Below are 144,179 nucleotides of genomic sequence, written 5' to 3'. Positions count from 1 at the left end.
ATCTTCCACGAAGTCTAGCATCCTGAATCTTGTCTAACTGAAAACCACAACACAGTAAGCCTTATATTTGGTTGGTAGTTCTTGGTACTTTCACTCAATGCTCAGTAAATCTTTATTTTGAACCTTATACATAACTAAGCATTTTACAAGAGAGGGTCTCTGCTTAACGGCTAGAGGAAGGAGGGGAAGTAATACAAGTCGCCCTTAGGTGCACACAAATGGGGCGGACGAGAACGTCCCGCGGCTGATTTGGGGTTAAGATCCTGTTTCAGGTGGCTCTAACATCATTACAGTACGTGGAGAGGTTCTAGAGTGACCACGACTTTGTGCAAGTTCATTAGAAACAACAGGGAGGGCATGAGTGTCCTCTTGATGTTCCAGTGGCGTCTCTGTTGGGAGACCCAGCAGTCTGGTGATATCACAAGATAGAAAGAAGGTGGGGTTGCAGCCTGGTTTTTCTCATAGTACCCATGACTTGAGCAAGTCACTGAATTTTTCTGAGGCTGAGTCACTCTTCCTCTCCATAATAGGGGCATGATGCCCACATGACCTGCATTGTGTTGTAGGAATTACATGAGATAATGTCTATGATGTATTTAGCACAGCGCCTGATGTAAGTGTGCATTGAAGTCAGTCTGTACTTAAACATCAATCGTACAATGTTACTATGTTTCTCTAAAGAACTTGTGAAGCTGGGGGAAACTCAGAAATGCTAACCACCAGGAACATCTGTCATTACAGTGAGCATTTACCACCGACTTCATGTATGTGACTTTTTGGGTCCTACAGTTCCTTGTATCCCGCTATGTAGGTTTGTTTACCCCATAGCAACAAAGACAAGACATGTGTAGCAACGTCTGGTGTACATCCAGAGTCCCACAGCAGTGTACACATCCCTTTTCTTGATTTTGATGGATCTTATTCTCCACATAGCTAACAACTGTCTCCTTTGGTTTGCTGTTTCCACTTGTGTCCACAGATGCAGTTTTTGAAAATAGCACAATATACCTCATTTTAAAAATCGTGTCTATGATTACAGCTAATAGAGATGATTTTTTAAAATTTCTCCTTCTACACGTAATAAATATAAAAGGCAGAAGGAATTGTAGTGACTGTTTAAATTATCCACAGCTGCTATGAATGTGTGTGTATGTGTGTTTGTGTATCTTTGAATGTGTGTTTGCTGAGATTAAAAGGGACACTAAGGTAAAGAAAAAAAAAGGAGCAAGAAAGGAGTTTCGTGGCAGCATACACTTCAACAGAGTCTATGTGAGATTGACCGAGATGCTCTTTGGTACCTGTCTAATTAATCAGACGTCCTTCATCGCAGCTCTAGCCCCGGGTTGTCCTGGGATCCAAGGTAGCCCAAAAGCATCATCTTTCATTGAAGGAAGTTCTTGGGAGAAATTCCATTTTGGAGGACACATCCCCACCTTGATATCTGTTCTTCATTCTATACCTTTTCAGTTTAATCAAAACACTTTTCCCTGAACAAAAATGACTATGAAGTTTATTTTCATGTTTAGCAACCATGGGGAATATTAGCTTATGTAGTTCTGATCTAAGACTCAATTCTCCTCTACCTTTTAAACCGACAGAAGCTGGAGAGGGGCACATACTTCTTCAAGGCCTTTGTGACCTCTGCCAGTGGTTACAAAACTTTACTGTGCATTAAGAACCGGTGGTGAACGTTGCTAAGTTTCTAGGTCTGATTTAGCAGAGATGGGGATGTGCGTGCGTTTCTGCTTTTCTAACTAGCTCCCAGACGGTCCTTGGATTACACGTTAAATTACAAGACTCTAAATGAGGAGTTGACCGACTTTTCCTGTGAGAAGAGAGACAGTAAATACGTTTGGCTTTGTTAAAGCGATTCAACTCTGCTGTGGTAGCACAAAGGGAACCACAGATTACACATTAACCAAATGGGTGTGGCTGCATTCCAGTAAAACTTTGGAAGTGAAATTTGAATTTTATGTAATTTTCACATATTAAATAATATTTGGTGGGTATTAAAAGAAAACTTTTTAAAATATGAAAACCACTCTTAGCTTGTGGGCCATGCAGAAACACTTGGCATGTCAGATACGGCCTGTGACCCAAGTTGCTAACCGCTGACCTAGACAGCAGTCTTGCCCTGTAACCAGGACTTGACACGTTGTCTATTACTATGAAATGGGCTTTCTCTCTACCTCCTGGTTTAGGAAGTATCATATTTGTAGGGAAATCTCTGCTCTTCCTGAGAGACAATCATTATATGTACAGCCTTTGACCTGAGTCCGCCACCCTAAATAAAGCTGAATGTGCCTTGTTGCATTTCAGAGGCAGAGTGAGCAGGGGCACCTCTTTACTCGAGGACTTTAGGGTTACTGGGGTTTATTTATTCACTCCAAAATCGGGATCTACTTTGTCATCTATTTTGAGAGATACTAGAGTGTCATATCTTTGCTAAATCACTAGTAATACCTCAGCCTGAAATTATTTGAAATTTCACTAGTTAGGAATCCATCTTGATGATAGGATTTAATCCCACCCACCGCCCCCAATGCCAATGGACTCAGAAAGAATCCACAAAACAAACCTATTTTGGGAAAGTACTTCTCCAACTTTTTCAATGATTTCTCCCTATCAGCACAGAGAAAACGGTGTGTGTGCTCAGGGCTCTGGAATCTAGACTTAGCTGGCCCACAGCAAGTGTGAAATTCCTTTGAAGTCTCCTGTTTTATCTCATAAAATGCATGCACATCTCGCATTTTATTCCATAATATATTGATGTTTATTGTAGTATTAAAAAATGTTTAAAGTTACTTCTCAGCTCACTTTCTTACATTTTTATGCTAAAAATTGAGAGCCCCAGGAAGCTGGCTAATGTTTACTGCATTGATTCACGTATACTAACTGGCATACTTGTGTTTGTACACCAGTTGGAGGAGTTTAAACTTAGCAGGGGGTCCACAGTTCTCCCTGGCAGGGTGCTAGACCCCATGTACCTAACCCTTCCAGCTTCTATCTGGCCCTGGCCCCAACCACCATGTCCTCAGCCATATGATGCAAGGGCACATTTGTCACAAAGTTCATCTAAGGATTTTCTAGTTAATTAGTTGACATTGTGCAGGTTGTCTTGGCATGATTGTCATTTGAACTTTATCTTCTCTGTTCATAGGCTTGGTCTTCAAATCAAATTAGCAACGATTGTCTTTAATATATTTCACAAGCCTATATGTATAATGTATAATGCAATGGATCAGAATGACCTAATTGTGTCAATAACGCTAACCCAGTAACACTCTGTCTCCGTGTTGTCAACTTCTTGTATATTGCGTTTTATTGAGAATATGTGTTCTCATTTGTATGAATTGCTTTTAATTAATTAATGCATTTTATCAAGTAGATATGATTGAAACATCTTATAATGTTTTAATGTTTGTTTATTTTCATCTTCTTCATGGAAACCATCCATTCAAACTATTGGAGTGTTATACATGTGAAAATTAACAGCAAGTCCACCACTATGAACGATGGCCTGATTTTTTTTTTTTTTTTTTGCAGGGGGAGGTAATTAGTTTTATTTAGTCACCTACCTTGCTGCTGTATATTTTTGCCAACATCAGTCTGGTCTCTTTTTAATTTGGAAGCAGCACAACTCCCGGAGTATGCCTCAATTCTATTTATGTGGCAACTTTGAGAAATATATAACCAGTTTCATCAAACCAGCTATAGATCCATGTATACAATTTGCCAAAATCAACTTCTAAAATAGTATTGGTATTATTCCTTTTATTTGCTTTAGACCAGCATTGCTCTTTTAACGTATCACTGATATGCAAATTTTATGTTAATTTCATTCTTGCCTTTAGATCTGATAGAGAGTTTGAATGTTTTATGGCGTGTTTTGTTCTTCAAAACTCCCATCTGTACCTACACAGATTTTTATAACAGGTGAGGCAGTGTCCTCAGAATTAGGCACTGATAGCAAGTAATTTATCACACAGAACCTGATCATCTTGGCCACCGTCCTAATTACAGTCATTTTCCTGACAGTTTATACAGACTTGGAAAAAAAAAAATTCTAATTCCTTTTAATCATGACTGTTTACTTTTGGAAACGCATATAAATACTTGTACTTCATTAGTAGATAGCTCCCATTTCTATTACTCTTTGCTTTTTAGCTTCCCAAGAGTTAAATTGTCCAAGCAATAAGATAATAAAAAATATTATAAAAACTTCTATTATGAGCAATATATATATATACAAATTTAGAGATATACATGCTTAAGAATTATATATTAAATCCTCATTGATGAGATCTAGAATAAACATCATTGCTCATAGTTGATGTAAAACTATGTAATTTACCAATTCTCTTTTCCCTTCCCTCGGGTTAGAGATATAACTTTCAGCAGTTCATCTGACTCTTCCAAGTCCTAGTAACTGGAAGCTATGACAGTCTGCATTTTCCAACCAAACTTCAGAACGAAGTACCAGTGATGTGCTGGAGTCAGCTCACACCAGATCAAAAGAACTAATTGTTAAATGTTTGGGAATTTTGGAAGCTGACTTTCAGGAAATAACTTTGACTATAAATTAAATTATGTTAATTTATAATTACACTGTAATCAAAACAAGGATAATTAATACTCAAAATATATCACTTTCTAGTTATTTTGTTGCACTTTATATTTCCTATGCTGTCTGTCCATTGTACTTATCTGTGGGATATTATACAACAGTGTGCTAGTATCCGTCTCTTCCATCTCTTCCTTCAGAAATGTCATAGTGATAGATTGGAATGAACCATAATGGGAGTTTTTAGACTAAATAAATTGACGAATGCTACAAATCAGGGCTCTCTTTTTTCTCTTTTCTCTTTTTTTTTTTTTTGTTGGAAACCTAGTTGTTAAACATTTACCAGTACATCATTGACCTCTCCCTCACAAAACTGCAAATCTTGAGCTAAGAAGCAACTTCATGATTTAGCTAACAGAATAGATAAATAAAAAGTGCTCAGGTATATACACAGATGAACAGAACTGGTTATCACAGACATACCAACAAGAGAAGAACTGAAAACTACCTGGTAGTGAAAAAGAGGACAAGACTCCCAGACAAGGAGAGGCCAAACATCACTGTATTACAGAATCATGAAGCTACAAAGAGGCTAGGGAACTTCTTGTGCAACATTTCCAGGTAACAGGTGAGAAAGCAGAAGTTTTCCTAATTGCTCAATGATTGAGCCAAACAAAATTCTAGCTTTAAATACTGCCAGTAGTCCTTCTTCTATACTATGTGTTTCATTCATAATATCATGTGTTCACTTTTTTTTCTTTCACCATGTTTGTTTACCTATTTTTTTAAACATAAGTTGATATTAGGATAAATATATAACAAAATATTTATACTTTATCAGTTAATTAACACATGACTATTTCCAAACTCATTTTTATTTATATAGTTCATATACTCTGATTTTTCTCATCTACTTCTGCCCCTAGAAAATTTATCTTTATAAGAAAATAAGAGTCTCGATTTAAATAATAATATATCAATTTATTAAATACCTGTTATGTGTTGAGTGGAACAAGTTGGTGAGTGTAAATCATTACACCTATTTGATAGAGTAAACCAAAGCTTATGGAGTTTAGGTAACTTTCTCCATGTGATGAATTTAGGTGACAGTAGTACTGGGATTTGAAACCAGGGCTGCCTCACCCCAAGGTCTGTTTCTTTTTCCTTCCCTCTCCTCTACTAAGTTACTTTATCTTTTAGACATCTGTCTATAGAAGAAAAAAATAAAAAGGTTTGCCACAGATGTCTAAAATTTCTAGATCATATTTTGCTTTTTGGCATTTTAGTTCACATCCAAGCAAAGTTAAAATCTCAGTCATTTTCAAGGTCACCCATCACTGTAGATGTCTGTCATTGTCACGAACTACGTACGTAACCTTGGAGGGGGTCCACAACCGAATCTTAAAGTTACCTTCCAAAAGATAGATATCGTGGACTGAAGGAAAGGGAACTGGGGACAGGGTGAGACAACACTGAAGGTAATAACATACAGACTCATTAACACTCTAGCAAAATAAGATAAGTATATTGACAGCACAGAAGAAGAGAAAATTCTATTGTACTTTGGTACAACAGGAAAATAAGATACTAGAGGCCATGCAGAAGGGCTGGCAAATTTGAAACAAATTAAAGGCAATAACCTTAAATATAGTGGTAATAGGTCTGCGGGATTCACTACTGTAGGACATGTTTAAATCAAATAACAGTGTCGAACTATAGGGCAGATAATTGAATGACCAATAACCTTGCTGGTGTTTTGGGTTAAGAAGACACACAACATCTCATGGGCCTGATCTGATCAGCCCAAGGACAAGGAGAATTTAATTTTCTCTAGAACCAGATAAAGTATTCATCAGAGTAACTAGAGCTGGCTTTCTCATATTACTAGGACCTGCTTGTGAACTGCATTCCCAGCTCAGGCATTAAACAATAGTTAGCAATGGGCCCCATAGGAAAGTGATGGAATGGTGTCAGTGTGAAAGAGAATTTTAACGTTATTCCTCACTAGTGGGGGTAGGCTGCATCGAACCATTCTCATACGCTCTTCTAGTTAACAAAATTTACTTCATAACTGGATCAAGGGTCAGATTTTAGCTTGTGAACTTAAAAAAGATGACAAATACTAATCGAAATGATTTTGTGTAACAGAAGCTTATAAACATTCAGACTTACATGCATAATGTTTGTTCATCATTATTCTTAATGTATCTTCTGGATCCTTCTATCTTAGCACATAAAGATCCACCGTTTTATAGTCTTCTTGGTATTCATTATGTAAATAAAATGTTCATATTAGGAAAAATGGAGAACTAGGGGGAACTCTTCAGTGGAAATAAATGTTTCACGTACTTTCTTTTTTTGTTGTTTTACCATTGACATAAAACATTATTTCATATACATCCCTGTGCATATGTGCAAGTGTATTTTTATAATAAAGTCCTTTCATTTTTTTCCTGTTTGGTAAAGGCCTTTCTCTTATGATTTGTTAAGTGTTTCTTGAATATTTGGTACATTAGTCCTTGTCTGGCCATTCTAGACATTAATTTTTATCTATGTATCTCCAAGATCTCTAAACGTGATTCTATTCAGTAAGTTAAACCTCCCCATTTACTGAGATAATAAGGAGTTAAATAAACAACATTTGGCTAATTTGAGTCTCTTTCTCTACCTTCTGGTCAAGATGAGATGTAAGGATGCCAGTGCCAAGCACCAGGTACTAGAGGGGTGAAATTATTTACCCTGAGAGAAGTAAATGACTAATGTATGAATTTATTTACTCACCAACAGATTCATTCAACAAACATTTCCAGATTGCTTACTAGGTTTCAGTCTTTTACTACATGTAGGGACAAACTCATTTTTATTTTAGCATATTTAATCTTTTTCTAAGCAGTTCTTAATCACAAAAAACATAACAAAAAAGTATACACATTCAATATTTCTACACTTAATGAATGTTACATCCTAAACGTGTCCATTAGAAATGCATTGAGATGCTAATAATAATTCAAAATATCAGTAGGAACTTACTGTCCCTGGGGGAGACTATCACATATCACATAAAGTCCAGAAGTAGGCAGTGCAGGGCTGGTATGATGCATTTTGAGTTACAGAGTTTCCTTCTGTTGTTTGCAATCCTTATGCATGGCTTATACTTTCAATTCTCTTTACTGTCATAACATGGCTGCTGGCTCTCCAGGGATTGCGTCTGTGTTCCAGATAGCAAGCAAAAGGAAGCAGGTGTAAGGAAAGTATCACCTGCTTTCGAGGAAATCAGCTCCTTTTAAAGAGCTTCCTTTCAGGATGTTCCTGAACATCCCACTTGGTGGTTCCCATTTAAATCTCACTGGATGTGCTAATGAACTTGATTGTAGCAATCTTTTGACAATGTATGCATTTATCAAATTATTACATTGTATACCTTAAAGATATGCAATTGTATTCATGAATTATATCTCAATAAATGTGGGGGGAAAACTCACTGGCTTTTTTTTTAAATTTTTTTTTATTGAGTTATAGTCATTTTACAATGTTGTGTCAAATTTCAGTGTGGAGCACAATTTTTCAGTTATACATGAACGTACATACATTCATTGTCACATTCTCTTTTGCTGTGAGCCACCACAAGATCCTGTGTATATTTCCCTGTGCTACACAGTGCAATCTTGTTTATCTACTCTACATTTTGAAATCCCAGTCCCTTCCCAGCCCCCGTCCCCCTGGCAACCACAAGTTTGTATTCTATGTCTATGAGTCTGTTTCTGTTTTGTATTTATGTTTTTTCTTTTAATTTTTTTTTAGATTCTGCATATGAGCGATCTCTTATGGTATTTTTCTTTCTCTTTCTGGCTTACTTCACTTAGAATGACATTCTCCTGTAACATCCATGTTGCTACAAATGGCGTTATGTTGTCGGTTTTTATGGCTGAATAGTATTCCATTGTATAAATATACCACCTCTTCTTTATCCAGTCATCTGTTGATGGACATTTAGGCTGTTTCTATGTCTTGTCTGTTGTAAATAGTGCTGCTATCACTAGCTTCTTTATTAGCAAGGGAATTTAAGAGAATGGACTGTTAATGTTGATGTTGTGGTTTTACTGTTCTTGTTTTTTATTAACCTGGCACGTACATTCATAGTAAAGAAAAGGAAGATCATTGACATTAAGGAGCACAATCTGCCACACCATAGATTGCTTAATTCTTTTGGAGGCAATCTTCCAGTTTCCATTTTCTTCAAAACATAAGCAAGAGTGAAGAGGTGTACCCTACCCTCAACTTTGATGCCAAGTTGAGTCCACCATGTCGGAAAGAGCTACCACCTGCGAGATTAAGAATGGAGGGAACTCAGCTTGAAGCCAGGGCCTTTAAAGTACCACGTTTTTTCACAGTATTTTCACATGTCACCTCTCATCTCTGTCTTTCTCCGCATTCCTCACACAAAATAAAGACACCGAGTTCAAGCTACTTTTTCCTTCTTTTCTTTTTCTAATAACCACAAAAGTACTCATTGAAATACTTTTCTGCCACCCTTTATTCAGGCTTAAATTTCATTCTTCCTGGTTACTAAAGGCAGGTCAGTCTTTTAAAGCATCATTTTAAGTGTCCTTTTCAAAAAGCTCTCATTAACTTTGTAAGTCTTATTAAAAATGAAATAAAATAAAATAGCCTTACTCTTGCATGTAAGACTTCTGCAATCTAGTCCATCTGGACTTGCCGATATGATCCTTGAAAAGTGTCTAGTTCATCCTTAATCTGTCTGTCCTCACGCAGTGGCCCTTTCCTCTCCTCGTGAAATCCTCCAGAGGCTAGTTCAAGTTTTCCTTGCTGAACATAAGATGGATGATGTCAGGGAGCTTCCATGCCCATGACATCTTGTCCACAGCGGAAGTGAGCCTTTCTGTCCCTAGACACTTGTCTGCAGCACACGTTGACATATTCTGGTTTCCAGCCATCTTTTTCACATTTGCATTCATGTTTGCCTTGTATACAGAGTAGTTATGTCCACTCTCTGAAAAAGCTCTGGACAGCTTTTTGAACACATAGTAGGTTCTCACATCCACTGGTTGAAACTAATTTTTCTTTTTCTCCTCGCTATTTATTTTGTGATCCGAAGTCCCCCTTCTCATTACTCCTGCTTCTCAATTTCTAACCAAAATTGTATCCGGGCCCCAACTCCCAATCTGACGTTCCACAGAGCCAGGAAGCATCTTCCACAGAGGTCAAGGCATTCCACAACCGGCTGACTATTAGCATAAGGCTTGGGATGGAAGTGAATTATCAGCCTCTTTTTAACTGAATGGTTTCCACTGGGCTTTATTTTCTGTTTGCTTGTTAATAGAAATGCCCATAGGCAGTGGCCCCAGATCAAAAGTCTGAGCCTAATAGAATCTACAAGTTCATGTTTAATTTTAAAATCAGACTCCCTTTAGATTCCTAGCATTGCCAAAGTTCATCTGAAAAGCAGAAAATGTCATTTTCCTTCCACCTTCAAAAGCAGCTGAACAAAATTTAAATACATCTGGTTATAACAAACAAGCTAGAAAGTGCACCACAATTGGGACAAGAGCGCACCCAGATCCAGTTTTCATGACGGAGTTCGAAAGCCCTTGAAAAATGGGGCTTGTGGTACAGGGGGCCCTCTTTGGCAAGAAAGACTGAACTAAGAAGGGGTGACATTTTCCCAAAGCAGGTTAGACACCCCAACAGAAACGTAGAAGAAATTGCCCTTAAAGGTTCTCCCAGGCTGCCTGACTCAGTGTGACACCTCTTCTTTGCATGTCAGTTCCCTGCGTGGCAAATCACACCATCCAATTTGTGGGCTGGATTAGATGCCTTTATGAGTGTTAATGCCACAGCTTCTGAAGCTAAGTCAATGTGACAGTAATAATAAGCTGTTGTTTACTTCCTGGTTTGTTTAAAGTTTCCACTCAAAAATGGAAGATGAGACTCTTTGAAGGCTATTTCTTCACTGGCCGTGCCCATCCCTATATCTGCAACTTGGTAACAGCTAATAAGATAGCAGTGATCTATGCCCTTTTTCGGCTCACGTCTCCTGCTGGGGTGGTTTGGATGGCTGTCCCCAGGGCAATGGGATGGATTGAGTGTACCTTCTGGATCTTTCAGAGGATTCATTACTGTTTGATCCTCACTTTAGAGTCACTAGATGGGCTGACACGATGCATAAGGCTTTTCACAGAAAGGATATTCACCTATTTGGTCACAAAAACTTTCTACCGTATCTGTCTTAGTTTGGAAAGCTTGCCCAAAGGTAGGCTGTAAGCTTGAAACTCAACTCATTCAGTATCAAAATTTTTATAAGACGGTGGTTAAGAGATGAATTTTGGAGCCAGTTTGTCTGCGGTAAACCCTGAGCTCCAACTAGCTCCATGACTTTGGACAACTTCACTTAAGGCTTTTTGTCTCTTGGTTTCTTCAACTATAAAATGGGCTTAGAATAAAGCAAGTATCATAGTATTTTCTTTCCCTGTTTCCCAGTAAAAACCTTCTACCCTACTCTCAGATCTTCCAAGAGTCCACATTTGGAATATACGTATCTTGGTGTACAGGTCTCTGGTTGTACTGTTTCTCTTACCAAGAATGTCTGCTTCTTGCCCCCTGTGCGCTCTCAGTTACACATGCTTAAGATTTAGGATCAGACCTGTTAACTGACTTCTTCCCTGGCACCTTCCACTACATCTCAACAGTCCTTTTTTTTTTTTAATTGAAGTATAGTCAGTTTACAATGTTGTGTCAATTTCTGGTGCACAGCAGAATGTTTCAGTTCTGCATATACAAACATATATTTGTTTCCATATTCTTTTTCATTATAGGTTACTATAAGACATTGAATATAATTCCCATGCTATACAGTATAAACTTGTTGTTTATCTATTTTGCATACAGTAGTTAGTATTTGTAAATGTCGAACTCTCAATTTATCTCTTCCTACTCCTTTTCCCCCCTGGTAACCATCAGTTTGTTTTCTGTGTCTGTGAGTCTGTTTCTACTTTGTAAATAAGTTCATTTGCATCTTTTTTTAGATTCCATACATAAGTGATATCATATGATTTTTTTTCTCTTTCTGTCTTACTTCACTTAGAATGACAATCTCCAGGTCCATCCATGTTGCTGTAAATGGCATTATTTCATTCTTTTTTATGGCTTAGTAGTATTCCATTGTATGAATACACCACAACTTCTTTATCCATTGGCAGTCCTTTTTAGAACGTCTCCTTAACCTGTGGTCTCTTTACCTTTCAGTCACATATCATCTATTATGTTCCAGCACTGTGATGAATATTTACTTAATAATGCCCTTACAATAAGTGTGTCTCATTTTTTTTTTTACTTTATTGCATAACTTATCCAGCACATAGTAGGATTAGTCTGAGCTTTATTCCAAATCTGCACAAGGTCGGACCTTGTGAAGTTTCCCTTGGTCATTCAAACATATTCAGGATATATTGTTGCCGCCTGCCACCATGAAGCTTCCGTTTGCCAAAAACATCAGAAACTCTGTGTTTATGTGGTAATAAATATTAGAAATGGTCTGAGGGCAAATGCCTTAGGGATTCCTTACTCAAATTTTGTTCTATCTCCTAGAGAAAGCTAGGATGTCTACTGAGCACTATATTTTGTTGTCCCTTGAGTACTTTGGATTTCCTGTCCTCCTCCCAGCAATTTGATGTTTATAATTGGCAGAACGATTCTCCTGTCTTCATTTCAATGACTAGCTAGAGGCTATGAACCTGATTCAGCCTTACCAGTCTGTTTATGAGACCAATCCATATTTCAGCGCTCTACCTTGTGTTGGTCGGAGTTCCCTTGGGTGAACTTGTGCTGATCCTTTGCTGCATGATGGTCCCATACTTGGAAATGCTGCTCTACCGTGTTCGCTTTGACCGGGCACTTGATCAATATCCATTGACTTCCTACTGAGGATGACTCTTTTGTCCCTATAACTGCCCTGCTTTCCTGAAATTCTCTCACCCATTTGCCTCAGTCCCCTTCATTGTATGGCTATCTCCACACAGCTAAGAGTTTTATCCCTCTCCTATGGCTAACATTATTTAGCATGGCTCCATGAATGTCTTGAACACTCATTATGTCCTCAGTAAAAAAAAAAAAAAATAAAAGCAGCAAATTCTGAGTTGCTGGACATTCTATTAACAGAAACTGTTTATTAAATGGCCCTTTGCACTCCTCCAGAAATTATGTTTAAAGTTCATTAGTAATATTTTGTCATTGAAATAGCAATATATGCATTTGGAATCTGTAAGAGAAGCAATTATTTTCAGAACAATTTTAATTATAGTTGCTCTGTACTAATTCTCAGTGAATTACCATTCCATGTATATATTGTATGATTAACATCTGAATGCTATAGACACTAAAATTCTATACAAACAAACTCTGTTTAAAGCTATGTGATATATATACTTGTAACTTGCTTTGGATGTTTTGAGACTTAAAAAGTCTTTATATTACATTAAAACATGTACTTACAAAATAAGGTAGGTGTAGATCATGATGAGAAAAAATTAAATCATGCAGTTCATTGACATTCTAAGAGATGCCACACTCAAATTTTAATTTACACTATATTTTCTTTTATCTTAAGCCTATATTAACATGTCTTTAATGTTAACACAAAATGTCCAATTCAGGGAGAAAAATCTTATTAAAAAGACCAACAGAAATGGTTAAGTTAATGAATGCTATGATGCACATAGCTTCCTAGTGGATCTACTGGTCTGTTTCAGTGAACCTGGTTCGGTCCTGTACTGATACACTTTACTTTTCAGAGCCCTATCTTTAGTCCTCACATTTCCTCTTCATTCTTTTCATTAATTATCTTCCACTAAGATGGAGACTTAAAATACTAAAGAGAATGAAAAATAAACGGTACAAAGACGTATCCATAACACTTACGTAAAAATAAGAGCTCTGGAGTTTAAGACAACAGTGGTTTCTTATGAACAAAAATGTGAACAACTATAGAAACTTGAGTAACAAAGAGTAACAAGTAAATATAGTTAAAATTGGGGCATGACTTTTGGAATGATAGCAAGGATAAATTTTTTTTTTTTGTTCTGACTACAGAAACAGTTCATTCCTTTTTGAGAATTTAAGTTAGGACAAGGAAGAAAAAGAATGTCTGCATGTATTCAGATCAAGAAACAAAGGGAGATCAAATTTTGGAGTAAAGTTCCCTATTTAAAAGTTCAACTGGCAGTGAGTCATCCTGCACAATCACAATGAGTCTTTGTACTTACCAAGTGGCTTTTCTACAAAGATCTCACAAGGCGAAGAACTGCAAAGAATACCCATTTTCATTTGAGATAGATGACAACTAAATCAGAAGGAAGGGGGCAGAATATAGGCAGGTTTCGAATACTTCATTATTGCCCTCAGTAACTTTTTTTACATTAAAATAATTTGTATGTTATACATTGTTGAATGCAGAGATTTGAAGTGCAAAATTCAATGAGTTTTGAAATATAATCACATCTATATAATCTTGACCCCTGTAAAGACTTGGAAACTTCATTTTTCACCCAAGAAAGCTCTTTTGACTACAAACTTAATCTACAACTCTCTTCTCAAGGGACAACCACTACTCTGATTTTTTGTTTCATCATACATTAGTGTAGTCTGTTCTGCAATTTAACACAAATTAAATCATACAGTATGTACATTTATGTTTCTGGCTTTTTCATTTATCATAATATTGTTAGTAAACTGCTTTTAGGATAGCACTGGGTTAAAAAAATTAAGATAATGCAGAATATTTCCATCTATAACACACTCAGTTTCCTCTGTTATTAACATCTCAAATTATTACGGTGAATTTTTAACAATTAGGGAATGAATATTGATACATTATTATTAAGTAAAGCTAATCTTTTATTCAGATTGCCTGATTTTTACCAAACGTCCCATACAGAACACCACATTCGATTTAGTCATCATGTTTTCTTAGGCTTCTTGATTATGGCAATTCTTCAGCTTTTCTTCTTTTTGATGATCTTGACTTTTTTTTCCTTTTTAATGTAATTTTTGTTTTTACAATTAAAATCATCTCAACAGATGCAGAAAAAGCTTTTGACCTTGAAATTTTTGAAGATTAATAGTAAGATGTTTTGTAGAATGTTCAGTTGGAATTTGTCTGATGTTTTTATCATGATTACATTAGAATTACGTTTTGAGAAGGAAGACCACAGAAGTAAAGTGTCATTTTTGTTATTTCAAGGATATAAGCAATCACTTGACTTGTAATTGTTAACGTTGACTTGATCACCTGTCTCAGGTGATGTATGCTAGGCTTCTCTGCTACATTTACCTTTTTTTTTCCCTTTCAGCATAATAAATCAAGGTTCATCTGTTTTGTTGCGTGTACCAGTAGTCCGATCTTCTGTATTACAGAGCAGTTCATTATATTATTAAACTGTAATTTATTTAGCCATTCTATGGTTAATTAATATTTATATTTTTCCAATTTGGAGATTTTATGAATAAGGCTTCTATGAACATTCTTATATGCATTTTAATATGTTTATGTGTTTTTATTTCTCTTAAATAAATGATTATAAGTGAAAAGTTAGGATCATAGTTTTAATGTATATCTAACTTCATAAGAAATTGCCTGACCAGTTCATAAAATTGTTGAACCATTTTACACTCCCAACAACCATGTATGAAAGTTCCAATTGCCTCCCAAATTCACTAACTCTTCGTATTGTGAGCCATTTTGTTTAGGTATTACCAAGTTTCTTTTAGCATGGATGTGTAGTTTTTATTACGTAAGTTGTACACATATTTTATTTTAAAAGATCTAAATTTCTCAAGTGTTTATAGATTTAAAAATATATATATTTTTGTTTTTGTTGCTAATATCTAGAAATACAATTAATTTTTTCCCCTCTGTTCCTGAAATATTGCTAGATTGGTAGAATCCATATAATTTTTAACCAACATTATAATCCCTATTCAAAAATAGTTTTACTTGGGGGAGGGTATAGCTCAGTGGTACAGCACATGCCTAGCGCACACAAGGTCCTGGGTTCAATCCCCAGTGTCTCCACCAAAATAAATAAATAAACCTTATTACCTCACCTCAAAACAAAGCAAAGCAAAAAACTCAAAAAAATAATTTTACTCTTATTTTCCTGAGTATGACCTCCACTACCATGTCAAATAGAGGTATGAAAGGAACATTTTTGCCTTTTTCTCAATATTAGGGACAACTTACAAAGTTTTTCACCCTTATCTGTAATGTTAGGTATAAGTTATTTGTAAATGCTCTTGATCAGATTGCTGAATCTGCTTCTTCCTAGCTTGTTGAGTATTTTCATAAGAAATATGTGTTAAATTTTGCTAAACACTTTTTCTGTGTACATTGAGGTGATCATACAAATTTACTCATTTATTTTGTTAACAGATTAAATTACATTGGTTGACTTTAAGTCTTAAACTATCTGTGTATTTCTGAGAAATTTCACCTGATCATGAGTTATTCTGTTCATATTTCATTCCATTTTCTAATATTTAAAACATCTGCTTATATGTTATTTTTGTTCTGTATTTTTCTTGTCTGGTTATGGTTTTCAGTGTTGTGCTGGCCTCAAAATAATTTGTATTTTATATATTGTTAAATGCACAGATTTGAAGTGTAAAATTCAATGAGTTTTGAAATATGATCACATCTATATAATCCTGCTTATAAAAATATGCTAAATATATTTTTTAAATATTGAATTGATATATATATATCAGAAACTTTTATGTTGATAAATGCCAATTTTTCTGAAATTAGATTATTATAACATATTATAATATTAACTTTTTAATAATAGAAGGAGATAGAATTTGAAAGTTTTAACACTTTCTTCCCAGTAAAATTTGACAGATCTTTGTTCTTTTAAAGTTTGAAATATGGAATATTTTTTTTTGGTATCATACAAATTTTTTGTTTGTTTTTGGCACTGTATACCAAATACAAATAATGTTTATATAAGGCAGAATTTTATAATTCTGTTTTTATGACAATTAATGGGCTTATTTGCAAACTGATACGATTTAGAAGATGATGTGTTGTCTCAAATAATCTAGTCAATAAATCAAACTTTTATGAAGTCTAATTGCTATTGAGAATCATATAAACATATCACCTATTTCATATTATTGTTATAGTCTATGTTTCTTGTACTTTAAGAAGAATATCTTATTTTGAGTCAAGGACATTTATGCAAGCTATTTTATTTAGGAGATGACCCAGGGAGCAGGAGTGAGGAATCAGAAACTGTTAATTAGAAACAGTAGGAAAATCAATCCAAGTGTGAGCCTTTGAGATGATTACTGTGGCTCACTGGGGATAGAAGCATCCAATAAAACATAGAACATCACCCAAACTTTAGTTCCCTGAAGGATGGGAGGTGGAAGTTTTTCTACACTCACTTGTTGAAGGCTATGAACGACTGGGTTCCCACAGCATAGGGCAAACCTTGAGGCAGAGGGTACCCTTGGGTCTAAACATTTATAGCAGGATGTGAATTTAAGCTGGTACAGCTACAGCTGAAGTCAGAGGGGCAACAGCACGTCTAGTTCTAGGTCAACAAAATCTTGATTCAAAAGCTTAGAGAAAGAAATTAACTGTTAAAAAAAAATAGAAAGACAGATGATTAAGAAACCTGATATTAGATTATTTTAAACTAATAAAGTTAGAATGGTTATTTAAGAACCTGAGATTAGAATAAGAAACAAAACTTTCCTGGCAGAGTACTTGCTCTTAAGAGGGAGAGACTGCATCTCAGGCTATGAGGAAGTTCGCCCTGCACCGGGACTAGCGGAACTTAGCGAATTCAAATTTTGGAAAAGCAACAGGAGTCTTAGGGGATGAGTTGGGAATGGGCCCAGCGTGAAGAGTTTTGTTTGTTTGTTTGTTTGTTTTTAAGACAAACAAAGGGAAACTCTGGAGAATTCAGGTGTAAACCATAAGACTCTGATCATAGGGGTGCTGACATAGCAAAGTGAAAAGGAAATACAGCCAACCTCGAACAAAATGGGGTGAGGAGCCCAGTCAAAATTCCACATATAACTTGCACACAGCCCTCTGTATCCATGGTTCCTCTGAACCCTAGTTCCACATCCGTGGATTCAACCAACCTCGGATCCTGCAGTACAGTAAGTATTACTATTGAAAAGAAAATATGCCTATAATTGGACCTGCGCAGATCAAGGAACAATTGTAGTTTGGAAATGTAATGAAAAGTCATCGGGAGAGGAAAAAAGAGAATGAAAAAAAGGCGAGAACTAAGGTACTCTGTTCCACAGCAAAGCTAAATTGGAGTGCGTTGTTATATGCAACATTACTAACATTTAGGGGTTGTTCCCTAATATGCACTACAGTGTGGTAGACAGATTCAGTCAGTCACCCATGGCACTGATTATGTCATATAAATTTAAGACTTGAGAAAGCATTTAGATACATGATCACATTTTTCATTGTATATTGAATATAGTCAACAATTAACAACTAGGAATCAACAGGACATGCACACACATACATGCTACACACCGCCATGCACATTGTCCTATAGTGCATAAATAGTACATCAATTGTCTTTGGTTGAGAGATCAATGGGCTAAAATACTATAAATTATCTTTGGAACCAGACATTCCCTAAAATATTTTAGAAATAATTTAATTATAAAATTTTCAGAGGTAACGAATACCATTATATTAGGCTATTAAGTAATGTTCAATATTGATGATAAAACATGCAAATAGTTAATAGGTATAATTTAAATTTTTGTGTGTATGACTGGAATTTGTAAATTAAATCTTCCACACTAGAATGGTTCTAATTTCTTTGTTTTCTTCCTTTTTTTTTTAAATGGTTTTAATTTCTTATTAGATCACCACTAAGCATTGACTATATGAATTCGTCCTTTGACTGTGGTTGACTATTTAAAAAATTTTGAGTATAAATTCTACCACTGACACCATAAACGCACATACTTCTTTTCCACATGGTTTGAGTCATAGCCATTTGTCCATACATGTTGTAACTTAATGCATTCTAAATCCATTCTCAGGCAAATATTTAACTAAAAACTTTCATATGATGAAGTATCCCTCTGACTTTAAACATAAGTACAGTCTTAATAGGAGAAAAAATGGTATCTTTGGATAATGATCTGTTCCTTTGTGCTGATTTCCACTGAGTGACAAAATTCATAAAAATGGGCAGGTTTCAATTTAACCCTCATAGAGGGTAAAACCATTATAACATTGCACTACCCTCTGCAGAATGCAAATAAAAGTTGTTTGGGCAGAGTATTCCTTCTTATATTTAATTTGAAAATGAGACTCTCAAGCAAGGATCTAGAATTTCAAACAACAGGACACAGCAAAGGAGGGTGGGGGGAGATGCAAACTGAGGATTCTGTAAAATCAATGAATTTGTGAAGACATCCAGTACCCAGCAAGATTTCTCCCAAAATGAAAATAAACAGCAATAAAAATGCCATAATATGATGAGGTGACAATAATACATGAGAGGTTTTATGAATCATTCAAATGAGATAAAAAAAGAGAGAGAGAGAGAGAAAAGAACAGGAAAAAGGGGAGGAGATTATACTGAAAATGAGTGAGTGTTATTGTTTGATCCCTTATTTTCTCCCTTTTTGTTTTTTTTTAATTTCACTTGATTTGCTAAATGAAAAATGTCTCCAAAACGATGAATTAATTAGAAGAATATGCAACCTTTTTTTTTTTCTTACGAAGAATAAAAAGAGTTTTATCCTCACAAGATCCCATCCAACGTCTTCACTCTGCCCCATCGTGGGTTTTGAAAGTTATTTACGTAATAGCTAACAAAAATGTACTCAGCAAAACACCAGGCTTCCTAAACACAGGAGATAATTATGTTGGAAGAGCGATATTCCATTGTCATCTTCGTTTTCAAGATACATTTATTCTCCCGGTACACAGTGTATAACAACGAAACGCATATTAACATATATTGGGTAAGTGTGTGCCATTTAGAGTGACAAGGTGCAGGGGGCTGGGGCTGATGGGAGTTAAGGTGGAGCTAAAGCCAGGAAAGAAAGATGCACTGCATTCTATTCCTGGCATACCTGTACCACCTGAATGGTATTTTTCATTATCTCCTGCACTGGGAACATTCTATTATTCCACTGGGAAGTCATAGCAGAAGAGATATAATTATCAGCAGAGTAATGGGGATGCTGTTGCTAATGGCCAGCTATTCAAATATCTCAATATAATCGTCCTGCCCAATCTCTCCCCATTGCATACTCTTCTGGAGAAACTCATCATTTTTTCCACTTACTCCAGCGTAATGAATTCATTTTGCGTTTTCTTTGTGAGAAATTAAGAGGAATCACAGTATAATGTGTTGACATTTGAAATTTTGCATGGAAAAGTTTAGGCTGGCAATTTAGTTTAATCGCAAGCTAGCAGGGAGAGGCTGCTGATTAAATTAGTTCCCTGTGTACAGAATGTGTATTTTCTTTGTAAACCTTTTCCTTTGTATCTGAGTTTGGACTTTTCCCCCCTTCTTTGTAAATCCCAGTTTTCTCAAAAGAAAAGATAATGTGTCCCAAATTGAAGCATCATGTTCTTTGAGCTTTTTTTTTTTTTTAAATGACCAAAATTGTTGACATCAAAATGAGCATTGAGTGAGAGGCCCTTGGGAAAAGTGAAAAAAAAAAAAAGAAAAGAAAAGAAATAAGTGAGAAATTGCCCTTAAGAAAAGCCACCAAAGTGTGTTTTCTTTTTCTGTAACACAAAACCATTCATTTTGGCCACTCTTAGGGAAGATTAGATTGAAGCTATTCTGTTTATTTGCTCCAATCAAAATTTGAGCAACCATTTCCATATTTTATGCCTCTTATTTTTCTTTTTAGAGTTTCAACTCATTTTCTTTAATAAGACTTGTAAACTTCTAATAAAACAGCCTTTCCGCTTTCTCTAGGGAATGCCAGACATCTGGGCAGGTGATAACACGAACAAGCTGTAAAAAACACTACTATTGGAATCATTGAATAGGAAGGCCCTTTAGCTGTCCTTTCATCCCATCCGACAAGCTTTGCTACGTTCTTATATTTACAGGGTGGGAGGCAAGTCTAGGTGGGAAACCTGTTTATCAGTTGATGGGGAGCAAGAAGGTGAAACACGGGTGCCTCGTTTTGATGAACTTCTTAACGTGTTTCATAGTCTTGCTTTTATTTGCTTCCTCTAGTGTTTTCGCAACCAAATACTGTGTTAATGTAGTTCCCTAAAATTTTTTGACAAAGATACATTTGGGAAAATATATTCAGAGAGAGTACCCTTTGCTCTAATTTTCTCCGGTCCTTTCTGAACAGCACACAGATGAGCACTGCTGCATCTCTCCCCAGACTCATCAAAGGCGGCAGGGAAGGGGTATAAGGAAAAGATAACGTGAACTCCACTTCAGCAACGGCAAAGGAAAGTCTGCCTTAGAAGCTCACATGCATCCAGAAGGATTTCTCTGGAGTCTGTGGGGTCCAAAGTCCTGCCACACTCTCTGGCTCCACCAACATTCAGTCCATCCCTACTCCTCATCTTCTGAGAGCGACGGGGATCCCTCCACTTCTTCTACCACCGTTGACAGCCAAGGAGATGCCTAGCCATTACAAGCTCTTCTTAAAATTCGTCTAAAATTTTACATACTCTGTTTGCTTGCAGTTCTTTTCCAATATTTTTACATCGATGTCCCATTGAACGCCATTTTCCTTCTTTGCCTCTCACTCTGCACATTATCATTAATAATAAAATCCGTTGCTATTATGTCAACAGTCAAATTGTCCCACTGCCACAATTATTATAACATGGGACTTGTCACTTTGTTTGGAAAAAAATGACCTCTTGGTCTAAAATGTGGAGTTTTCTTTAAGAAAGGTGGTTATATCTTTCATAATGAATGCCTTACATAAACAGATTATTGCCTCACTTTATGTCTGGAGAGCTTCCATAAACTAAAGAGAACTGAAAAGGAAATAAAAGGAAAGAAGTTTATCACAGCTCCCATGGTGTGACAATGAAATTGCTCTGCATGCGTGTTATTAATAACTGATCACGCTGCATCAGGATTTTCAAATTCCAATTAATAACCTATTTTTTCATTACTCACAGAGATGCTAAAGGATTCCGGGGATAGACGAGGGACTACAAAGGTGTATATCTGAGAGCATGCACATCAAAAAAGAAATTCCGGTTTATAGTCTGAAAGGCAGGATGTTATTATAGCAAGAACACTTGATGGAAAGTCAGTAGCCTGAGTCCTCATCTTAAATCTGGTTCTAGTTAACTAGCTACGTGACCTTCAGGCTGTGAGACCCAAGGTCTCCAATTCGCCCATAAAGTGAGAAAGTTAGATTTGATTTTGTGCAATACTGCTTCCAATTTGAAGCAACTCTAATTGCATTATTTGGACTTCAAGTATCTTTCTGAAAAACCAGGCTATTAAGAGACGGTAAACATACATTATTATCCATAATAGTTTCATTTTAAGTGATTCATTTTTAAGTAGTTTCTCATAACAGGTAAAGAGGAGGTAATATAATTATTTAGGAGGAAGTGTAGTGAAAAAATATGGCAAATGTGATCAAGCAATCCATCATTAGAGATTTATTAAATGTCTACTGCCTTAAATAATATGAAAGATTTAAAATATTTTTAAATATTTTAAGAGGTCTCTTTCTTTAGTGGCCTCCCCTTTAGGGGAAGGGTGACGAATAACCCTTTATAAAAATATGGAGCAGTGAAGTGGCAAACACTATAGTCTTTATGAAGATGTACGATAGAATGTCAGCTAATGACATAAATGAAACAGTCTTATGGGAACAACTGAAGTCTGATGAAATATTTAGAAAGATTGGGGGTACTAAAATGAATATAAAATAGGGTATTTCTCAACTCAGGTAGAGAGGAGACACAAGGCACTCTGCAAAACTTCACTGAGAGGTAATGGTCACGTTCTCTACTGCTGTGCTCAGGGACAGCAGACATGTGACGAGCGAGCCAGCCCTGGACACAACTGGAAACCTTGAATGCTTCTGATCTGTTCTGAAAGAATTTCTGACAGTGGATATTAAAATCTCCTAAATTTATAATTCACCAAAGCAGAGGCTCTATCGAGACAACAAACCCAGTAGACTTCCTTTATTAAAAGACCTTACTCTGGGGCTGTTTTTGGCATGACATAGAATGTACTTCCTTTATTTACAGATATGAGTGCCTGACCAGGAAAATTATATAGAAATATAGAACTTGCCAGGTTACAGCTGTACTGTAATAATGTCATTGTGTATTCAATTTTACCAACTTCGTTTTCTTATTATGAAAACATAGGTTGATGTTACTTTAAATATGTGCCGCTGGAAAAAATAAACTTTTCTATGTTATTCTTTAAAAAATTTTTAATAAAAAATGAATAGGTGTGTAAACCATGCTTGGTTTTACAGCAGAAAGCAGAGGGGAGTTTCCAAAGGATTTTCTGTGCCTTTTTAGGATTCTTAGTGAACAATTTACGGCAATTGTCTCAAACATTTTTGCTCATGTACTAAAAGACTTCTGACACAGTATTTACTGTTTCACACATACCTTTAGGTTGACATTAAAAGTTTTTTATCATAAACTTATACTTACAATACAAGGTACAAAAGAGATGCATTAAAATGTTGACATTTAAATACAATATTGCTAAATCATTCTATTAAACGTATCTGATAAAATTGAAATATTATGATTTGAAAGCTGCCATCATGAAAACAGCAGACGATGTGACTTACCTTTGCAATATTAGATTTCTCAGTTCCTTTTTCTCCATGAACTTGTATTTCTATTCTACATTCACTACAGAATTTTATTCTTTAATGTATTTTTGTGCTTGAAAGTATTTTATTGATTATCCTATCATCTTTCTTTGCAACCAAATTATGCATGTAAAATGCAATTTAATATTTTATATCTCTGACTATGAAACTCTAAGTATTAAAAATTCTTCTCAATTGAGTTATTATAATTATCACTAATATACAATTGATCAATATAAGATACATAGATCGCAAATGCTGAGAAATACTATTCAACATAAAATGCAATCATTTATTGAAAATGCATCTCTTAATGACATAGGTGTGTCTGGGTTTTATTTTTTCCCCATGAGCTCATGTATTCATGAATAAATATTACCCATTGCTACCATAGGGCAGTGTTTGTCATCAATTTCCCTTATTATTATCTTTTTTAAAAAGTATGAGTACCATTTGAGCTAATAGGCAATGAAGGGCTTACCTAGAACAATCAGTGTCAAAATAATTGGTACCAATAATAACCATCCTTTTGTTAGAAAAAGTTTAACTTTACTGTTATTTTAAATAAAAGCATCTGCATGTATCTCAGCCTCACGTATCTCACTCTGACTTTTATTGAGATAGATATATTAATGAATGGTAGGTAAATAGATGATAAATTGACAATTAGATGGATATAAAATAAAGTACAAAGTCCTATGAGTTTTTGATCTCAGCGAAATAAGGCACCGCAGCATCTACTTCTCCTTTACCCAAGCTCTCTTAGCTTTGCTCTCGTAGGACCCTCCTTTAGCAGCAAGGTGCTCTTTTACAATAGTTTGGGGTTTGGAAGCATCAAGGTCATCAAATGAAAACTGTCACTCCGTTCCCTATCCCACAACATATCAGAATTGGGAACATCTCAGCTTAAGCCGAAGTACCACCATTTCCATTCCCACACTTTGTCCTTAACAGAAATACGTACAAAACACGGATAACAAGAAAATCTATTCTTTTCCTTTAGGGATAACAGAATTTTGAATGATTTCAAGGTTTTAAATCCTGTGTGATAAGCCATGGAAAGTGTCGTTTTCTTGTAGGGGAACAGCTGGCAAACAGGAGGACGGGCCTTGGGTGCTTTCTTGGGAAGAACCATTTCAAAATGAAGAACACATTTATATAGTTGAGGACATGAAAACATATTTTCTAAAATTATTGACACCCAGTAATCCCTAGGAAACACTTGGTGTATTCCCAGTGTAAAAGTCATTCCAGGTGGAGGGTGGGAAGGGATAGACTGGGATTTCAAAATTGTAAAATAGATAAACAAGATTATACTGTATAGCACAGGGAAATATACACAAGATCTTATGGTAGCTCACAGAGAAAAAAATGTGACAATGAGTGTGCATATGTCCATGTATGACTGAAAAATTGTACTGAACATTGGAATTTGACACAACATTGTAAAATGATTATAAATCAATAAAAAATGTTAAAAAAAAAAAAAAGATCCCACCCCACCCCCAAAGTGGATCCTGCTTCCATGACAATGGCCTTTGTTTCCTCATCTCAGCATGAGCTCACCTCTCCTTACAGATCCCTACAATGTGCCAGGTGTCCTGAATCTACTATAGCATCTAATCCTTCCAATTTATCTACGTCTTTGAATCGGGATTATAATTTAACGTTTACAGCTATGAAAATTTAGGCTCAAGGAGACTAAACTGTTCAAGATTAAAAAGAAAAGCCAAGGGTGGGGTGCAAACAAGTCTGTCTAACCCTAACATTACACACTCCAAGTCCTCTGCCACTTTAAACAATGAAAAGGTTGTAATTTATAATTTTTTGATGAAGCTACATCTCTAACATTTTAAGATCCTAAAATAATCCCCAGTACAAAGCTTTTAGGGACACTGGGATTTTAGTCTGAAAATAAAACCAACCCTTGACTCTATTTGAAAATGTTTCTTTCTGATGCTTTTTACTCAACTTGCTCATCAGATTTTGGGTCACATTAATGTTTTTTACTTTAGGAAATTAAAATAATAATCACAGTGTTCCCAGATTTCTTCCACCTAGCCCTCTCCACTTATGCTGGTCAATAACATTTTTTTTTTCAAGTGGGATTTTAAGATATAGCACCATAGAATTCCCATGGCTGTTCACTTCTTGGAATAATAAAGAATTTGCTGCTGGAAAACCCTCTTAATTGTGTTTGAATGTGTGTGAGTGTAAGTGTGTTGATGAAGTTTGGGAAGTAGGTGGGGAAGAAAACACTTGTTTAATTTTTGCTCTCTCATCTAAAAGTATATGTTTTGCCTTGAGAGATTCTCAGAACATAGCAGTCAGTTCTGCGTTCTGCTCTTCTCAGAAAGAATGACACACTAATTTTCACTTCAAAGCCTGACAGTTTGTAAACTTGTCTGACACCATTCATGTGGGGAGCCATCTTCCAATGTCTTTCAGGGAGAAATTAACACTCAGCTCTGTTTGACTTATGAAAATATACAAAAACAGAAAATAAAGAGAAATAAATATGGAGCTTTAAGTGGTTAAAAGTCAAAATGCTCAGTTCTAGGGTGTTATATGTCTACATTTACAAAAGTAAAAGGATAAAAGGGCCCAATTTGGTGAAAAACAGAAAAATAATAACACAAAGTTCAAAACCTACTTTTTTAGAGAAACACTACCAGCATACAGCTGACACATACAAAATGGAATTGTTTCAAACACACACACACACACTCTCTCTCTCACAGAGTGAGTGGATGCCTACTGTTTTGTTCCAGAATTGAACGCAACCTAAATTTTTAGAGGCTATTTTTAAACAAATTCTATTTAAAGTTTTGGCAGAGTTATAAACTTAATTACTATATGTCATTTTCTAAATATAAACGTAAACACATTTCAAAAGAGGATGAATAAAAATCCAAATCTTGCCATATAAAAACATCTTAGCTGCCGTTTTCTGATATTCTTCAAAATTTCTTCTCCATGCTCTTCTAAATACGCTCCCCAGCTGAAACCAATACTGCCTATTCAGGCCATGCATGAAATTACTTAGGTATTAAATCACACCCATCTCCAAATTATCTTCTTTTCTTTTTTTAATATTCATTCTTTTAAAATCAACTCTTATTTTTTATTGAAGCGTAGCGGTTTCATAACGTTAGTGTCTGGTGTACAGCAAAGTGATTCAGTTATATATATACATATACACACATTCATTTTTTTTTAAAGTTTCTTTTCCATTCCAGCTCATTACAAGAAATTGAATATAGTTCCAAGTGCTCTACACTAGGTCTTTGTTGTTTATGTATTTTATATACAGTAATGTTTAACTTCTTTTCCCCAGTGGACTTCTCTGCATCTTTGAGTCCAAACGGCTCTCTTCCTCATTACTTTGGTCCCTTCTGTGTGTCATGACTTTACACTTGTTTTATATGGAATATATTTTGTAAAACTCAAATGGGTTCCTATGAATCAGACACTAGCAAGAAGTAGCCTAGAGATCTGAGGTAAATTATATGTGTCCTCATTATTTAGACGTTTTGGAGACGAATTTAACTCCACAATTTTCAGACAACAAAGGTGTTCTCCACCCACTGTGTGGCACTGCTTCTTACCAGAGAGGCTTCTCACATTGGTGACTAGGGGGACCATAACATCACAGGATTAGAGATCTGAGTATGTTAATTCTGTTTTCAACTCCATTGCTACATTTGATCCGGGTAAAATTAATTTTGTGAGCCCTCAGATCCTTAGTTAAAAATCAAGCCCAATAATATTTAAGTCCTTTTCCACTTCTTGCTCTTGCTGGCTATATTGCAGCTCGTGGAGGGATCACTGCTTATTCACATTGGCTAAAAGTGAGGCAACATGCACACTGATTTGCAAACAACATGTTATTTACTCGTTGCAACGTTACTTTGGGGAATTACTGATTTCAGAGATGAGGAATCTGATAGTATTCTACTTATCAATGTGGCATTACTCTGAGAAATTAGAACGAGAACTCAAACAAAGGTTTGTCAGACTGGAGTATCCAGAAACTTACTCATAGCTTCCCCCTGCCCTGTTTTAGGAAATGAAAAAGAGTTGGATATCCTGGATGGCCAGTGATAAGAGTAGAAACTGAATGGCACCTCAGTGGTAATTTGTCTCATAACAAGGGTGAAAAGCAGGGGGAAACCAATTTGAGAAATGGGAGTGGGAGCAACTTTAAAGCATGTACACAGTGAAGAAGAAAAGTACAAACCAACATAATTTAGAAATGTTTAATATAAAATCCCACCCTTAACTTTCTGTTTCTTTCCTCTTGTCTTTCCCAATTTGGTGAACCTGTAACAAAGAATGACAATATCCTTCTTTACACATAAGAGTATACGTACATTAGAAATGAGCACATGAGTCTTTGTGATATTCATGGAACCAAGAGTTAACACTGAAATACAGAGACAAGGAAAAGTACAACTAAACAGAAGATTGAACAGGAAGCAAACCTTGGGAATCACATGCTCTAATCTTGCTCAGAAAATGTGAACTTCCTGATCTGCAAGGTTTGATCAGAAAGAGAAAGCTAAAAATAGGAAGTGTGGGTTAAGTGAGTGGGATATATAGCTTTAAAAGAAAAAAGAAAGAAAGAAAGAAAGAAAGAAAGAAAGCAAGCAAGCAAGCAAGCAAGCAAGCAAGCAAGCAAGCTACTTACAGCTTAAAGCTTTAGAAAACTCTCTGCCAGAAGATCTATAAGAATAAATAACATCAAGAGTGGTTTTCCCGTTTTCTTTATTTGGGGGGAATGCAGTGGGGATTGATTTGGAGTGACCTGTGTTTAAAAGCCTTGGCATTCTTGGAAAAGGAACAGATCTATTGCACTATCCTCCTCTGCCTCCTCCTCAAATCACCCAGTCTAAGACAGTGACCACTGCTGCCATGTTATTTTCTATCACGAAACTGTGCCCTTTCTTTTACGGTATTTTGAGCAGATTATTTCATTTTATTTTATTTCCTGTTCATTTTCTGACACCTTCTCTGCACAATATTAGCTCTAATATGGCAAAGACCCTACGTGTCTTGTACATCACTGTCTCCTGGTCCGTGCACAGTCTCTGACATGCCCCATAAATATGAACAGAGTAAACGTGGATGTTTATTTGTTCCCAGGAGCTTATTTCAACAGATAAATTCAAGTTTTATAATCATTGACTACACATATCCTGTATCATCAGATTTTAAAGCATTTCTTGAAGAGTAGGAAACAGGGAGGAGAATAATAAATTGGCCTTTATCATCAGTATATTCAAAGAAGAAGAGAAAATCTGAGCAGAGGGATGAATATATAAGTCTAAGAACACTGTATAATTTTTTCTATTGTGAAAATATCTGTTTTTCAAGAATGGAAACACAAATGCACTATCATTAGTAATTATCATTTAAACCTCAAGGAGACTGTGGGTATCCCATTGTCACCTGTCCATATATCACTAGAAACATCTCATACGATGATTGTCAGTCACTTATTTCTGTCCTCATTCTGGCCCAACCACTAAAAAAAAAAAAAAAAAAAAAAAAAAAAAAAAAAAAACTCAAAGAAACAATGAAAATAGAATGAGAGAATTTTTAATACAAGAATTGAATGCTTGCCATTCAAGTACGCTTTACGGATTCAATTTTGAGAAATGAATAACCCAACTTGAAGGATTTTGCTAGACAAGAGAAAAAGAGGAGGAAAAGTGGGTCTTTGGCGATATATAAAAGCGGTATGTCACAGCTTCAACTCATATCAAAGATGAGAAAGCAATTAATCAGGAGTAAATTATAGAGATAAAATGGATGTGTGCTCAAACTTGTATAAATGTCAGTTTTGCTTGATGGCTCTGCCCATTAAGAAACAGAAATTGGAAATTTGAAATACTGTATTATAAATTCTGTGGAATAGCTCTATTTTATATAAAAATTTCAACCCGCCAGTTTTATTCAGAAGTTGAACTTTTCTGTAGCTAATTTAAAGGAATCACTGATCTCAGTGAATTGCTATAGCCTCAGTACAGCTATTGTTAAAATGAGTAAAATATCTTCAAACTCCTGAACTTGCTGTTTGAGCCTCATTCTAAGGTCTTTTAAAATTGTTCTTTCTTGCCTCCAAGTTGAAAGTTGAATGGAGGTGGGCGGAGAAAGACATGCCAGGGATTAAGATTCTGATTTTGAAAATTCCTTAAAGAATTGTGATTTGGTTCTTCAGAAAAACCAGCACAAATGAGGTAGTTTCTCTAAAATAAAAGTTATATGGCTGTAATTTGCATTCCATTAATCTGGTCTTTTAAAGTTTCCTTTCTCCCCTCTTTCCAAGCTGTCATATCACACTATCATGTTAGAAAAATGTTATTGCTTGCAAAGTATTGAAGAACTTTAGCATCAGAAGGGAAATTGCAGCTGCTGTAGTCTGGCACCTCATTTTCCAAATGTGTATCGGGGAGCCGGAGAGTTAACATGGACGGCAAGGACCTGGCTCACCTAATGGCAGTGCCAGCTCTAACCAGGGATTATATCTGGACGTAATCTCAGAAGCCGTAAAGGAATCATCAGTGGGTCCAGTGGAAAGGACGTTGGACAATAAGGGGGTGCTGGAGCCAACAGAAAGCGTAAGACATATCCGTGAATTGACCAGTGAGCAAACGCATTACATGTGTAAGCAGTTGGGTACTTAACTCAAGCCCTGTGATCACACCGCAGACCACTGTGATATACCATATTGACTCTATTTTAGCTCCTTTGGTACTTATGCTGAGAATCAGTTAGAAGACATTCTGCTCTAAGCTATTGCCAAATTGTTTATTTATATTTCCTTTGTTGTCAACTCAGCTGGGCTCAGTTGAGAAAATATAGATCTATATCTTGGGTTAAAGTGAATAGGCATTTTCTTTTGATTTAGGAATTTACTTTTTTCTAATAAATTTTTTAAAATTATTAAACACTTTGTTATTATTTAAAGATAAATGATAAGTGATCATTGAAATTGAATTAGTTCTAGATGTTACTCAAGAGCAGAATATATTCTTTTTGGGGGAATAATTACGTTTATTTATTTGCTTATTTATTTATTTACTTACTTACTTACATGGAGGTACTGGGGATTGAACCCAGGACCTCGTGCATGCTAAGCACGTGCTCTACCACTGAGCTATACCCTCTCCCATCAGAATATACTCTTTTAAATATTGTTTTTCAAAATATTTCCAAATCTAAAGTGTTTTCCTTTTCTCCTCTAAGACTTCCCTGCCTGTCATTTCTAGCTCTCCATAGTTTGACTCTGAAAAAAACCAATTTTTGTTGCTTCCCATTAACTGATCTCTCCTTCTGTCCTGGTCAATCTCTTTATTACACCACCTCACACAGGTTTATTGTCAAACCTGAGCCAAACTTTGCACCCTTCCGAAAACTTAGAGAATGACCTTGGCTGTCACCTCGACATCTCTTCCTTTAGGAGGTTCACCCCATCACCCATTCCTTGTGATACCTGAGCTGCTCTCTGGGTGACTGTGTCCCCTGCCAGCTTCCCCCAAATGTCTCCCACATCCACTTATACCACAGCGTTTAGTGTTCCTTGTTACTGAATCCAAAGTCATTGTGCTCACCACATGACAGGACAATACATTGGGAGATGAGGTTTTTTTTTTCTTTTAGTAATAAATAATCATCTATATTAAATAGTGCATTTCTCTTCTAAAAGCCAACTTGTTCAATTGTACAATTCATTTCCTCTAAATCTCCACTGGGAAAAATATGATGGAATTGTGTAATTATACTCATAGAAGAATGGAAGGCATTATCTGTGTATGAAAGTCCTCAGAGACCTTTTATAAAATTAAATCCAGGCAGATTAATTAAACAGAATCAAAAGCAACAAATATATATACTTTTTGCCCAATCCAAACTCACTCCACTCTCACAAGTGGCACGATAGGCCAGTGAATTGAGAGACGAGGTGTTGGGGCAAGGAATTACAACTTTATTTGGAAAGCCGGCAGACTGAGAAGATGGAAGACTGATTTCCTGGAGAACCATCTTCCCCAAGTCAGATTTCAGGCTCTTTTTATACTAAAAAGGGGAGGGGAATGTGGTTGGTTGTTACAAACTTATTGGTGTCTGAATCCTTTGTTCTGGCAGCTGTCCAGGTAGGTCAGGTCATGGCGTTCTTGTAAACCTCCAAGTCAAGTGTTATTCTCTCTTCTGCGACTTTTGATCTCTATGTAAATGGAAATCTGTTAAACCCTGAAAGGTCAGAGCCTTGAGAATGGGCCCTCCTGTATATTTCAGGCTCCAGGCAACATTTTTTTTTTTTTTTTTACCAAAGGTGCAGAACCAGCATGACTCAGCACAGGGAACAGCACAGGGTAAGCACTAAAGGAACAGATCTAATATGGGGTCAGATTTGTTCTTCCCTATTACACTGTGGTTGGTTGGTTTGAATCATTCTTGAGGATAGAAACATGACTTCTCCTCCCTGTGTATTTTCCATATTGTCTTGTCTATTTTTAGGTCCTTGGTCAAAGTTCAATATAGAAAAATAATCAATTTTTAAAATAAAAAAAATCTTAGGGCTCCAAGTGATTGCAACCTGAAACACACAATCTCATTCTTTTGACAGCTTGGAAAGCAGTGACGTCCTGATGAGCAGGGTAACTGGCTGAAGCTGACGCTGTTGAGTGCACACCTGGGATTAGAATCCAGTCTCCTGAGTCCTAAGCCAACACTTCTTCCACCATCTACCACCTCACTCACAACACCCAGAGATCATTAAGAACAGAAGAAAGCAATGTGCCTTGAAGAGGTGACGCACATTCTTGTCTGGATGCAAGATACCTGGGTGAGGCATCCAGAATGTCAGCTCTTAGCTCGTTCAAAACAATACCACCTGAAATAAAACAACGGGCGGTGGGGAAAGCTGTCAAGTCCCAATTTGCAGTCTCTAGTAAAGATCACAGCAAAAAATAGACTCCAGCTTCAACTTGTCTTTATTTCAACTCCTCAAGGGCTGGCACTAACTAACTGCTGGAATCCCACACAAGCACGTTGACCAGCTTTGTGCTTCCTTCTCCTCCTGCCTGGTTACCCAATTAGCTCCTTGTTAACCACACACCTGCAGCGTCTTTCCCCTCAGGCTCTGATCCTCTCTGTGTGGCTTTTAACCCCTTCTATCCACAGTGTTTAAAACACTATTATGATGCCCCCACGGATGGCTGACAGAATCATCAGCGCCCCCTTGGTTGCCAAAGTAATTAGCTTACAGGGACATCGCATCTAATATAATTGCAAAATCAGGAATAGATCAAACTCCCCTGCCTGGGAAAGCTGCTGGGGCACTGGGGATGCAAACACTATTCATCCAGGTAATCAGGTAACACAGAGAAGCAGAGAATGTCAGAAGCAAGACGCCCAGAGAGTTCAGTCAAAGGAAAAATAGGAAAAACCATTGATTTTTCCAACCTTTCTGAACCCTACAAAGAAAATCCCCTGGGAAGCCAAAAGGAGGGTGATGAGTCAGGAAAAATAATCATGGTGCCATGCTGAAGACTTTTTCGTGGCTGCTCATGCCTTTGTGAACACCAAAGCATGAAAAGGATGTGTGTGTTCAGGAGGAATGTATGAGATGGTGCACTGAGGAAGTGAAGTGAACCCGGTGGGGGGATGACAGGACTGCCCATCTGTCATCAAACCATGGGTCTGCTCGCGGACAGAACTGACTTAAAAATTGGAAGCTAATTAGTATTTGCCTTCTTTTTTCAGATCTTCCAAAAAATACAATGACACTAGGTAAGTGTCCTACTTTCAGACTTCCACGATCTGAAAATTTTCACCTGCAAGAAGTGTATGGCTTTCCAGTTTCATTATTAAAAAAAAAAATCAAATATTCAAACTATAATAAGCAAAATAGCCAGGTATAAAGAAAAAAAAAATGACAGTCCACTGAAGACCAAGAGACGGTAAGAAAAAAACCTGCTTATTTCAAATGAGAAAAAAACTTGCAAATATAATTTCAGAGTCATGCAGCAATAATAATCAGAGGAAATGGAAAAGAGGTGCTAGAAAACAAATGTAAAGGTCTCAACAGTTTTCCAAAAGGAGGAAAAAGGCAGCTAAAAGTTACAGCTCTAGGACGTGGCATTGTCAACTAGTAAAATTGTCCAATTGATTATTAAACAATTGATTCATCCATATTCAAAATATCAAGAAGAGGAAAGTGGAAAGTTCTCACCAAATTATAACTCATGCTAATCGTTTTTTTTTTTTTCTTTAATCCTGTTGCTAGATTAAAAAACCTAGAAATTCCTATAACAACGTGGCTGGATTTCATCAAAGTTTTTCTCCTGAAATAATTTTTAAGGAGATCGTGGAAAATACGTTGAGCATTTGAATGAAGTCAATGCTAGTTGAACCTTGTTTCTTAAAGGATGAATGTCAATCCAGAGCGAGATCTTAGCGCTGTGTTGCTTCTTTCCAAATATAGGTGTCAAATGCCTGCTGTTAGCTAGGATTTGAGGAAGCAGCGTGAGAAAGATCAAGACTGGCAAAGACAAGCCCTCCCCTGCCTCAATGAAAATTATATAAGTTTGACTTATTTTATTAAAAAAGTGGTTGGAGAAATAGGTTATTATTAAATCCTTAGATCTTACAAAGTTGGATGCATAACTGAATCATCACAGCAGAGACTTAAGGATCAAAAGGTTAGCCTAGAAGGAGGCATCATATCCAAAAGCAAAATAGTTAATAAGGATAAATGTAAATTAGAACATCTATTGGGAGGGAGGGTATAGCTCAGTGGTAGAACACGTGCTTAGCATGCACGAGGTCCTGAGTTCAATCCCCAGTCCCTCCATTAAGATAAATAAATAAATAAATAAATAAATAAATAAATAAATAAATAAATAAATAAATAAATAAACAAACCTAATAACTCTCCTCAAAACAACCAAAACACAAAAAAAAGAATTGCTTTAAAAAAGACTACACTTAAAAAGGAGGAAGGGGGCATAGCTCAGTGATAGAGCACATGCTTAGCATGCACAAGGTCCTGGGTTCAATCCCCAGTCCCTCCATCAAAATAGATAAATAAATAAATAAATAAGAAAATCTATTTAAACCCAAACTTAGGGATGTCTCTTGGGGTCTCGAGTTTCTGGGTGACTCCAAGATTAGAGGAGGCCAGAAGGGGATTTAACTTTCAAAATAGTTAATCAAATCCTAAATTGTATAAATAAAATCCAGCGTCCAAAACACAGGGAAATTAACTGCCCTGGTTAGATCAACTTGGAAGTTTTCAGTTTGTGGGAGGCACCACAGATTCTAAGAAAAATAACAAGTTAGGAATAATTTACACGAGGTAAAGCAAGGCAGTAAAATGTCCGGAAATCCTGCTATGTGAGAACCTGATAATTTGAAACATTTAGGTAAGAAAATTAAAAAAAGAGATACATGTTTACCAAGAGAGTAATGGAATTCCTTAAATAGGTCCTTGGGACAAAAATAGTATTAAGTGATGAAGATTTCAAAGACACAGAGTCAGTGCTGATAAAGAAAAGTATGCATATTTATCCATCATCTAAAGTAAGAAGAGAAGGCTGATGTTTAATGCAGTGGATACTAAAAATCACCGAGCACACTCTAAATGGCAACCTGTCAGGAAGATTTTAGAAATGACTTCCTAATTAGAAAGGATTTTGGCCTAAGAGATGTCTAAGATTCCTTCTAATTTTCTAAATCTAAATCTATGAGACTGTGTAATAGAAATATTTTCCTCTGCACGTTTGGCTTCAGATGAATGTCTCCTCCTGAATTACTGTTCTATAACCACAAGAGGTGAACAGTTATTAAGTGGGAATGGTTTCTCCAATTTCTCTTGCCTTGATCTATGGGTGTTACCATCGTAAGAGTCCAAATCCAATAATAAGTGAACTTAGCATCTCAATCAAGACACATTTTACTCGTCTATTGTACTTCGCTCAAAGAACATATTAACTTATTCCTCCTTATTATGAATCTTGATGCTGCTTTTGTTTCCCTTCTTGTTTTTTTTTTTTTTAAACAATTCAAAACATTTCACTCTAGCCATGTTTTAGATTTCTGGTCAATTAAGTGTGCAATTTATTTTCATCTTTAATTTATGTTATACTCAGGATTATTCCAAATTTGCCATGGTTTATGATATATTAAAGTGGTTCCAGAGATGTCAGGACACTAATTCTCAGGTTTGCTGGGATCCAAATTCCAGACATTCTCTGGAGTGGCTTCTCCAGACTGACTTTCTGTCTCCCGCAACAGGATAGTAGAAGCTGTCTCCGGACTATGTTGGGTGAGAGGGGTCCTTCTAACTTCTCTTAACTCCACCTTTAGAAGTATTTGTTATCTTCAATCCCTGTGTTTTTCCAGACTTGTGACATACACATATGCCTGCTTTTTCTTAAATTATTCCCTCAGCAAAATTACAGGGGAGGGTTTTCCCCTGTTCTACTTAGTCAGTTACCACGGGTCCATCTGTTTCTCATTTTCCAACATTTTGATGACATCATTAGTCTAGAGTCATTTCCTGTCCTGCTCTTCTCATCCTCTTGGATTTATATCTTTATTTTATTGTGATGTGATTTCAGAAGGAAACAGTATGAAGCACTTGATCTGACAAATTAAACTAGAAGTCTCTTTTTTTTTTTTCATTTCAAACACTTCTGAATTTTTGTTGTTGTTGATTTAACCATACATTGCCTCTTATTATTTAAATTTTTTTCATGCTAAAACCAGGGAAATGACAGGCAAATGAATCCAAATTTCAACAGTATATGTCTCTGTTTAGGAGAAGTTATATGTGGTAATAGCTCTTTTTTTTTTTTTGTATTTTGTAATATTTTCTAGATATTACAACTATACTATTTTTATAAGAAAATCTAATTGAAATAACCAAAATAATTTTTACTCCATATTTTCCATTACCATGCATTTTAAAAATAATTTAAAGAAAATAGTTAACCCAACAAAATGAATTGCATTAGTTTTTAAATTTAAAAAATTCTGAGTGTACTTTTGAATTAAAAGTATTAATAAGAGCAGCACTATTTACAATAGCTCAGACATGGAAACAACGTAAATGTCCATTGACAGATGAGTAGATAAAGAAGCTGTGGTATACATATACAATGGAATACTACTCAGCCATAAAAAATAATAAAATAATGCCATTTGCAGCAACATGGATGACCCTGGAGAATGTCATTCTAAGTGAAGTAAACCAGAAAGAGAAATAAAAATACCATATGATATCACTCATATGTGGAATCTAAAAAAAAAAAAAAGGACAAATGAACTTTATATATAAAACAGAAACAGACTCACAGACATAGAAACAAACTTATGGTTACCAAAGGAGAAGAGGGTAGGAAGGGATAAATTTGAAGTTCAAGATATGCATATACTGACTGGTATATATAAAATAGATAATAAGTTTGTACTATATAACATAGGGAACTATATTTAATATCTTGCAGTAGCTTACAGTGAAAAAGAATATGAAATGAATATATGTATATTCACATATGACTGAAGCATTGTGCTGTACACCAGAAATTGATACAACACTGTAAACTGATGCTACTTCAATTTAAAAAAAAGGAAAGAAAAGTATTTTTAAGAATGATTATAAAATAAAATAATGTATTGTGGAGTCAAAGTTTAATGGGACTAAGGTGCTTAAATAATACAAATTAGAGTGACTTAAATTTAGGACCTCAGCATTATGAAGTTCACTATAATTCTTCTAAGGGTTTTTGTTAAAGAGTTCTATAAAATTCAGGACATTGCCTACAAGAGCATGGGTTTGTGAAATTAAGGCCTAATAAGATTGGCTCAAGTGATTTGGACTTTAAACAGTTAACATTCACATTCTAACTTCTGGATTTTGGTGGGAGGTGCTCACAAACCCCTGAGGGAGGAGCTAGCTAGACTCTTTCTTAAATGTTCTCAGATAATCCCTGGATTTGTCCTTGGTGGGGCTGGAGGCTGTGGGATCCCAGGGGAGGATTATTGTTAGCATTGTTATTTAAAAACAGAGTAAACAAATAGCAAGGGATGCACTATAGGAAATACACTGCCTTGAGCTTTGAGATAGGGGGATTCAAATGGGATTTTCAAAATTATAACCCTGGTTTTGCTAACAGAACAGATGTGGATTTAAAAAAAAGTAAGTGGCTGAATGGTGTTCTATAAAGCAGCTCACCCCTTCCACCACACACGTCAACTGTGAGTAGAAGCAACTTAGAGGATCCATTTTTGTGACATTTTGAACAATTTTGCCAGTTTAAGTCTATTTCATTTTATTTCAGTACATCCAGTCCATTCATTCCATTTTATCTCATGACAGGTCACTTAGATTTCCCTGAACCTGTCATGAATCTTTTGGATATACATTTTTAATATTTACTAGTAATACTTAATATATTTAAATTGGTGAAATAAATTTCTGTAACTAAAGCCATCCTTTATGTATGTACAGTTATGTCTTATACAGCCTTAAGATTTTCCTCCTCCAGACTTCCTCAGAGATGAGTGATATTTTATTAAGTAGTTTTTAAAAAGACATTTGTTGATTTTTTTTTTTTTTTGGTGTTGTTTAGAAAACAAATTGATACCTATGGTAAAAAAAGAATTTGGAAAATGCAGCAAAGTACAGTGAAAATAAGCTATGTATAACTTTACTTCTTTCACAAATCCAAAGTTACTGCATTATAATATTGTAATCCTATGGGCGTTTTTTCTCATAAGCAGACAACTTACTATTCCTGTTGCTATATAAATGTGGGCTCACAATCTATGTAATTTTGCATCCTGCTTTTTGAATATATATATGTGTGTATATATATAAATATATATATATATACACACACACACACACATATATATACAAACATTATATATATTTTTAAAGATATATATATATATATATTGCTCTTTTAAAAAAAATGATTCCCATTGTATTGTGAAGGAACATTTTCCTTATCTCATATTTAGACAGCAGTTTTTAATGTAAGCACATAGCTACTTAATATATAGATGATTCTCATTTTATTTTTCTATCTTCTCATTTCTGAGCATTTGAATTGTTTCTGGTTACCACTGTATATGTGTGTGTGTGTGTGTGTGTATGAATATGTATGTGTATGTTGTAAGGAAGAAAATGACAAATTTTCCTCTAACCTTCTAGGTTCCTGGCTGAGAGCCCCTCTGTAATTAAAAAAATAAAAGAGATTAATAGGAGAAAAACAAACAAGTTTAATAACATGTGTGCCTCCTGCATACACAGGAGATATCCAGGAAAAATTGATTAATTCCTTGAAATGGCCCAAGCCACCACCTTAAATATCATACCCAACTGAAAACAAAGAAGGTGTTAGGAGTGAGGGGAATCCAAGTATGGAGGTTAGTAAGCAAAGCACAATAAACAAGGAATTTTTGTTATGTAGATTCACATCTACACCATCTTCATTGATAAGTTCCTAAACGTTTAATTATCCTCATCTTCCTGGTACAAAAAGGAAGATACCTTGACTAGTACAGATCTCCTTTATGAGTATAATTGTCTCTTAAAAAAGGATAAGTTTTTAGAGCTTTTCTTATATCAGATGTTTCTTAAAAACAATCAGCTCAAAAAAATCTTTATGCCAAAGAGGCATATTTTAAAATGGCAAATTCTGCTCCTTTTATATATAAATATACACACACACATTACATATACGAGAGAGAGAAGTGAGACAGACAGAGATAGAAACAGAGATAATCAGAGGGAGATAGAGACCTCAAACAAGATATTGTCAATAAAGATCGACAGAATGAATAAAGGCTATTTATTCAGAGCTTCGTACAGCAAAGGAATCAGCCACCCTCACTGGTGTTTTTGCACAGACTCAGAAGCAGGCAGAGAAGTGGGAAAGCATTAGAATGAAAAAAAAAGAGAGAATTCAGGTATGCTGTGTTTGGAGACTATTGGTGTGAGGAAACTATAAATCAGCTAACTAGAAGAGGGTCATCCTACATGATTGGTTTGGGGTATATATTTGGATTTCTCTACTTGGTCCTAAGTAGGAAGTGGGGAAAACATTTAGGAAAGCTGTCATTTTTAATCATGTCTCACCTAACATTTGGACCAATTGTTACAGAAATTATGCTTGGCTCCTGAGTGGTCACTGGAGATAACAGTCTGACTTCCTACAATTCTAACTAGTGGTGTGCTAACTGGTTGGTAATTGTAGATAAGCAGTTAGACTTCTGGATATGTTGCTGCAGGTTGTGGATCAGAGTTTTATTTTTATATATCATCTTGCCATTGTATGCACATGTGGTTTCTCAATAGACATATTCCTTTAAAATACTTGAAAGACATATGGAAATTTTACATAAATTGATTACATCCTAGATGAGCATAAAGGGTCAGTTATTCCTCATTGATATTATACAAACCTCATCAAGTGATCAAAATGCACTAAATCAGAAATCAACATAAAAATCAGCATAAAAATAGCAAAGAAGAAGAGAAGGAGAGGAAAGAGGAGGAGGAGGTAAGGGAGAAGGAGGAGGAGGTTGCTGGAAAGGAAACGAAAGGAAAGGAGAGAGGAAAGGGAAGGGATGGAAACTCATCTCCACATTAACAACCACAAACACTCTGCACTTTTGGAAAGTAACTAACACTCTTCTAAATAGGACAAAGTAAAAATGGAAATTTCAATTATTTAGACAGAATGGAAGTGCCACATATTAACTCTCATGGAATCCAGATAAAGCAGTACTTGGAGGGAATTTTATGGCCTTTAATACACATACTAAACAAGGCTTCAATGAACATCTCTCAGGGTGATTTTTTTTATTTTCAAATCCATTTGCCCGTTTTTAAATGTACAGATATATTTCAAGAATAATTTTCAAAATATTATAAAGAAGTACTGAATGATGTCTATCCAGATTCCACATTTTTTTAAATGTTGAAATATTTGCTCCATCATGCTCTCTTTGTGTATATACACTTACTTTTGCTACAGCATTTCAGAGAATGTTGCATACATTATGTCATTTAACCCTGAATTCTCCAGAGTACATTTTCGATAAAGAAGGAAATAATTATAGTTCAATTAATAAACCTAGAAGATGTAATATTGATAAAAGAATAATATCTAATCAAGAGCTCCTAGTCAAATTTTATCAATAGTTTCAATAATGTTCTTTATACTAACTCTGTTTCCAGGATCCAATTCAGATTATACAATTTAATTTAGTAACCCTGACAAGGTCACTAGGCCTTTTAATCAGAACTGTTTTTGCATCCCTTTTTTGTCTTTAATGAAATAGTTTGAAAAATACAGTCTATTTAGTTTGTTGCCTGTCCCTTACTTGGGTTTACCCACAATTAGATTCAGGTTGTTCATTTTTGTCAAGAACACAACATAAGTGATGCTGTGTTTTCTCAGTTCGATCCTCCAGAAGGCTGGCTTTTAATGACATCAACTTTGATCACTTGATTAAGGTGTGTCTGCCATGTTTATTTCATTTAAAATTTAGTCTTTTTTCCTGAATAAATGCTTTTGTGAGGAGATACTTTGAGTCTACCTAACTATACTATTCCTCCTCAAATGTGGGCATTTGTTGATAACTCATATCAGAATCATTATGTCTATGATGATCACAAAATAGTGATTTTTCTAAACCCATTGTCCTGTCTGCATTTCTTAGTAAACATTCCACTGCAAAGAAGAGCTTTCCTTTCACTATAATTTTAATTTACTTGTTTACTTATGTGTTCCTTATCAGTATGGAATCGTAGATTTTTACTTACTTGATACAAATTTTCAATAATGCATTTTATGCTTTCTTAGGGAAACCTTCTTTTAAGTACAGATTTGTGCAGTAAGTGCATGAAATTCAGCCAAGCTGCTTTCCCAAAAAGCAAGATTTGGAACTCTTAACACTAGTGTATCAAAATACTTACCTTTCTGTATTGTCAGGTGTTTGAGATTGATCCATGTCATGGATGAAACATGAAAACTGATTGTATTGTAAATTTATTTCATTCTTTTCTTCTTCTGGCTTGCTGGCATCCTTACTGATTTTTTTTTTTTTCAAGGATACACACTTGACATACAATTGTCCTTAAAATATCTTTTCCTGCCAATCATACTTGTGTCACCAATATTTCCAAAAGTCCCCGCAGCTCTGCTTTACCAGCTCAGGAAGTTTCTCTAACCTTCGTCTTGGAAAATTATCAGGAGGACGGCCAGTCTCCAACTCACCTGTCTGAAAGCCAGGCCCCTGGCGTCTTATTTATTGTTTGCAACCTGATGTCTTGTGCAGACAATGCCTCTGTGGGACATCACCTGACTGCTGATTTTTGTTTTACTCCTGCACACTGTGACTCAAATTAGCTTCAACTCTGTGCTCTGTAGCCTGAGGATAAGTCCTGTTTTAAGTCCCTTATTCCCTCCAGGTACAGTAGCCTTGGGTTCTGCTTGTCTTGAAGGGAAATTCTGACAAGTAAAAGACACATTTGGAAAAACATAGATAGTCCAGGCCCTTAGGTCCAGCCAATTCTGTGAGTCCTTCATCCCAATCTGTGGTTCTCAGTGTGTGGCCCTGGGAGCGTTTCAGGTCCTCAACACGATCAAGACTATTTTCATAATAAAACAAACATTTCATGCTTCCCCTTCACTCTCATCCTCTCACGAGGGTATGAATTTTCCAGAGGCTACATGATTTCCAATACTGCAACAAACTGAAGATAAAAAACACATTTGAGAATCCAGCCATCTTCTAGTCAGTCACTAAATTGATCTGCAAAAATGTAGAACAATGATAATCTGCTCACTAAAATTAATTTTATTTTAAAAAATAGCTACTTTGCATTAAACTACACTATTAATGTTAAGATATAATTGATTTTTTACATCTTTATATTTAGATGAATTATTTACTTTTAAAATTTCTAATATGGCAAATAGCTAGAGATAAAACCCACATAAGGTAAATCAGCACTGTCATAATTTTAAAATAAAGAAAACAATTCTGTCACCACCTCTCTACTGAAAAGCCATCCATAACTATGCTGCACATATAAACTCTTAATAATTGTTAAAAATCTACACTGCATGGACTGACCCATGCCCGCATGAGTAGCCTCTGCACATCTCCCTTGCTTTCACTCTGGAAATGTTATTTACACTGGTCTTCTTTCAGATCCTCCAAGGAGTCAATTTCTTTCCAGCCAGAGTGGCTGAGAGATGTTGTTCCCTTTGTCACGAACATGCCCCCTAACGTCTTGCATGGCTGTCTCATCTCACCTCTTTGGGGATACCATTCGTGGATTACTGCTCAACTACTCTTTAACCTGTGAACGAAAAATACTGCAAACTGTATCAGTAAACAAAGAACGCTGAAGCCATCAAGTCATCAGCGGCTGCCACCATCCCCCAGTGAGGACAAGCTTGCAGCCAGACCTCTGCAGCCTCTCACAATGGTGCACCCTGAGGGGACTCAGAATAAGAAAGGACAGGACACTGGCCCTAGATAGCGAGGTGCTTGTCAAAGGAATGAATTCAGTGAACCCAAATATTTGCTTCCTCCCATACATAGAAAAGCATGGAATTCTTTAACTTGAGATGCCTGGTTTTCTTTAGTTAACAAGTCATCTTTTAATATTCCAACTACCTGGTCTGTGTTGTAAAGCTCCTATATGTCCTGGCTCCTCCCCTACCTCTTGGGAGCAGTCCCTCAGAGCCACCTGAGACGCTGTCATCCCGGGTTGGAAGGAGTTCGAGTCCTCAGAAATGTCCACCCGGTAAAACATAACTCTCAACTTTTAGGCTGTGCATCTATTTCAGTCAACAAACCCCTCTCTTATTGTCTTTTTTTTTTTTAATACCTTGTCCATTTCCATACAGATCTTGTTATGCTTGTTAAACAGAAGCATATCAGGGAACAAAACGACTTGAACAGAATGAATTCTTGCATGGCTGATGCTCTCCAAGTGATAGTCAGCTGCTCACTCCTCTCTCTGGTTTCCCATTCTTTTCCCAAACCCTGAGGGACAGAGAGCCCTTTTCTTGTCAGTTTCATGGTAGACTCAAAACTTCCCATTTTAAATAATTTTTCTATGATGTTAGTTATGTTTAATGGGAGAGTTCTAAAGTTTGTGATTAAAGATGCAGAGAAGTCCCGAATTGTTTGTAAGACGGCTGAATCCCACAGGGTCCTTGGAATTGATTAGGATTTCTACAATTCAAAATAATATGGAAATGTCAGAAATGTAGAGCAACTGTCATCTGAATGAGCTACAGATACCCTTAGAAGAAGAACATGTCTATTTTCTACCCTCTTTGGTTTGGACACTCCTCAGTCTTCCACTCAAGAAAGCACATACATCCAGGAACCTCAGTGCTTTCCTACTGTCTGAAGTCATACTGGTCATGGAGAAAAGTGATTTGGCAAACCCATTCCCATTAGAGTAGAGATACTTTTGGTGTTAACTTCTCCTAGGCAAATTCCATTCTAAGAAGCAGACTTGACGAAGACCTAAGGGGTGCATGATTGGTATCATAGCCCATAGGGATAGTGAAGAGAGAGTTAGTGGCAAGGGGCCAGCCTGGTTCTCTTAAATGACATATCCAGACACTTGCTATTTCCTTTGTCTTTTACTTTCTACAACACAAAACTCTAGTCAATGACTACTTGGGGACTGAGCATGATTCACACATCTCTTAATATTTTTGTTCAAATGGCTTTCTCTACTAGGCAGGTCTATGTGGGTAGAATGGTAGTGGGGGTAATTCTAAGCGTTCGAGCCCAGCAGATGTGAGAATGAATCCTACCACACTCCCCTCCTGCTAGTCACACTCTCCCTGATCCCGCTTCCTTATCTGGGAATGGAGACTAATAGGCACTGTTGTGACCATTAGAGATGACAGGAGTACACATAGGAGGCACTTCATAAATTAGCTAGTTTGATAGATACTACAGTTGAACAATAGATAACGCAGTTATATGAATGTGACTGATTGATACATATAAACCTTTATGCACAGCATCTGATTCTGCCTCGGTCAATAAAGTACAAGGTATATTATACATACTATATGTGCCCCCCTTAACTTCCTTTTCTATACTTGTTAATCTAAGCCGTCTACCCAGTTACAACACTGTGCAGTCAGAAGGGACAGTGGCCATAAACAACTGGGGAGTCCATCTTTGTGCCTACTGGGTCCTGGCAGCCCCATACTTACTTAAATTCAGTGTCCATATTAAATAAAACTTCCTCCTTGATGCCATTATTGACACCATCTGTTGTTTATAACATCTCCCTCACTGGGTTCCCATAGCATCTTTTCACATGTCTACTTTATTGTGATAATTGAACACTTTTTAATTAAACTATTTTCCTTATTACAATTTCCATACACCATCCCTCCAGTAGACTGTAATCATTTTGAAAACAGAGAGTATGTCACACTTCTTTCATAACTCATAATATCACGGGAATACCCACATATTAAAGATGTGTCAAAATATTTGTTGAAGTTTATTGAAATGGGTCTGCTAGGGATGGGAACAGCACCGACATCGCTCTCCAATCTAAGAGAGCGCTCTTCTTATTCCCAGCTGTGCTGGCTCTTCACCCAGCCAGTGACGCCCCCATCACCGCAGAGGCGTTTGCCATTGGTTCGGTGATGGCACCACAGCACCAGAATAGGGCTAACATTTTATTCTCATGTTCCATACAAAAGGCTCTCCTATTTCGAAGTGGAATAAGTTTCCCAATGATCGCTTCGGAAGAGGAAAATTTCTAGGAGAAAAATAAAGCTGGGAAGAGTTTGCTTCTGCTCCGGTTGCATTTTTTAATCATCCCTGTTTGTCCCTCCTGTGCGTCCGCCCATTTCTGAAGCCAAGCTCATGCTTGTAACTGCGACGCACCATCATGGCTAAATACAGTATATCATTTCAGCAGGCGCTTCACATTGTGTTATTGCTAATGACGCTTTTTATTTACCAGAACCATAGGCAATATGATATTACTCTCATTCAGTGAGCCCAGCAGGAGACTTTTTAAAAGTGTAATGCATTTGCTCTAATGTCTCTGATCAGGTGGATCCAGCCTGGAAAAACTCCAAGTCAGATAATTACATTTTTGCTACCTATAATTTCTACCACCCCTTTGAGAGCTTGTGGCATTTTTCTCCTTTAATATATGCCACACACACGTGGTGTTTGAGGGACATTCTTTTAGAAAGAAAAGAAAATCGGTGGGTCTTAACCTCCAGGAGGTCAGGGGACACTGACCCACAATGGAGAGATCAGAATGGACACTTCTGAAATTGAAGGCATGGCATTGAAGTCTGTCTTTATTTTTCTTCTTACATCCAAATATCCATGTCCTTTACTTTTTTTTTTAATGACCTATCTTCTAGTATTTTTGGATAAACAGTGTTCTCATACTATTATGATTTTCTTAATAATGAGAGGAAGTGATCTAGTCAAATCACTCTTACTAAAGCCTACATGATATGTTTCATAACTTATCCAGAGAACTATGAACTGTATAAATGATAGCTTCTGGAAGGGACAAGGCTTGACTCGAAGGGACAGATTTTGAAAGACAGAAAATTAGAGCCCTTGTGCTATGAGAAAAGAGATCCTGTCATGTGCTGAGCACGGTACACACATCTAAATTCCCTCTCATGATTGCACACGAGAACACCGCTTTTGAAGTAAAGAGAAACACTAGAAACTACACTTCATTGTCTCCAATAGGTTACATTAGCATACAGGGCTCTTTGCATATAAGGTGTGACAGGGTCAAGAAAGATGTTTCTAATATAAGAGGTCCCAGGGTCAACCATTTTTTAAAGAGTCCAAGCACCTGAAGTCCAGTGATGAAGGAGAATGACTAAGCTAAGGAATAGGCTCTGAGTACAAAAATGTATGCCCTTGAGATCCATAAGGTAAGACTGACTCTCAGCCCAGCCTGGTAGGATAGAAGAGATGCCATGGCAGGGTGTCAATCCTTGTATCATAGTTACATGAAGGGATGACTTTCAAAGGGAAGTTAGATTCCCTTGAGTGGGTGGCGCCCATTTCAACAGTGTGTCACATTTTTTAATGGGTATCCATGAGGTGCTCTGACTCCTTCCATGTGTCTCCCTTTGCCTTGGGGACCTGGATGCTCACAGCATCCCTACACCGCGCATAAGCCCATCCAAACGCCTTGTCAAAGCTCTACCTCAGAGCCACATGTGGTTTACCATCTAGGCAGTTGCTCAGCTGACAATGACAGCTGACATTACTGTCTTGGAGGAGCCCAGCCTGTACTTACGGACATTAATTCCATCTGTAATATTAGAGCTGTCAAAGTCAGCTAATGTAGATTTTATTGTATACATGTTTCCCTTTTCTTTTCCTGATATGCCTTGATGTTGTTCATTCCGTGCAGGCTTATGGAGGCGTTTGTTTATATTGCTTCAATCACCTGTCTTTGTCTTCCTGACGCTACAGACAGCCACGTGCCATATTAATCTGGGAACTGAGGAAGGGCTGAGCAGAGGGATGGGCTTCTCTGATTGCACTGGACTCAGAGCAGAGCCAAGGTGACTCTTAAGGGAATTGGCCACATACCAATCCACATCTGAAGGTGGTGGTGGCAGTGGACAAAATCAGCCCAGCCTCTGAAGGCTGTTCAATTTTTGAACAAGGTGCTAATTTAAATTTTAGAAGTGTTGCGTGTTAGGTGCTGGCAGGACAAACATGGAAAGATTCTAAATGAGCATACACATTTGAGAGTGATATTATTTAAAAGTAGGGGGAAAAGATGATATTAGAGACATTCTTTCTTTTGAGCTCCTTTTAAACGTAATCAGTAGGGCCATGTTTAACATTTGGGCTTATATTCATAATTACAATTCTTGTGATCACCAGGTTTCACAGCCATTGCTCATGAGTTTCCCTGGTCTCCTGTCCCATTTTGGCAGTAAATGTGGCATCTCGTGCTTATAATACAAGTTCGGGTTACTATGACCCTTGAACATCAACAACCCTCAACTTCAGATATTTTTCCAATTGGTTTTAGTACTACAAATAAACAGCCCATTAATGACAGATCTGAGATCTTCACCTTGAAGTGTCTTCCTGTACCATGACTCTCTGACCGTCAAGTGTCCCACCATATTCATTTCTACTTCACAGTTTGATGAAATGCCCATGTCTTTAAGGCATAATTCACCAGGCTCCTCAAATTTGGCCATTGCTTTTTCCTTCAGAAATGTTATCCATACTAATAGAGCTAGTCCTACTAGACTGACCACCACCACGTAATCCTACCACCAGCTACTAGTTCTGCTGGTCTCATACCAGAGCAAGGGCTGACCGATGTTTTCTATAAGACTCCAGATTGTCAGTGCTCCGTGGTCTGCATATGGTCTATTTTGTCTATTCTTTGCCAATTCTTCTTTGTATTTTTTAAATTTGTTTTTACAACCTATTGAAAATATTAAAAAAAAAAGAAACAAATTAAAAAACAAACAGACAAAAAACCCCATAAAACAGCGTGGGTTATTCAAAAAAACCTACTGATTCCTGTGCTAAAGACCAAAGGAACAAACAAGGATGTATTCTTATTCTGTAAAGGGTTCAAGAAAACGGAGGAGAGATGATGAATTATTGCCACAAAAAATTAAGGAGATAAAAGTAGTGATTTTAGAATATGTAATTTTACCAGGAAAATTCTTTGGGGAGTAAATGCAATCACTTTCTAATGTTCCTGTTTTGTGCGACTTTTATCTTCTCCTTCAGGTAGAGTCAATCTATCTCTGGCCTCCTGCAAAGAATTTAAATAGTCCCAAGTATCTGTTATTTTCTTTCAAATCAAGGAGAGTACGTCCGCTGTTCGTCCTTAGGGAATAAACTGTGTTGAGCTGACTTGAACTTGGACTGGACTTCATGAGTAGGCTGAGTTTGAGCAAAGATGTGCACTTACCAAGCCATGTGATGAGATGACCTTTCAAAATGCTTTTCACACCCTTGGTGTTCCCACTCTTCTCAAGTTTCTATTTTCTATCCTGAAGGATTTTGTTTTGCTTCGGCAAATTCATATTTAATGGGTGATATTAACACCATCACCCATGTCACTTGTCACTTGGCTTAGTCATATTGGCAGACAGATTTTTTGGATGAGTCTTTCCAGGAGGAGATACAGTGTAGCAAAGTGAAGGGGAAGAGGGAGGCAGGAATGTCCCAAGAGTGAGAGGGGCAATGACCAACAAGAAATCTCTTACTAAAAGTTTGCTGAGTTGAACTTTCTTCAATAACCACCATTTTTTAGTAATAGGATAATTGGTTACCAAGTATCATAAATTTATGCTGATAACCAGAGAGTGATGTCCAGGAGGGACCATGATATTCAAGGACACTTTTCTGCCTTCACAGCTATTGAAATGGCTGGGACAAAGACGGTCTACCAGCAGTCTACTACCTGGGAAGTCTCTGCTGTCCTCCATAAAATTCAGGAAAAGAGAATTATCTGCTAAGAAAAATTTTTCCTCCTAGTTTATTGAGTAAATGAGCCAGAAAACACACCCACACATACCCAAGCAGAGAGGCAAATTTTCTTGGCTTAATGAAATATCTCCAAACAGAAAAACTATGAATGAATGTTACTAAACCTCAAAGAGCATGGGCATGATGGACTGATGTGGGCTTGTGACTCGGAAGTGATTCTGATTCTTGCAACGTGGGGTAGGTAATTTGAAGAGTTCATTTAAGATTTCTGATACTGTATATTCAGTGTCTCATACAAGAATTTGAGTTATTTGTTATCATTTAAAAAATTCAACTAGTGCTTCAGGCCGTCTTTCAATTTTCTGGAATTATTTTGGTCTTCTCCATGGTATAGATTCAAAGAGATATGTTGTCCAATTGATTAAATTTTATCTGAAAGCTACCCTTGAACCTCATAAATCTCTTCCATCTTAAATTTGTCACCCTGAACACATGAAAAAGGGAAAAGACAACGTACCCCTCTTTGTCCTGCTTTAGTCACTCATTGTCCTTGCATCAAGTCCAAAGATTTATTTTTTTTAATCAGACCTGATCAAACAACCCCTCCAACCAATTAACCTTTCAGGTTGTTTTTCTCTTATTTCTGAAAATTTGTCTTCAGCTGTCTTCTTCCAAGGTGTTCAGAAAGAGCCAGAGATGCAGTGGGATAGTCTAGTGAACAGATGGAAAAGGTGGTAACTTAAATTAGTGGAAATATGAGGAATCCTATATATCCCCCTCCTCTGGCACTATAAACACACACTCTCTCTTTCTCAGACACACACACACACACACACACACATAATACACGTATAGTCTTCCTCGTGGTCATCCACTGAAACTCTAACCAACAGATAGATATGCACGCATTTGGAAAGCTCACATTCCAGGCATTACATCTAATCAGGTGGTTTATACCTAAAAAAATGCCTCACCAAACAGACAAATGCTAAAGGCAGAGTTACTGGAAGAAATTCACATGGAATAGAAAGAGAAATGAGAGTAGGGATGTGGGAATATGACAGTGTTCCTTTTATTGGAACTCCCTGGTTAAATGTATCTTATGACAATATGTTTTAAAATATTAAGCATTTGATTAAAATGACTTCTGGTAGCCATTTATCACAAATGGCATTAAATTTTACATGTTAACATTTTTTTTTAATTAAAGCAAAGCAATGTAAAGGGACCAGAAGCAAACTTTCTGATTTCATAACTATTTTGAGGAAACAGTCCAAAAAGCTTTTTTTTTTTCCCAAAGGCCTAGTAAAATGGCATTTCTCAGAGTGTGTATGACACGAGGTCACTTTGTTCCATAATTTGAAGCTAAGAATTTTAGTTGCTATTGTTGTAGATTTAAATTTTCCTAATTTCCAGGCATGCCAATTTCTGTCTCCATTGACAGTCTCATCACTCTGAGACATTCCAGCTTGATTTCTCTTTGTTTCACGGTCTTATGGTTTTATTGGGAATTCCATTGTAACTGACTGTACTTCAATTAAAAAAAATTATATATATATATATATATATATATATATATGTATATAAAGCTTTAGGGAACATAAGAGTGACAGGAAAACTGGGGAGAGCACTTTTTCCTAACAACAGCAAAAGTCCAAGAAGATGCTCATCAAACAATTGTGAGGCTTAAAAACGTTCAAAAGTCACCGTCTTCGGTGATGTGTGGAATAATTAAATGCAACATCAGCATGACATCCGTGGTAGATAATTTTCAGCCATAAAGTGCCATTGTCTCGCATTAACTGGAGGTTTTTGTCTCCATTTCACCAGACAGAGTACAAAACATTGTGACATGCTTAATATTTCTTCCGCCAAGATGTCCACTCCGATTCCTCACCCTTTACAGAGTTGTTGATTTCATCCTGCATTTAGCTGCCAAAAAAGCGATTGCATGGGCAGCGCCGGTAACAAAGTGAAAATGAATTATGCATCAGAAGAAACTGCATTTGAGTCAAAAAACTTAGACTTCAGCATCTTCAAATTACAATATGATTTAAGAAGGAATACATTTAAGGAGATAGCAATGGACTGAGGTGAAGGGGTCAGCCTTGGCCTGGTTTAATATAATTTAGCTTTCAATTATTTATTTTTTAAAGAGCTACTAAGCACACTGAATCTCTTTAATGGCAATGTCAAAAGTATGGAGACTGGAGAAAAGCCATGAATAATAGTGACAGATTGTTATGCATGGTAATGTTATAAGGCTTCTGCAAACGGAAGCGTTCACCGGAGCAGGGGAAACAGACAAGGCGGCAGCCTGCTTTGAAGGCAGGGACATGGCTGCCTTCCCCGAGCTGTGAGAATGCCCGGACTCCACATCCACTGAGATCCAACGGGCTGTGTCCAAGAGGCCATTAAACCAATCTGTCCAAAGCATCCTGCCCTCCCCTGGTGACAACTGGAACATGTAATTGTTTCTTTAAATTGTCCACCTTTAATTTTATTGACAGTAAAATTGATTCCGTAAAAATATCTTCACGCATTTTGAGCAACCATATGGGTGACTAGAACAGTGAAACGTGCCCTGAGGACATGAGGCAAAAATTTGCCCCTTCTTCAGGAAATCAGTCATCCACTGAACAGATTTGCACCCGTAAGTCCAAGCAGAGAATAAATACGGAAGTGTTGAAGAATCTGGTGTCAATGAAAAGTGTTAATTAGTACAGAGGAGGAAGGAAAAAGATCATGGCAAAGCAGCGAAATCTGAACTAAGATTAGGGATCTCCATGTTTATCCATCAACTTGCCAAGGGTCCTGCTCTGCTCTGTGCACTATTCACGCTTGCACTTTTGCAAAAACGCAATGACTGAGAAGAAACCCTCCCCGTGTGCTGTGACTCTCACCTACAGGACAGTAACTCACTTCTCCCCTGACCGCTTCTTACCTGGGTAAAACAAACATCCGATTCCGTCTGTCAAATGGCCGTTGTGCCACACCTGCAGTCTTCTGGGCACTGGAGGCATTAGACGCTCATTCCCTCCCATCACTGTACCATTTCCTACCCCTCCCCACCGTCTTAGAATAATTTGCCACACCGGCCATGTCTTTCCTGGCTGAGCGCCAGGTGGCAAAGGCAGTGTCATATGGAGGAAAAGAAGACCGAACTGGGAGTCAGGGAAGCAGATTTCTAGTCTTGGCTCCTGCATGTGTATTTAGACAACTTTTGGACTTTGTTTCTTCAGCTTTAAAGTGAGCAGATTGATTAAATCAGAGGTTTGAAAGCATATATAACTATATATGTAAATATATATGTATGTATACACACATATATAGCTTAGCCTTTTAGTAATAAAAAACATTTATTTTTCTATTCAAAGCAGTTGTCTTTCACAGACCCCAGTATTGAGAGACAGAAGCAGAGCCATGTCAGTTATGCGAACAAAAAATACGGCAAACGGTAAACTGTATCAGTAAACAATGCTGAAGCCATCAGGTCATCGGCGGCTGCCTCACCCCCCAGGGAAGACAAGCCCGCAGCCCGGCCTCTGCAGCCACTCACAGCGGTGCACCCTGAGGGGACTCAGAACAAGAAAGGACAGGACACTGGCCCTAGACAGCGAGGTGCTTGCCAAAGGAATGAATTCAATGAGCCTAAATGTTTGCTCCCTCCCATACATAGAAAAGCCTTAAATTCTTACCTTGAGGTGCCTGGTTTTCTTTAGTTAACAAGTAATCTTTTAATGTTCCAACTGCCTGGTCTTTGTTGTGAAGCTCCTATATGTCCTGGCTCCTCCCCTACCTCTTTGGAGCAGCCCCTCAGAGCGATCTGGGTGGCTGTCATCCCGGGCTTGAAGGGGTTCGAGTCCTCAGAGATGTCCGCCAAGTAAAACATAACTCTCAACTTTTAGGCTGTGCGTTTATTTCAGTTGACAGTACTAACATCTGCATTTTTTTTTAATGAAGTGTGGAGAGAAAAAAGCAAAAACTAAGGGGATATTTAAGAACATGATTTCTGAGAACGAGGAAGGTAACTGTTCCCAGTTGAGTATTGAATTGGTTCTAAGAGATGGTTTAACCTGCACCGGCAGGATCATTTAGTTCTACAGAAACTTCACGCAGAAGAATGTCCAGGAAGCAGTTTTTCTGTACCTTCCAGTTCTTCTGGCTGATCTAATCATTAAATTGACACGAGACAGATTAACAGGAGAAAATCAAACAATGTTATGTGCATGGAAACCCCATAGGAATATGAGGCAATCAGACAACTGAGGATCATATGCTGCTCTGAGCCCAGGAAGAGGGGGTTGGAGTGTGGGATTTTGAACAAGAAAAAGACAATTCTCATGGATACGGAAGAATAAATGTTTAGTAAACAAAATGGTGGCCAAGCCAGGTAGAGACAAAGGGACACAGAGAGGAATGTAAACAGGCCTGGCTGGTTGTCCCCAGTAGCTTTCTCTGTTGACATTTCTTCTTGGAATAGGCTGTCTGTCTAAATTCTTCTCAGGCACTTAAGGGAGAGGTAAAAGCTCTTCTTGAGTCTTTCATTTCTTAAAAATCATCAGCCTAGATAATCCTCATGCCAGTGAGACCCATTTTGAGGTGGCAAATCTTCCGCCTTTATAAGAGGATGGAGAAGTGGGTAAAAAGTGTGTGACTTTACCGCTTCCCTGATAGATCTAACAGATTTGTCCCCACTGCCAGGGAGATAGGAAGAAGGCAGGGCACAGCCATTCAAGGAACAATACAGCAATTAACATCAAAATGGTGGAAGATTCAACCCCCAGGAGGCCTTGAGGCTCCGGATGGTGGGAGATTTGACTTCTAGTAAACCTTGAGCTTCATTATACGCCCATTGTAATGTACTAGCATGGTGAATAACATGCCCGCAGGCGCCATGGCAGTCCCAAGGTGAGCCACAACAGGTCAGAGAGTGGGAAACGGCCAACTTCCTGGGAATCCCAGCCCCTTCCCCAGGCTACTTAGACTGGTCCTTCCACTTATCAGCATATGAAGCCACTGGGCCCATAAGAACTGGCAGCACAGTGCCTCGCGGCCACTGCCCTCTCTCTCTCCCGCTTCAGAGATGGCCCACACTCTGTCTATGGTATGTGTACCTACTTTTACTCTAATCTGAGCCCCCAACGCCCACATCTCGTGGCCTTTCTCTTGCCTTTCAATATATCTCTAAATAAATCTACCTTGACTCAACTGCAGCTCGCTCTTGAATTCTTTTCTGTGCGAAGTCAAGGACCCACACTTAGCAGGGCACGTCCCAGGGTCTCCACCGAAGCCTGGGACATGGCCATCCTCACACCCCACATCCGTTTTTCCTTCATCACCAGGGCTAAGTGCCAGGCCACTGAACGTTTTTGTTTCAATTTCATTTTGCACACTTGTGCCCCAAGAAGGCAATGCTTTTAGGATTATTAAGTATAGTCTGTTTTGGGGGAAGATTGCAGGGCATGTGGTGTTGAAACTGAGTCCCCTAAAAAATTGAGTCCTTCTGTCAAGTTTATGATCAGCCTCTCTATCTAAAATATTATTGCCTTTTTTCTCCCTTATCTGATCCCCTTAAGATTGAGGAGTATCAAAGAAAAGGGGAGATGCACAGAGCAGGACCCTTTGGGGCCCTCCTGGGCACAAAAGCCTTTCCATGTCTCCTGTTTCTTGTTTGCAGGATAAAGGTTTCAGACTCCCAGACCTTCTCTGAGTTCCAAAGAGCAGATTCAAACAGTTGCTAATCAGGGAAGTCAGGGAATACAAAGACAGTGGAGGAGCAGTATAGAAATGATAACACGCTATTAAGGCGGGATCCTGGTTCCTGCTCAAAGGATATACATATTGTCTTTCAGTTCTTCTGCAGGGACTAAGGCCAAGGCACTCTGACACTCCGCTTGACAGCAAGATCGCACTGAAGTCGTCCCAAGAATCTGCTTGTTAGGGAGAACGTTGTTGTTTCAGAAAGTCACAATGACTGAAGTTTCTTGATACTGTCATAAAATTCCTGAATGTGACCGCATAAATGAGAAAGGGTGTCATCACATTCCGAACAGGTAGCTTACCTGGAAGCATACATCCGGCCTCTAAATTTGCGACCAAAACATTTGTTTGATTGTATGAGGTTGGCTGCCCTTTTCTTGTGATGATACAAATGAAGGATGTTAGATCACTGAAAAATACTAATGCAATAAACAAGATTATACTGTACAGCACAGGGAAATATATACAAGATCTTGTGGTAGCTCACAGCAAAAAAGAATGTGACAATGATTATATGTATGTTCATGTATGACTGAAAAATTGTGCTCTACACCGGAAACTGACACAACATTGTAAACATTTAATTTGATCAATAAGATCAAATTAAAAAAAAAATAGTGATGCCAATCCAGTAGAATTATTTCAATTACAAATTTAAAAATATATATATGTGCTAAAGAAATCATAGAATTTCCCACAAAGTCAAATGTAATGTTTTCTGTTTAGGAAAATAGGAAGAGAGACTCTAATACAATGTAAAGAAAGGGGACCCTTTTTAAGGTCACAAGAGCATTTGGATAAAACAAGTGGCTCTTCCTTTTTTGAGGGTTTTTGATTGTTTTTGCTGATTCCTTCCTGTCTTACAGAAATTCTCTATAAAGATATTTATCCACATTGTCAGAATCTGCTAGATTTGCATCTCCAGTCCATGCGGAAAATCTCACCTTCAGACTGGGGATGAGTTTTCATTCCCCAATTCCTCATTTTTCATTAACACAAGAAGACTTATTTACGTGTATGGTGCATTTTATATGCAAATCTAGCCAGTCATCAGGAGAGTGGACACTAAAATCATGATGAGTTTTAAAGTCACGGAGGCAGACGACATCCTTGCCAATGTTCTAAAGATTCCAGAGGTGGAGTCAGTCATACTGTTGATCTAGTGGGGTTGGCCATAGGTGCTGAAGCCCTGGAATTCAACCTGGAAATGGATGACCATGAGATGGCAAGATTAGAGAGTTTTGTTCTTTTTGGTCCTTGGGAAATTGATGGGGGTGGAGAGGTGTGACAATTTGCCTTTTCTCTTTTGCTCTATCTTTCTAGGGCTTATTTCATCAGCATATTTTTTAAAAGTGCATCGAATGCAGATGGCTCCTTCCTGCTGAGCTGGTCAAAGTGCTTTACATACATTATCTCTCATTTGTCCTCCGCTAATCCTCAGTGTTTGACAGGTGTCAAAGGAATCAAAGGAATGTCCTTTTTTATTTTTTTTTAATTTGAGGGGGAAATCAGGGCTCCAAAATTGAAAATACAGAAGACTGATTTTCCAAGATGGCAGCCAACTTTGGAATTCCCTTAAAATCCAGGAAAAAGGAAAAAATGCCTTATTTGATTTTTTTACTGCTGTTCACCAGTAGCCTAGTCTTCTTTCCTTTTCTAAACCCAAAAAGTCTACATTTGTCATTTTTCTTGCCTTGAGGTGGACTGTCTTGGTGTTGCCGTAAGATCAGCCCCTGTCCCTGAAGAGCTGCATAATTCAGAGACAAGGTCTTGGAGCTTAGAGAAAAGAGGCAGCTTTATTTCTTTGCTGGGCAAAGCGGACTCACAGCCAGCAGGCTAGTGCCTTCAAAACTGTGAACCCATCTTGGGGTTGGAGCTTAGTGATTCTATAGACAAACATGTTGGAGCATAAAAGGTGGTCTTGATAAACAAGGATCTCTGATAAACCTCCTAAATCTGGATGAGTGTGTCTGGTATCATGGGACCTCCTGGTAGTCTGGAAGGTCATCAGCCCATGACCTGCTTTATCTGGTCAGACTCATCTGGTGCTACGGAGGAACTCTGGGGGACCTGGTCATTCTCCTGAGGTTATTGTCCCATGATTCCTTTCCTGGGGAATGACTCAGACACCAAACATGATTGTAATTATCAGAGTAAGTTCACATCAAAGAGTAATATCAAAAACGTTAGCTTTAACAATGGGCCTGGGGCTGGGCAGCTAGGTTTGCTGATCATTCTGAAAGCAAATAGTAAGCATAAAGCCAAGCATTTGTTAGCATAAGTGCGGCCATTTTATTATTTCTCCTTCATTGGGTTATGAAATGTAAACAGAAGTGATTTCACTCCCTGGCTGAAATGACCCTCCTTGGTTCTCTAATTCCTTCTTCTCCACCAGTGTGTTCTGGAACAGATCTGTCCCTGCCCCGAGAAAACACACACACACACACACACACACACACACACACACACACACACATACACACACACAGATGGGATATCTGTGTGAAAGAAAAAGATAGAGTCATGGAGATTTGAGTGTTCTTTGTTACATCGAGTATAAACTTAGCTTCTTCTCCCTACTACATCTTATTTAGGTAATATTTACACATAATGAAATGATAACACTCTACTACTTAAAATTTCTTTGGAATCGCAGTGTACAAATGGACCAAAAGTACGTTCCCATCAGGCAAGTAAGTTAATTTCTGTAATGTACATTTCCACATATCAATGAAGTAAGCGTATGTTGCTACAGGGCATTATTCCTTTTCTATATTAAAAGCAATAAATTGTACTGATTTTTCTTAATGTAAAATTAAAGCATGCAAATTGAAATAATTATGGAATACAAAAAAGGACAGATAAGAAAATAAAAATAATCTATTTTTCCTCATCCAGAGACAATCAGAGTTATTATTTGGGGCATTTTGTAGAAAAATGAGCACTGATAGTGGCAGTTTTTACACTTCTCTGTCATTCCTGCGATGAAGACTACAAGCTGAAAAGATACAGAAAAAAATGTTGCCCACCTGAATTTGAGCTCTGGCGTGGATACTCACTGGCTGGGAGACTTTGCAAACCCTGTAAACAGCTATTAACTCCCTTGCTTTGTTGACATTTCTATCTCTGTTTCTGTTCCTCTCCATAAGGTTCCAATTTCATAAACTTTGTTTAGGCCTTTATTATTTGGCTCTGAGTCAATTTACTGAAAACAATTAGCTGGAAGTCGATTCACCAAATGATTAATTTCCCAAATGAACATTTCACCAAATTTTTAACAGATTAAAAATCAATCTGTAAGAATTTTGCTTGGAATATTCAATAAATGTAGTCATAAAAGTATACTTTATCATCAGTAAAAAAGATGCTGGCATTTTCTGTTTTTTGGGTTTTTTTTTTTATTCTTTTACATGTGTTAGTTCTCATCGATATCTGCCTAATCTTGGTATTCACTTTTTGCGTTGTCAATCTTTATTTTTTCGCATAAGAATTATTATGACTTTCAAAAAGTCTAACACTTTAAAAAATGTATTTATATGTAACAAAGTTCAAATTTGAGGTTTTACCTTCTGGGGGTATAGTAATTACTTCTGGGAATATTTATTTTCTCTTTTGAGTGATTAAAATCTTTTATGTCAGAGATTTGTGCAAACTATTACCGAGTGAAATAAGTCCAAAAGTCTTGCTAGCATTCACAATTTAGTAACTTCTAATGTGAGATGATTTCTGGTTATTTCTTTCAACTATTTTGAAGTTAATACTAATTAAATTTAACATGTAAATGAGATAAATCTTAAATTAATATAATAAAATTTAGTTAAGTTTTAAGTTTAAGTTTTTATTTACATAATTTAAAATTAATTTTCAAATTCTTTTAAATTTAATGAATTTTTAATTTAACTGTACATGAATATTAGTTTTTTATCTATTTTAATTTAAATATTTAAATGTAACTTAATATTTATTTTAGTCATTAGAAATATAACTTCTAGGCTAATAAGCTAGTTGAAGAATTGAACAATCAAATCTAAAAGTATTTAAACTTTTAAAAATTCAAAAAGCCATTCAAAAGTTCTCAAAACAATGAGAAGTAACTGAGACAATCGAAGTAAAATGCCACAATCTTAACTAAGGAAATATTTTATGTATTATTTCAATGTGAACTGTTAAAAGATAAACTGATAAAATTTTAAGAGTTTGTTTGGGCAAAAATCAATTTGAATCAGGCAGAGCCAAACTGGAAGTGGTTAGGATGACACTGACACGAGCCAGGGAGGGACTTTCATTGAGAAAAGGTGGAAGAAAGGCAAGGACAGTTTTGATTGGCTGCAGCTTAAAGCCAACTTGACTGTGATTGGCCATCCTTAGGGTTTTTATTTTGCATCCTTGTTGCGTTTACAGGCTGAGATTTTGACTTGCTTTGGTAAGCCATCAGGATTTTGAGGCCACACTGGTCTAATGGCCTCTGTGTTTAATTAATTTAACAAAATACTGATCTGTTTTATAATTTTTATTGTGTTCCAGTTTATTTCACTATTTTTGTCAACACTTCCAACTACGTATAGTTAATATTCAGAAAAAGTGGATTTCATTATCATTAATCTAAATTGAAATTCCTATTAAAACTTCTGGAAGCAGCAATTAAAACCATTAGCACATTGTACTTTGGGTTAATGGATTCTTTGCTGAATTGCTTCATTATCTCTTTCCCCAGTTTCCAACACCCTTTAAAACGAAATTTACCACGAAACGACCCACCATCAAACAAAGTGGGAAAGAACAATAGCAACAATGAAAAGAGATTGGGTTGTTTTCAGTTCTTGTCTAATAAAACACAACATGGAGCACCGTGTTTTCACCATCCTGATAATGTACTATTTAACTGCAGAGAACTGCTTCCCCATCTAGAGACTTGCCTCGTGGATGTATTGCTCTCACCTGGTTTAGAAATTTTGCTCATTACGTTTATTTGACAGGTATTTGTTTAAGACCCTTTTGTATCTGGTATAATTCCCAGAGGTTGAAGACATGGGCTCTGTTTACCATGGATTTATGTTCAATTGTGGAGACAAAACAATAAATGAACAAACAAAAATTTTATATATCATGTTTTCTACTTTACCTAAAGCTATTTACAAAGCACTGCAGTTAAATAGTGAAGAAGAGGCAAATATTATTGTCCAACAAGCCCCTCCACCCTCCCATGTTTGTGGACTCCCTTCAGGACAACATCTCCCTCATCACATCAAGGCATCTCCGACATCCTGGTCCTCCAGCTCTACCCTTCCTTGGCATCTTCACGCTGCTTTTTGCCTTTCTCTTCTTTGGGGATGCCTTTCCTGATAGCCTTCTACTCTGAGATTAAATGTCACCATTGCAAAGAGGACTTCCCTAATGACCCTGTCTAAATTAGCCAATACCCTGTTCCAGTTTATTTCTATTATTTCATTATACTCCCTTAATAATACAGTTCATGCTTATCACTACCTATGAATAGCTTGTTTTGCTCCTTTCTTTACTTACATATTGTCCATCCTTCCTTGTTGAAATTTAAGCTCCATCAAGAGAGTGATATTTTCTTATTTTTACCTATTGTTTCCAGAGGCATTAGCCCATGATTGCATTTGGCATTTGTTGGATCATTCATTTATCTATGCATTTATTTATCCATCTATAGATTTATTCATTTATTAAATAAATATTTTCGAGCAATTATTATATGGAACGCTTTTTTTTTTTTTTGGCTTGGGGATAGGAGTAAACACAAAGGCAAGCATATACCCTTATGAATATTGTAGTCCAGAGATGGAGGCAGAAATGAAGCAAACAGACAAGTAAAAGACAGGATGTAAGATGGTGATTAGTGCTACAGAGAAAAATAGGACACAGAAACTAGAAGCTTTCATTTGGAAGGGGGTTATTATGTTATATATGCTAAGAAAGGAAGATGCTATGGAGAATGTAACATTTAAGGAGAAACTTGAAGGAAGCGAAAAAGTATTTACTGCTATTAAAATAAATAGTACATTGGATGTTTTAAACAGAGGGGTGGATCAATCTGACTCCTATTTTAGAAAGAACATTCTGACTCTTGGATTGAATATACCTTGTGGGGAGGCAGGATCTGGTGGAAGCAAGGAGGTCAAAGCAGAAAGTGTAGAGTTGTCTAGGTCATAGGTGTCGTTGGTTTGAACCAGAATGTGAGCGGTATAGGTTAGGAGAGGTGGTCAGATTCGAGATGTATTTTGAAGTTACAGCGTATGGAATTTGCTCAAGGCATAAATGTACAACATGGAAAAAAAAAAGAGAAAGGGGTTAAGATGACACAGATTTTTGGCCTGATCCCTCAGAAGGATGGAATTGCCGGTTTATAGAGATTAAAGTCTATGGGAAAAAAACAGGTTTGGGGGAAAGAAGGATAATTGGGAAATAAGTTTAGGACTTATTAGCCTTAAAATACCTGTAAGACATCCAGGCAGAAACATCAAATAGGCAATTTGGATATAGAAATTTGGAATTCAGAGAACTCACCCATCCATCTTAATAAATATTTACTGATTACCGATGCTACCTCAGAAACTGTGACTCAGACTGTAACTACTAATTTGAAAACTATGTCATTCCTACCTTTTAGGAATTTTCAGTTTAAAGGGGAAAAGGGAAAATTAACACGTATTTCCAATAAGATGGGATAAAAGTTTTCATGGTGCTGCAGGAAGACATAGGAGAGGCATGAAGGGATTTTATTTGGTATTGGGTGAAGAAAAATTTCTTGGGAGAGCTGATTTTTTGGCAGAGTTGAATAATGTTCAAGAGTTAGCTAAGCTGAGTGCGATCTAGAATGTTCCTTGCTGATTTTCAACTACATCTCATATAATTCTATTTCTGGGATTCAGGTAGGTAGTTATCTTTAAATGGGCAGCAAATTTTCAAATCCACCTAAAATAGAATGTGTGTATGTGTGTGTGTGTGTGTTTAAAATTATCTTATCAGTAGTCTTTTATTTTTTCCTTGAGATCAATGTAATTTCTTCTCAAACTGTCTCTTCTAACTCCATGACACTTTCACATAAACTCATTCTAGCATAGTGCATTCCTTTGAAAATAAAGACAACAAAAAGAAAATGGATTTGAATTTAGGAGTTTTGCTTACAAAATAAATTCTTCAAGACAGGAGGCATTACACATCTTATGGAATAACCTGAATAGAATTTATAGAGATTTATTTTTATGCTGCGTTTTGACTTTGTAGTTTTCCTAAATGTATGGTCTTATTACAGTATAGTGAATGAACGCTGGAATGTACCCAGCTTCTCCGATAGGACCTCAATTCTCATTTTCCCAGCTCCCTGCAGCATCCTCTTCTCTGGAAGGTGCCCTATGATGAAGAGAGCCCATCCCCCAAGGATAGCACTCCTCTCCAGGGTCAGCACACATCTAATGATGTTCAGTGTCAGAGCGTAAAGGGCTGTCTTTGCAGCTGGAATCAGGACACCACTGAAGAACCATCTCAGCTCCAGAACTCTCCGTGAGATTGGCTAAGGGCTCTGTTGACATTGCATTAGAGTTTAACTTCTCCTTCAGCCCAGTTCTGCTTCCCTCACTTGATTGAAGATTTTATTACTAAAGGTACTACTTGATAAACCCCTTGTAAGCCAATGTTTGACGCAAGGTCTACTTCCTGGTAACTGTCTGTGTTAGCATCATTTACATCATCTATAGTATAGATTGGTTTAGCAACTAGCAGTTAAACTCCCCAGTTAGAATCAGGAATATCCACTTTGCTCAAAATGCTTTTATAATTTTGGACTAAGTCAATAGAAATATTCTTCATTTCCAAATCGTGTCAACCTCACATATACCCTAAATTGTGAGCGAGTGGACCATGATTAAATTTTAATTCCCAATTCCTCATCACTGGATGAATGAATGGATGAATGTATAATGACTGATGAAAAAGAAAGACCTATAGTGTCCAAGATCTGGAAAAAAAGCATCCAGATCAAAGACTTTGCCAAATCCTCCCATTGTTTTTGAACGTCTCAGCTGTCCTCTGAAATTTTAGAAGTAGATTTGGGTATCCTCTTTAAGGACAACTAGAGAGAATCCAGAATGGGAGAAAAATGGTTTAGATTATGGAAAGCCAAGCAGCCGATCTCACATATATGAAAGATGTAAAGAGGGTGTGGTTTTAGCATTAAGAATGTGAAGTCACACTGGACAGATGAAGATACGAGGAGAGGAAGTTGTAAAGAAGTAGCTTGTGCTCATTAGCAACAGAGCCGACTCACAGTTACAAAAATGTACCCTGTGAGGTCTTGAACTGGAGTAAAGGGACACAAAGCCAGGGATGTTGTATAAGAGATACTTGTACTGTGCTGAGTTGTGAGCAGCTGACTGCCAAGGATTTATCCTGCTCTGGCTTTGCAATACTGTAGACTTGGACAAGAAAGGGTCTCAGTTCGAAGAGCATCTCTAAACAATGTGGTCATCTACAAAAAAAAAAGAGAGATATGTACACCAAATGCATTCATGTGAAATGAATGGAGAGATACATCTGTATACTAGTTTTGATAGCTGTAGATATGGATGTAAATGTTCTGTCTATGAGGAGACAGCGTGATTCACTTATTTTCACTGTTTTAGAGAAATACATTGTATGAAGACAGGACAATGTTATTTATCATTTTCTTTGTAGAAGGACAAAACATTTTTTGTTGTTAGTACACACAGTGCTACTATGTATATATTTGTGCATGTCACCAAGTGCACACATGTAAGCATCTCTCTAAGATTTATGGCTAAGAACGACATGGCTGGGTCTCAAGGTGTGAGGATCATGTCTCTTAACAGAAAATGCCAAATGATTTGCCGAAGTGATTGTGTCTGTATTGACTCCCACCAGTGGGCTGTAAAAATCAGTTGCTCCCAGACAGTATCAACCCTTGCCCGACTTCTACTGATTTTTCTACTAGTGTGTTGGGCATGAAATAATCCTTCACAGAGATTTTACCTTTCACTGTGCCGACTATTGACAAACTGAGGATCTTTTCATAAGATCACGTGACGTCTCTCCTTCTTCTGTGAATGTCAACTAATCGGTCATAGTATGTGTGTGTGTGTGCGTCTCAAGAACCTTTTTCTCTAAATAAACCTCCCCCAAATATTTTTCTCATTAAGCAGTAGTCCTTTATGTATTCGAGATCTAATCTTCATTAGTTTTGTGCATATGAAATATCTTCCTCCAGTCTGTGGTATGTCTTTTTATTTGTTGACTCACCTCCGGAGAAATGGAAAAGTTAATTGTAATATATTCGTCTTGATTGACTCTGTCTTTTATGGGTTGCACTCATTAGGTCTTGTTTAAGAAATTACTCTGTATGCTGAGGTCTTTAAAACGTTATTCTGCATTATTTTGCCATTTTGCCTTTGCTGCTTAGACATTCACATTTAACTTTGTAACCTACCTTGATGGTTCCTGTTAATAGCGTGAGGTCGATATCCACATATGCTCTTTATCGACAAGTGGTCATCCTAGCAAACTTTACTGAAGACATAGCTTTCTCCCCCTATACCTGGCAGTGTCCCTGGTCATTCATCAACTTTCCTGGAGACTTGGGTCTGTTTCTAACTTTGAAGTGTTCTTTTTCTTCATTATTTCACTTCCATTTTCTCCCCTAGATTAATTACTATAACTTCACAATGAATCTTGAGGTTTGGTAATGCTTCAACCATTCTTGATATTTGCAATGTATTTCTTCATCTGGTACTTTCCTTTCTATACACAGTTTAAAATCAACTTCTCACTTTAAGAAAAAAAAAGGCTATCCAAAATTTTTCTAGAATTTTATTGAAGCTAGAGTTTATTTGGGAGAAAGTTACATGTTTTCAAAATTGTATCTTCTTGTCTATAAGCATTGTTTGACTACATTCACTTAAATATTTTCTAATGTCTTTCAATAAAGATCTATACATGTTTCCATAAGAGGCTTGCAAATTCTGTTTGTTTTTTTTTTTTTTTTGATTCAAACTTAAGTATCTTTAATTTTTGGTGATTGTATGTTGTATTATTTTTTTTTCCAACATACTTCTTTACAGAACTGCTATTTATTGCATATACTAGTTTTATAGTATTAACCAATTTGCTAAATTATCTTATTAATATTTTCACAATCAAAAGACCTTAGGAATGGTACTCTGACCATTTAAAAGGAAAGTTTAAAAGCCTATGAGAAGTGGAAGCAAAAAGGAACAAAAAAGCTTGAAGATATGTAAGCGTTCCAGCCAACATCATTCCAGTGATGGAAAAAAATTACAATAAAATCCCCATGAATGGATTTTTACAAATCCAGCTTTTGTGTTTTTCACTGAAATGTGTCTACTGCTAAAAAACTGTGTTCTGCCTTATTCAGATACCAGGTTCTTTTTCTTGCTGAAATGTTGCTTTGGGGTTTATGATAGATAGAAGAGTAAAATCTAACACCTTTCCCCCAAACTCCATCCCTACTTCAAAAGAAACTGCTCTGTTTGATCTTCCTGAAGCTCTTATTGACAGGGCATCAATCATTTTATTTGTATACCACTTTCCACAGCACTACAATTGCTTCACAGAACTTGTACCGTCTCAGTGCCCAACACAGACCGACAAATTATTTGTTCAAAAGGCAAGCTTATCAAGCCTGCACTGCTTCCCTGAATGTGTGCAGAGCTGTATTGGCTGCATGTGAAATGAGGCTAGAATCAGGTGTCCGTGTCATTCAACAGGCAGAGGGGCTGGGGAAGCCTGTGCTGTGGCCTCTTGGAACAGCAGGCTGTGGACTCCTGGGGTCTGAGAGGCCATCTGGACCTGCGGGTAAGAGGACATGGAGCTTCTCCCGTGGCCTTTCATAAGGAACTCACTACCATGAGGTGCAAATCTTCTTTGGGTTGAAAATGATCGTGAAGAATCACCCATTCTAAGAGCTGCACTTGGTAACCAAGTCCCAGAGTTTAGGTGATTTTAAGTAAAACCAGATGGTTATGTCATTTCTTTATTAGCAGAAATTATACTTATGCTATTTAATTTTATTTATTTATTTATTTATTTATTTATTTATTTATTTATTTATTTATCTATCTATCTATCTATCTATCTATCTATCTATCTATCTATCTATCTATCTATTTATTTATTTTTTCCCTAACCCTTTCTTCAACATGGCTCTTCTACTTCGGTCGGGTTTATCTTTTCACTTTCTCTGCAGACATTTCATCTTCTTTTCTCATCTGCCCTCCGCATGGGACCATTTTCCTCCCCAATCATTACTAACACGCTGTCCTTGTCTTTCCAGTAATCAGATTACACTGGCATGATTTCTCTCTCTAATCTGAATTGTCCAGACTAAGTTTATGTTCCTGTAAAAATGTTTCTTTAATATGTGCATATCTGTATTGATGTCATAATAAACATGTATATGAGTCTCAGTGCTGGGCTGGAGCAACGCGATCGCGTGTGAATTTCTATTTGCGTTCTAGAGGCCAGCTGTGTAATCACAGTGCAACACGTAGGGTACCACACACACACATACCAGTAAATACTAAGTTACTCTATACAAAATGATTATATCATTGTTTAAATGCTGCTTCAAAAAATGTCCTTGTTTCTTTTGCTTATGTTGTTCCTATTAAAATGTTAAATACTTGAGCAGAGGGTGTATATCTTTGTTCTGTAATCTCCTCGATACATAATAAAGAAATAAATGTATATATATGTATACATATGTCAGAATATATAATAACTTTTGAGTGACTGAAACAACTGACAATTATGATAATTTTACTTTGTAAGCACCAAACAGTGCAGTGTAGCAACATAAAGTTTGTATATACTTGCATATAACATATGTGATGTGTACACATTATAGTTATTTGGCAAAATTTAACAAATACCTATAGGCATATAGAGATTGACACATACAATCTACACCACTATTTTATAATAATCAAGAAATTAGGAGCTTACACTATAAAACATTATGTGTGTATATATGTTATATATGGATTTTGTCTCAGAATAATATAAAGCTAATTCCAAGATTAAGAATTTATCTCAATTTTTTAAGAAAAAAATTTATAATTTATAGTTGATTTCAGTGGATGCATTCTTTAGGAAAAGAAAAAAATCCAATGGTTTTCGCTAAAGAAACATGTTATGGCCTGGAAAAAAAATATATTTATAGTATCTAACTTCTGCAAGTATTTCCCTCTCAACAAATTCTTCTATTAGCACGTACATTTATAGTCATAAAACAACCTTTAAGCCACATTTTACTAAGCCCTAAAGCAGATGAGAATCAAATGCAGATGTGGAATGGGAGCCTGACAGATGCTGAAAAACCCTGTCAATATCCTAAAGGAATCCACTCCCTATCAGAGAGAAACTTAATTTCTACTATAAAGAATTTGATTATGTATTGTTATACAAAATGTGATTAATGTTTTGCGGTGATTAATCAACTGCAAAATATATAATTATGCCATCTGTATTTTTCCAGCTTCTTGTCACTTACAAATTCTGCAGGGGAGTTGGGAGGTGCGGTGCCGAAAACTTGTGGCATTTGGAGAGCTTTAAAACCATGGGAGACGCATCTGGGGAACAGAGCAACTTACAGGCCTGGTGCTTATTCTAATGGATAAAAGAATAAGATTATAAACAAAGAGAACCCCAAAGCCCACTGGCTCTCCGCAGAACAGAAGACTCTGATAAGAGAGGCCACAGCCTCCCAGATACAGAGAGAATTAGCTCCCTGAGTCAAATTGCCATTCACTTTTCATTCCAGGAACAGGTTACAAACTTCACCTTACATAGTGGAAGCAATGGCCTTACCTCAGTGCCAGGCAAGGATATGTCATTTATTTCAGTGCATTAGTAAAGTAAATGTTTTTGGATCTCCATTCTACCAAAATCCAAGATGTGACTATGGTTGAGGTTTATGCCGCAACCCACATTCACGTCTTCCTAAAAACTGAAACTGTTAGAGTTGTATTTACACATGTGTCCCAGTTGGGAAAAGTTTCAATATAATTGAGAGTTACTTATTTAGATGAATTCTGCAGAAGACCTAGGGTTTTAATATATTTTTTGACCTAGATAATGCTAGATAATATGTTTCATTTATTTTGTTTTTCATTGTACTATTGCTTTGGGGGGAGGAGTATTATGTAGAAACAACTTAAAATGAGTTCTGCTTCAAATCCCCAATAGTTTCATAGTAAGAATAGCGTCTACTTGTGTGCTGAAGATAATACACAGAGATGAGCTAATTTTATTAAAGCATGCCTCCTTAATTTTGGCTAGACATCAGAATCACATGGAATTTTTCTTCTTGACACAAATTTTGGGCCACAACTGCAGAAATTAATTGTTCTGGGGTGAAGTCCATACATTGGTGTTTTTAGAAGCTTCCAGATAATTTTCCTGTAGTGTCTTCCAGAAAGAATATCCAATAAGCCATTAGCTCTTTAAGTGTGGTCCTCAGACCATCAGCCCAGCATCACCTGAAAACTGGTTAAAAATGGAAACTATCCGGTTCCACTACCGATCTGCTGGGTCTGAAATTCCAGCATGAGGTCCAGTGGACTATAACGCAGTAAGCCCTACAGATGTCTTGGATATACACTGATTTTTCCCCAAACTTTAACCTGCTTTGGAATTAGAATTTCTGATACAGTAGGTTTGGGGTGAGGCTTATGAATTTGTATTTCTAACAAGTAGCAACACTGGTTGGAACACTGCACTTTGGACACTGCAGGGTTAAAGTGTTGCAACAAATGAAAACTGAAACTGGCATGGCAATATATTTATAGATGTTTTAAATATGTGATGTGTTACCTTTCTCAATCTGAGAATTACCCCTTTGTCAAAGATAGTCTTTGTAAAGCCTTTCGTTTCAAATCCCACCAGGTGATACTTCACAGTCTTTGTCCAGATTCTAGAACAAAAGCCAAGTATCCGCAGGGGTTCATCGGTCTTGTTTATTACCCAGTGCAGGTTTAGTGACGTTTAGCCTGCAATAAATATTTATGGAATGAAGGAGAAAATGAGAGGATGTTTTGATTGGGCTCACCAGTAAATTCAGTCGAAGCGAGAGATTTGACTCACTCTTTTCAGTAGCTGTTTCACTTAATTGACAGGCTGTTTTGAAATAATATTGACTCGATGTATTTTTGCTTAAAAGATCGAGTCTGTCTAGTTTGGCAATTGACAACGAGCATAAATCTATTGACTAGATTTTGTTGGTTCTGAACCAGTCACCATGAAGCTGAGCAGACATTAGCCGATGTCTCCACGACAGCTATTTTCTGTTCATATGGTCCTAATATCTGTAAACGTTTAATCCTTTCAGTCGTATAATTATGAATCTGCCATCAGCAACTTGCAGAATGGAGTAGTTCACTGACGAAAGAGAAGCCGTCACTGTCCCTGTTCCTTTATACTCATGTTCTGATAATTATAACAATGTATGTGGAAATATAAAATAAAATTTATGCCCGTCTAACTGGGATTGGGGGATTGTTCCAATTTTTAAAACTATGGGTATGATATACCTATGTGTTTGCAGAGAATGAGAAGTAATAATTATTTCTGGCACACAGTTTGTAGAAAAATAATTTTCTTTTTTTTTTTCTCCTGTGAGAGGAGGGGAGGAACAAAATAATTTATGGAATTAAAGGTTCAAAAGAAAAGAAGGGGAGCTATTGTGTGTGAAAGGTCAATTGAATACAATCTCAAAACCAATCCTCTCACTTCATGGGGCTCCTCGTACCCTTATATTGCTTTTAGGGGATCTGGATGAAAGCTCAACTGATCTGTTTCAGGAAACTGAGAGCAAGGGGTTGACAGTTCAATACGTCATCTCCACCTGTGTATAAAATAGAAGGCATTTAACATATACTATGAAAATCTCAAAAGATGTCAGGTTCTGTCAATGTTAGCCTATTTCACTGAGATCTCAAAGAGACTTTAGATTTATCAATTTTGTGAGAGATGTTTGATCTGGGGCCCATTCTCAAGTCACCAGTTGTTTATCAAAAGTCAACAAGAAGCAATATTGCTAAAGCTTTATCACTCATCAGGATGACTTGGGGGAAAAGAAAAAAAAAGGATATTTATTTGGAATTTGAGGATGTCTCCAAGAAGAAAATAGACAGATGTGTTTAGAAGAATGAGAAAAGAATCAGGAAAATACAGTCATTGTTTTGTAAAAGCGTTACGTGATGTATCATCTGTAAAAATACTACATCATTTTGTTGTATAGCTGAAACTAATATAATATTGTAAATCAACTACAATTTAAAAAGATAACTAGAATTCAGTGATCTAGGGAAAATACTTAAAGATGAGAAAAATGATAAAATAGAACCACCCCAACACAACTTAAATGCATAATCATTTATTTCAATGACTTTAAAGTAATATCATAAAATGTATGATATTCATGTATGTGTGGTAAATAAATTTATAGGAAACATGGGTTTTAATTCAGAGCAGAGGCATATTATTATTTTTCATACTTAATAATTTCTGGAGGTCTGTTAGATCACTTTATTTTGGGAACAGCATCATCCTTAAAACATTGAAGGAACAAAGGAAGTGATACCATGTAATTCTGTCTCAGAGTCTAGAGCAGAAGAGAATGTTGTGCTAATTTCATCATCCACGTGGGCAAGTGTTCATTGCCCTTGGTGAACGGAGTCCTAGTTCAGATGGACATTATGGTTAAACACATACATTTCTGTTTTCCAAGAGCTGGCTGTTTCAAAGCCCCACCTGACAATGGAAAATTGAAGGAGGCTGAAATTCTAGGTAAATGTTCCTGTTTCTTTGCATTTTGTAAATAGTTCTCGTCTCCCTCAGCCATGCTCTCTTCGTTATAAATTTTAATATCATTGCAAAAAGAAATTCAACTCCAGGAAAATCAAAGTGCATTCATTTTCACTTGATGGCTAAATATTGAAAGAAATATTATTTCCATGTGATCTAATCATTACAAGCTGCTTTTAAAAATACCCACTAATGCTTTGTTATAGAATTTCAACTTCCTAAAGATACCATAGCAGGGTAACCAATTAAAGGAGACCATTAGGAAAATATATTGCAATGAAGTTTACATTCAGCAGACAGAGCTTGTTGGTAGATAAGTGGAATCTTTTAAATGTGGGCTATTTATTTATTTTTACATTTTATCGTGTTGATTATCACAGCAAGAGGCATTCTTTTAGATTAAAAACATTGTGAAACGTTAAATTTAAAAAATGAAAAAGCCAATATGCACAATTAAACAATTATCACTTTCGACCTAGACTCACAAATGAAAATAAATAGGTGAGACAAGAGCACATAAACACGTAGGGGGTCTTGGTTATACTCACTGCCTCCATGACAGCTCCATTAACTTGAAACTTTGGGTTGTTATTAAGAAATTACAGTCTTGCCTCGGGAAGGAAGTAGAGTGATGCTTGTCCATAAGCCTGAGATATATCTTCTTCATCATAAGGACAGGCACTCTCCCTTCAAAGGTGGAGAAGATATACATTTTCTCATGTGGCATTTAACAAACACACAATCAACTTCCTTTCTCCAAAAATGTGTTTTCAAATTCAGAGTGTTGTTAAGTTTGCAACTTGAGGCAAAAGCCCAGGCTTCAAATATATAGCAGTGACAGAGAAGACATAAAAGAGTAAACAACAGAAGTGGCAACAACAAAAAAGAAAACACTTTATGGAGACTGAAAAACCCAGTTATGTGGACCAAACGTGGAACAGATGCAGAGAACAGTGAGCCAGCTACAAGGTCAGGCTTCCTGGTCTCTGAAACTGTGCACAGACAACGGTGATGAGATGGGGTAACGGACCATCCGTGGGAAGCCAGCCAGGGGACAGCAGTCAGAACAGTCTAGTCGGAAATGGGCTTGAAAAGGCAGAAACTGAAGACTCTAAGGGAGCGCGAGGATAAGGTCAAAGCTAAACGATCAGAAAATGCCACAAACTACAGTTGGCTGGATGGTGGGAAGCGTAAAATCCCCAACAACTGACCCAGAAAGAGATTCGAACCATTTCTATAAGGACTGAGGTCCAGTGAGGAGGAGGAGCAAGGTCAAAGTCATGGAACAAAGACAGGTAAGAAAAGGAAGATGGAGTGAGAAGAGGAGAAAGGAAGAACACATGCACACACACAAGACTTCCCACTCAAAAATTAGCATTTCCTCCAAAATTGCAAAGCAAATGAAAAATCAAAGCTATATTGATATAAATTCCCATGAGAACTAATTTATTCCAGATAATGATAATTTTGTGTAAAAGTCTTGGAAAACATTAAATATACTCAAGTACAATACAGTAAAATTAAACCTCCCTACAACAAAGGCAAAATAAGCAAAGTTAAAAGACAACAAATGGCACAAAAATATGTAGAATGCATCTAAGTGACAAATGCTATTCTTTGGTACGTATTAAGAATTGAACAAATCAGTCAGAAAAGATAAACAACTCAAAGGCTAGGAATACAATACATAAAAGAGGACAAAAATGTTCATTAAAGACATGAAAAAAAGGTTCAACCTAAATATTGTCAGGAAAATAAAAAATAAAATAAAATACCGCACCTGCATCTAATTAGCGAAAGATACATAAAATTGGTAGGTAATATTACCTGCCAATACATATACTTAAAAAAACACAGTAATATGTCATATCATATTGTATCATCATATCATAGTGTTATAATATGTATCATAATTTAAATCTAAAAGGAAGAGTCAAAGAAAGTAATTTATAATGTGATTATATAGTTTCATAGATAAATGCTTGGGGATAACAGCATTTTAGGCACCTGCATCCATATCACTGTGAAAAGGGCAGAAAGGGGTTTAGATAAATCCCGCTATATTCAGTAAAGAAGTTAATGACTATGGGCATTGCTGTCATGAGTGATATGACTTTTTTAAAGTAGTAACCAGTTTTTGTACATGTCTGTACCCACAAAACATGGGTAGCCCCCTATAGTTAACCCAGTGGTCCTAGTCATTGAAAATTCGGCATAGGTTAAATCTATGCAAACTGTTCTTTGGATTCTTGTGGAAGTTAATGTATGTCATATAGCAGTGATAATTACACCCAAGTTTAGATTGTTTTGTTTTATGTCTCTCCATGAACGTTCAGTTATATTTTCACAAGTTGTTTGAGGAGCAAAACGACTCATCTCCTGGGGACTGCCACACGCAAAGGCTAGTCATCTCACGTGCTGACCCCCGCCCGCTTAGCAGCAGCCCTCAACAAAATCATCTTGGTGACCCAGAACATCCCCACAAGTTTCCCGTGCCTCTCAGAATGCAGCGAGGGGGCAACTCTGAGTGCACTGATTGTGATGTAAATTGGTGCAATTCACAGGGCGGGTAGTTAATCTATAATAAACGTAAAGTTTTCATTCTCTAAGATCAAGCAATTCCACTCACAAGCATACACTCCAGAGAAATCCCAGCTCATGACACGGGAGAGAACGTATGTGAGTGATTATTGCAGCACAGAGAAAAATTGAGATCACCTAAATGTCTATAAACAGAAGAAGGGATAAATAAATGGTGACATATTTGTTCAATTAAATATTCTCTCTCTGTTTCTCTCTCTCTATGTATAGATATATACACACATACATATATATGTAAATGATAGAGCTACATACATGAATTGATGAATTTCAGAAACAGTATAGAGGGAAAGTTGTAGAAGGCACTGCACAGTATGATGTCAATTACATACATCTAAAAACACGAAACCAACACTTCACATTGTTAAATGCGCATACATATGTAGTAAACATATGACAACTCACACCTGCGTTTAGACAGGTTTTTTTCCTCCAGAAAAAGAGAAAGAGGAAATTGTAATGCTACTTTCCTGAACATAAGGTTTAAAGTGGATATTTTTAAATATTTATCTCATTAACCTGATATCTATCAGTTTTTCTATTATTCTCTATAATTATGTACAGTTTTTTTTCCTACAATAACCATATTCTTTTAATTAAACCACCAGTATATCTTTCAAGGCACAGGGCTTCATTGGTAACAGAAGAGAAAAGTTTATTTTTTTTCATGGCTTTTATCCTATATTTTACATATTTCCCTAGGTCTCATTTGATAGCCTCAATTCTTTCCTGTATTATATGAAATCCACACTATTTGACAGGGTAAAACAATGCTTCATTTATCTTTTTTTTTTAGCTTCTAGCATAATTTCTACCCTGTATATCATGTATGAGAAATAAATAGCTGGAAAGATGGGGTAGATTATGAATAAAAATAAACACATGGAATGTGTATTATAGATGAAATAACTTTGCCCTGTCCTGGGATTTTATTTCAGAAAATGTTTGTCCTGGAAAAAAAAATTTATGCTAAAATAGATGTGTTTTCTATAATCTCTCAAACCTTAGAAAGCAAAAATTATTTCCTGGGCTGTTTCTAAGTACTGCAGACGTTCTGTAATATACATTAAAGGACAGAGAACCTACTTACTTTTTTTTCTTTTCTTTAATCACAAAGATTTACCTGAAGAAATCATAAAAAAGGGTAGAGTTTAAAGCTATGCCACAGCTGTTGAAAAATTTTATTTAGTTTTTGAACTTTGCACAACGGCAGATTAGCAGAAGCCTCACCATAACAGCACGAAAGCCAGGAGGCAGTGACCTTTCAAACACAAACCACTGTGTGAAGTGGGGGAACTGGAGGAAAAGATGGAATATGAGAGTGACTCAGCTTCACAGTGATGAAGAAAGATAAGGATCTGTTCATGCTATCTGACTTCTGACTGTGGATTGGTTAAATGCATCTCAATTTAAATCATAATTTGTATTGTATTTATTTTCTTTTCACAAATGCTGAAGATAGCAACAGCCTAGATATTTAGTTCTAAGGGGACGTACCTAAGAACTAAAATGAAATTCTGCAACTCAGAATATGCCAGCATCTTTACAACATTCTTGCAGAAGAACACCAAAAGCATTCCCACTGTTGCCTAGGCAGACTATTTATTAAAAGTATTCAATAGTTTGTTGAATAAATAGGTTAATTGGATTTGTCACAGTAGGGCATCTTGGTTCATTTAGTCTGAGACTTGGTGCCCATCAAGAGCATCAGATGTTGCTTTAGAGTTGCAGGTGTATCTATCAGAGTGACAATTCAGAGATGAGCTTTATCTACAAAAAAAATCTGTTTCTAGTATAAGGCCATTGTGCATTGTCCTCATTGATTTATCTAAAATTTCATTAAGGTATTTTCACATGGACCCTGTTCCGGTGTGCAAAAATACCTCTTTATTAACCCAGAATTTACTACTTCAAAAATGTTAGAGAAGGAGTCTCTGGGTGGAGGGGTCCAGGAGACCATCATTTGTATTTTCTTCCCGCCCCCTAGGGCAGTTTTAAACTTCAAGCCCTGTTCCTAATTTTTAAGTCTTCAATCACTAATTCATTCATTTGGTTAATCAGTCAGTCAACAAATGCTTATTAAGAACCATGGTGTTCCATATATCATAATAGAGACTAAAGTAGTGACAAAAACAAAAGCTGCTGCCCTCCTGAGGATATTCTGAATGGGAGACAGATAATAAACTGAAGGAAAACAAGGTCGATCTATCCATTTATCCATCTATCGATCAATCAATCTATCTATCCATCCATCAATCCATCCACCTAATTAAGCTGGACCATGGGAAGTGCTAAGGGGAAACAAAAGTAGGGGTGCGATATACTGTCTCTTTCTTTGACTATCATCTCAACCATCCTCTTAGTCCTATTCACGGTGACTTTCTTGAGTTACCAAAACCAGCATGGCAAGGATGCGTTCTGGTTTCCTACGAGGGACAGTCACTCTTGGAATTCAGTTTCCTGTCTTTCCCTTTGAAGTTTAGTATTTTTTTAGCCATCCACCTCTCCCCACTCCCACAATTTTATAGCACAAGTTCTCCTTGAAGTTTGCATGGTTTGAAATGTTCCTGACCTCTTCAAATTGTGTATACTAATGTCAACGTCTCCATCCAAAAAGGCAACTAAGCCTTCCTTAACGAAAGCTGGGGTATCTGAATTCCACTTGTATGAAATATTTATTGCTACATTCCACTCAGACTAAATAAACTGTTTCAAAAGAAGACAAAAAATAAGAATTGTATCCATTTATTACTAGCACACTCTACAGCTAGAATTGTAAAAGATGCTACTTGGCGATGGTGCAAATAATTGCTAATTTATATGGAGCTGTTTTTCAGTGAGCACAAACGTACCCTGAATATCCCCTTTTGTTATGGAATCTTTTCTGAGGTACTAGACAAGCTTTCAAATTTGCTCTACCCTGAACAAACAAAGGACATTCAAAACCTAAGTCTGCACTCCTGCCTTTATAGTATTATTTGTAAGACTTACAATTTTATTCAATTAATCATACACGCACTGGTGAACGCCCTGGGTTTCTATTCTGTTCCTTTTGTACATTGTTTCAAACTGTTATAATTACTCCATCTGTGAAATATCTTCTATCTCATACTATTAGCTTTTTTTCACTTCTTCAATTGTCACTTTTCAATTGCTTTTCTAACTACATTAACTTTATATTCATATCCGCATAAAATCCCTGTGGTGAGTTCCCCAAGCACCCTGTTTATTTATTTTTTAATTTACCTTGTTGGATTATAATTGATATAAAATATAATAAGTTTAATTGTACCGTTCAATGGATTTTACCCTTATAATCACCACCACATTTAAGGGAGGAAATATTTGCATCACCCAAAAGGTTCTCTAATGCCCCTTCCCAGCCGATCACCATCCACCTCTAGTCCCCAGCAATCACTGCTCTGTTTTCTGTCACTACAGGTTACACTTGTCTTGTCTAGAGTCCCACATAAATGGAATGATACAGCAAGTGCTCATTTGAGTCTGGGTTCCTTGACATGTTTTTAGATTAATCATGTACTCATCTACCAGTAGTTCGTGTCTTTTTATTTGAGTGGCATCTCATTGCACAGTATGCCCCAATTTGTTTGTTCATTCATCCACTGGTGGCTATTATTAGGGTTGTTTTCAATTTGGAGCAATTAGGAATGAAGCTTCTTTAAATAACCATATGCAGATCTTTGTGTGGACATATTTCCATTTCTCTTCCACTTAACAGTGTAATTGCTCTATTTCGTGGAATTGTGAGTTTCACGTTTTAAGCAACTGTAAAACTCTTTTCCAAATTGGTCGAACCATTTTAAATTTTCATCAGCAGCTTGTGAGAGGTTTAGTTGCTCCACATCTTCACTAACATCTTATGTTATTTTTGTGTGTGTGTGTGTGTTTGTTTTAATTTTAGCCATTCCACTAAGTGTGTAGGAATAACTCTCTGTGGATTTTATTTACATTTCCTTCAAGGTTGTTGGGTTTCTTTTCATGTGCTTTTGGCATTCGTGTATTTTTATTTCTGATGTATCTGTTCAACTCTTTACCTCATTCAAAAAATTGGATTTGGGTCATTGTTATGAAATTACAGAAAACATTTTAATACAGTTTCTGGAAATTAGTTCTTTGTCAGATGTATATTTTGCACATATCTTCTTCCACTCTGTGGTTTACCATTTCATTTTCATAATAGTGTCTTTCAAAAAGCAGTTTTCAATTTTAATAAAGGTCAATTTATCATGTTTTTTATGATTAGTTCTATAAGACATATTTGCTTTCCACCAGAATATAAAATTTTTCTTCTTTTTTTAAAATAAAATCTTCATAATATTAATTTTTACATTTAGATCTAGGATCTATTTTGAGTTAACTTTAATTTATGCTGGGAGGTAAAGTTTGAGGTTCCTTAATTTTCATGTGTATATCCAGATATCCCTGTGTATTTGTTGTAAAGATGCTTTTCCATATTGAATTACCTCGCCACCTTTATTGAAAATCAACTGACCGTATATTTATGGTCCTAGATTCATACATACATGGTAAATTGATCTCAGAACTCTGTACATTGTACAGATACATGTACATAGTCTTACTTTAATAATACAAATCTTATTTGCTTTTCCTTTATAGTAAGTCTTCAAACAAGTCAAAAACCCCATCGTTGTCTTTTCAATTTAACTTTGACTACTCTAGACCATTTTTATTTCTGTATAAATTTCAAAATCAGCTTATCAATTTTAAAGAAAACCCTCTGGGTTTTATTAGGGAGCACTTTGAATCTATGAATGACTTTCAGAAAAAATGTTTAAAGATGCCCAGTAATCCATGAAAATGGTATGTCTTTCCATCTACGTATGTCTTTGATTTTCTCAGTGCTTTGTAATTATCAGTGTACACGTTTTGCAAATATTTTATTAAATGCATCCTTAAGTATTTATTTTAGTAATTTAAGTTTCAATAATTCATTGATATTGATATGCAATTGATTTCTGTATACTGGGCTTATATCCTGAGACTGCGCAAAACTCCCTCTGCTATAATAGAGATGATCTCTAAACAAACTAGAACAATTTGGGGCTGACTTTGTCTTCCTTTTCTTAAGGATCACAGCCTTGCCCTTGCCCATTGTCCAAGGTGTGAAAACACTTATTTTTTATATATGTCATCCAGTTTCCTGGTTGTTGGAGTGGGGAGATAATTCCAGACTCTGCTCTTCCTTTGTGGCATAAATCAAAGTCCACAGTGATCTCTGATTATTTTCTTTTAATTGTTAGTATTAAATGTATATAATGTAATTCAAGTGGATTTTATTCCTTAAAATGTTAAGCTTTTAAATCAAGGGCAAGAGATCATTTTTTTCAAGCATTCTTCTATATTTTTCAGCAGAATTTTAAAATGTGCTTCATATTTTTACACTTTGTATTTTTAATTTGATATTCATAACTTACTTTACTATGTCATTAATTATTTAGATGGCAGATGTTAATGTTTTAATAGTCTTTATTTTCTCTTCTTTTAAAGTTTATACTTCTTAACATTGATGTTAGCACTCAGGAGTGAATATGTTATCAGGATCTATTTTGCTTTAGTTTTATTTTTAAGAAGGAGTAGTTCCTTTTTTCCTTCCTCTTTCCTTTACTCCTTCTTCTCTATTTAAACAATTTTAAAAATTTACATAGCAATAGTTTTTTTTTTTTTGATTTCATATCTTCTTTGATTAATTTTGGTCATTTATATTTTATTACAAAAGTCATCCATTTTCACTGTAGATTTTAACATTTTGTATTGAATTTATTAAAATAGTCTCCATATTGAATATATATTTTTCTTATGTATATGTTGTTATTTCCCTACTAGTATATCTGATAGTCTGTATTTACTTTTCCCCCTTTTTTCTTAATTAAATCATCCAGTTTCAGATTTTTATGATTTTTTAAATAACTTTAAAATTTCTTTACTATTAATAGATTTATCATCTCTATTACATGAATTTGTATACTTTGATTATTTAATTTCTTCTTTCCTTTTGTTTATTTTTAAAATTATCTTTCCTATCTTTCTGAATTCATAGCATAATCAATCTGGTTTTTTTTTAATTATTTTAGTTATAAAGTAATTGAAGTTTATTTTCCTCTGAGAAAAGATTTAACAGTCTCTGATTATATCCAATCTTCAGTACCAATCTTTCCTGGCTACAAGTAGTTTATTCCCCCACCACCAATAATTTCAGGATGTATGCTGATCAAAAAGCTCACATCACTTCTGAAAAAAAATCACAGCCACGAAGCAGTTTGCATTGAAATGTGATACGCGCTGGATTTGAATTCAGTTTGTGTGAATTGTTTCTCAAATTGGATGAGGTGATGGAGACAGTAGAGAGGATGCATAGAACTCACCATCTCCAGTGCTTTTATAAGCTGAAAATGAAATGAGTGAAACTAGTTTAATTCCTCATATCCAATAAATGCAAAGTGAGCAAGCTGAGAGAAGTTGCGGATGGCTTGATAGTCTAACCTTTAGAACTCAACATCAGGTTTCGTTTTGTTTTGTTTTTTCCAATTGATGTTTTTATTGCCTGTCTTGGAGATTTATGGCCCAGTGTTACTCCTCATAGTCTTACGTTGAGGAATGCTTCGGGAATGATCCATCTATTCCCCCGAACCATGAATAGTTAGCATATTTTAACTTGAACGATGAAACAATAAAAATTGTAACACTTTGAAAACCAGTGCAGAAATAATGGCAGAATAATGTATATTTCAGAAAGAGGAAAAATGGCTTGGGGTAAGGAAACAGAATTCGAGAGGTCTAAAGAGAATTGCCTACGAAAGCAAGAAAACAACAACCACAAAAAAGAAAGAAAGAAAGAAAACAGAAACGTTGCCACCATTCACATAAAGCAACAACCAAAATACGGAATCATGTCTACCTGCCTTTTAACTCTCCTGGTGATAATTAACAACTAATAAGTGTCTCCACAACAGCATTCTTTTTTATCCCCTGACCAGCAAGTATCTCCGTTCCCAAAGATACAGGTCTAATTCGTTCTCCCTGGCAAGACAGCTCACGGGGAAAAAAGTACACCTCAGTCTCTCCTTTTCAATTACATCTACCTACTCCCAACAGGCTTCACCCAAACAAGTCCAAGGGTTCTAAACAAGATGTTTTCCTTCTGAACAAGTCCAAGTTGGCTCAGCCTCCCTGCAGTGCATTTCCAACATGATTCAATACAATTCTGGAATAAAATCAAATGATCTTTGTCTCCCTTTTCTCACCGACTGTAAGGAAATTTCTCATCTCACAAAGCAATTTTCTGATTTATCTGGGGTTCACATTCAAAAATTACATCTACCCTTAAAAAACACAACACATAAGAGATTCTTGTACACATTAAATTCATCCATTGAACTGAAATAACAGAAAATTGAGGCAGTAGGGGATGACTTCTTTAATTTGTATACACTAGTGAAATAAAATTGTATTTAGTTACCCCAGGCCACATAAGCTAAATATTTATATTGATAATCTGTCTATGTACTCAATTATTTTAAAATATTAAAATAACGGCCGATAGTAACTATATTTTAAACAATTCATAATATTAAATTAAAATGATCAGTTTCTTCATGTCTTTAGCAGCTCAGATGATTACTTACTGACCACAGCAAAAAGGTCTAACTTAGGTCCCATGACCCCACTATGCGATCCCAAGTTCCAAACTATACCAGGTCATGGGTCCACACTTCACTGTCTGTGAGTCAGATACTCGTGATTCTGTTATTGTAACCGACAAGCCAACAGGTTTAGCAGAGTGCTGCGTTACCAGTGAAGTCAGATCCTTCGAGGCCAAACAAAAGAAGAGTATCTTTGGATTTCAACAGGACGTATCAGTATTGCCCATTTTCTCCTTGACTAAAATATTATAAAAATATACCCCACAAAATACCATGACACAAATATAATGGTTTTATTGAATTACTGGCAAAATACCAAAGATGACTTTTTTTTTTTTTGCAACGTGTACATCACCACTGTAGTTAACACTGTTTACATGGGTGATGGTTGATTTCTGTGTAAACCAATGTACTCCCTTCTCTTCGTTACTCATAATCACTATCGTGGGCAAGATGTTGACTAAAATTACTGTGGGTTGAGGAGTACGTCACAGAGTGTGCAGTGCACGCTTGAGGTGGGTGAGCCTGACACGTTTTCAGAGCCACCCTAGAGGCATCCTCAAAGGACAGTAACTAAGTCTGATATGTTAAAACCCATAACTGTAAAGTAAAGAATGTTCTATACAGAAGACTAAGCTCCCACAAGATGCCTCCTTACCCGCCCCCGGCTTTGTGGAGGGAAAATTGACATATAATAGCGTATTAAGTTTAAGGTAAAAAAAAATGTGATGATTTAGGTGTACATAGGTGTTGTGAAATGATCACTGTAATGAGGTTAATTCACACCGGCATCACTGCACATAATTGGCTTTGTGTGTGGTGAGCACAGTTCAGAGCTACTTTCTTAGCAACTTTCAAGTCTATAATATTGTTAATTATGATAAGTAGATATAATTGCTAAGTATGTAATATTGTTGACCACTATCCACTATACATCCAGAACTCATTCATCTTATAACTGGAAATGTGTACCCTTTGACCAACAATTCCCCATTTTCCCCACTCCCCAACCCCTGGTAACCAGCATTCGACACTCTGTTTCAATGAGTTCAGCTTTTTTAGGTTCCACATATAATTAGCATGATACAGTACTTGCCTTTCTCTGACTTTCTTCTCTTAGCATACTGCCCTCAAGGTCCATCCATGTTATTGCATATGGCAGGACTTACTTTTTCATGGCTAAATAATATTTCATATATGACCATATATGTATGTAATATTTTCTTTATCTATTCATCCGTCAGTGGACCCTTAGGCTATTTCTGTGTCTTGGCGACCGTGAATAATGCTGCAATGACATGGGGGTGCAGACATCTCTTTGAGACAGTGAGTTCATTTCCTTTATATATATATCCAGCAGGTGGTAGCTCAGTTTTTACTTTTCAGGAACCTCCATACTATTTCCCATAGTAGCCACACCAATTTACATCCCCAACAACAGTATACAAGGGTTCCCTTCTCTTTACATCCTCACCAGCATTTGTTTTCTCTTGTCTTTTCATAATAAACTTTGTAATAGGTGTGAGGTGATATCTCATGGTGGTTTGTCTTTTTTTATTAGTAGACTTTATTTCTTAGCGCAGTTTCAGGTTCACAACAGAGTTGAGCAGAAAATACAGAGAGTTCGCACATAGCCCTCCCTGCCCACACATACGTACTCCCCTACCCTCAGCATCCCGCATCAGTGTGGCATATTTGGTACAATCGATGAACCAACATGGGCACATTATTATCAACCAAAGTCCATAGTTTACATTAGGGTTCACTCTTGATGTTACATTCTATGGGTTTTGACAAATGTGTCACGACAACATCATACACTTGGATCAAGTCCACAAAGTCATATGAAATCCTCACTTTTTACTAACTGGTGGGATTTCATATAGCCTCGTCCTTTAGTCAGTGACCAAGCTCTGCCACTCTAGTTAGGGTTCTGAACCATATAAACCAGCGGCCTAGTGTTAAGTTGGAGACAAGTGTTTATATATATATATCCATGCTATTCTATTAATAGTTTTAATTGTGTGAAAAATACAAATTGTTTAAAAAGATCATTTTAGACTATTTTGTATTAATATCCCAGATCTGTGTTTTTATTCTTAATACCTGAAAAAATTAAAATATATCAAGGAGTCAAAGATAATCAGAAAACCAGTAGCTCATCTGCAACAAGCATTCATGTTTAGTTACTTCAATCCCTGTCCCTTTTTCTGTCAATCATATTCAATATCACATGATTTATTATATTTTCTTCCATTATTTTCTACTTCCCATTATTGACTCATAAACAATACACCTAGGTTTATATTTCTTAATCTAAGCTGTTTTTGCATCATTCATTGTGCCTAGAATAGAGTTCAGTAAACGGTATGCTATTATATATTTGTTGCATGAAATTTTTCTTGAAAATTTTTCTTAATTAGTGATTGGAGAGCTAAGTGGAATCTCATAAGAATTCTTGCTTCGTAGTCTTCCTACTTGCTCTCAGGACACAGTAATTGAGATTAGACCTACTGCTTACCTCTAAGGAGCCAACCGCTGCCTCCTGACCATTTATCATTACCTTGGCCACCTAATGATAATTCATGATTTGATAAATTCTTTACTACTGGCAGCCTACATGAATATCCGCAAAACATTAATACAGCTGTATTGCAATGTCCCACCAACACTATCTTGACATTTGAATCTTTTTTTCTCTAGAACACCAGGGTTACTTTCATTACAAATCTTACGAGTTTTATAGGTTTCATTACAGTGTGAATCCAAAGAAATTTGAGGATTAAGAAGTAAAATCATTAATTATATCTTCAGGGGATAACTATGGTCACCTAGGAAAACCTAAAGTTGTCAAAAAGAGACTTTAAATGACTTATGAAAAAGGAATGTCGCCAGGCAGCAACCCCTTTGGTCGCTAAGGATATAAAACACACTGTGTTTAGAGAAGAAGCAGTTAAATGACAGCACAAACATGAAGTGTCGTGCTCCCTGCTAAAGCCACAGTAAAAAGGGCAGACCACCGGCAGCCCGAACCTGGGTTCATTCTCTTTCTATGCTTTTTATAAACAGTGTGATCTTCGAACAAAATTAGCCATCCTATCTTTTCAGTCTCTACAACAAAACTGTAACTCAGGTCCCAGTGATATTTCTACAATAATTGTTTAATTATGATCTTGTCAAGCCTTCGGCTGTCCCCTTGCCAAAATCCTTCCTCTTCCAGGACCTACATGTACAAAGCCACCTCGCAAGCAGGTGAACAAGTAGCCACATTGCTGTTTTTAGAGCTCCGTCACTATCCACCAGGGGAAAAAAATAGTCAACCTTACGGCCCTGCCCTCAGAGGCGGCCTCAGTTTTCCCCGCTTCCACTCTGCACCCCACCAAGAGCGAACAATTTAGCCCTCTGGTTGGTTCATCTTATCTACCTCCTTCTCCCCTTATTCTGAAGACCTTCCTTTTTGCTTTTCTATTCTATTCCTGCCATAGACGTCTTCTTCCCAAGATTATCTGGGTCACCTTTTCTCCTGCTGAAAAAAAAACTACGGAAAATAGTGGGTCATATTGCATGAACCACCAAAATCCATACACAGTGTAAAAATTTGGGTGTTGCATACAGCGCAGTGCTGAAAAGTTGGTGAACTTAATAGTGGACAAATTTTAAGGTTTGAATAATTGATGACTTCTTTGAGCCTTAATTTTCTCCTCTTTGAAAAGAGAAAATTCCAGAGAGCTACTATTAATATTGATGAAAAACAAATTAATGAGAAGGCATGGCCCCGTGTTAGGAGCAGGGAAGGTCTCAGGCTGCAGTGGAGGGGCGGGTATCAAGAGTAACATAAAGAACACATGATAAAAGTATTTAAAATTATTTTAAAAGACCTTTGTTAGATGAGACTGTCTTTCTCAACTGACAGTTATTCTTCTCCTCCAAAAAGTGAGGGATTTTTACAATCTATTCTAATATTAAGTAATGTTTCTTAGAGCAGAGGTGGGGAAGAGTGGAAAGAAAAAAACAAATAGAAAGACAGAAAAGGGAGAAAGTTTATTTATTTAAATATTTGTCTATCTATCTACCTATCTATCTATCTCTGTTTTTATCTGTCTATAGATTGTTAGAGAGTGAGGCAGGCCTCCCAGAGAGGGGGAACAGAGCAAGTTCCAGAACTACAGAGATAGTTTCAGAGTTGCTTGCCAGAGTACCTGCAGAACAGACATTTGCTTATCCCCCCAAAATGAATTGTTTATTTTGCATCTGAAAGATTAATAAAGGACCAACTTTAAACTGCAGCAGTCTGTAGATGTGTGTGGTGGTAAGGCTGGAGAAATAGAAGGTCACAATGCACTAAGTAAAGACCGAACTCAGAGAATTGGAAACAGAATTGACTGCCAAGTCTCTAACATTGTGGTAAGTGATCTTCCCAGCCTTCCCGGATCACCACAGGGATCCAGGGAGCACCAACTGTTGATCCCCAACCATCATAAGAAAAGGAGAAGAATCTAGTGGGCTAGCTCTTCTTGGCTGAGTATCTTCCTAATTTTTTGGTGAGGAATGATACTTGCCGATACTTGAAGTCCTTACTGTGTCAGATGCAACTTACCCATTTTTACTGAAGCTAAGTGTAAAACAATTTCCATCGATATCTCACTCTGTGGTTAAAAGGCTAACATGAACAGCATTGTCATCAGGATAAGATACTGAACGGAAAAATGCCCATAGTTTCAGTTTTATAAAAATGTATGAACTTAGTGCATTTTATCTGACAATAGGAAAGCAAACCCACTAAAGGCTGTCCACATGAGGCTTTGCCAGGATGGCAGCTAAATGTGAGTAATAACTATCTAAGTATGCTGGACATGACCAACACGTCATTCTGACAGTTGACACATTTATATTAAGCATTTTGGTTATACCTATAATTTAAAATTATAAATAACACCTACTTTACCTCTTGCTTTTAGAACATCAAAGGTGATTAAAGATAAGTAGAAATTTGATTATATCTCTCTAGGTATCACAGATCACAGGGGTAATCATAATTAGTTTGAGTTTTGTGCAAGATCTGGGGGGCCAGGATATAAATCAGGAAGATACGATGGCCTGATCAGACAAAACTAAGTTGGTGTTGGGGTCATCACGGGTTAGAACTGGTAATCTGGACAAACCTCTAGGACTTTTCTAACGTTTTAATTCCTCCCTCTGCCCTCCTGGTGCTTTGCAATGACCAACCATCACTGACACCAAGAAGTTAGGGTTGCAAGGATCATGGAATCCAAGGTGGATGAGATATTGAAGATCTAGTCTAGTGTTTTACAACTCATATTTCTCAGAAATTGTCTTTCACTCCAGTCTGTTTCTTGGAAAATATCTTCCCCTATCTCCACCCAGGAACAACAACAAAAAAAAAAGGTAGAGGTAGCCAGCGAGGTTTTTCCTTTGTTTTCAAAAGTAAGTAAAAATAATTTTACTATTGTGTATTTTATATAATAAATTACTGAGTTAGATGTTTCTAAGATAATCTTCTTAAAATTCTTTGTGGAAAAATTTGCAGTGGAAAACCACTGGTCGAGTGCAATATTCCAATCTGAGTATTTTTGTTTTAACTTTTATATATTTTTTTAAGGGGGTGATATAATTAGGTTTATTTATTTATTTTTGGAAGAGGTCCTGGGAATTGAACCCAGGACCTCATGCAGGCTAAGCATGCGGTCTACTACTTGAACTATACCCTCCCCCAACTTGAATATCCTTTTGAGTAATTCTGGCTATTAGGAGAAAGCAGACTAAAGTTTTAATTGGCATTACAAAGGGGACTGATTATTTTAACTAGACATTATACTGATACTGACTAGAGGAGGAAACATTATCTGGTCTCCTATGAACTTTGTATTTTTTCATGCAACAAAAAGAACCACTGTGTAAACTTATGAGTAACAAATGCGCATGTATAAAAATGTGTGTATAGTTTCAACATATATTGTTTTAAATTTTGTTTGCCCTTCATATATTCCATATATTTAAGGCTTTCACTGTGTAAAGTCACAGCTAGGTAGACTTAAATGACCCATCAAAGTTTTTCACTGAAATGAATATATTTATTCAAAAAACCAAGTTATCTCTGAGAAATAAGGAAAAAAAAAAGGTGGTTTTTTAATATGAGGAGTTTACAGCACAGTGGAGGTTGGACATGTGAACTGTATTAAGCATGGCTTTTATTTTCTGAATTTTGATGCTTTGGTCTCTGGGTTCTAACTGATCCTGAAGGGACCACCCTTCCCAGGATTAGCCAGCCCCTAGAGATAGCAAACGACTCTTCCAGCAGCATGACTCTCAAATGCAAACCAGACAATCTAGGCGCCACACCCCAGCAACTCCTCTATCAGGCTCTCACACTTCAGACCATCATCCACCTGCCCTAATCACCCCAGGACCCGGTACCAGAAAAACAGGAACAACATCGATCTGTAGAGTCTGATAAAATTTTTCAAACTAGTCAATCCTAAATCAGTTTACTCTGCCTCACCTATTCCTTCCCCGAGAAAGTACAAGACACGCTGTGGCCACATTTCCTCTTGCTTTCTCAGCCTCCTGACCAACCCTGGTGCTCGTCCACATGGCGCGCCTGCGCAGAGTTCCATGTCTTCTGTTTCTAGGAAACTGTAATTTACCTTCATTCACCACAGACATTACCATATCTGATCAGAACAAGTTCTGGATACTCTTAAAACAGGAAGTAAAATGAAAATGTTTCAAATTCTGCCTGTTTGAATTCCCAAATGTGTGAGATGGAACAAATGACTAACTCTAGGAACTCGCTCAGTTCTATGTGGTGAAAATAATCGCATTTAACTCAACGGATTCAGAATTAAATTTGCATATATATCAATTAAAACAGTACCTGCCAAAAATTAAATGTTCGATAAATGTAAGCTGATATCATAAATATAACAGACTTGGTACATTGTGATGTTTAGGTGTCCAGATTTCTGAAATCATTTCACATCGCACAATTTGTGCTCACGGATTATAAAATCGTCACTCTACGTGCCTGTGTTCTATGCAACTACTTTTTTTTTTTCCAACTAGCGGATATTCTCATTCATCGAAAAGGATAACATATTACCCCATTATTGGTGATCTGAGCACCACTCCTTTCTGACTTACTGGTGAATAACTGGAGAAGTAAGAGTTTAACTAATTCAATGAAATCACTGTCCAGTTTTCTCCCCTCTTCCTTTCTTGAAGATTGGCTTTCAGGGATGAAAACCTCCATTCTCTGATCACAATTTGAGAATTTCCTATGCAAACCCAGAGTTCACCCGAGAGCTCACCAGACTTATGTCCTCTTAACTAATTTATTGAACTTGAAGGCCTGAGCTAGCTTAAGCTCCCTCTCATAAGCATTCATTACTGTTTCCATAGATTGAAAGAAGGGGGGAAAATGTGGATACATGAGAAGCAAAGAAGATCAAAGGAGAGGAAAAAAAAAAAAGACAGAAAAAAGGTTTTTTTGAGGTATGCTGTAGGTTTTCTTCCTTTAAAGAAGCCTTGTCACAGCCCTCAAATAAAGTAGCTACAGGGTAATATGTGTGGCTTGTGGATGAATTTGCTCTGAACTCTCTGTCTGTCATGTTCTTCATTGAAGGACTATTTGCCGAAAGGGGCCAGGCTCAATGAATTTAACAGCAGCTTTAAAGTCAAACAGGGTGTGACCCATACTGAAGCTGATCAGGTGACAATCTAGTATTTATGATTTGAGTATTTCTGGAAGTGTCCAGAATTATATCTTCATGGTTCAGCCTTCACCAACTTTGTTTTGGGGAAATTTTAATTTTTTTAGTAATTTACTCTCAAAAATAATAATTGCTATAGTAAAAGTAATAATGATAAAAAGCATAATATTGGAAAATGGTTCACAGCAGTGCATACTAGCATCTTTGTGTGATATTGTTTACTTATTTTAACGCTGGAATGGGAAGGCACCACCTAAAAATGTGGGACTCTAGATAAGACAAAGTGCTAAAGGAAAAAAAAATGGTTACTGGCACAAAGTAAAACCAAAACAAAAAATAACTTCGTTTTTATTTTTTACAAGTTTCCCAAGATTGGTCTTCTATTAATAAAATCTAAAGGACATGCAGAGGGATGAGGTTTAAACAAACAGGGAAAATCTCATTTTTTGTGACATCTTTTTAAGTCAGTGCGCAATTACTAATCAGCTACTACGTCTTTCAGTCCACACTAGGGTGAGCGGAAGAAACAAGTATAACCAGAAGGTTAAACCTAAATGGACCATTAAACAATTTGGCAGTGAATATAATCTAAGGCAATGGGCGTTAATAGGTACATAACTCAGTGATAAAAGGCTCTTCTTCATCTCTGATGAACCTAAGGAGATATACTCCAAAAGAAGGGGAATAAAATATTTGAACTAAATACACTTTGTGCAATTACAGGGCTCATGGAGAAGACTGCCAGATGATGATTCTATGGGAAAAATACTTCTCTGCATCTTCTGGGGCTTTTATGTTGATGACTCTGATGATTAATATTTGTTTTTTTGGTGGGGGGGGGGCTAAATATCCAAAACCCAGATAGGAAACATCTGAAAAAATAAGCCAGTAGTCTTGAAAGATTTAGTCAATGCGGATCAGACTCAGAGAGCTCATGCCTGTCTTGGACCATAATACCAGATTAAAGAGTGAACCTCAACCAACCTTCAAATATTAGGAAGAACCTAGCTCTACTCTTGCTCCTGAAATCTCCCTGCCACATCCTTAGGTAACTCAGATCTCAAGGAATTTACTGCTGTATAAAGGGCAAGAACCATGGAGTGAGAATGTCATTGTGTGATGGAGTTTTCTGAGTAACTGACAGAGATTCAGATGAGGAGGCTAGAAATAGAAGACCATTTGTGGGAGATGTGCAAACCTTGGGCAAGGAAGCTAAGCTGGAGACTAGGATCAGGTAGACAAGGGGGTTCCTTTATCCCTTTGTGAAGTTTTAACTCAATAAAGACTTTTCTGTATAGAAATTATATATATATATATATATATATATATATATATATAAGTAAATATATATATTCAAAAGTTAAACATCTGATAAGGAAATTACATCCAGAGTATATAAAGGACACTTACTGCTCAATATTAAAAAGACAGACAATCTAGTTAAAACCCAAATTGAACAACTGACAAAGGATTTTAATATACATTTCCCCAAAGAAAATTTATAAATGTCCAATAAACACAGAAAAATGAGATACTCAACATTCTCAATCATTACAGAAATGTAAGATTTCATTTTGTTATGAAATACACGTGTATGTATATATATATGATGTGGTGTATGTGTATGTGTGTGTATATATATATATATATATATATATTAATATTGCTCAGCCATAAAAAAATGAAATAATGTCATTTGCAGCAACATGGATGGACCTAGACATTATCATATTAAGTGACATAAGTCAGACAAAGAGAAATATATGATATCATTTATATGTAGAATCTTAAAAAAATGATGCGAATGAACTTATTTACAAATCAGAAGCCGACTTAAAGACACAGAAAGCAAACTTATGGTTACCGAAGAGGAAAGAAGGGAGGGGAGAGATACATTAGGAGTTTGAGTTTAACAGACACACATTACTATATATAAAACAGGCAAAACAACAGAGACCTACGGCACGGCACAGAGAACTATATTCAGTATTTTGTAATAACCATAATGAAGAAGAATCTGAAAAATAATGCATTGCATCTATGTGAGTAATTCTGCTGTACACCTGAAATTATCACAGTATTGTATATCAGCTATACTTCAATAAAAAATGAATACACACATATAATGTCCTTTGGGACTGCAAAGCAGAAGCACCAATGGCCGCCAAAGCAGGCCACCTGCGGGCATCCCCTGAGTGGCTGTTGAAAAACTGGGGCTCCCGTTGACTCTGTGAGCTCCTTTCTGGGAGTTCAAATCAGCTTTATCACGTGACTGAGATATTGTCTAATGGAGTTTTCTACTCTATAAAGTTATTCTACACAATAACGTAAGTATGTTGTGTTCAGATTCCTTGAGGTGGCGTGGATATCAGACTCCTCGTGTACTTCCATTCCTGCAATCTTAGAACCTACTGATGTCTCTGTCATTAATCAATTATTGTTCTGTTGGTTACAAAATAGTGATTTTCCAATTGCTTCAGTTTTTCTACATTTCAACGTTCTGTTAAAAGATTTTTATTTACCTACTCTTCCACTTCCTTCCTTTCTTCCTTTCTTCCTTCCTTCCTTTCTTCCTTTCTTTCTTTCTTCTTTCTTTCTTTCTTTCTTTCTTTCTTTCTTTCTTTCTTTCTTTCTTTCTTTCTTTCTTTCTTTCTTTCTTTCTTTCTTTTCTTTCCTTTCTTTCTTTCTTTCCTTTCTTTCTCTTTCTCTCTTTCTCTCTTTCTTTCTTTCTTTCTTTCTTTTCTTTCTCTTTCTTTCCTTTCTTTCTGTCTCTCTCCCTCCTTCCCTCCCTTCCTTCCTTCCTTTCTTTCTTTTCTTTCATCTACCTTATGTGCCTTTTCATTTTCTCCAGTGATTTAGAGGATAAATTAAAAATGTTCTCAAGTTTATTTTTTGGTTAGTAAGAATTCTTTCAGCCTAGCTTCCTCTTTTTTTGTTTTTCTGTTTCCTTTTAACTTACTCCTTCATTCTCTGAGAATTTTTTTCACATTCTAGCCCAGCAAGATGATCTAGTCTTGTTTTATACTTCCCTTTTCCTCCTTTAGGTTTATTTTATTAGAAGTGATATCTGGCAACCAAGATCTGGAAATGTAGTGTTCTCACTGCTAATGGTGTGTTCAGGGTAGAAAGTAGGAAATAAAGGTCAACATACACACACAACACACACACAACACACATATACACACACCACACACAACACACACATACACACAACACACACACAACACACACTTACACTTATGTTCATACTTATTTCTATACCCATCTACACACATCTGCATTTAAATAATCATATATAAATATAAATATGGATATATTTAAAATGTAAATGTTATATATATATAATATATAAAATTATATATGTAAAGCCTGCCATTATAGCAATGTCTTCAATTGTAATCCAATATGTCAGGTTCATTCTAATGTTTTCTTTTCCCATTTTGTAACTCCCCAGTTCAACACTGAGGAATTTGGTTCCTATTACCCACAATCTACCAGCTTTTATTGCCCTGGGCTTCAGCTGCACCAGGCCCTCTCTTCGGCTTGCTGGGTTCTGTCTTCCTTTTGTCCTTGTATGGGCCCCACTGGTGCCAGTTTGGCAGGAAGGAGGAGGGTGAGGTAGCTGTGTATTTGTCATTGTATCTTTCTGTGTATGTTCTTCTTTCCCATCTCTACTGAGAGCTTTTTAGAGCAAAGGATTATAAACCTTATATTTCAGTGTGTCTCTTGAAAATGTCCAGCACCACCTTACCCCAAATTTTCAACTTGAAAACTAATGCTGGAATTCCACCAACACCCGTGTTTTATTTAGCTTTTGTTAAAAAATAAAAATAACATATTTTAAGACAAATATAATGTACTTTTAAAACAAACAAACAAAAAAAACTAAACAAAAAAGAACGTGTTTTTAAAGCCAAAATAATGAGTTTATTTCAAGATTTGTTTTAAAGTTTTCCACGTGGGTTTCAATTTCTGATTTCTCTGAAAAAGCAGAAGCTACAACATCAGAGGACTCATACTCCTGCATGAGAACAAGAAACACAGATGAGCGGCTGTGGCTCTCTGTAGATGGACACTGACTAATAGTTCACCACAGATCCCTTGACACCCTTTGTTTCACTGACTATGTGGCGCTTAAGGAATTTGAGCTTATACCCTGACACACAGGAGGCACCGGCTGGAAGTCTGAATAGTTGCTAGTTACTTGATCACTCAAGGTCAAGTTTAGAGTCCCAGGTCAACTGAATCAACCTTTTCTAATAAAGCTCTGACAGTTTTTCTTTGCTGTTTACTCCGCTACATCTTCCACCTTTGCCTGAATACAGAAACCTGGTCACTGCCACCTGTGAATTATAGCAATCTCACCAGAGGATAATACTTGCAAGCCTCGAGACGTGGAGGAGAGGGTGCCAGAACCATTAGTTTCAGAGGAATAAAAATTGCTCATTCATAATTTTGCGTGTGTGGTCTATGAGCTGTAAAGACCACTTAAGGTCATCGCTTCATACAGTATTAGGTAAACATTTAAGAGGTAAATACTTTTATCCATCTTTGCTTCCAGCAAAGAAATAGACCATGAAAACTCCAGAGGGCTGGCTTGACATATGTTTTCACTTTATTATTTTGTTGGGCTGAGTTCTCAGTGATACTCTGTGTAGATGCAGGTAAGTGGACCATGCTCTGTATGAGGGAAGAAAGGCAGGTACATCTGAGAAGCTATGTTTTATATATATATATATATATAGAGAGAGAGAGAGAGAGAGAGAGACAGACATACAGACAAAGACAGAGACAAAGAGACGTAGAGAAGGAGAGATGGCAAGACAAAGAGACAGAGGGAAAGAGAAAGAGAAATCTCTTATGAGAAAGACATAAGAAAATAATTGTTAGTTTGTGAATCTGCAGGCAAGTTAGAAAGAACTGAGGAAATTTTAATAAATAGATTTATTAAAATAGTTATTATATTAATATATGATATTGTACAGCGCTTACTGGTAATACACCATGTCTGATACTTACACATATTTCTCTGGTAATTGTCGATAAATACAAATTTTTCCCCCTCTGTTTGCCAATACGTTAGTCGGTAGTCTATCAGTTGATAATAAGTTAACTCGGTGTATCTCTGTTGATAGTGACTCTAACTTGAAAAAAGAAAATCACACTTTATTGATGGTGAGGCTGTTTGGATGTTTATTTTTATGTTCCCTGTGAATTACTCATTCTTATCGCTGAGATGTTACTGAGTTGTATACACTCATTATATATTAAGCTCAAACTTCTGGTCTATTTAATGGAATTACTTATTCCAGATTACTTGTTCTTTTATTTGCAATTCTCGTACACAAAACTTTTACATTTTAAGCAAATTGTTAACTTTTCTCCTTTTGATTTATTCCTTCACTTTTGTGATTTGAGCACGTTTCTTCTTTCTAAACTGAAAACCATAAAAATACGTTTGTATCAAAGTGCACAAGACACTGGGCAACGTGAGAGTCCTTGGTTACGCACGAGCCAGCCGTCAAGGCGAGGACCTTCTACCAAGAGGCTCCCGTCTACATGACAAAACCAGATTTGTCAACAGTTGACTTCCTTGTCTTCTCTTTCTCTGTTCCCTTTGCCACCTCGGCCACAGAGAACTTGAATAACAGGGGGTCTGAAAGATCCCTTATGGATGATACTGAAAAAAAATACTGCCCCCCCCATTACTCTAACTCACATAATGATTCTAAATGGAAATTAGTGGGGAACTTTTTCTTACAAATTTAATAAAGAGTCATTGGAGACCTCAGAGGAGCAAACCAAACACTCAGCTTGCTTCTTACATAGACAGACACATAGACACATAAACACACATCCTCATACCATGTCTTTACAACTGCCAGGGAAATGTTGAAGGAGAAAAAGAGGAAACTGGGGACACGTCTCTGCCCACCAACAAAATTAAAGGCTTTCCTTTTCCTGGGAGAGTGCGATTTAAGGGCTAATCAGCACCATGGTCCTTGCACATCATCTAAGGAAGGAGAAATTACTGGCTAGTGAGTCTGTACTTGGAGGCTCCAGGGGGATCTCTGCAGACCCTCTGATAACTTTTTATGCCTTGCTTGGGTATTCCTCCCTATGTAACTGGGTTTGTTTGCTATGTATAGAAAGTGGCCGCTGGCTAATCGTCTGGCTCTTTCTGTCCATGTTTCAGTAGCACGCTTTGCTTGTGCAGATTAAAGTTCTTGTGTTCAGTTTTTCTCTGCTCTTCTGGCAAGGACTCAAGCTGCTGTTTGTTTGCACAGTCCTATTAAATTATTCAACGGCACTCACATTCATAGGTCTTCAGACCATTGGCTGCAAATGAGTCATGTTCAAAAGAAAGGCATTATTTTTAAGCCATTGAAATCAGAAACAGTATCATAAAGAAAATGATTCCTAAAGCAGACTTTAGTTCATTCGTGTAGGGCACAACCAACTCTGCTCTTTAGTATCAAGGCAACCCCTTCTGTGGAATAAAAAAAAAAGCCATTTCTCTCTCTCACTGAGGCCAATGATGAGGGCAAGAAAGAGAGCAAGAGGGGCAAAGATACCTGAATGCCCTCGATGTTTCTTTCCTTTGGGAATATCTACATGAAATTGCCAGTGTGACCTCTGTCCCCCTTGAGACCGGCACAGAAAGTCCTGAATGAGCATCTTATAAATACCTCATTTGTTCACATATATAATTCTGGGAAATATTCATCACACTAATTCATATGGGAGGGGTAAGTATCATACAAATCTAATGGACACTATGTGCAAATAATTTAAGTGGAAAATATAAGGAAACACACACAACACACACATGACTCACATGAATAAAACGGCTATTGCAGAAACTTGCAAAAAATCCTTTTTTTACTTGCTGTAGTGCCCTGGTAAACGTTCCTGGTTTTAAAATGTGTTGTCCCCTAGTGTGAAAGGACTGATCATGTAAGAAGCTCTTCCATTTAGGACCTCCCAAGACAGCAGTCACCTGTTTGAGCCAAAAGTGATTAGGTTATTCTGTCCATCTGTGGAAATTCGTGGTCCACATGGACAAATGACTTTCTCATCCACATACATTGCTTGTTTTTAAAACAAAACAAAGTAAAAAAAAAAACCAAAAAAAACCAATGACAGCACGTGGAGCCTTTCTCAATTTCAGGAAGGTAAGAGAGAGAAATCTTAACATTTTTTTCCCCCATCATTATTCTTTCCCCTTCTCTCCAATTGGCATTTCTCGGTTCTTAAACACTTTACTTCAGGACCCATTTATAAGCCATTGCTTTTCTCTCTTACAATCAATTTTCTGATTCATATTTCTGTTTTACAATCATATTGCTCAGTATCAAGAAATCAGGTGTCAGGAATCTCTGCTTTCCCATGAAGACTGTAAATCATTGATTTTGTCCTTTGACCTCTTGGAGTCATCTTCCCCTGCCAGCAACGAGTACATTAGCAGTGTACAGAAGGATGAACTAGATGTAGGAAAGCACTAACATAATGAAAAGATAAAAAAAGATTTGGATTCAGAAGTACTGAATTCTTAGTCCCCGACCCAGTACCATACTGGCAAGCTGTATTATTGTTATGAATCATTTGATCTCCCCGAGTCTTAATGTTCATTGTCATAAGATATTCCAGCACCATTTGAGAATGAACAGAATGATATAAAGAACACACCTTTTAAATTGCAAAAATTTGGGTTCATATTCAACAGTGAAGTTCTTCTGTGCACATGACTATTGCTACCTGGCGAGAGGTGGAGAAGCGGAAGGTGGCCCATGCTGAAGGAAATGCGAAGAAACTGAGTCTAGAAATGTGCTGGGAAAATGTCATGAGGGAAGTTGAGCAAAGGATGTTAGATCAAGAAGGAGTTAAACTAATCTAGAAGAAGCCAGGAAGCAGAAACATTAGAGACAATAGAAGTGGAATGATTAGTATTAATTTTATTATTATTTTAATAAGGTGTTGTGTCCTGCTAGATTTAAAGTAGAGATTCCACTTATGCAAACACACATCCACATGGTACTGGGAGTAAAATATGAAAGCTTGTAAGGGTCAGTTTATAATTTTAACTTAAGACACACCCAAGAATCAAAACATCAAACTGAAAGAAACAATATCAAGACAAGAGAATCCCCGATTTCAAAGGAAAAAAAACTAATAAAGTTCATTCAGCTCAACTCAGAACCATAAAATTTGTGCCTGGATTATCTAAATAATTGTCCTGATTATAAGCTTGAAAGCAAAGAGCAGACATCAAGGAGATCTCACCTTTCTTCTACGGGTGAATTTCATTTGAAAGGTACCATTTTGCATCCATCAACTTTTATTTAAACCAACTAGTTTTCAAACAGGTAAAAAAGTGAACTAATGAATTAATGTCATGGAGGGTGGTCCAAATTTAAAAGGCATTCAGGAAACTGAATAATTATGCCCAAACTCCAGGAAAAAATCAAGTGGTGGAATATCCGTGTGGTTATCTTTAACACTGACCTAAGCTCTCTTTGCTCAGAAGTATGGAACATTAAACACTGAGTGGATGCGTTAAACAGGAAGATTATGTATTACAGAGCTGAAGCAATTCATTGTATATCCAGAGGACAGTTATTCTAAGAGAGAGGAAAAGAAGGAAGAGAGAGAGAGAAGGAGAGAGAGAGAACATACTATGCAATACTCTTTCATTCTAATGTCAAAACCATTAAAGTAGGGAAACACTATGTTAACTCAATGACGTTCTTCATTTATTTGTAGAATAGCTTTCCAAGGGGACAATATTGAGAAGGATATATTCATTATATTGTTGTGGCAAAAATCATTCAGTAGGTAAATGTAGGCAGTATGGTTGATGAAGAAACTACAGAGTACAATTCTTTCTACCCACCCTCCCCTTTTTTTTTCTTCTCTATAGTTTCCACTTCACTCTCTTATCATCATCACTGGTATCAAAGAACGTGGAAGAGCATTCTTGCTAACATTTGAAGTGAAAATGCTTTTGGACATAGTTTTAAAGCTGGCGAGTGATGAGGATTGTAATTTCTAATATCAATTGACACTTCCTCCTCCACCTTTCATGCATTCAGAGAGCTCTGGGCTCCAGTCTGCTCTTAGCTATTGTTGAAGGCTGTCATTAAAAATAGCAGCTGATACTCACATAGCCCTCAGCAGGGTCTGGCCTTCAACGGCGAGCAAGTGGAAACAGACCTATAGGCACTAAGAAAGAAGAAACACGGTTTAGGTTTTAGAAAACCATTTGGAAGTGGCTCAGGTAAAGTCAAAGAGGATTCATTCTCTGAAAAAAAAGAACTGTTCATTGGACATATATAATTCAAAGCCTGATATAGTTAGGGCACTGTTCTGAGTCCTGAGAAATTGTGTTTCCAAGAGAGATATGGGTTTTCATTCATGGAGAGAATCAGAATGATCAAATGCATTAAGAAATGAATATCAATGATTTAGTTCCCACTATGGTGGTGTTTGCTGAGGAGAAGCATAGACCCTTACACTTTGACCTTACTGAGAACTGTAACAGCCCTCAAAGAGTTCTTCCCTTGAGAAACAAGGTTGACTTTCCATGATGGAAAATGAACACTAATGGTTCAGAAATACTCCTTTTATGGGTTGAGCTGCATTTGCAAAAATATATGTTGAAGTTCTAACCCCAGTGCCTTGGTATATGACTTTATTTGGAAACAGAATTGTTGCAGATGTAATTGCTTAAGATGAAGTAACACTGAAGTAGAATTGACCCCTATTTCAAGATGACATGTCTTTATGAGAAGGATATGTGCGCACAGTCACGCACAGAAGCAAAACGATGTGAAGACCCAGAGGGGAAGACGACCGCGTGAAGATGAAGGCACAGACTGGAATTATGATGCCAAAAGCCATGAACACCCAGTGTTACCAGAAGCTGGAAGGGGCAAGGGAAGAGCCGCCCCTGGACACTTCAAAAAGGAGCATGGTTCCTGTCAACACCTTGTTTTTGGAATTCTAAACGTCAGCCCATAAAGAGAATATATTTCTCTGGTTTTGAGCCACTTGGTTTGTGGTTCTCTATTACAGCAACCTTACAAAAGTAAAGCTGTTTTACAGTGCTACATTAGCTTTGAGGCATTCAAGTTCCTGTGCCGGATCCTGAGGATGCATGTGATTTAAACAGACTCATGAGTTCATATAAGGGAGAGCAAACAACCTATTGAAGGAAACAGATATTTCATATAAATAAAATTTTTCAAAGTGTAACTATTCAGTTGTGATTAGTGTTAACACATACAATTATAGAGCCCCAAGGAATTATAGAATAAGAGACCTAACCTCGTCCATAGAAAATGGATGATTTTCTCCGAAAATAAGGGACTTTTAAACTGAAGCCCTAGGAGCCTCACTTGAGGCCTTTTTCATGATTGAGTCTTGCCTGAGAAGAACTTCAAGGATTGAGGGTGACGTCCTGATAGTAATGGTTTCTCAGTAAGTATTTGTGGAGAAGGAAGGAAGGAAGAGAGGAAGGAAGGGAGGAAGGAAGGAAAGGTAAGGAAGAGGAGGAGAGAGGGAAGGAAGAGGAAGGGAGAGAAAGAAGAAAAGGAAAAAAACAGATAAACTATTAGAGGAATAAATGAGTGGTCTAAATTAAGAAAAAAAGAAAAATAGTTTCTCATTGGCCTAAGAAAGAAGTCCACTTTTCTTTATATCTATTTTCTTATATACTTATATATATATATATACACATATATAATATATAAACACATATATTTATTTACCTATGTATTTATATATAAGATCTATGACATCTTTAATCATGGAAATAAAAATTAAAACGAGACACCATCTCACATGCAGCTAGAATAGCTGTCCTCAAAAACGTAGATGGCAAGAAAAATTAAGGAGTATGTGGAGAAACCACAGTCCTCCACGGGGATGTTAAATTGGACAGCCACATCGGAACCTGGCAGTCTTCAAAAATTAAGCACGAACACACCACATGACCCAACAATTCCACATCTGGGAATCTGCTGAGAGAAATTAAGTATTTGTTCACACAAAGTCATTTATATTCACAATAGCTCTCCAAAAAGAAACGTTTCCAATGCCCATCAAATGACAAATGTATAAACAAAATGTTTTGCATCAATATAATTGAGCACAATTAATTAATAAGTAAAGAACAAATTATTGACACGTACTCCAGCAGGGGTAGACTGCAAAATCATTATGCTAATTGAAAGAAGCCAGAAGTAGAAGACCACCTATTAGACCATTTTTATGAGATGAACAGAGAAAAAAACCAAATGTGTACATAGAGAAAGCCTATCAGTGGTTGGCTACAGTTAGTAATGGACACAGTGATTAGCTACAAATGAGCACTAAGAAATGTTTGATGTTGTATCTGTCATGTCTACAGGAGTGGGGAGTGGCAGCCTATGTGTTGGTTTCTGTCATTTTTTCCCCTCTATGCAATACAAAGCACTTGAAGTAAATGGGTTTTACTTCTGCAAATGGCACTCTATTTCTGAAGCACGATTCCCACATTTCTCAGGCCAAGGGTTATTCAAATTGTACTTGTGTGATGCTTTGGCTTCCTACCACTTTCCAGATCTCTCTTTCCATGCTGAAATTCTTTTTTAAAAGCATCCAAATGTATACTCGCTGCAACACGTATCAGTATGAGGTCATTTGCATTAAAAAAAATCTCATCTTATTTGTGAAGCCAATTTCTTTCACCGTATCAAAGCATCTGCTCTTGCTGAATCCATCCAAGCCCTTTTTAAATAGTCCTTCTAAGCAAAATACTTTCATTTTTTAAAAAATGAACATTTCCTGTACCCAAGTTAACTTTTTGTGTTGAGCTGAAGCAATAAAAAATATCAGCTCAAATGGGAAATGTGGGAAGAAATTATAAAGCAGAGCCAGGAAGATTAAACGGGAAATAACTCTCGAGGTTCTGATGTATGGCATTAATGATGTAGTTCACTGTAGATGAAGGGCGGCTATTTCTTTGCCCTTTGTTACGGGGAAACCAGTGATTCTTCAATGTTTAAACTGTGAAAAATGTAAAGACTTTGAATTTTGCTATAAAAATTATCTTTTAATTACTTAAAAATAATATACAATTTTATTGCCAAGAAGAAAATCAATCGTCCTGGTACCCACCTCCACTACCGTCACCTCTGATTATCATGTTCATGACTCTGATGATGTTTATTTGAAACATGAAGCCCACTTTTGTTATTACTGTATGACTGAATGACAGACAATAACAGTAGATTTAAGTCTTATATGTCCAATGGAAAAAGAAAAATCAGTTCGATCTCAAAGAGTTGGCAGTGTATATACAGCATTTTTATATAAGATTGACCATTATCAAATGCTAAGTGCTATGTCCAGACTGTACAGATCTTAAACCCAGTATGAGATTTTAAATAAGTAAAACTTCCTTTGGGATGGAATAGTAAAAAACAAAAGATGTAGGAGAATATCTGGGCAAGCAAAGAAGTAGGGAATGGAGTGGGACCCAGGTAGGGCTATGTAATGAATATAAAAATATTTCATGCCGTGATCAAACAGTGCACTTCAATGATAATAGTCTACACTACTTCTCCGGAGATTTCAGACTCTCTGAAGGTAGTGGGGAGAGAAAGGTGGTATAGAAATAATTAGAATCACAAATCTGGGCATGGGGGAAATGGGGAGGCATTGGTCAAAGGGTACCAGCCTTCAGTTGCAAGATAAGTAAGTTCTGGAAACCTAATGTACTGGTGACTATAGTTAATAACAATGTATTATATACTTGAAATTTGCTAAGAAAGTAAATTTCAAGTGTTCTCACCGCAAAAAATTTAGGTACCTATGTGAGGTGATGGATATGTTAACTAGCTTGATTGTGGTAATCGTTTCACAATGCATATATATAACAAAACACATTGTATACCTTAAATTTATACAATTTTGTCAATTTTACTTCAATAAATCTGAGAAAAAAAGAATAATTATTTTGGGAGTGTTTTCCCACAGTTAATTTAACTACAAATCATAGTCATGATTAATGAATTACCGATAGTTCATTAAAAATTCCAAAATTAGTTAATTTTATTTTGAAAATGTACAACCTGAACAGAAACAATCTGAAAGTTTGAGGATATCAACATTATTTACATCCTAGCAAGATAAGTGAAAGTTATCACAGGAAATATATTAGATGAAAAATCTTATGTTAACACGTTGTATTACTTTAAGCCTAGAAATTTCATCTGCATCTAAGTTTCCTCATCTTTCAAATGAGGATTATGATCCAGGTTACATGTGGACTGTTGTAAATTGTAGGGGAGGAATAATAAATCTTTCTCCTCTACCCATATGAGGTTCTGACCATACAGCCCTATAAATTAAACTGGAAAAAGGCAGATTAAGAAGAGAAAAACAGAGGTTAACACATGCATCCTGCACGTTTGTATGGGAGCACCCAGTGATGGCTAACCCAGTGTTGGTTAGAACTTGAGTTTTCATGTCATTTCAAGGTAAGCAAAAGGAAAGATGGGCTTCTGGGCTGGGAAGGTAAGTCACAGGAAGATGACTAAGAAAAAGTAATAAACTAGACTTGCTTCGTAGTATTTTTATGCAGATTTAAGTCACTGCCTTTTTCATTGATAAGCGTTATTAACTTCTGCTCTTCCAGGTCAGAGAGAAGGAGACATCTTTACAAATGGAAATGTCCTTTATCAAATATAAACTTCCTTTACAGAAGGAAAACCTGTACCCTGTTTCTAGAGCTTTTCCTGCCTCTGTTGGTTCTCAGTGGCTTTTAACTCGAGATACTTCATATGCTGAAGAGGCATATTCTGAGTTCCTTTCACTATATAGAACTCCATATGAAAGCATAGTGAATATCTGAGGATTTTAATCCATTTTTCATTATCTCATCCTATTTGGGGAGTAGAGATTTGCTGCTTGAAAGTCTATCTTTCTCTCTGGTCTGCACATTTTTGAATTTTGAATGAAAAAGAGACCAAGAAAGCAGCTAATATATATGTGCGTAGAACATACATAGTGGTCCCTAAAGTACCCAGTCTACTTCCTTTGTGTATCTCCTCTTTCTTCTTGTCTCTCTCTCTTTTTTTTTTTATTTCTTTCTCCTCCTTTTCTTTTCTTCCTTTCTTCCTTTCTATCCTCCTTTTCTTATCAAAAAATCAGAAAAGTTCAGATTTCACTTATTTAGATAGTGTGCTAATTTAGGCTTGTGCTGAACTGGACTTTTATCTTGAATATAGGCATTTGGCAAAAATATTTGTAAGCTGGAAAATTTTGTCTCCTTAAAAAAAAAAAAACAGTGTTTGAAAAATGAGAAATAGCTATTTCCAGACCAAAAACATACAGAGGAAATATTCAAATGATCGTTTCTTGTGCTCACTAACAATCATTTTTTACTTTTACTTCGATGCAAAGGCTAGGCTAACATTCTGTAGTATGAGCTAGTTATGAAACCAAGATCAGAGAACTTCCTCCATAATTTGCTGATTGCAAGATCTGAGGGAAGTCACAACCTGCAATTTTCATCCCCCAAAATTGAACTGGCTAGCCTTAACTGTATTTTATTTTTTATGACCTATTATAATGCAGAAACATCCACGGCATAGATGAGGCATACCCACCTTCGTGATGGTGTCAAACTCAAGAATTCTACAGGATTTCTTTTGTTTCTGCAAAGAATATCTAATGATTAATTTCCTTCAATTCTTTTTATTTGCCTATTTTCTGCCTTGATCACTTTTATCTTCTTTAAAAAAAAAGGTATTTATGCAAATGATATGCAATTTCTAAGAATCGACCTGCTCGTTTGATTGGTTAATAAGAGCTTGTCATTCTGGTGACTGTTTGCCTTCGACAGAGGTTCACTTGCATTCCGTCAAGGATTTGCCTTTTCAGTGACCATCAAGTGATGGTCAAATGCAGATCCCTTTGCTCTCTGGGCCATGCCAAGCTTTGAAGCCTCCCTGAAGTCAGGGGAAATGGCCTAGGGCTCCTTGACATAAAGATGAAAATGAGGGTGCTCAACAACCTAGGTCTCCAGGAAGAAATCTGCCATTTGTCATTGGAACTTCCTTTAGGTCAACTTAACCTTCACTGCCTTCTCCATATTCCTTCTCACTCTGGTTTGGTCGTATTTTGGCCAGTTGAGAAATAGCCATGATTTCCACCATTCCTCTGCCAATGTCTATTGTTCTTATCTGATACTGGTCAAGCTCTAAAAATCCCGTCCAACATGAAGTCAACAATGTATCTTGGGATTTTCATGTACTGGACGCAGCAGTCTCTTGCCTTGCAGATGTGGATCCGGAAGTAATGGATGTTGGTCTGACTGGCTGCTGTTGATAAATTAAGCATAGCACTGAGTTTCTGGCTCATTCACAGTGTGTGATGTGATATAAGGGCTTCGCTTTGTTTTGTTTAATTTTGACTTTTTATTAAAAACTTTTAGACGTGCAGAAGAGTTACAAAACTAGAACAGAGCTTCACCATACATTTTCACCCAGCCTCCCCTAATGTTAACATAACCATGGTACAATGGCAGAACTGAAAACATTAATATTGGTGCAACGTTTTTACCTTACTATAGACTTTATTTGGATTTTATCAGGTTTTCCACTAATGTTCCTTTTCTATTTCAGGATTGAAATCAGGATCCCAAATTACATTTTGTATGTCTCCTCCAATCTGTGACAGTTTTTCCATCTTTCCTTGTTTCATGTCATTTTGACACTTTTGAAGATGTTTATCATGGTTAGACTGGGGTTATGGGTTTTAGGGAAGAATACCACAGAGCTGAAGTGCCCTTCCATCACATCACATCAGTGAGGACATGTCAACGTGACTTAGAAAACTGGCGATGCTAACTTTGCAGGTTGATTGAAGTGATGTCTAGTAGATTTCACCCCTGTAAAGTCATTATTTTTTTTTTCTTTCTGGACTTAATTTGTTGTAAATCAATCACTAAGTCTAGCCCACATTCAAGAGAAGAGAAATTAAGCTGAATTAAGTTCTATTTTTTGGAAGGAAGAATATATATATATATATATATATATATATATATATATAAAAGTGGGGACATGTGTTAAACACATGACAGTAATTAACAGTGTTTGGGGGGATAATTTGAGATTACGGCAAATATCCTATTGCTCCTTAAGATTTTCTAATTTAACAGAAGCCAAGCTGAAGGATGGACAGCGTTCTCAAACCAGGACATAAACTAGTAGGTCTTTTCCCTTCCATTTTCAGTTTTTTGAGGGTTAATTCTTCTCTTGTTTTTCTCTGCTTTGAAATGCTTTCCAACATCTTAACTAGGTTTTATAACATATTCTATCTACATTTTTATAATTATTATCTGTGGGAATGTTCATGTATCCACTTTGCTTTACTGTCATTACTGGAGGTTTCAAGGCTCAATTAATTTGATTGGTTTGCTTGATCTGTTCATAATGATGATGTTCAATCCCCCCAAAATAAATTTAAAAATTTCATATAATATGTTAACTAAGGTAGGGTATGACCTTAATCAATCAAGGACCTTAAATGATTAAAAAGTGTTTCAGTGATGACAAATGCAGTCATTCCCAACACACCATTTCTTAGCTAATTCAGATGAATGAGATGTTATCTCACTTCCCACATTTTATTAATATCATACTGCAAGTGCTTATTCAGTGAAAACTTAATCAGATTTGTGAATATAAACAGAATGCCGGTTTTCTTAGCTTTTGTTTGGTTTTGAATTTCCGGCTGCCTCTTTCAGTATCAAACGCATTCGGCTCCACTAACGTAAGTGCTCAGGGCTCTTTTATTTTCCAATACGCTGTGATTATGGCCATTTTCAGCCTTTGCTGTTGATGCGGATTTCAAAATTGACTGCTGTAGGCAGAGGACCCAGGAGCAGGTTTCCGGAGGTTGGTGTGATTCTTTGGCTTGAAACAAATGAAATTCCCAGATTGCAAAGCAATGGGCTTAAGTGCTTTTGGCTTCCTTTACGAACAACCAAACTGCATCATAGGCACAATGATTCAGCCGACTGGTGAGTACCTGTGATGAATTCCTGTGCACATGGGCGTATGTCTGTGTCTGCACACATGCGTGTGTACACGTGTACCTGTATGTGTGTGCATATGTACGTGTGACTGTTTGGTGGGGCTAAAGAAGGGGAGTTCAAGGCATAGAAGAGAAGAAAAGATGGGGTGGGAGGGAGATGGTCGAGAAAGAGTTAAATCAATCTAATAAAAACAAAAAAACACTGAGTGACTACTCTGTAAAAGAAAATAAACCAGCAGGTGTGGTGAATATAAATCCCAGGCCAGAAAGCCCCCTTGTTTCAGTGGGTAATGTTCAGGTAACTAATGTGAGCAGTCCTTTTAAGACACAGAGCAGCGGTTTTTAAATTATGGTACTGTTACATTCACAGGTCTTAGAGGAGGCTGGGGACCCAAATGGGGCTCTTGGACCAAAGTCCTTCTCAAGCAGAAGAGCTTTATTTACATCTGTTTTGCACAGTTGACGTCTGACTAAAATGCTTTGAATAAAGACTTCCTTTAAGAAAATGAAACTTAGTCTACAATTTTGAGCTCCTAGAAGACAGGGAGAGCAGGTGGCAACACCTTGAGATGGATGCTCCAAAAATAATTCAATTATACCAACAATTATAAATGGCAGGGGAAATATTGTATGCAAACAATAAACGTAAGCTACAATTGTGATACTGATAATAGTAAAACATTCTGTCTTCCAATCTAGTTTTACAAATCACAGCTTTATTAACCTGATATTGTTACAATATCATTTATCAATATGATGCTGTAACATTTATTTCATAAAAACTTAAATCAAGTGTTTGCTGGTTTTGTGAATATAAGCAACTAATTGTTGTATTCAAATTTTTTTCAATTTTCAGATGAAAAAAAATATTTAAAAATATAGAGAGAGACTGCCCTTACAGTTCGATGGAGCATACAAAGGGAATTCTTAAAACAGTCACTGGCTTCAGTAGGCTTTGAGTGCAACTGAAGGAATAAAATTTATGTTATGCGAAAAGAAATCAGAACAAGATGATATCATATTGCATTTCTTACATAAGTAGGTAGTGAAGTCAGGGATTGGTTATGCAAATTTAAACATCTCAATGGTTTTGTAAGACTCTGAAGCCTTATGGAAAAGGAGAGATTTGGGTTATTTCTGGATCACAGTTGAAAAGAAATGAAAAGGTACATGTTGATATATTCATATATTAATTTACATTGCTTTATACTTATAAACTTCTTTTCTTGTATGTAAATATGTACTGTGAAGCTAATTAAATAAGCCATACTTTCAAAAAAGATTTTTCATCATGTTTGTATTAGATCCCATTAATAAAAACCTGACTTTTGAAAAAGTGTTCAAAATAATGACAGCCATACTTGTTTCTTACATCATGCGTGATACTGTGTGTTGCTGGAAAACAAGACAGAATTGCACAAACATCACAAGAATAGCACCTTTTGTTTCAGAAGCCAAACTCAGGAAAAGAAGCCTGAGAGTCAGGTAGCCCAACTGTATGAGTTTATACGTCAAGGCTTCATTTATTCCTAATGGGGCCATCAGCGCTTTTTGTGATCTCAGTAATTAAGAAGCCAGTTTGATTCCTCTGATTATGGACTTCCTAAAAGCTGGCTGCTAAGTCATAAAGGAATGAGAAGGATACTTGGGAGAACTAACGCTGCCCACGTGTGCTGAGTCAGTCACGGGTTTTACGGGACAGTGTGCTGACTTACGCAGGACTGCGCTGAGCCTCTGAGATGATCTGTTTTAACGTGTTGATTGCTGCAGCTTGGGTGTCATTTTCTCTACAGAGACACTGGCCATTTGTACAGTTTTGCAAAACTAATTATGAGAGATGAGAGAAATCTTAGATGGAACAACAATGGAAACTCTAAAGTCAAACACTGTATGTGGAGGTCTACCATAAACACGATAATGCAGAAGTGGGAAGATTTCTGTGATATTTTAGTTGAAGGACGGAGACTACTGACTCCATTATGGACATCATGAGTAGAGTCTTGTTCATTGCAAGACAGCAGAATGGTTTGAGGATCTCCATGAAAATACTATTTTATTCCACTCGCTACCCTCCCACTCACCTCCAATTTTGTTTATGTCTTCCTTCGTGACTGCCATAGAGCGGTGAATACAAGAAAAGAGGGTAAGATGGATCAAACAGTAAACCAATGTGAATCACCATGATGGAGTTTATTAATTAGAAATTGAAATTAAAGACACCAACCTGTGAAAAAAATCTTACCTCTGGAGGTTGTCCCAGGACATTGTCTGTTCTAATTTCAGAAGTTAATTTGAAAGAAATGTTTAAAGTATTGTGTGTAAGAGAAATATGGTGGCCCAGAATAAAAATCACAGTGGGAGAAGAAGCAGCTTTATATTATTTTCATTTTCAGTGCATGCTTTGATTAGACAAGCACCAGAAAGCCCCATCTGGCCCTCTGCTGAAGTTCTTTGTAATAGAAACAGCTAAAAGGTTTTCTGTCCATTGTTCTGCCTGGAGCCATGTGTGGATATTCACCTCATTTTTTTTTTTTAATGGTGAGAGTTTCTTTCTGACAAAACTCTTCTGAATCACAATATCTTCCAATGAGCAAGTAAGAGATGAGAAGGTTGGAATAGAGGGGCAGAGGAATGAGGAATAGAGAAGAGACCGTTAATTGTTCTCTAAGTGCATTTTTTAAAACCAAAGTATAGTCAGTTACAGTGTGTCAATTTCTGGTGTACAGCATAATGTTTCAGTCATATGTATATATATAAAAATATTCATTTTCATATTCATATTGTTTTATAATGAAAAAGTTATAGATTACCACAAGAGATTGAATATAGTCCCTTGTACAATACAAAATAAATTTACTTTTTATCTATTTTATATATGGTAGTTAATAATTGCAAGTCTCAAACTCTCAATTTATCCCTTCTTGCCCCCTTTTCCCCAGTAACCATAAGTCTGTTTTCTATGTCTGTGAGTCTGTTTCTGTTTTGTAGATAAGTTCATTAATGTCTTCTTTTTTTTTTCAGTCTCCATGTATAAGTGATATCATATGGTATTTTTCTTTCTCTTTCTAGCTTACTTCACTTAGATGATGATCTCCTGGTCCATCCATGTTGCTGAAAATCACATTATTTTACTGTTTTGATGGCTGAGTAGTATTCCATTGTATAAATATACCACATCTTCTTTATCCAGTCATCTGTTATGGACATTTATGTTGTTTCCATGTCTTGGCTATTGTATATAGTGCTGCTATGAACATTGGGGTGCAGGTGTCTTTTTGAATTAAGGGTCCCTCTGGGTATATGCCCAGGAGCAGGATTGCTGATCATATGGTAAATCTATTTTTAGTTCTTTTGAGGAATCTCCATACTGTTTTCCATAATGGCTGCACCAAATTATATTCCCACCAACAGCGTAGGAGGGTTCCCTTTTCTCCCCTCCCCTCCACCCTACATTTGTCATTTGTGGGGTTTTAATGATGGCCATTCTGACTGGTGATAGCTAATAGTTTCGATAGCTCTCCCTCTCCCATGAAAACACCACAAATTTACATCTAAAATGGATTAATTCTAAGTACATATTAAATAATATGTGCTCAATTTTAACAAGTAAAATCTGTACGAACCAATGTTCAGTTATCTATAAATTCAAACAAACTGATTTTTTTTTAAATTCACTCCAGTTCCCTGGAAAAAGTGAGGATAACTAATAATAATAATAATAATAATAATAATAATAATAATAATAATAAAAAATGACAACATCAATAAAAGAGCACTTGCAGCAGCAGCAACGTGCTGGTTACTCTTTACTGCCAGCCTCCTTGCCGCTCCATTTCCTGCCCTGTCCTTTGCCCTGGAAGTTGATCCCAAAGACTTCCTTGTTCTCTTGGCCCCGGCAGGGTTCCATCAATGGAAGTTGATGGCAGGACATTAGATGGCAGGAAGAGAATGCGGTTAAGATAACCTCCCCCCGCCCCTTGCCTACATCAGCGTGGTGGCTGCACTTGTTGGCTCTCCTGTTGCCCAGCTTCTCTCCTGCGGCTCCCGCTCTACAAACACTCAGCCTTTTCTCCTTCTCCTGCAGTGTTGGAGCACTCTCGTCAGAAATATAAGTACGACTTTCCTCAAGTTAGTGCTAAACACTATACTTTCATACCTATTAAATGTCTTTACTAAAAACAAAATCAGATTCAGAGGAAGGAAATCTTAATTCCGTGTTCAGTACGTCAAGGATTCCAAATAATTCCATTAAAATCACATTTTGCTCAGTCTTCCTGCTATAAATGGAGATGGGTCAATGAGTCCTAGCTCTTGCCGTGGGACAGAGAATCTCAAGATGGCCAGACTCTCCAAACTGCCCTGTCTGTACACGCATCTCTTCTCCTCTTGGAATCTGAGCTGTGTCTGTAGCTGCGTTGATGGATAGAATGTGGAAAAAAGTGACCTTCTGGGACCTCTGAGCAAGGCAATAAGAAAGTTCCCCTCCTCACTCTGGATAAATTGCAGACAATCCTGGTGAAGAGAGAAGCCAAGTAGACAGATCCTAGAAAGTGAAAAATGCCATAAAAAAGAAGTTACCCAAAGGAGCTCTGAGGTGCCAGATGTCCAGCCATCTGACGGCATCTGCCATTTTGCTGCAAGTGCATGGAAGGTCTTAAGAAAGACTAGCAGAGGAACCTCCCAGCTGGGCCTCAGCCAACACACAGATTTGGGAGATATAATAAAATGTCTGTGGTTTAAGCTACTAAGTTTTGGAGTGATTTATAATGCAGCATTTGGTTAACTATTGCAATAGGTATTTGACTTACTAGCATTGTGACCGCAAAAGGTACTTACTTTTCCTGAAGCTCAATTTTCTCATTTTCAAAATGTGGATGATAAAAGTTAACTATCCTATAGATTACTTTGAAATCTAAGCTAGAAACGAGATAAAATATTTAAAGTAGTCATTCAGCATAGAGCTTGGGACACAGGAAGTGTTCAATAAATTTTGTTCTTATTGGTAACATTATTATTACTTTTTTTTATCTTCACCTCCTCTAGGAGGGTCTAGGAGTAGTAAGGAAGTACAAAAAGTATTAAGATGGTCTCAGCAAGAGGCTGAGGGGAGAGGAAAAAAGGAGTGACTAAGCTAAGGAAGAAGGAAAAATAGTTCTATGAAAGGATAGAAGCTACTTACATGGAGACTTGAGTGATGTGAGTTTGCTTGGGAAAGATGAGTCTAAAAATGAATGCTGCTGACGAATTCAGGAATCCAGAACTGTGGATACCCATGCATGAGAGAAGACTTCAAAAATTAAAGGAAATTGCCTACACAGAGAACAAGGGGAAGCTGTAGACAGCTGGAGAAGCGACATGAGGGATATGAGTGTTGGTATGAGACCAGATCATAAAGAAGGCTGGGGGTGATGTTGAGACTTGAACATTTTGCTCTGGATGTTGGCACTAATCCTGAAAGCACAGAGACTTTGCAATGTAGGTCAAAACTCTTGGTTGTGTGAACAATGGGCTGAATAGAAAGAGATTAGACTTGGGTGACAGGTAGACAGGGAAAACAGCAGAAAAGCAAACGGACAGTGGTTCTCGAAGTCCAGATATATTTTGCAATAACATCAGTACAATTTGGTAACCACTGGATGAAGAAGGCAAGCAAAAAGGAGAGAGCAAAGGTGGGTCTCAGGTTTCTATCCTGAGACACTTGGTAAATGATAGTGACTTTCACTAAGACAGGAAATACAAAGAGGGAAAGAAAAGACTACTTCTCCAGTATAGAAGGAGGGGATGGTTAAGAAGGGTCAAATAGTCATTTTCTTTACTGGGCACGTAATATGGGTTAGACACTTTTACAAAGATCTTTAAATGTAAGCTTTCTGCTTATCAAAAATATCGGAGCCAGTATACCCATTATATAGGTAGTGACCCTGCGTTTCAATCAGATTAAATTACTTGAACAAGACATACATGGCTTGAATGGCAAGGTTTTATGACTTCAAAGTCCATGTGCATTTCTTATTTAGAAGCTGGATATGAAGCTGTGAATAAGAAGAGTCAGGCAGCTGGATACGGATACTCTTGTCTCGAGAATAGATGAGAAGAGGGAGAGTAAGAAATGAGAAGCTCAAAGACACAATCCTCTAAAGTACCAGAAGTTAAAAATTCAGAGGAAGATGAGTTATTGTGTCAATGGTAGAAACACTGATGCAGAGAAAAGAGGCCAGCAGAGAGGACCGCCCAGAGAGGCAAGAGGGGAATGGAAGAGGACAAATCAGAAGAAGGCAGGTGACACACACATGATGTGCTACAGAGAGCTCAGAGCTCAGGAGGCTGAAGAATGGAAGTGACCATGAGGTTGACATCTAGGAGGTACAAATAGTTGGAAGAGTCTGGAAAATCTTAGTGCCCCAGTTAGGATTGTGATGGCTTCCCTTAATTAGCTAGTTTTGACAAGGCGGGGAGGAAGGAAGAGGACACCCCAGCCTTGGGGTGTTACATGAATGAGATGACAATAACCAGAAAGCAGGACAAATAAAAGGAGCCATGCTATTAACATGTACCTCTCAAGCAAACCATTTTTCACAATTCTGATTCCTATTTATATCTCTGTATTTTTTCATAACCGGGTTTTTGCATTAAATCGGGTGATTTTGTCCTGCCTGGGGGGAGGCCACATGTGTCCACAGCAGCTACTGGAATGTGGTTATCCAGGGGTAAGCCATGTCGAGAACTGTGAAGGGGCTGAGACTTTACCCAACTTGTAAACCAGCAGTTTAGAATGCCGCCGTCATGTGGGTGTTGGCAGGAAACACGAGACTCCCGGGTCAAAGGCAAAGGATTTTGTTAATCATGGCAATAGCAGTAGTCAGAATATCAGTGTTTTTTAAATTAATTAATTAGTTAATTAATTTATTTATTGTCTCTAGTAATTTTTATTTATTTTTCTTATTTTTTGTTGAAGTATAGTCAGTTACAATGTATCGATTTCTGGTGTACAGTATGTTTCAATCATAATATATATACAGACATTTGTTTTTGTATTCTTTTTCTTCATAAGTTACTATAAGATATTGACTATAGTTCCCTGTGCTATACAGAAAAAATTTGTTTTTTATCTATTATATATATATATATATATATATGTTAGTATTTGCAAGTCTCAAACTCCCCATTATCCCTTCCCATCCTCTTCCCCTCAGTAGCCATACGTTTCTTTACTATGTCTGTGAGTCAGTATTTCATTGTGCTATTTCCCTGAGTTCCAGTTCACATAGGACATGGCAAAGAGGGTCAGGTGGCCCCCGTACATGCTGTGGGTTGCGTTTCAGTAGAGAAGCAGTGAGTTTAGGGGATCCAAATGCTTTATAACAGTCAGTGTGCGCCTATCCTTTGTCCCAAAGGGAGATGTGAATTTGTTGCACCGAGCAATTTGCCTCTAGAAGGAGACACTGCATCTCCCAAGGCAGTAAGCAAGCCTCTTCACCCTGGAGCTACACACTCTACCTTCTAAGGCTGTTGAACAGACAGTCTGGAAAAGAGGCAGTCTGTCTGTCTTGCAAAATGTGCAGAAACCTGAGAAACCCATGGAGAACTTCCTCCCAAAAAGCTGATGTAAGATGCTGATTGTGAGTTCTTGGTTATTCCAGGAAAAGAAAACGACAATTCACCATCATTTTATATACAAAACCGGTACGGGTCCACAGACACAATATCATTCCTGTATCAGCACACCTACTCTTAGCATACAAATTAATTTATATAATGTGTGCACAAACCCCCAGGCATCTGTGTTTGAAACTCTTTGGATGTGTATATGGGGAGGTGTCATTAAGATCTTTACAAAGAGAGAGAAACACTGAGAGTCAAGATGGACTACACTATTCTCCAAGTCACAGAAGTAAACAGCACCCGGCTTTTGAACTCCAATGACTGTGCCTCGTAGTTTGTTGTGTTCTGTACCCACGCATTCCCGTGGTGCACCTGCTATGGCTAAACTGTATGGAGTGGTTTTTGTCTCTCCTCATCATTGGACCACTCTGCTGTGCTGTGTGAGCTTGGACCTGGCATTTCCTTTTTCTCTGCCTTGGTTTATTAAACTAAAAAATGGTGGCGCATCTCGTATACCTTGCATCGTCACAGCTTCGTGGCGAGAATTATCTAAGGGAATAGGCACGCGTGTGCATGCCAGTGTCAGCCAGTCAGTCACTCCGTCGGCACCATCCCCCTTCCCATGGCACACCATTGCCTCCAGGATCCAGTCCCAAATATCTCCTGGCCTGGCAGGCATTCCTTGATCTGGCCTTTCTCTCCCTCCCAAGGCTTCTTCTTGTGGCTTGCACTCCCGGGGTAAATCTGTAAAATCTCCCTTTTTAATTTCAAATTTCCCTCCTTTGAAATTTATGTCTTCAGATAAGAACTCCAGCGGTACTTTTTCAAGCACCTACAGGCATCTTCTTTCTTTTGTAATACAGCTTGTGCTCTGTTATCATTACATGTGCTTATACTTTGCCTTCAAGTAGATACTGCAAATTTCTTGAAGGACAACCGAATGTCTTCCCATTTATAGTTGTGTCTTCATCCCATACCCAAAGCCATATTTTCTGCAAATATAAAGCCCTTTTTTTTTTTAATGGTGGTTAAGAGGGCAGACTTTGGAGTTAGGTGCTCCTGGAATACAGTCCCGGATGTACCATTTATTAGTTGTGAAAGGTTAGGCAACTTTGTCAAATGTGGTACGCCTCAGTTTCCTCATGGGTAAGCTGGCAATGATATATGATTTATCATAGGTTTTCGGGAAAGAGTATTTATAATGTTGTTTATCAAAATATAACTGCTCACCAAAAAAGTCATTATGAATTTAAATTTTATGCTTATTCAAATTTTATCGCTTTTGACTTTAGACTCATCATGGACAAACGACATTCCAGAAAATTCTGTTGATCTTTATTGCTCTCCACCTTCCAAGCACCTTGTTTATGTTGCTATGACTTACTGGAATATTTTCAAATGCTGGCTTTAAAGTACTTCCATTTTTGATATTCCATAGAAGACCATTTCAGGTTTTACTACTCAGAAGTTAGGGAGATTTTGAAGTCTCTTTGTAATTCAAATACTTAAAAACTTAAATGAAGTGCTTTTGTTCTTTTAATAAATTATCTACAAACAAATGAATGGTAGCTGTCCTCTACATCCCGAGTTTGGGCTATGATCCAAACCCTTAGGCAGATATATATGCAGCTACCGATATAGAATCCATATTTGGAGACCTGGCTGGTGAAATGAACTTTTCCAAAATTGATATTCTTTAGGGTCCTAGGGAAACAGCTGTATCATTGCAAACCCTCCTCTCTCCTTTTCCTACAACATTACAGCTTCCTGCCTGATAGTCCCAAACTGCTGGTTGCCTTGTATCGTTGTCCCACCTTCTACCTGGCAGGGTTTCACCACTGCTTGCACGATAAAGCTCTACTTCAAAGTCATTCCCATGACAAACAGCACAAGCCACCATCTCATCCTCCTTGGCTTCCTAACATTCTGCCCTCTTCTCCATGGTGTGGCTCCATTTACGACACGCAAACCTGCATTCGTGCAGTGTTTTGTCATACATCCAAAGCTTTCTTTCCTCGCCCAGGAATGCCAGCAGCCCTCTTCTTCACCTGCAGTGTCCTCCCCAGAAGACGCCGATATCTTTCCTCTCTGGCCTGTATTGACTGGCTGTCTACCATACTCTGAAAAATAATTGTTTTATCGCTTTATGTAGTTTTTGGTTTTAAAACTGTTTCACATGTAACTAATAATTTTCTCAGCTGAAGTCACCATCACCTGTTAAACACTTCGTTCGAACTAAACATACTGAAAAGTACACATATTAACAAATGTGTATCTCAGAGTTTTTTGTCGCAGGTGAACACACCCAGATAACCGGCTCCTAAGATACAGAATATTATCAGCACTTCAGAAATCCTTTTCACGTTCTCTTCCAGGATACTTTATTTCCAACATTTCAAATATATGCATCTAAAAATTGTAATAAGCTGATTCAAAAATGAAACATCACAAATAAATCAGATTTGCAAATTTTAACCACTACATATGAAAATAGATTTAAAAAAAACAAACTTTTTTCTGGATAGCACAGGGAACTGTATTCAATCTCTTGTAATAATCTTTAATGAAAAAGAATATGAGAATGAATGTATGTGTGTATATGCATGACTGGGACATTATGCTGTATGCCAGAAATTGACACATTGTAACTGACTATACTTCAATTTCAAAAAAAGAAAGAAAGAAAAGAAAAACAATAAAGTGTTACATTGCTTTATGAGGAAAAGTGACAAGCCTTTGCCCCATAGCTGCTGACCATGTAAGTTGCTTCCAGGAGGAGCCATTTTTAAAATGTTTAATGATTTCTTCTGAAAGATTTTTCTATTTCTCAAAGGTTTATGCTCCAATCAGTATTTCTTGATTTGTGAAGTTTAGACATTACCTATTAATTCAGTCATGAACGATGAGGATTAGTTAATTTATACACTGAACTCCTTCCTTCATCCTCCAATTTTTTTTTTTTTTTTTTTTTTTTTTTTGTCCTCAATGGTTGGTCAGTGTAGGGTGCGGGATATTATTTTTTGATCTGATAGCAATGGATCGTGCCTTTCACCTTCCCACTTTTCTAGCTGAGGACACTTTCATCTCAAGCTCTCCTTACCATCATTCCTCTACCTTCCTACACCTGTCACTATACCGATGACATTTGCTTTGCTTGCTGGAACCATAATTAAGTGTTTTATGTTTGCTTTACAGCCACATTTCTCAAATCCAGCCGCACATCAGAGTCACCTGGGACTGCTGAAAAAACACGGAAGCCCATGTCTCGTCCCCAGAGTTCTGATTTAATAGATCCGAAGGTGTTTAGGTATTGCTGGTATTCAAAGCCCCACAGAGATTTTAATGTGCTGCCAGGATTGAGAAACACTGTCAAGAGGGTGATTCAATAAGTTAAAAATCAATAAACTGATTTTACAGAATCATGGTTACAGAAACGTTGTTCCTGTTAGCAGCATCACTGTTGGAATATGATTACATATTTTAGTTTGACACTTATTTTTCTCTTGAAATTCTGAATTCCTTTTTATTATTGTGCTGTTTGCTTTATTTTCCTCCAAACTCTTCATCCATTATTTTATTGGTCTTACTTTTCTGCTCAGAGATCTTCCTCCTGGGGCTCTCTGTCCCCTTGTCTTAGCCTGGTACAGAGATGTTTTCCTGGGATATGCCTTCACTTCTTCCCAGAGTAAATTTTTTTTTTTCTCCTTATGTCTCATGCCAGCCTCTGTAGGTGGACTCTCCAGGTTAGGCTGCAGCTCATGAATTAGTGAATTGTTAAGAAACTCTGCAAGGAGTTCTTGCCTGTTTGATAATGTCTTTGCTCAGGAAATTGGTGAAAAGTATAGAAAATATACTTCGGAAGTAATTTTTCTCAGTACTCTGAAATTATTACATTATTTTCTGGGATCTATCTTGGTGATAAAAATTTAATGACAGGTCATTTTTTTCCAGTCCTTTAAATGTTCCCTGATTTTACTCAATAAAAGAGTTAGATCTTTCTTTTATATCCCTTGCTGTTCTGATTTTTATGATGGAATATTTAGGTAGTGATAATTTTTTCCATTTATTCTATTGAGCCACTGTGATCCCTTTCAAAGTGAATTCCGGTAGCCAATTCTGAAAAATTCTCTTGTATTTCTTCCTTCATGATTTTCTTTACTCAGTTTTCTGTGTTTCCTTTCTTTCTGTCATTCATATAGAATTACAATTTTTCGTCTCAACTTTCCTATTATATTTTGGAGTATTTTGCCCTTTTTTTTTAAATTTTGGAGGCTATGTTCTCAATATTGTCTCCTACATTTTATTGCACTTTTCTTTAAAATTAGCAATTACATTTTTACTTTAAAGATCTTTTTATTTCTCTTTCATTGCTTTTCTTTTCCCTATAACATCTTGTTCTTTTTTTTTCCCTATAACATCTTGTTCTTTTTTTTTCCCTATAACATCTTGTTCTTTTTGGGATACAATATATTATGAAGTCTATCTGAAAATACTTAAAAGAAATATCTTTTTATTGTTTTCAGTTCTCTTTTTTTCTCTCAGATTTATTTTTCCTTAAAGGATCATTTTTCTATAGTTTTACTCACTCCTTTTCCCATAAACATATTCTAAGTTTTGCTTAATTATATCTAAGGAAAAAAAATGGTAGAAAAGTTAACTGTGATTTAGACCAAAGTTTGTTGAATAATTGGTTTTCTTTCAGGAAGCATAGACCAAGAACTAGTATTTATCATCTGAGACTCAATTGCCAGAATTTTCCAAATGTCTTTGCATCTGAATGCCAAGCATCAGAGAATTTTTTTTATGATTTGATGTAAAAAATTCACTTTATTATTTAGTAAGATTAGCATAGGTTTTGTTACTGTAGTGGTGAAGAATTATTTGATTTTTAAAAATTTGTCTTACTGTGTTTTTCCTGAGCAGCAACCCTTGACTACAGTTTCTAATCTCCTCAACTCATGAAATTGCATTGATATGATTCCAGGGTTTTGGTGCTACTAGGTACCTGGCAGAAACAAACAAAAATTTCTCTAAAGAGAAATAACATAATCTTGGCCCTCACATTATTTCTCTATATAATTTTGCCTTGAATGTCTGACAATCAAGAATAATCAGACGCATAAGAAAAAGAGGAGAAAAGCTGCAAATTTGTATGAAAATAATTATATATCCTCAAAAAAAGAAGCAAATGTTATAGAACTAGAATTAGAAATAACTTCGTGCTATGAACTCATTTACAAGACACAAACAGACTTGCAGACATAGTAAACAATCTTACGGTTATTGGGGCAAGGGGGTGGGAAGGGATACATTTGGGAGTTTGAGATTTACAAGTGTTAGCCACTATATGTAAAAGAAGAGTTTTAAAAAAAGTCTCTTCTGTATAGCACAAGGGACTATGTTCAATATCTTGTAATAACCTTTAAAGAAAATGAATATGAAAATGAATGTATGTATGTATATGCGTGACTGGGACATTGTGCTGTACACCAGAAATTGACACATTGTATCTGACTATACTTCAATTTAAGAAAAAAATGGTCCTGCCAGTTCTTGGACAACATTTGATGTTAAAAGAGAGTATATCAATTAGAAAAATCATCAATTATTTAGCTGATGTCTGTTCACATTTTTTTTTAATTTACATCAATAGTAGTCAAATTATTACAGAAAGAGACAGTTCTTTTGTTTATAAGAACTGGATCCAAATCCATTCGATAAAATAACAAATACAATATTAACAAGGTCTTTGCACATCCTCTCACCCTTTATTCCACACCTTTATTCTCTCCTAGTACATTTTTCTGTTCATAAAAATGCTGAAAACTATTTCCTTAGATGTATGTATCCTAATCACGATATAGTTCTCTCCTTTAGGATTTACTATACTGAATTTAGAAGCAAATGATGATGATGATGGTAGGATGATAATGACAATGGTAATGCCATCTTCGTGTTAACGACATAATCAGGAATACCAGTAACCATAAAACATATACCAAACAAAAGAGTTTCAGATGGCGAAGGCGGGCTGGTCATTCTGGAATGCCCAGAACAGAATTATTTATGACCTTGCTTGATACAGCTGAGATGGAACAAAGCTTCTGAGAAGGAGAGTTAAGGGGTCTTTATTTGGGTTCCTGAATGTGGCCTTCCTGTGGCTCTATTCTCTGAACCAGTTCACTTCTGCGTCCTCTGGGCACACTCTTTACGAGCACCTGATCCCCCAATTAAGACCTACATCTGCAGCAGCCAAACTTCCATCCCATCAGTTTCCACCTTTAACCCTCTCCACAGCTCAGAGGAACTTCTGTGCCCAGAGAGTCAACACAACTTGGCAGCTGCCCCCAGGAGTCTGAATTGCTAAGACAAAAGAACCATTTTGCAGAAACACATTTGTCTTCTTTTTCCTGGGGTTATTACCAGGGCATCCATTGTCAGCTGGGATAAACACGTTCACCTATTTGGCGCTGGGTAAAAGAGTTTCTTTCCCCTCCCAAATGAGCAGTGACTGAAAAGGGTTAGACTAAGACACACAGGCTGTGGCTTTTTTGGAAACAGGACCTGAATAAAAGGGGGCAGAAGTGGGGGTGGGAGGTGGATCTTTTTTAAGCCTTGCAGGACTAGGACTGAGTGTCAGAAAGCTCCTGCTGGATCATGACTCTTTCAAAGTCCAGAATTGAAGGTTATTAGAACTGGATCATCTCAACCATTTCAGACCACAGCCCGTGGATGTACCTTTTCTTTATCAGAAGAGCTCAGTGGTTCCTGCTGTCAACATGACAGACCTCCCAGGGAAACCACCATCATCATGTCTAAAGTCACATGAGAAATGGGACTATGTTATTTAATTTTTTAAAAGTGAATTTGTAATAATGGTTATTTATGGTCCACATACTATGGCTACCTTGTGTAAGTTACCACCTCCAATCAAAGATCATAGCCTGAGAAATTAAACCCTGCATTGTCAGAATTTCCAGAATTTTATCTGCCACACCAAATTTGCACTGATATGCACCAAGTTTATTAGTTTATTATGGCAATTCTAGGCCCTCCTGATGTTTTCATTTCTTGTCATTTTTTTTCGAGTTCACTGAATTGAGACAAAGTAGGTTGTATAATCAGCAAAAATACTTGAATCACTACCATGAACAGTATTTGCTTTTGAAAGGAAATATGTGTATATGCAGCCAGACTCTGGGTTCTTTTTATTACCATCTGTGACTTTGGACAGCTCTTCTTGATTTCTCTGATTCAGGTTTTTCAACTATATTATACGTTTGGAAACATTATCTGACATAGAGCGTTTCTACAGGAATCAATGTAAATTGCTCAGAGGTGGGCCTGACCCAGGAAGATATAAGCTGTTGTTGTTTTTGTGGTGGTGGTGGTTGTTATCACTACCATTACACAGTTCTTAGTTCTGTCCTACATTTATTATTAACTCAATCTCCATTCTACAAGCCCTACACTTCCTAATCCACTCTCTCTTCTCCTGAGGCTCTTGAAGAGGAATTACATTATCAGATCTTTGCGCATAATGGTGTTGAACATGCTTAGTAGGGCCAAATATGAGAAATAATTTAAATCTCTAATTCAGATATTTCAGTATCCCCCACCACCTACATGCCCAAACCCCTGCTCAGTGTTGTGAGTTAAAAAAATAGTTTAAAAAAAGTTTTTTATATTTAAATAAGGTCAAACATGACATAGCAGCAGGTTTGATAACAGTTGAAGACATTAGAAAATGCTGCTTTAATAGACTTTCTCTGAATTTTGCAATTTTAGAGAGATTAGTTACTGGGATTAAGAAGAGTTACTGGGGGAAACTGAGATGAGTTTTGGTAATTTGATTCTATTTCTATATGTGTTAAAAGGTAATTGTGTGTCTATCTCCATGTGCCTCCCTTTACTGAAATGTTGCTCACTTTCCCACATAGTCTGGATTTCTGGAACACCTTGCTTTTTACCCAGGATTGGTCATCTGGCCTATGCACCATCATCATTCTTTCAAAAAATCTCACTGAGCCGTGTACATTACAGGACTGAATCAAAAACCGTACGCCAGACTCAGAGGAGAGCCTGAAATTCCATTACAGTGTTTCTCTTTACATGAACTTGCAGACAAGCTCTCATTATAAGGAAGGAGAGATATTTGCTGCCATAGCATGACACCGTCTTAATAAAATTTTGTAACCTCCAGTCTTTATATTTTGCTTCTCCCCTTCCTCTCCTTTTAGTTATTTGGGAACATTTCATCTAAATCATTGCTTGTTGGACAGTCCTTTGTGAATCATAATCTGCTCTGATACCACTATCAGTGAAAATGGTGCTGTCAACATTTATGTCAACGCTGAGGCTGTAATTTTTGACAGTAATGTTCCTGGGCTTGATCTAAAACTCTCTGTTCAGGTTGACAGAGCTGCCTGTCAGAGTCCCTCCTGCCTGACACTTCTAAGTGACTAAGGACCTGGTGGGACTCATTCTAGGAAAAAAATCTCATTCCAGGTTCTCCCATTAGGTCCATGGCTCATCTGAAAGTACTGCCCATGCACCCAAGAGAGAAATGAATGTATAGGAACAGGGACTTGGGTCAGCAGAAGGTTGCTGTGTGATGTTCATAAATATCTGTGGAAATAAACGACACCAGTGGTGATTTTTTTCCTGAAGGCTGGATCTTGTCAAGATCTAATGCATAAATCTGAAACCTCATTAAGGAACACTGGTCTTACTTCTTGTTTCAAACACTAACTTGCAACATAGCTTACTTCTTGTTTTAAATTACAAAATCGTGGTCTAAAACGTTTTGAGTTGCATGATTTAATCAAACCGTGCTCCATTCTGAACATTTCTGCTACATCACACTCATCACTATGCCCCAAATGTGTTGTGTTCCTTCCTCCCTCCATGTTTTTGGTCAAATATTTCATCTTCCAGAAGTGACTTCCATTTTTCTGTAACTATCAGATTAGCAAAATTTAAAGACGTAATAAGATTACACAAAGCTAGAAACTGGTACACTCATTTATTACTCGTGACACTTTACATTGGTACAAGCCTTTTCAAAAGCAATTTGGAATTATATAACAAAAGCTGGGAGGGAGAAATGTATATATTCTATATATGCACATTTGTATATGCAGACTGTATGTATATATACATGCACACCCTTCTTTTTCCAATAGTTCCACACTCGGGAGTGCATTCCAACAGGATAATTCAAAGTAAGATAAAAGCTATATACACAAAAGCATTTATTGCAACATGGTTTATAATAATTGATTATAAGTAAAGCATTAACATTGTTTATAAGTAAATGTCCAATAAAACGTACTTAGCACATCAAATTACTTCAAATGACTACATCATATGAAATATTACAAGGTTTAAATCTGTCTTTATTATTGTCTGTCTCTGTGACCACACTTCCTCAAAATTTTTTTTGAACTGTTTCTCTCTTGTGCAGCAAAACATAAGCAATATTCAACTGTGTTTATGCACTATTCTGAGTTACGCAGCACCACTGAGAATTGTTCCGTGATAGCACACTTCCAACTGTATTATGAGTGTGAGTTTCCTAGAGACATAAACCCTTTGTGGATAAGAACTATGCCTTTTATCGCTGTATTCTGGAGCCTAGAATGTTACAGGCTATCAATAAGCATGAAGTGAATTGCTCCACATAGAAAACAAATGGCTGTAATTCTTTGGTAAGTAAGGAAAGCAAAATATAAAAGAATATTTACAGTACTGCCAAAGATTTAAATGTATCGATTATGAGAGCAAGGAGTCAAGATGTACAAAGAAGAATGAGAGTGATAACAAAATTAGATTGCTGTGATTATAATTTAAAATGTACCCTTTCTTTCATTGTGGCTGTAAACAAAAATTAAAATGTGATACTAGGTTTAACACTTAATTGTACATAACAGATTTATGAATCAAATTCTGTAAAATGAAGATGTTATGTCTTAACTGTTTTTTTTTTTTTTCACTTCCATTTTCTGTTAAGTATATGACATCTAAAAGTCAGGCCCCTTGAATAAGTCAATAAATTCATTTGAGATTCAGCTTTCTCATCTACATAGTGGAGATAGTAATACCAACCTGACAATATTCTTCACAGCAGCAAAACAATCTATCTAGTAAATATATATCCACATAGATGGAGGGGCTTGTCTGTATCCAGAAAAGAGTTGACACTATAGAGAAATTCAGTTCAAAGTTCCTAGGAGGGGACCCAGACTGAAAAATACTGCATATTCCATGCTTGGCACAGGAGAACACAGTATATAATTTACTTCTAACCCCCAAGTAGTTATGTGTCTTGACCCACAAAATGGAGAGAATTCTGCTGCACACCAATTCTTCCTCCCCAAAGGCTGATGAATAACAATGTTTAAACCAGCTTTCAGAGGCTCTACTTGATCTCATGGTTGCCTGTCTTCAGCTCCTACACCATGTCAAATCATTTAAGTTCCACGGATGTATCCCAAATTCTTACTTAATAAAACTTAAAGTGATCACTTCATATTTAAAAGTAATACATAGTAAAATCCAACATTTTCAGTATATATTTCTGTGACTTTTCATAAAAACATGCGGCCATTAAGTTGCTGCCAAAGTTAGGATATTGAACGACCTCCTCACGTTGCCCATTTGTAGTCAACTCCTGTCTTTACCAGCTTTCAGGTAACCACGAGGCTGTTTTATGTTACAATAATTTTGACTTTTTCAGAATGTCAAATGCATGATGTCATACAAGATTCAGCCTTTGGAGTCTGGCTTCTTTAACGTAGCCTAGTGCCTATGAGACGCATCAGTACCTCACTATGGATTTTTAAATTTCCCTGAGGACTAATAATATTGAACATCTTTTCACATATTTATTTGCCATTGGCATATCCTTTTTAAGGGCTACCATTTAGTATTTCCATTTCTCTTTTTTCATGCCCATGTTCTGTATGATGAAAAGACCACTACATCCTTGATACCAACTCCACCATGGGGCTGTTACAAAATGCATTTTAATTTAGATCCATTAAATCTCTTGTTGAGGATATATTCAAGAAACATCCTATGAATGAGAAGAGGGGGATAAAAAAAAGATTGGGTGAGTCTCACAAAAGTTTATTCCCTACTCCCTAATTTTTATATTGATCTCAAATTCCATGAAGTGCCAACTTTGGCAAAGAAATCTTGTATCAGCTTCTCAAATAGAGCTTTGTGTGATTTTAATGCAATCCACTCTAAAACACAAATACAGAAAACTGTGACTAACAAGCCAGAAAATGCTTAAGAAGTCGTTTATTCAGAATACATATTCTTTACAAGTGCACATAGAACATTCTCCAAGACAGACCATATGCTAGACCACAAAAACAAAGCCTCAATAATTCAATAAGGAACTGAAATTATATCAGGAATCTTTTCCAACCACAATGTCAAGAGACTAGACATCAACTACAAGAAAAAAAAACTGCAAAAACAAAAACATCTGGAGGCTAAACAATACATTTCCAATAGTCAACGGATCGCTAAAGAAAATCAAAAATACCTGGTGACACTTGAAAGCACAAAGATCCAATATCTATGGGATGCAGCAAAAGCAGTTCCAAGAAGGAAGTTTATAGTGATACAAACCCACCTCAAGGAATAGAAAAAAGCCTCAAGTAAACAACTTAATCTTACATAGAGAGGAATTAGAAAAAGAATAAACAAAACCCAAAGTTAGTAGGGGGCAAGAAATAATAAAATGCTGAGCAGAAATAAATGAAACAAAGACTAAACAATAATAGAAAAGGCCAATGAAACCAAGAGCTGATTTCTTGAAAAGATTAAAAAAGATAACCCTTGAGCCAGATTCATAAAGAGAGAGAGAGAGCCCAAATAAATAAAATCATAAATAAAGAACAATTACAACAAACATTACAAAAATACAAAATATTGTAAGAGATTCTTATGAACTATTTTATGTCAATAAAATAAATAAGCCAGAAGAAATAGGTAAAATCCTACAGGACCAAGACTGAATCAGGAAGAAATACAAGATGTGAGCAGACCAGTTACCAGTAAATAAATTACTCAGTAATAAACAAACAAACAAAAACTACCAACAAACAAAAGTCCGGGACCAGATGGCTTTGCCAGTAAATTATACCAAATACTTAAAGAAGAGTTAACACTCATCCTTCTCAAACTATTCAAAAAAATTGAAGTGGGAGAAATGCTTCTGAATTCATTCTACAAGGCCAGTATTATTCTGATACCAAAACAGACAAAGACACTTCTTAAATAGAAAATTATAGGTCAATGTCATCAATGAACACAGATGCAAAAATCCTCAACAAAATACTAGCAAATTGAAATCAACAGTACATTAAAAGGATCATATACCATGATCAAGTGTGATTAATTCCAGGGATGTGAGAATGGTTCAATATCTGCAAATCAATCAATATTCCACATTAACAAGTTGAAGAATAAAAATTATATGATCATCCCAACAGATGCAGAAAAAGCCTTTTGATAAAATTCAATATCCATTTATGATAAAAACAAAGTGGGTATAGAGGGAACGTGCCTCAACATAGTGAAGGCCATGTATGACAAACCCACAACCAACATCATGCTCAATGGTAAAAAGCTAAAAGCATTTCCTCTAAGATCAGAAACTAGACAAGAATGCCCACTCTCACCACTTTCATTCAGCATAGTATTGGGAAGTTGTAGGCACATTAATCACACAAGAAAAGAAAAATCCGAATTGGAAAAGACGAAGCAGAACTGCCACTGTTTGCAGATGGCATGATATTATATGCAGAAAATCCTAAAGATGCTAACAAAAATATTAGAAATAATAAATGAATTCAGTAAAGTTGCAGGATACAAAATTAAATCACAGAAGCCTGTTGTATTTCTATACAGTAACAACAAACTATGAAAAAAAATTTAAGAAAGTAATTCCATTTACAATCACATCAAAAGTAATAAAATACCTAGGAATATATCTTACCAAAGAGGTATTAAACTTTTACTCAGAAACAGTAAAACATTAATAAAGGAAATTAAAGAGGACACAAAAATTAGAAAGATAGACCATGCTCATGGATTGGAAGAATCAATATTGTTAAAGTAATCATACTAGCCAAGGCAGTCTACTGATTCGATGCAATTTCTATCAAAATACACATGGCATTTTTAGCAGAACTTGAGCAAATACTTTTAAAATTTGTATGGAAACACAAAAGACCCTGAATTGCCAAAACAATCTTGAAAAAGAAGAACAAAGTTGGACGGATCAGGCACCTTGATTTCAAACTATGCTACAAAGCTGCAGGCATCAAACTGGTATGGAACTAGCATAAAAACAGGTGCACAGATGAATGGAACAGTACAGAGAGCCCAGAAATGAACCACATTTATGTCGTCAGTTAATCTATGACAAATGAGGCAAGAATACACAGGGGAGGGTAAACAGCTTCTTCAATGAATGATGTTGGGAAAACTGGTCAGCTGCATGCAAAAGAATCATACTGGACTACTTTCTCACATTATATACAAAAATAAATTCAAAATGGGTTAAAGACTTAAATGTAAGTCCTGAGAACATAATACTCCTGGAAGAAAACAAAGGCAGTAGGCAGTTTGATAAGAGTCTGATCAACATTTCTTTTGGATATATCTCCTCAGGCAATGGAAACAGGAACAAAAGTGAATAAATGGTTCTATATCAACCTAAAAAGCTTTTGCATGGAAAGGAAACTGTCAACCAAATGAAAAGACTGTCTATTAAACAGGTTAACCTATCCTAAAACAGTATAACCAATAAGGATTAATATTACAAATATACAAAGAATCATGCAACTCAACATCAAAAAAAAATCCAAAAAATCCAGTTAAAAATGGGCAGAGAACATAAGCAGACTTTTTTCCCCCCAAAAAAGACAGAGATGACCAACGGGGACATGAAAAGATTCTCATCACTCATCATCATGCAAATGCAAATCAAACCCACAGTGAGATATCAACTAGGATGTGATGAAAAAAGTACCCTCGTACACTGTTGGAGGGAATGTAAATTGGTGCAACCTCTGTGGAAAACAGAAAGAGATTCATAAAATTTTAAAAAGAGAACTACTAAAGAATCCAGAAATTCCACTTCCGGGTATTTTTTCTGAAGAAAATAAAAACTAATTTCAAGAGATATATGCACCCTTATGTTCATTGCAGCATTATTTATACAAAAGCCAAGATATGGAAGCAACTTAAGTGTCCAGCAATAGATGGATGGATAAATAAGGTGTGGTAAATATGCATACAATAAATTTTACTCAGCCGTAAAAGGAATGAAATCTTGCCATTTGCAATAACATGGATGGACTCCAAAGGTATTATTCAAAATAAACTAAGTCAGATAGAGATACAGAAATACTGTATGATTTCACGTATATGTGGAATCTGGGGGAAAAAAATGAACAAAAGTCACAAAACAGAGTCATAGATACAGCAACCAACAGGTGATAACCGGAGAGGAAGGGAATGAGGGAGAAAAGAAACAGGGGAGAGATTAAGAGGTGTAAACTTCTAGGCAGAAAATGAATGAGTCAAGGAGAATAAATGTACAGCATGAGAAATATAGTAAATAAACATGGTAATGTCTGTGTGGTGACAGATGGTAACCAGAATAATTATGCTGATCATTTTACAGTGTATCAAGATATCAAATCCCTATGTTATGCACCTGGAAATAACATAGAGTTTTAGTACAGTTATACTTAAAATAACCTAAACAAATACACTCAAAAAAAGAGATCAGATTTGTGGTTACCTGAGGTGGAGAGTGGGGAGAATTAGATGAAAGTATTCAAAAGATCCACGCTTCTAGTTATAAGATACGTAAGAACTAGGGATGTGATGTGCATCATTATTAATGTCATTAACAACGTTCTATGTTACATATGAAAGTTGTTAAAAGTAAGTTCTAAGTGTCCTCATCAGAAAAATAAATTATCTATTCTCTCCTCTTCTGCTAAGGCTCCATTCACTCTGCAGAAAAGCCACTAATATTGGCGACATTATTCTATACCTAAATATTTATTGAAGGTTTGCTACGTGCAAGACACTGTGTTAATTGCTCAATAAATATGTGTTGAACTGAACTAAGGATTGATAAGCAGAACTCTATATTCTAAATAAAATGTATAACTTATATTAAATCATTTATATATTTCATATTTTAAAGGCATGTCTGGGACTTTTTACCAAGCGTTAATGGCATTCTAGACATGGTGGATGATCAAAAGAATGAAAAATCATAACCCCAGCCTTAAGGGATTTGTGATTTGATTGGAAGACATATATCCAGGAACCAAAGGACAGAATATGTACTAAAATGCACTAAATTGAATATTGACACTTGCACAAATGCAATGACTGAGATGAATGTCACCATAGGAAATGGTTTCCCAGCACAGACGAACCATAATAGACGTGTGATAGATGGAGATGCAAATAATCATAATTTCTTTTTTGAGCTCCAACAACAATGGGACACAAAAATCAACACAGAAAAGACAGGGGAGAAAAGAAGTTTTAATTAGATCCCGGGGAAGAAAAAATATCTGTCACTCAAGAGAGGAGAGGAATGGAGATTGCATTTGGCGGCTGTGAAATTCTTTAGGTGAGACGCAGAGATAAGTGGCAGGGAAGGTTTCCTGTGTGAACAGAACTCATAAGCAGGGATCCATTGTCAGTGATATTTAGAAGAACAAGCTAAAGACGGGTGATGTTGGGAAAATCTCCCCATTACCAAAAGACTTGGCAATAGGATTGAGAGATAAGCATCAATCCTGGGGGGAAAAAAATTTAAGGGCATAGGAATAAGGAACCATGCTAAAATCTCATCTTTGGCTTTAGTCGAGATGAAGACGTGGATATGGGATCACTGGGCTGCAAGACCACAACTCTGAGAAGGAAACTCATCTTATTTCACTCGGTCATGGAAAAAGAATGAAACTTGAATGGAGCTGCAAGTAGGCTTAGCCAAGGGAAGCCAGAAAGGACTGAACTGGGAGAATCTAGTCAAAACTGACATTAATGAGCATAGCTGAAGGACTGGAGAAAAGGTTACAGATGGTTTTGATACCTGATATTTAGGATACTGACAAAAAGAAGCTGATGATATCCCCCTTCAGTGTTGTATTTTACCTCCACTTAGAACACGAGATCTTATTTAGTTTCACTGGTACAGATTTTCAACTGGTAATTACATAACTGCTCCCTCCTCCCCAAGGAAAGAGTCCGTTTTGCAAATGCAATATACAAATAAATGAAGGCACCAGAGGAGCTAGACTTGCGAGCTTTTAGAGAAACAGTAATATTTGATTAAATTCTCCTTTTGCTGTTATTATGTTTTCATCACCTTGGTCATTGTGTCTACACTCTTGAACTCCACACGGGAGCAGCAGTAACAAGGTGTCACAGAACTGGCTTTTCTCATTCTAATTCCAACCTGCCAGAAGCAGCAAACGCAGGAAATCTCAAGAGAAAACCCCTGTCATACAATTTACTACCCAATTTTGCAAACCCCAGAGGTTTAGCTACTAGTAGTTTCCAGATTTTCAAATAAGCTTACTAGTTTGGGGCTATTTATCCATAATAAACTTCTAAACATGCAAGATCAAAACCATGGTTTTTCTGCTTAGAGTAGATTGATGAATATTCTTTGATGATTTCAGGGGAAGAGGGTTCAATATATAGAAGATGCCATCTGATTCTACTTCTGTTCCTAGGTAATATTTATAGTGAAAACAGGACTGCTGCCGAGCTAAAAACAGACCTTGGAGATAATCAGATTTAATGAGTTCATTTTGCAATAAGCTCTGAAAATGAGTTATCCAAGATCACACTGTTATTTAGTAGAAGAATAGAAATAAGAATCTGGGTTTATAATTCTGTACAGGTATATATTCTATCCAGAAATTGAATTGAATTCCCTTCAACAGAAGCCCAGGGCTGTTCTACAAAAGAAGTAAAAGGCATAATATTTTTCCTCAATAGCCTTACTCTGTCTACAAAGCACATGGGTATAAAGCAGATGATTCTTTTTAACTACATATGATTCTGGCCTAAACTGAATCCATTGAAATAGTAAATGTGTGATACTCCAGTCCAGAAACGTATTAAACGTGGCCATTAAGTTGATCCTTGAAGGATGGCAAGAAGTATGGATGGCTCTTTCTATACTGTAATATATAAACGAAAAGGTGCAGTTGTCAGAGGATTTAAAGAGTGGGACTGCAGATCATGTATGAATGTAATAAAGACAGGGAAAAATACATATAGTCATAGTTTTAAATTAATTGGACTCAAATATTTTAGTTATGAGAAAAGTATTTTAATTTACTTTTAATATCTTTTGGGCATATCGAACCAGCCTGCAGTAAAGGTTAAAATGTATCTCAAAGTATCAAATGGTAGCTAGAAATTTACTGGTTATCTTGTATTTAAATATGTGAATTTAATGTAATTATATGTGAGAAAATGATATGTATTATTTTTTTTTTTAGTTTTTATGTTAGTATTTTCTGTTTTGAAATATTTAGTACTCACAAGACATTTCACAAATCACACAGAGTTCCTAAGTACCTTCTCCCCAACTGTCCCCAGTGATGACACCTTATGTAACTATAGTGCTAAAGCTAGGATTTTTACATTAGTACAATACTCCTATTTATTTTTAAAATTCCATCATTTTAGTTATCCATTCTGAAATATGTCTTACTGATTGACCCAAGACCTGGCAAACAGAAAGGGATCAAAAGGAGAAAGTTATCTGAGAGCTGTTTTAGTTAGGGTCCGTTCAAAGAACAGATGGCACACACAGATTGGTAATTAAAAAGATTTTTAAAGACAATGTTTGAAGATGTGAGCAGGATTAGGAGGAAAACGAGGTAGGGAGGCTGCCTGCAGGCAGCAACAGTGGCCATTAGGAGCCCTAAGCGTAGGGGGCCAGTGGAGGAAGCAATCATGAGAAACAAGAGAGACCAACGACATCTTTAACAGTAGTGGGACCTCAGACAGGAGCTGGGGAACTTGTGGAAAAGAAATGCAGCTACTATATGCCTGTGGCCCTGCTTTATTTTTTTTTTTAATGAAAACACACGTTTTGCTTGTATTGTTTGTACTCTGACAGGGAGGTGATTAGGTTTCCTCTTGGAGGAGGTACTGGGGATTGAACCCAGGACCCCTTGCATGCTGAGCACACACTCTACCACTTGAGCTACCCCCTCACACCATGGTAAATTTCATACCCTCACTCATCTCTCCTTCCTCATCCTGGTCTTCTGCTGGTTCCTCCCACTGTGCAAAACCAACCAGAAGCTAGAAGGTAAGAGAGAGCAGATGATCCATGCAGTAGAGGTTAACCTTCCTGAGCAGAGTTCCCTGAGCAGAGGGGAAATTAGAGGAACTAAGCAAATTACTTCAAATGCGTATTAAAGACTCCCAAGGACTTTATAAAATATGTATTCATTACCGATCCTGCCACTCATTTGGTGGCCAACTTGAGAAAAGAGGTGTACTGTTAATTTACTGCATCAGTGCAGTCCTACTGCCCACGTGCTAGCTCTTCAATGGAATGTCAGGGTATAAAATGGAATCCATATGAAATAAAGAAGTTTAGGGCTCAGATGGTAAGCAACCGGTCAAGACATAAATAAGGATAATGTCATCAGAACAGGCTCATTTTGGATCCTGTCATCTTCAGGAATGCAAAGAATTCATTAAAAGAAAAAAAAAATTAGCCTACTTCTTTCTTCTGAAGTTGAAGTTTTTCTCCTTGACACTAAATTGATTTTTGCTAAAGGTACTAAGCTAATTCAATGGAGAAAGGATAGGTTTTCAGCAAAAGACAGTGGAATAATTTTATATTGATACATACACACACTTAGACACACAAAGAAAGGAAAGAAACAAAACAAAACTTTTGACCCATGTATTAAAATTAATGCAAAATGGATCATAGACTTGTCATCAAGAAACTTGATGAAGAAAACAGGAGAAAAACCTGGTACCTGAGCTGGACAAAAAGTTCTTAGTCAAAAATATGATTCATTAAATTTGAAAAAAAATACACTTCATCAACATTAAAACCTTCTTTTCATCAAAAGATACCATTAAGAGAATGAAAGGACAGGTCACCACTAGGGAAAAATAAATTTGTGAAACATACATCTAATAGCAAATTTGTGATCTAAATAAACAAAAAAAAATCTTAAAGCTCATAAGGAAGAAAAATTGTTTTTCTAATGTGCAAAATATTTGAATATATATATATATATATGGCAAATAAGTATGTGAAAATATGCTAAATATCATTAGCCATTAGGGAAATTTAAATTAAAATTATATCAGGATACCACTGCACACTTATTAAAAGATGTCTAAAGTTTAAAAAGACCAACAATGCCAAGACACAGAATAATTGCTTTGGAAAACAGGCTTTTTTTTTTTTTTTAAATCTAAACACACAGCTATTATAATATCCAAACATTCTACTCATTCCTAAATATTTATACCTCCACTCAGGAGAAAGAAAATGTGTTCATACTAAGAGTTGGACAGGGATATTTATAGCAACTTTGTTTTTAACAGACAAAATTTGGAAACAGTTTGAATAAGTAAATGGATAAACAAATTGTATTATATAGATATAATGCAACATTTTATTCAGTAATAAAATAAGAGGTACTCTTGATCCATACAATATGGGTATAAATATAAAAATAGATAGCTATATTGAATATATACTGCATATTTCCACTTAAAGGGTGGAGGGTGGGAAGGGATAGACTGGGATTTCAAAATTGTAGAATAGATAAACAAGATTACATTGTATAGCACAGGGAAATATACACAAAATGTTATGATAACTCACAGAGAAAAAAAATGTGCCAATGAGTGTGTATATGTCCATGAATGACTGAAAAATTGTGCTGAATGCTGGAATTTGACACAACATTGTAAAATGATTATAAATCAATAAAAAATGTTAAAAAAAAAAAAAAGATCAAGATCTAGTAAATGCAAACTGATCTGTAGTGACAGAGAGTGGAGTAGTAGTTGCCTGGAGATAATTGGGAGGGAGGTGTTATAAAAGGGGGAAAATGAATCTTTGGGGGAAGATGGATATGTTCACAATTGTGATCATGGTGCTTTCACTGGTCAAAACTAAACAAATTGTGCTCTTTAAATATGTACCCCTTACGGTGTGTCAATTATACCTCACTTGTACACAAATACATATTTCATATTCCAGTATCTAACTTCTTTTGCTCTTTTTCATTTCACCACAAAATCCACTCTATTTTGTATTTCAATTTTTCAGCCCTTCTCTTGATATAAAAAGATTTGCATCTCATAAAATAAGCAAGCCATGAACTGAGACATTTTAATTCAGTCCGAATACTTAAAGCCAGATATAATTAAACAACAAACAAAACCTCTCAAGTGTACCTGACGGTAGCATTAAACTCATCAGTCTTTGCTTCCCTCTCCTCCCGTAGACTGTGTGAGCTCTGAGTGTCTCACTAAGCTTTTTAGCACGATTCTGACAAGGTCGTTTTTCAATATGTGATTTTAAATGAATGAATGAGCAGACGGGTGAATGAATGATGTCTAATGTTACGGATATAGCAGTTTATTATTGGAGACAATGCATACATCTGTCTAAAGTTATGAAAGAGCTAGAAAAGTCTCATATCACATCACATGGGACCAAATAGGCAGGGAACTAACTAGGTCTACAGACTGGGGCAGGAAGGGTGCAAACATCATAGTTACGATGAGGGCGAAGACAAAGTCCCCAAGAGAGGCAGGCACAAGGCATAGCTGAGGTGGATGGAAATCACCTGACTGTTTCACAGAGCCATGTATCCCCTGCCCCTTCTGCTTGCCTGACACTCCTCCCTTTTTAGCCAATTGAGTGTTTTTATTCTCTAGTTAAAGGGTTCCCTGTTGATCCTTTGTGCTCTGCCAGGCTTCTCCCTCTCTCTTTCTCCTTCACATGGCTACCTTGGAAATGTGGCTTTCATGCCTAAACGATGGGGTAAACACCAGTGCGAGAGACCACCGATTTCTATTCAGAAAAATGCTATTGAAATTCTAGCTGGTTTCCTGACGGTCTCACTGAAGTGTACCTACGTCTTCATCCGTTTTCCTCCAAAGAAGACTCTTTTTTTTTCTTAAGAAGCTAGCTGGTTTGCTAAAGCCTTTTTCTTTAAGCTGTACCACTGTGTGGCTTCCATTATGAGCATGGTTAAATAGTTCTTAATGAATCCTTCTTTATCACTAAGACTCAGCTCTTGCGAGGTGGGTTTGCTGCTACTTTTAATTCTACGTGGAACACAAAGGGGTCATCAAACTGTTCTGTGCTATTACTGACCAGCTATGTTGCCATCATTTAATTACATTAAATTTTCAATGTTTGAGAGTCTTCTTTAAGGTATGTGACCATACATATTGGGTATAAGGGAGATGGAAAAAAAACAATTGGGTCCACAGTCCTGAATTGGACGTGGAGAGGTAATTATTCAAAGAAAGGCTGAGCTCTGACTGAGAATGGGATTGCAGAGTGAAAGTATTTTATAGAAACCAAGTGCTTCTCAGAGTTGGTGGACATAAACATGCATTGAAGCGGTCATAGGACCGTAATTACCCAACATTTAAGGATGTTGCTGTTTGAGAACAGATTATTTGGAATTCCAGTTGAAGAAAGTGTCAGAAGAGATGCAGTGTGCGTCAGTGATCTTCTGGTGAAAGTTACTCCAGTTTTTGACCTGTATCAACCATTTGCCAAATTAATCACACAGTGTGTTCTATAATAGTCTTAAATTGTAACTAAAATAATTCTTGCTGTATGCTTATCCAGTATTTCCCCAGACAAATTATAAGATTCTCAGGGGCAAAACCCATAGGTGCTTGGCTTACAAGGGGAGGTGGAACAGTTCCCTGCTTATGGTCGGCATTCAATAAATACATAATTTTGTATATGTTACTGAAACTTAGAATGAATAGTGCCTATATGACCAATGAGTCTAATGGAATTAAAGGGGGTGTTATAAAATCTTGAAAAATGTAAGGCTCATTAAGAAGAAGTCCTGCTTCAAGGTCAAGTGTAGAAGAAGCATAAAACCTACTACTCTGTAGACATTGAATAAATTCAAAAGGCGGGGACAATAAATATTAATAGGTGAAAAGGAAAACCTATGTATTCAGGAGGCTTTTCTGACTTTTGAAGGTAAAAGAATGTCACAATAAATACAACAAGGAAAATCCATGGGTTTTACTAACTTCCCTAGACCTCACAAGAAATTGCATCTTCGGCTTTTGACTAGTGTATTCTTACGATCTTGTTGGACCCACAAAAAGAAGGCACGTTACAGGTTACAGATATGTTTGTATCCTGCGGCACTGTAACCAATAACCAAATGGTGGTGGCTTAAAACAACAGAATGCTTTTATCCTCTTATTGTTCTAGAGGCTGGAAGCTGGAAATCAGTGCGATTGGTACAAAATCAAGGTGTCAGTAGGACCACATTTCCTCTGGAGTCTCCAAGAAAGAAACTTTTCATTGCCTCTTCCAGCTTTTGGTGGCGGCTGGCATTCCATGCTTGTTCCTGACGCCTCCAAGCTCTGCCTCTGTGGTCCCACTGTCTTCTCTCTGTGAGTACGTCAGATCTCTCTATGCCTCTCTCTTATGAGGACACTTGTGCCTGAATTTAGGGTGCACCCAGGTAAACCAATATAATCTCTTGATCTCAAGGTCTTTCACTTAATCACATATGCAAAGATCCTTTTTTTTTTTTCCAAAAAAGGTAATATTTACTGGTTGCAGGATTAGGTCCTGACATTTTGGGAAGTAATTATTAGCCTACTGTAACAGCTATCTTTGCGCTGCTGTTATTAAATGTAGCATCGTATTTATAACTTTGGCTTTGTGATTAGACAGAGCTAAATTCACATCTCTGTACAATCAAAGTCATATTAAAGAAATCATGTGCCTTCATGTTTCAATTTCCCCATCTGTTAAATGGGTATGTGTGTCTCACAATATTGTCATAATGATTAAATGGAACAGTGTATATAAAACTTCAGCATAGTTTGGACTTAGTAAATTCTCAATTAACTATCGCAATAATTATTTTTAAAAAGTTAATAAACACTCTGATTTATTCAAAACAAAATGTCAATGAAGGCTTACAAAAATGTCATTCAGCTTGGCAGCTGTTTTCAGAACCTTACAATCTAATTGGTGAGATAAAATTTCCAGGCATAAAATAGTACGAGAAAAGTTAAGAAGTTCATGCTGGAAAACACTGATGCTGGACTTGTTCAAAATAAGCAACAATAAGGGCGTGGCAGGTTTTTATACAGAAAGTTTGGGTTGGTGGGGCGGACAGGTTGGAGATGCAAAGTCCCATGGGAATAGGGCTTGTGTGGTGGTAGGGAAGGGATGGGGAAGGTTAGGAGGCAACAGATAGACTAGAATACAGTGCATGCATGAAAGGGGGGAGCAAGGTCCTAGAACTGTAGGCTGAAGACATGCACGGTGCTCAGCACACGAGCCTAGAAGCTCCACGAAGTCAGTGGCCGTTCCACCCCACCTCTCCTTCTCTGTCTCTCTGTCACATACACACATATGCACCTGGTTTAGTGTTTGACCTAAGAGTTATTCAAACCATGTTTGCTTCATTCTTGAATGAGAAGATGAGTAAAGAGTAGAACAGAGATAAAATAAATGTCTTCGTGAAGCTGCAATGACCTGGACAAGTAGGTTAAACCAGGTTTTCTAAACTGGGGCACTGTTGGCATTTGGGACAGGACAGGTCTTTGTTGGGGTGAGGGGGATGCTGTCCTGTTCATTGTGCAGTGTTGGAGTTTAACTGTCCTTGGCGTCTTCCCACTAAATGCCAGTTTCACCCTTCCTCAACTGGTGACAACCAAAAATGTCCCTAGACATCACCAAATGCCCTTTAAGCAGATGAGGGCAAAATCACCCCGGGTTAAGAACTATTGGCTTCAACCAAAAGAAGCATTATGGGGATTAAGTTGAGAAGAGTTTCAGAGAAGAGAAGTTGGAATAAAATTAACCAAATGGACTAATTTCAGAAGACATGCATTCTGTTGACTTACCTAGTGAAATCTAGAACTCAATTCCCTTGGTAATATAATAATATTATAATTTTATAAAATTCCAAATAATATAAAAAAATCCAACCACCACAGACTGAATGGTTTCTTCAAGTATTGTCACAGCTAATATATTTAGAGGGAAGGATCTCCACAAAAATGAAGGCACCAGTCAACCAGGGTGCTCAGAGGGCTGTGTTCTGAGATTCTTCGGCTCATGTTTGCTCTGCAAAGGACACAGGACCCACGTATACCCAGAGGTGCCAACACACGTCCTATAATCAGAACAAGACTTGATTTAAAGGGAACAAAGAAAACACGCATATTGATTTCTGCTGCATTAAATCCATTTGCACATCAAAGGAAAAGAACACAGAAATGTTTCAATTTGAGTTATATACTTAAAATTCCATTATTAAAAAAAATTCCACATTCTCTAGCAAATTTGGTTATATTATTATTTTTTTTACACTCTCATAGCCAAACGGTTTCCTTTTTGTGGGTTGCATTTTCTGGAATACAATGAAACTGGCCATGGCCATAGGAAAACAAAATATGCAATTGCCTGTTTAGCATAACAATGCAAAGAAATGCATTTGGAAACACTTCATACTATAAAATTTGATATTAGGAATTGCAGGTAGAGTTACTTTTTATTAACTCATGGTAATAGAACAAAATGTGAACCCAGACAAATGAAGTTCACAGGTATACAAAAATCCCTGGGTTTTAAGCATTATTTGAAATAAGTTTTAGCTCCAGGTAAAATTATAAAGTTGCTAAATTTGGGGAGTATGGACTCCCAAAATAGCTTCTTTTCCTTGTTTAATGCACCGGTCCCCAGGCATCTAATACTTGGATGTTTTTATGTGGGTGATTTGTGTATTCACTTACTCGACAAATATTTGATACTTACGTTGCACCACACACAGTATTCAACAGTGACATTATCAAGATGAATAAGCTACAGGTCCTCTTTCTTCCCTGGTCTCGTTTTTCTCTTTAATTCTTTCATTAAGGTTTTCTTGTCCAATTTGATTTCTTCCAAAACCTAGTTTTTCTTTTACCCACAGAATTTTATTCTATTTTAAAGATGATATGATGAATGAATTACTACTAGTATATTTCTTAGTGATATGTGACCCTTCTCTGATAACGAATATCACAATCACAGGGTATTTTAAAATCGCGAATAATAGAAAGTAGGAGGTTTTTAGCATCATGACTTGAGTTGGGCCAGCATCACTTGGGAGTGAGGCTTATTGTCGCATCTCTCCACCCACATGTTCTAGGGAGCCTGTATTTCTGACTACCTGGAGTACATGCTTCTCCAATCCACCCTGCTTAGAAGCCCATAACCTACTTCTCTTGTCTTTTGAGAGGAAGGGTATTGGAGTATTTGGCCAAAAGGAATTAACAAGTGATGGGAAAACAAACAAACAAAAAACAAAGAGAAAACAGCAAAAGGAACTGGTTAATCAGCTCTCTCTCTGATGTACACTCTATTTATTATAGGTCAAAGCACTGACTTCCCAGTGGCCCAATCTCATCAAGTTCTTCATAACCCCAAGAAAGAATTCTTTGCAGTTAAAAGTGTCACAGGACTGAAATATAAGTGAGGAAATACTGAAGAGTGACTCTCTTTCCAGAGCCCGTCTAGGCCTTGCAGGAGTGCAGAAACTCTGTTATAACTCATTTCTCAGCGGGACAGTTAAGTGATGCCAACTTGAAATAGTCCGGAGTGTCCAAGTGGATGGGGGCCCGCATGGGTTGCCATGCTCCAGGACGACTCCACGGTGTGCTTTGATATATCCTTTATCTGTCTATAGGCCATACAGGGATGAATTCTGTGAAAGTAAGCTTAAATGATTAAATCACTCCAATTTGCTTTTATTTACAGGTGTACAGCTCCTAAGGATAGTGTTTGAGCTGAATGCATTTTGACAGCCCAACAACGCAACTCCCGTGTTCGGTGTGAGACTGCACACTGCTCTACACATCCCTCATTTTCCCCTGTGTGGTTGTCTACCCTTCGCCATTCAGCAGATAATTACCATCTTATTATACTTCTACCTTAAAATGGAGCAAGCTCAATAAAGCCAAGGGAATTACGAAGAGAACCCAGACAATGCCACTGCATTGCACCACCGTGAAACGTAATTCGTATTTTTCAAAATTGTGAACCATTGTGTGTGTTCAAAAACGCTTGGATCTCCGTGCTGGTAGAAGGCAAGTGGAAGAGTAGGAAAAGTATTATTCTACTGTACTCAAAAAAAAAAATTGGTTCATATTTTTCCCCCCAAATTTTTCTCCAAGTATTCTTAAAGTCCTTGGGAATTTTTATACTAAAAAATGCTCTAAGAACTCAAACTGTTCACAACAGGGTTGCAGTAATATGAATCATAGGCTGGTAGTTTTTTTCAAACTTGATTTCCAGATATCAAAATCCTTTATGTGAGGTAGTGGGCAGGCCATCCTTTTTTACCATGAGTAATGAGGAACACTAGCAGCTGATATCTCGACTTGATGCCCACGTGGCCAGAGAGGGTTGAATAAGAAGCTCTCCCTTATTAAGCATGTATTGCATAGAGTCAGGAGTCTCTAAGAGATCCCGACACTTTTTTTTTCTTATGACTTTGCAACACATGCTTAATCAGGTAGGCTCATAATCTGAGAGCAATCAGTTGATTCCCTATTTAAACATCTCTCTCCTACCAGTATGCCAAAATTATAAAATGTCTATCATTAGACATCTCCTTTAGTTAAGACATTAATGTTTCTTATTAAAATGCAAATATATTATTAGACATTAATATCTTATTACTAATTAGTTAATCAATTTTATCCTGACAAAGAGAAGGACCGTAAGACAATGGGAGATAGGACCAGGGCCAGAATATTTATGAGGTGAGAGATCAGTAAAGGTGAGAACCAGGGGGTGCTGTGGGGAGGAGAGTTCAGATAAGACAGTGCAGAGGAGGGATTTAGGAAGGCAGATGATACTCTGGGAGCACTGAGACTTTCAGATCTGTCTCAAATTTTAATACCTGGATAATCATATATGCTATGTGAGCCAGGGACCTGACCTGAAATGTGTGTGTGTGTACCGGGCAGTCGGGGGGAGTCATATCTACACAGCTCATATGGATCTGCATTCTGATGATTTAGATATACTTTGGGGGAAAGATGTGGGACAGACTTCATGGCTTTTTCTGGGCCTATAAAATGCTTATGTTTCAGCAAACAACATGGCCACAATGGGGGAAATGTAGTGTTTTTGAGAGATACTGAGACAAGACAGTAAAATAAAACAAAATAGAATAATGAAATAATGATAAAGAAACTAATGGTAATGTTTACGCAGCCACCAGTGTACGGAATGAGACCTTGTAAAGACCATTGACAGTGAAATGGGAAAAAGAATAGAGAACAGACACCTGCTGGCCATGAAAGGTGCCCCTGGACATGTCACTCTTGTCCTTCCCACATACGTCCTCAAAGAACAGTCCTCTCCAGGCAGTAAATCCCAGTTCCTGTGGTCCCGACAAGTAGAACTTTAGCTGGTATGTCAGAGGGCACGGTCAATATTAATAACAACAAAATATTTTATATGTAAATAGAGAACCAGGGACTGACCCTTTTGGTTAAAAAGGCCAGGACAGAGAATAAATCACAAAGACATCCAGAGAGACCACCTCCAAAAGTGGAAGGATATTTAAATGTAGAGAGTCCAGTGCTTCAGCCTAACTTTCCAAACACCATGATGGAAAGACACTCTTTCTGCCTCACATTCTAGGTAATAGTAACTGATACCTCAATGTCATGTCGCTTTACCCATTATTCACTCACTATCAACACTGCTTCCTAGAACATGTACATGCCTAAAACTTTTAATTTCTTATTAGCTCTCAAAACAACTTTGGAATTAATGATAAGAAAGCTGAAACATAAATGAGTGAAGTAATTTGCCCAAGTCACACAGAATAATTATTGGAGCTAGGTTTAAACCCTGGCAAGAGGGAAAGCTGAATTATAAGACATAGTGAGTGACTTTATGGCCCTTTGTTTGATGTGACCTCAGTCTCTTATTTCTCATTGGCCAAGTGTGTAACATAAAAAGGCGTTGGAATTCTTGCAGCCACTGTGGAAAACACTATGGAGATTCCTCAAAAGACTAGGAATAGACTAACCATATGACCCAGGAATCCCGCTCCTGGGCATAAATCCAGAAAGAACCCTTCTTCAAAAAGACACCTGCACTCCAATGTTCACAGCAGCACTATTTACAATAGCCAAGACATGGAAACAGCCTAAATGTCCATTGACAGATGACCTGATAAAGAAGATGTGGTATATTTATACAATGGAATACTACTCAGCCATAAAAACTGACAACATAATGCCATTTGCAGCAACATGAATGTCCCTGGAGAGTGTCATTCTAAGTGAAGTAAGCCAGAAGGAGAAAGAAAAATACCACATGAGATAACTCATATGTGGAATCTAAAAAAAAAAAAAAAAAAGAAAGAAAAGAAAAATCCAAATGAACATAAATACAAAACAGAAACAGAATCATAGACAAAGAATACAAACGTGTGGTTGCCAGTGGGGAGCGGGGTGGAAAGGGACAGACTAGGAGTTGAAATTTGTAGATACTGACAGGAATATGCAGAATAGGTAAACAAGATTATACTGTATAGCACAGGGAAATATATACAAGATCTTGTGGTAGCTCACGGTGAAAAAAGTATGCGACAATGAACATATGTATGTTCATATATAACTGAAAAATTGTGCTCTATGCTGGAAATTGACATAACATTGTAAAGTGACTATGACTCAATAAAATAAAATTAAAAAAAAAAAAGGAGGGCATTGGAATTCTAAAGTCCTTTCTAGCTTCTAAATTCTGTTACTCAGTCCTAGTGAGTCTATTGGGAAATAGGCACTCTCATATCTCACTGGAGGGTCAAAACATAGATTGCCTTCTAGCAGAAACATGCCATTGTGTTGTTTCACTTTTAAGGATTCAACCCAAGATGCGCAAGATATAAAGCCAAGCCGTGGAAGGTGAGAATGCTCATCTGAGATTTATATATACTAGCATGCAATTTAGGAACAACTTCAGTATCTATAGAAAGGGATAGATTATTCACATTTTCAGACATGATCATGCTCTTACTAATATCATGTTTTCAAAGAATAATTAATGGTATTGAAAAAACTCACAACACAATAGCGGGAAAATAAGAGATAAAATTATAAATATAAGACTATCTGGCGCTTGATTTATGTTTATGTAGTCTTGTGTATATATGTTTATATTCTTTAAAGGTAAATATATACAAATATCAACTTAGCTTTTTCTTTGGTAACTTAGTTATAACTTGATTTCTATTTCCAAATTTTTCCCACAAGCACTAATTTTATGATCAGAAAAATAAAATATTTTGAAACAAAATATGTTGGACAACATGTATCAAGTTCTATGAACAATTTTCCTCCTCTCTCTTTTCCACTTCTGATCATTTTAGAGAATCAGTGAGGACTTAAGACTGACTTTCCCAGGATCCCCTAGGAATCTGTGACATTCTTGCTGCAATTACTTGGATAAATCTTTGGAATGAACATATCCCTTTGGAACGATCGTACAGATTTCCTTCCTGTGGACTATGCTGATGGCACCAAGTTATCCATGGCTGGAGACCCTATTCATGGAAACCTGTGCTGTGCTGCTAAATCCATGGTCATCGGAGGCTGCCTCTAATAGTATGTAACACATTGTTTACACTCAATAAATTTCAAGTCATGACCTTCAATAATAATAGTAATGAAGCAGTAAAAATACCTGAGCTCAGCAGCACTGACATGGTAGCTCTTTACGAGTTCCTGGCAGGGATAGCACGTTGTGAGCAAAACCAGGAAGGCCATAGTGTTCAGCATGGCAGACCTTCTAGAACAACCTGTGAAGCAGAACCAGTTTCAAGTGTGCAAGCATACGGGCCCGCAGTGGTGTCAGTTTGCCATTCTAGGAATCGGGGCTGATGAAGTCGCATAAAGAGAACTGGAAAAATTTGCCAAACTCCCAGTTTTCTCTGACTTGTATCTATGCTGTTAGGGTAACACGGTTTGAAAAACATCTGACAACGTCATAGACCTGGTGATGTTATATTGGCAAATTAGTGGGACTCTGTTCCATTGCAATTTATACCTTTCCCAAGGAATCTGTCCTGATCACTCCGTCTTAGTTTTCTTTCCCCTTTCTTACTGTTGTTAGCACTTATCACCTATGGGTGCATTCAGATGTTTGGATATTTTATTTAGTAATTTGGATGTGCGTCTGCATTTTCCCCTCTATATCCTCTCTGTGAATTTTCTAAATTACAGGATCATTTGCTTGATTTTTTTAAATCTAACTAAGAAGTGATGTTAGAAAGGCAGGGCTCTTATGAGCGAGGCCCTGGTCTACTCCTCGGAAGTAACCCTGGGTAGAAGGAGGGGCCTGAGGACGTATGTGTAATTATTTACCTCCTCTGTTATTTTTCTTCTCTCTTCACTACCACTGAAGTTGCAGGAGGGCATACTTTTGTTGTATTCATAATGTAACCATACCACTGGAAAAAGATCTGGAACAAGGGGAGAATCTAATAAATGTTTCTGAGTGAACAAAAGAAGATTTAGAAAAAG

The sequence above is a fragment of the Camelus dromedarius genome, chromosome 32 (assembly GCF_036321535.1).
Source record: "Camelus dromedarius isolate mCamDro1 chromosome 32, mCamDro1.pat, whole genome shotgun sequence".
Taxonomy (NCBI): domain Eukaryota; kingdom Metazoa; phylum Chordata; class Mammalia; order Artiodactyla; family Camelidae; genus Camelus; species Camelus dromedarius.
The sequence above is the reverse complement of the archived record's forward strand: the minus strand, read 5'-3'. Positions refer to the sequence as shown.